Genomic DNA, 103,723 nt, shown 5'->3' with positions numbered 1-103,723 from the left:
TTCTTACACTACTTTTCTACGTAAAAAATTTGTTGTTCGGTTTATTTTTACCTTTTGCCTAATTTTCTTCTAAAAGCGCCCCTTTTGAAGTCGGCTTACACGATTACTCAAGAACTATTGCACCGATTTTGTTGAAGTTTTCCACACTTCTTCAAAATAAGATTGACTAAGTAGTGATTTGCCGAGGGCTTTTCCATTTCTTTCGATTAGAACAAACACTTTTATTCGTACTTAAAACATTTAACACGTTTTTCTCAAAACTCTTTTTAAAATCGGTAGACACGATTACTCAGAAAGAAATACATCTACTAATACATACTTATCTACTAAGTTCTTTTTCGAAAACCGGATACCATTGGCTGAATTCTGAAAAATTTTCGAATGAAACTTTCTAAAATATTGTCTAATCGTAAATGTAGCTATATTATATGCATAAAACTTTTAATATAATAACTTATTTATTACATTGAGAAAATATGGTGTTTAAGCCTCTGAAACCCGGAGGTGTACCTTAAGGTGTTAAGAACCAGTTTAGAGAGTAAAATATGTAAAGCAAATAATTCTTGTGTATTTATTATTATTTTGAATACATCTTCAAATTAAAAGAAAAAACTAAATTTAAAAATCATTCAACTCTTTGGTGTACTTAGTACATGATTTACAAATTTCTTTCCCATCATTATTTTCATGTTCTTTTTGAATAGTATTTCCAATTCCATTTCCATCCATCAAAGCATCCATATCAACAGGAAACTTTCCGTTACCGTTACATCCAGGACAAGCAAATAAATCTTTATCATCACTTTTTAAAATATCATAACCACTACTTCTAATATCGATCTTTTCGATTTCTTGACAACCACATTCAGTTTTACAAAAACTCAACAAGTTCTCAAGATCTTCAACTCCCGGATATCTTTCGCATAATCTTTTCGCGAAATTGCACAAGAAAAGTTGATGGGTTTTTCGTAAAACATTCTCGTTCAATTTAAAGCAATCCTTTTTATCATTTTGAGCGCAACTCGGACATTTAAAAATACCCCTCATTAAACAATCGATTAAATCGTTATCGTTTTTGGTGTTAATTTCAAAAATTTCTTTCGGCATTTTTAACTCTTTGATTAACTTCATAAAAAGCTCACTTAAATCGTTATTACAATCAATTCTTCTCGTCAAATAATCTTCAACAAAATCACAATAACCATTTTTATCATCATTTTTTAAATGAAAACTTTCCAAAAATAAATCAACAATTTTTCCCTTCAATTTTTCTTCGATTTCTTCGTGTTTCTTCGTCCCTTTATAATTCTCTTTGATATATTTCAAAACGACCTCTTTTCGATGATCATCACAACACTCTTTCGATTTAATCAGAATTAAATTAAATGGAAATACGGTTAGTACGTTCTCTAGAACACCACTTCGATCCCATTTTAAATCATCACGATCGATTTCGTAATTTTTCTCTTTTAAATGGTGCACGATTTGATTTAAAGCATCAGCTATTTGTAGTTTTTCAGTATTTGTGAAATGAATTGAACACTTTTCGCAGCCGTTTAAGAGGCATGAAAGCATTTTTTCAAAAATTATTAAAAGTTCTTTGCAAATGGGTTTTTGAAAATCTTTGAAGTTACGGATTTTGCATGGGTTTGAATTGAAAATATCGATATCCGGACAATGTAAGTAGTCTTGAGAGAATTTGTGGTGATTATCATGGTGATGATAAGGGTTTGATGTTGGTTTGAAAGTTGGGGGATGAGTTGGTTTAGAAGTCGGTTTATGGGTTGGTTTCTGAGTTGGTTTAAGGGTTGGTTTATGAGTTGGTTTATGGGTTGGCTTATGAGTTGGTTCTTGGGTTGTTGGTTTTAAAGTTGTTTCTGTTGGATAATAAGTAGGTTTATAAGTTGGTTTGTGGGTTACTTTTTCCGTTGTGTATGTTGTTTCAGGAGTTGATACTTCAGTAGGAGGATAAGTTACCTTTTCAGTTGGTTTATGAGTCGTTTTTTCCGTTGGATAATAAGTGGGTTTATAAGTTGGTTTGTGGGTTACTTTTTCAGTTATGTATGTTGTTTCAGGAGTTGACACTTCAGTAGGGGGATAAGTTACCTTTTCAGTTGGTTTATAAGTTGTTTTCTCAGTTGGATAATAAGTCGGTTTATAAGTTGGTTTGTGAGTTATTTTTTCAGTTGTACTTGGTATTTCAGGAGTTGTCAGCTTCTCAGTTGATTTTTCAGTGACTTTCTCAGTTGGATAATATGTCGGTTTATAAGTAGGCTTATAAGTGGGTTTCAAAGTAGTTTTATCAGTTGGATAATAAGTTGGGATATGAATTGGCGTATCAGAAACCTTTTCAGTTACATAACTTTTCGTACTTGCCGGTTTTGGTGTTGTAAAAATTTTTTCAAGCCATTCACTAAAACTTTCTTGGTTTCTTTTAACTTCCTCCAAATCATCCTTCTTAATCACCTCTTTATCATCATTACTTCTCTCCCCAATTAAATCTTTACCTGCATCACTTTTTCTGAGTGCATATTCAGGATGCATCATGCAAAAACTTTGGTGATATGGTTGATAATAATTATTAAAATGATGATATGGATTATAATAACCGGGATAATACGTCGGATACAAAAATGGTTGATAAATTGGTTGTTGACGAAAGTATTTCGAACAACATGTACATTTTGGTTCATCAACATTCTTTAATACTCCATCTTTGTGATTGTTGTTATCGAAATTTAATAAAACCTGTGCGTTTGCGTACGCTTTCGGTTGAGAATGATGTTGATGGTGATCTTGGTTGTGATGATTTAAATTTTTTTGGTCAGTTTCGGGTTTTGTTTTCTCCTGTTGATGGTCGTCCGGTTCGAAACTTGATCGCTCTAATATTTGAAGTTCGTCGTAATTCTTTTTGGGGGTGTGAAAGATTTTTTTGAAATCAATTTTTTGGGACTCAATCTAAAATAATTAAATTACATAAATTAATAAGTATTTTTTTTAGTAAAAGAAGTTAATTTACCTTTATTATCGTTCCCGCCAAAACTATATAAATAAGTAAAAATTGTGATGCAACCATTTTTAGTTGTGTTCGTCAAAAATCTTAGAGAAGACTGATTTATTAAAACTAATTTTCAACCTTTTATATTTAATTTAAATGTTTATTTTGAATTTTTCGGTTCATTCACTGTATCAATTTCTAAATTAATCACGTATCTTTTTATATTAAAGGTGAATAACTTTTGTTTAATTCTTTATTCGTTTATCGGCATAAAAACAAAAAGAATTGTTTTGCATAATTGAAACAATGTTTTAATTTTTTCTTAGTGTTTATTAAACTTGCTTTATGAGCAATTGACCTTCACTTATTTAACCAAAGCAATTTTACAATCTAAAAAATTGTTCAAGTTAATTAAGTTAATAAAGTTCATTAATTAATTCTTTAATTTTTTTCTTTATTATTTATTATAATTTTACAATTTATATTAATTTTAATATTAATTATTTAATTTTTTGTTTAATTATCCTAACATTTATGTTTAAGGTTATACAACGTTATGGTCAAACAATTATAACTCAGAAATTTGATGATTTCAAGAAATGATCTGGAATGTATTAAAAATTATATAAATTTCCTTTAAATTGGTTTTTATTTCATAACGATATGTCAATTAGTTTTTGAGATACTTAAAGGTTAATTACCCTAACATTATGCAAGGTTGCGTTCAAATAATCTTAACTCCGAAATTTGAAGATTCCAAGAAATGATTTTCAAAGTATTAGATACTAAAAAAATCTTAATTTGTGTTTGAGATACGTGAGGTTTAATTATCCTAACATTTATGTTTAAGGTTATGTAACGTTATGGTCACAAAATTATAACTCAGAAATTTGAAGATTTCAAGAAATGATCTGGAGAATATTAAATATTATATAAATTTGCTTTAAATTGTGTTTTTTTATTTTATGATTAGTTTTTGAGACAAAATTATGATTCGCCTGCTGGTACGTACGAGGATTTATGGTACTGCCAATACAGCATCAGGTTTAAGGATTTTAGATAATCCATAATGTTTTGGTCGTACTGGGACCCGTACAAACAAAATTTTCTGTTGTTCTGCTGGTATTAGTGTAGATTTCACCAATTCTTTATTTTTCTTACTGTCTTCTCGATCGAGTCCATCTTAATTTTCTTGTAGGTAGCTGGATGCAAAAGGTTAAACGATATATAACTGATTAAGTTTTATTAGAAGCGCTTGAAATATGACTTATAAACTGGAAGCCTAAATTTTAACTACATTGGTAAATTCATAAAAACTGAACATAAACTTTAAGGAAAGCTAAATTTTAATTTTTTCAAAATACAATAGTTAGTACGTAAACTTAAAAGAAAAACATTCTATATTCATTTCTGTGTGTAAAGAAATGATTCATACCATCAATTAAAGTTAAAAGTTTCCTTATTGAATCATCTTCCCCGGATAGAGCTGAGAGAGTTCATTTTATCTACGACTGAAGCATAAACTAAGGCAGGAGGAAAAAAAAACAAAAATACCAAGAAAAAACAAACAACGAAAAAATTAGAACGAACAGAGATGTAGCTAAGAATATGGTAAGGGAGGCGAAAGAGAAAAGTTGGGAAGAGTTCGGAACAAACTTAAGTGAAACATACGGATCGAATAACAGGAAATTCTGGAATCAAATAAGAATACTGAAGGGAGATCAAAGGAAACAAATAAACCGTCGAGATAAAAACAACGAGATAAAGATAACTACAAAAAAATTCTGGACATACGGGCGGATTTTTATGCAGAAAAGTTCAAGGATGGAAAACGGACACACCATTGTTTGTGTCCGTTTTGGACACAAAACAACAGGAGGGAAAGAAAGATGAGATATGGAAAGACACTACACACATGGCAACCGAAGAAATGAGCAACGAAATAAAACAAGGCGATAGCATAAGTCCCTAGTTATTTATAATATTAATGGACAGAGTGATAAAAAATATAAGAACAAGAACTTATATGCTAACGACATAGTGCTGACAGCAGAGAACTATAAAAAGGCAACGAAGTTGATTGAAATATGGACAGAAGAAATTGAAAAGATTGGCCTAGAATTAAACGTTAAATTTAATTTATTAAATGTAAAATTGTGATAATAAATAAAAAGGAAATATGAAATAACCCGAAAGAAATATCTATTAAGAAATAAAAGATAGAAGAAATATCATCATATGAGTACTTGGGCAGTATAATATCTAATATCACAAGATGGAAAGATAGATTTAGACAAAAATGCAAGAATAAAGGAAACTAACAACATATACAGGGTGATTCATTAGCTCTATGACAAACTTTGGCAGATGAAAGGTGATGCGATTCTAAGGAAAAAATGTTATATGAATATGGGTCCGATTCATTTTGGTTAAAGAGTTACAAGCCTTTGAAAATTTTACACAGTTTAATAGGCAAATGAAAATGTAACAAAAATAAGTTTAAAAATTACAAAAATTGTTCACATCGACGAAGTAAAGATTGTATCACACGACGTATGATATTTGGATCATTCCGTATGCTATTAGCTGCATCTTGAATTCTGTCCAGTAGTTGCTGACGGGTAGTAATTTCTACATGGTACACAAGCTGCTTCATGTGTCCCCAGGAATAATAATCCAGCGGATTTAGATCTGGGAATCGTGGTAGCCAGACTACTGGACCTCCATTGCCAATCCATTTGTTTGGAAAATGTTCATGTAACCAAGCGATGACTTCTCTTCCTCGATGTGGTGGTGCACCATCGTGCTGATACCACATATTTTCAACGATGTTAATTGGTACGTCGTCGATAAAATCGAAAAGGTTATGTCCCAAGAAATTTCTGTACATATTTGCATTTAAGCGTTCATTTATCACCCATACAGGTAGCAAAGAATTGTTAAAAATGCCACCCCAAACGTTTACGCTCAACCGTTGCTGAAATCTTCCTGGTCTAATTGCATGTGGATTTTGCAAGGACCACACATGTTCGTTATGATAATTATTTATGCCGTCCCTAGTGAAAGACGCTTCATCAGACCACAGAACTTGGGAAATGATGTTATTATTTTGAGCATGTTGCTGAATAATCCAGTGGCAAAATGCTAAGCGTTGCTCAGTATCTCCAGGATGTAATGCTTGAACATTTTGGCGATGAAACGGATGTAACATTTCTCGATTCAATACACGCCATACAAAACTTTGGGATATTTGTAACATACTCGCTATACGCCGAATACTAATTGAAGGATCGTCAAGTACTAAATCAATAACACGTTCTTCATTTTGTACATTCACATCATGGGGACGAACGGATTGTAGTGGAGTGGGGTTACCTGTTTCTCTCAGTCTGCGAAATGATGCACTAAACACTGTATGGGCAGATTGATGTCTATTTGGAAACCTACGAAGGTATTCTCTTGCTGCTTGCCGAGCGTTTCCGTTACAAAGCCCGTATCTGCATATTCGTCAGTCGTAAATACATACATTTTCGTTTTCGATCAAAACTCTGACAATTATAAACTTTGAAACACACAGAATAGAGTAAATTGAAATGTTTGACATAAAGAACTCAGTTTTGTTATCACGGCCAACTCTGTATTTGTGTTTCATAATTATTGTTGCGATTGTTGCAAATCTTTACTTCGTCGATGTGAGGCGTGCATTCAAGCTGAAGGCGGACATTTCGAACAATTTTTGTAATTTTTAAACTTATTTTTTATGTTACATTTTCATTTGCCTATTAAACTGTGTAAAATTTTTAAAGACTTGTAACTCTTTAACCAAAATGAATCGGACCCATATTCATATAACATTTTTTCCTTAGAATCGCATCACCTTTCATCTGCCAAAGTTTGTCATAGAGCTAATGAATCACCCTGTATTAACTCTAAGCAGAAAGAAGATAGAAAGATAAAATTGAAAGTGTACAATTCGGTGGCAGTCGCAATATTATTATTTTCCATTGCTGTGATCTAGCACTGGAAATGAAATTTGTACGGAAAATAATGGGGAAGACGAAGTGGGATAGGATAAGGAATGAAGAAATAAGAGGGGTAGTAGGTCAAAAGGAGATAATCAGCAAAATAGAGAGAAAGTAACTAAACTGGTACGTCAACATAATTAGAATGGAACATAACACAAGGATAAGAAAAGGAGGGGAAGACCTAGGAAGAAGTGGGAGGAAAGAATAGTAGAAGTTGGGAAGAAGAGAGGGAAAACTCTAGCAGACATAAAGGAATTAGCCAGGAACCGGAGGGAGTGGAAGAGGTGGATGGAGGAATAGAAAAAAGATTTATCCGACGCCAACAAGCCTAAGGATCAGGAGAAGAAGAAGAAAATGAATTGAGAGGCCTGTACAAAGGTATACCAAAAGTTATTTCATAGGAACACTTTTTTATTTACTTCTACTTTTTAAGTAATTGCAATTTTATAACAACATTTTCAAGTAAGAAACACACTGATGAAAGTAATAAACCTGAAAACCAAAGAATAAAAGCACTTTTATAATCTTCCAATGTCAACACAAGTGGCACGTTGGATTCCATATAATTTGCTCCATCAGTATCATTATTTTTGCGTTCTAACTGGTACATTAACTCCAAATCGTTGATCCATTTTTGATACAGTCCGTTCTCGTGTAAGTTTCTAACACCTTTATTTATTTGATTCGTCATCGGATGACAATGTTTTATAATGATGTGCTTAAGAGTTTTAGCGACATTAATCGTGTTAAACGTTTTCCTATTATACTTAAGTAACCATTGCATATAGGACGCGGTAATAAAATCCTTTTTACGAACGAAATCGTCTGTATCGTTAACGTAACTAAACGTCTCTTTGTATTTGAGGAGATGTTTAAGAGTCGGATCCGTCGATATTAAATAATTAGCAGAAGTTTTTCCCATAAATATGTTGTAATCGGAATTAATTATATCGCTGACAATGCGTATTCTGTTCGAATAGATCGGTTTTGTAATTGTACTATAAATTCTCGCTTGAATTAATCCGGTAATTATTACACCATACACAGAAACCGATAAAAATAGCCATAAACTTTTTGAATTAATTGAAGTTGGAACGTTTAAATTTAATTTGATAGTTGAAAAAAATGAGTTCGGATCAAAAAATGTTTGCTTATATACAAATGAAATCGAAAAAATAATTATTAAGTTAGAAATTAAAATTATCGACCAAGTTAATGGGGAAAATAATAGAATTACACCTACAAGTGTTGGAATACGTTTTGGTTTAGGTATTAACAAAACCAAATTGTCGATGTCAACTACATCACTCATATCGAAATCATCGTAAAAATTTTGCTTTCCAAAAGTAGCCACGGCAAGACCACCGAGGAATATATTACTCTTGTTTAATTCGAAGTGGGATAATATTTTGAATGCGGTTCCTTTTTGGGCGTATTCTTTTTCAAATTCAAGATTGGGTTCTGTTAACCAAATTAGGTTTGATTTGTACACATTTCCAAGCGTTTTAATTAGGCTAAAAACTAAACCTTCGTTGTAAGTTTTGTTAAAATTGATTGCCGCAATGGGTCTTGTAAACCAAGATATTTTTATATCGCAACCATAAATGTTAAAATTAAACGTAAAATCAACACATTTTTCACGGATTAGCTCAAAGTTCAAGTTGCAATTAAAGTTATTATAATTGATTGAGTAAATCCAATCGGTTTGATCGGAAATAAGGATTAAAATTTTAAAAATATTTCTTTTCAGCAAAACTTGAATTACTTCTTTTGTCAACTTTCTTTCAATTTTGCTTAATATAAATAAAGATCTACAATAATGTTTGTTGCTTTTTTGAATGTTATCCAATAACATTTCTAATTCTTGTGGGTTATTTATTTTATTTATAAAATAATTCATAATATTTAAATTGTAACTGATATCTTCTCCTCTTTTTATAGTATAAACATCGTACTCAAAAATGTAATCGTAATTTATTACTAGCGTTGGACCTTTTAGATACTTTTGTAAATTCTTGAAGCAATAATGATCACCTTCAGTATGATTTGTAGTAATTATTTCTTGGTGAGGGTTAAATGTTATTATGTGATAAAATAAAATGGAAAATATAAGTACCGTACTTGTTACGCGCATGTTAGACATGATATTATTGTATCTTTTACTGCGTGCTGTATTTATATTGAATAAAAAAAATTCCATTAGTTAAGTAAATAAGCATTATGTGTGTTAGTAATGGATGAAATATTTTAGAAACGTTGATATATTTATTTTGTGCAATTTAAATACTGTAGATGTAAAACATAATATAAATTTCATAATAAAAAAAATGAGTTATCAAAATTTCCTAACTGCTCTTAAAGTAAATAGTACCCTAGTTTTATAATTAACTCCGTCGGTGATGAGCAGGGCAACCAAAAATATGCAAACGTATATTTTTTTTCATACATCCGAGAACAGAATGGACCATAATAGACAGAAATTTCTTTCAAACCAAACTATGAATTTTGAGCCGTATTTGTTAAAGCATATTTTTGCTTGTTTTATCTATACGAGCATATATTATCTTGGCTGTCGAAAATCCACATGCTGTTCGTCGTAATCATTTTCTGGTCAATGGACAACTTATTGGCCCCTTTGTGTTGTCAAATCGATTGACTGGAAGTGGCTATCTCTTTTTGCAAAATAATTTGTCAGACCTGTTGGAAGATGTTCCTTTGAATGTGCGTCAACAAATGTGGTTTCTTCAAGATGGCACACCGCCGCATTTTAATCGTTTGGTTCGCCAACATTTACATAATGTGTTTACAAATAAGTGGATTGGTTGAGGTGGTCCTGTTTCATGGTCTCCTCGGTCACCTGACCCTAATCCCCTTGACATCTATTTATCTATTTATTATTACATTAACGAAATAATTGATTTAGATCATCTTTAACCAGGTTGAGGCAGCTGCGAAGACAATAGAAAGGGAAAGCCAAGGCAAACAACACGGAGATAACTTTGAACAGTTAGTGTAAAGTGGATTCCATGAAAAAAAAATAAAAAACCGTTTCAGTTAATATGCTTAAAAATAAAAAATAAATAAAGACTACAACATTTTTTTAACAGTAATACAATCTCTGTCATTATGCTACTTTTGTTAAAACATTTTTACGTTAATAACCTTTCTTTGAGATGTTTAAGCACCCCTTGAAAATAAAATCACAAGACCGTAAACACTCTGTATATAGCTCCCATGGCACTCCCATCTCTTCGGTATGGTACATAAACTGTTATCCGTTTCCAAATAATTTTTCCAAATGTTTCATCTCTGCATAGAGCCGTATGTGGTTTGTACCCTTGTCTTAGCTGTCCAACAAATTCATGATGTTATTAGCTTTAAAGTTTCCCTTCATATTCAACATTTGGATGTTCTGGTACTCCCGTTTCCTTCGTCTACAGATTTTATCCGCATTTCTTCTTGGGACCTTGAACGATCCCGCGATTCCATTTTTATGTTCTTTATTGCTGCTTGCAATACTCTTAGCACAGTCGTTGTCAAACCAAGTCTCCCTTTTTGGCTCTTCCATAGTTGTCTTAATAATATTCCACTAGTTATGTTCGCTCAAACATTCCTTTATCTTTACTTCTACTTCCTCCAATAATAGTAAGATTATACCTAAACCAAATTGCGCCTGTTCGTGTTCAATCAGAGCTGACGAACGCAGTGAACGCACTGAACGAAATCTTCACTAAAACCCTCATAAAGGAAGCCGGACGAATACGAGTCCATGGCATTCCACTGAATAACTTGCGTTATGCGGACGATACGGTACCTTTCGCCGAAAACATGCAAGACCTACAGAGTACGTTGAATAACGTCATTACGGTTATGTTAGTTACTCTATGTTAGGAAGACCAAATACATGATTGTCACCAAAACCGGAGTACCCAACGCACATCTCTACGCAGGGCAAGAAAGGCTCGAAAGAGTCGAGAGGTATGATTACCTGGGTGCGAATGCCAATTGCTCTGTAGACTACTGTTCGGAAATAAAGTTACGCATTGAGAAAGCCTATGTATCCTTTATGAAAATCAAGAAGCTGCTCTGTAGTCCGATGCTCAAATGTGTATTATGAGCGGAAATTGTAAGCTTTCGAGATGTGGGTCTACCGTAGAATGCTGACAATATCATGGATATTACATATCAAAAACAAAAGGACACGGACCGAGATCCTGCAAGAAGTGAAAAAAGAAAACTGCAATATCTCGGCCACATTATGAGAGGTCCGAAATACTAGTTTCTGCACATCATAATCCAGGAATAAATTATGGGAAGGAAATCGATTGGAAGGAGAAGAATATCGTGGCTTAGAAACCTGAGAAAATGGTTTAATGTTACGTCGTCTGACTTATTCAGGGCTGCAGCGTCCAAAGTTAAAATAGCAACGATGATAGCGAACCTCCGAAATCGAGAAGGTACATTAAGAACAAGAACCCGAGGCTGGTTTGTGGGTTTCGGAACAATTAGGGTGTACGGAAATGGGTTATTATCAATCCACCTCATCACTAGGGCAACGAAAAATATGCTCCAAAAATGGTAGTTAAAGTACTTAAAAAAATGTTCTATAAAAATCAAAAAAAGCTGTTTAACACTATGCCGTCCGGCGACACCACAGTGGTGTCGCGCGAAAAATATCACTCAACGGCCGGCGTCACCACATTGGTGTCGCCCGCTTACGTATGGATCTAGTATCCGTGCAAAAAGTCAAGGCCCCTCACTTTAGAGATCGATATCTTCGCAACCGATCGATGAAAAAAATTGCGACAAAGTTTGTTGTAATCACTGAACATTTCTACGTAACATATGTTAATTTGAAAATGTTCGGATCCGCGGTTTTCTTTTTATCGCGAGTTAAATGAAAAAAGTACCCGATTTTTGAGTGTGCCGGCAACTTTGTCAACTTTGCGATTTTTTTTCTTGAAAACTATTTGACGAAAAAATTTCAAATTTGAACTGGTGGTAAACCGATGTGTTCTTAATGTGGGGCATATTTTATTTTTTCAATATTCCATATAGTTTCGCGGAAAATCGCGGTTTAGTAGGATGCGGTTATTTCGGAAACGACTTGGCGGATTTCAACGCGGTTTTTACCAAAATATGTCAAACCATGTCGGTTGTCGAATTCCGTTATCAGTTTTTCAAAATCAGGGCCCCCTATTTTGTTAAGGATGATTTAATGGAATTACAAATTAAAGAGAAACAGAAGTAAGCCATGCGGGGAGGGGTGGGGTTCCGGCCAATCGGAACAGAGTTGAAGAGATGTTGCTGGCGTGCGCTTCGGACGGGCCGTGGCGAATAATATTTAAAATTTTAGATAAAATTGTTTTATTTCAAATTCAATAAGTATGTTTCATTTTTGTATACAAGACATGAATAATGCATATAAATTTAAACAAAATAGCTTGGCACTATTTTCTTCAAAATTTTTTATTTTGTTTTTAACGTAATATATCACTTATACATGGACAATTGCTACAATTGTGTAGAACTTGCGGAGAATTTACTTACAAAGAAAATTCGAGTCTGTGGAACGATGCGACAACATAGAGGATTTCCAGAAAAATTAAACTTCGTAAACGAAGAAGATGCCGTGTTTGTTCCAAAAACAAAAAAAGAAGGACAACGAATTTAATGTGCAAGTCTTGTGGAGTTGCGTTACATCTCGGGGATCGTTTTGCTTCATATCATCAAAAAGATAAATACTAAGTAGGTACCAAAGAAAATATAAATCAAGAAACATACATATATGCCAAAATACGTATTTATTTGTTGTGTGGTTTACGTATTAGTTTATTGTTTATTGTTATTCTTACTATTGTTTTGTTGTATTTATTTTGTGGTTTCAATAAAAGTACATTATTATTATTATTATTATATAAAACATACAAATTTTACATTTATTTACATTTATTCGAAATTTCGTGAAAATAGCTAGACAGGATTGAAAAACAGGAGAACTAGCAATAAGATTAATATAACATAATAAAAATAAAATAATAATAATAATTATTAATATTCTTGATATATGTTAAAAAACAAAATAAAAAGTTTTGAAGAAAATAGTGCCACGCTATTTTGTTTAAATTTATATGCATTATTCATGTCTCATATACAAAAATGAAACATACTTATTGAATTTGAAATAAAATAATTTTATCTAAAATTTTAAATATGATTCTCCACGGCCCGTCCGAAGCACACGCCAGCAATATCTCTTCAACTCTGTTCCGATTGGCCGGAACCCCCATGGCATATTTCTGTTTCTCTTTAATTTGTAATTCCATTAAATCGCCCTTAAAAAATTAGGGAGCCCTAATTTTGAAAAACTGATAACGGAATTCGACAACCGACATGATTTGACATATTTTGGTAAAAACCGCGTTGAAATCCGCCAGGTCGTTTCCGAAATAACCGCATCCTACTAAACCGCGATTTTCCGCGAAACTATATGGAATATCGAAAAAATAAGATATGCACCACATTAAGAACACATCGGTTTACCACCAGTTCAAATTTCAAATTTTTTCGTCAAATAGTTTTCGAGAAAAAAAATCGCAAAGTTGACAAAGTTGCCGGCACACTCAAAAATCGGGTACTTTTTTCATTTAACTTGCGATAAAAACAAAACCGCGGATCCGAAAATTTTCAAATTAATATAGGTTACGTAGGAATGTTCAGTGATTACAACAAACTTTGTCGCAATTTTTTTCATCGATCGGTTGCGAAGATATCGATCTCTATAGTGAGGGGACTTGACTTTTTGCACGGATAAGTAATCTAAATATTCTGCCGGCGCCGAGCGAATAAATTTTTGCGAAACGTGCGGACGGCAAAGTGTTAATTATGAAAATATGCTCTATAAAAAATTGGAATTAAATATTAAAATATGGATATCTTTTAAATCTGTAGGTGAGGTAAATGAAAAATGATTTCTATTTATACAGGGTGATTCAAAAAACCGCTGACAGACTTCTAGGGCAGGTAATACATCAAAAATTAAGATGAAAAGTCTTAATATACATGGGGTCACAAATACCTCCTTAACGAGATATAGCGGGTCAAAGTTTCTTTAAAATTAAACATTATCTGCAATAAACAGCCCTTTTTTAAAAATATTTTCAACTCCACTGCTAATTTTGTTAAACGTGCAGTATTTTCGTATAAAATGATGAATTATCTATCAATTGGTCTCTTACAAAACTTTGATTAAAGGAACAGTTTTTGATTGGATTAACAAATTTTCTACAAACGTGTTTTTCTTAAAAACTATTGCTTTGATCAAAGTTTTGTAAGAGACCAATTGATAGATAATTGATCACTTTACACGCGTAGAGAGCAATGGCGTAGACAATATTTTTTAAAAAGTGGAGTAATTTTAAAGAAACTTTGATCTGCTATATCTCGCCAACCAGGCATTTGCGACCCCATGTATATTAACCCTAGAAAGATAACCTACGTCGAGTCGACGTGGTCGATTGGTTATCTTTAACGTACTATAAAATATGGTTATCTTTCTAGGGTTAAGACTATTCATCTTAATTTTTCATGTATTATCTACTCTAGAAGTCCGTCAGCGGTTTTTTGAATCATCCTGTATACACGAGATATTTATTAGTTTAACTTAAAAAAAACTAAAAGACAACAGAAAATATTGAACAATATACAAAAGGTAAATAGAAAAAAAAATAGAAAATAAAACAGAAACAGATTTAGCTTACATTTTTTTTGTCAATAAATCACTAACATCTCACTTAAATTATCAAAAAGAATATATATGAAGAACTTATACATTAAAGAACTTCATTTCACTTCCACTGAAGTTATAGGTGCAAATTTAAATGATAGTGCTTCACTGAGGTTATTTCTGCGGATCCTTTACTCAAACATATAGATTTCTTTCAATATAAAAAAAACATGATTTTTTGAAATAACCATAGCCATTTTTTCTTTACTAACTTACCAGCTTCACTGTTTATGCCACTAATTAAGTCCTGAGCTTATATCACTATTTCAAGCTGTGTAGAGAGCGGAAGCCCAGTTGTTTCCAATATTTTTATTGATACGCTAAGGAAGCCATAAAGTAATGCAATGAAAATCAAATCTGATTTTATTGTATTATCATTTAGTAAGTCATTTAAAATTTTAATTGACGCAGCGGCCTCTTCATCTAATGCATCAAACACATTCCTAATTATTTCGAAGTTAGTGGCATAGTAGTTTGCCGCTTCAATCCATGTTCCGCAACAAGTAGTTACTGGTTGTCGAAAAAGAGCAAAACAAGGCACTTTTTCGTAAAAAATTGCTACTCTTGACGGCGCTTTAAAAAATACTTTTGTCCACGACTACCTAATAATATATACCTTATGAATGAGTTTTCTAAAATAAAATGGTAGTCATTTTTCACGGAGTGAATAATAGCGGTGAATAATAATCATTATCCACGGGTAGCCATCTTGATCAGACTAATAATAATTATTTGAAACGTTAAAAGTTCAAAAAACGTCAATTTAATTCAATTTTTTAGGAGTTTCTAAATGTTTGACATTAAAAAAACCTAAACAAATTCCTTTTTTCGTACGATTTAAGCATAAATTAATTAATTTTTCTAAAGAAAACGACGTTTTATAAAACTGACATTTAATTTTGACAAATTGTTGTGAAGTTGGTTACAGTTAGTAACATTGAATTTGTGTCACATTGACGTTTAACCTTTATTCAAAAATTTATTTAAAAAATAAATTTATGGAATCAATTTCAATAGTCGTGGACAAAGTATAGTATTCTACTCGCATATAATGAGCTATTATTCACTAAGGTTAATTTATGCCACTCGCTACGCTCGTGACATAAACTTAACCTTCGTGAATAATAGCCCTTATTATATGCTCATATAATAATATACTATTTTTAAAGCGCCGTCAAGAGTAGCAATTTTTTACGAAGAAGTGCCTTGTTTTGCTCTTTTTCGACAACCAGTAACTACTTGTTGCGGAACATGGATTGAAGCGGCAAACTACTATGTCACTAACTTCGAAATAATTGGGAATGTGTTTGATGCATTAGATGAAGAGGACGCTGCGTCAATCAAAATTTCAAATGACTTACTAAATGATAATACAATAAAATCAGACTTGATTTTCATTGCATTACTTTATGGCTTCCTTAGCGCATCAATAAAAATATTGGAAACAACTGGGCTTCTGCTCTCTACACAGGTTGAAATAGTGATATGAGCTCAGGACTTAATTAATGGCATAAACAGTGAAGCTGGTAAGTTAGTAAAGAAAAAATGGCTATGGTTATTTCAAAAAATCATGTTTTTTCTGTATTGAAGGAAATCTATATGTTTGAGCAAAGGATCCGCAGAAATAACCTCAGTGAAGCACTAGCATTTAAATTTGCACTTATAACTTCAGTGGAAGTGAAATGAAGTTCTTTAATGTATAAGTTCTTCATACATATTCTTTTTGATAATTTAAGTGAGATGTTTGTGATTTATTGACAAAAAAAATTTAAGCTAAATCTGTTTCTGTTTTATTTTCTATTTCTTTCTATTTACCTTTTGTATATTGTTGAATATTTTCTGTTGTCTTTTAGTTTTTTTTAAGTTAAACTAATAAATAGCTCGTGTATACAGGTTGATTCAAAAAACCGCTGACGGACTTCTAGAGTAGATAATACATGAAAAATTAAGATGAATAGTCTTAATATACATGGGGTTTTTTTTGTTTTTGATATGTAATATCCATGATATTGTCAGCATTCTACGGTAGACCCACATCTCAAAAGCTTACAATTTCCGCTCATAATACACATTTGAGCATCCGACTACAGAGCAGCTTCTTGATTTTCATAAAGGATGCATAGGCTTTCTCAATGCGCAACTTTATTTCCGAACAGTAGTCTACAGAGCAATTGGCATTCGCACCCAGGTAATCATACCTCTCGACTCTTTCGAGCCTTTCTTGCCCTGCGTAGAGATGTTTGTTGGGTATCTTGAAGAAACCACATTTGTCGACGCACATTCAAAGGAACTTCTTCCAACAGTTCTGTCAAATTGTTTTGCAAAAAGAGATAGCCATTTCCAGTCAATCGATTTAACAACACAAAGGGGCCAATAAGTTGTCCATTGACCAGAAAATGGTTACGACGAGCAGCATGTGGATTTTCGACAGCCCAGATATGAGTATTATGACAGTTATTTATGCCGTTATGTATAAATATTGCTTCATCAGTCGCCAATACAACTTGCAACTTTATCTTCGTGGATAACAGCCGCCATTATACGCTTGTTGAATAATATACTATAATCATCAATTAATTTGGAGGTGTTAATAATCAGATATTGTTTTATTAAATTCTGCAGTAAATTAATTGCGATTCATTTTATTCATACTGGCATAATTTGTTTTTGCTTAACTCTTTTTATTACAAAATTATTCAAATATCTTTTAATTTCAAATTTGAATAAATTATCAATTGTTATTTGGGTGGCATACCCATATTGCCAATTGTACTTTTAGATATTTTCATTATATACACAAATATTTATTTTATTAAGCTAACATTAATATTAATCAAAAGAAATAATTTATTTCTTTTCCTTAGTAAATTATAAAGAAATTTTGATTGTAAAGTAATGTGTGTTGCCTAGCTTTGCAATATTTTCATAAATCGATTTTGACGTTCGGAATGACAGCTGATTACTAAAATGGAGGTTACATCACTGCTTTGCGATTCTTCATTTTGTCGTTTATGCGGCGAAGAGAATCAAAATACAAACGAACTCTTTACCGGCGAAGAAAACAAACAAAATTTAAGCGAATTAATCAACAGGTATTTACCGCTTAAGGTAGGTTTTTAACAGCATTAATATCTATGCAGTAAACAACTTGATTTCCTATTGAAAAGGTTTTCATTGGTTAAAAATATAAATAGCGGGATATGTAGCATTTTGAAATTCATTTTAATTGCTTGTTAGGTGTGCGAGGATGGAAAATATCCAAAAGTAATTTGTCCTGGTTGCAACATACAACTAGAAGCAACCAAGTTATTCTTCGATTTAATTATAGAAGGGCAACTAAAACTCAGGGAATTGCTTTCAAAGCAACAAGAAACTATAAAAAGACAAGAAAAACAGAGGTTACAGTTAGAAAATGCTTTAAAATTAGTTAGTCCTAGTTCTACCGTTGGTGCTTATAGCATTCAAGAAGATGCTGACGGGGAAAAAATTTTGATACAAAGTAATTAATTAATATAGGTAATTGATTGTATCTTACAGTAATCTATTTCGTTTTTTAGTTGTTTCAGAAGGTCCACTTTTTCCTAACGACCATGAATTGTCATTAAAAGTGGAAGGATTAGAGAAACCGAAACGTAAAAGGGGACGACCACCAAAACAGAACTCTGAATCTACGGATGATAAAGAAAATTCTACAACAAAAACAACGGAATTAGAAAATGTTGAAGAAATTGATGAAGAACTTGATGAGGATGGAGATGGAAGAAGGAAAAGACGGATTAAAGTACCAACACGATTTCAAGAAGCTTTACAAGTAACTAACAATATTTTATTAATAATAAATTGATTAATCTTTTGTTTATGTTCTTTCGGCTTATAACAAGACATTTACCCTCAAACCGCCAAGGAGGACTTATTTGTGATATTTAGAATATATTTGGCGTAAAAAAATAATTTATTCTTTGAAGAAAACAACAAAAACAAGTATTATTCTAAGAAAAATTAAATAATTATTAGTTTGAATTTTCAGACAGCTCTAGTAAAGTTTCCAAATCACTGCATTCAATCACTTCAATATCAGAAAGGTCTTCATTAACCTCCACATTGGTGGCAGAATCTAATAAATAATTTTAAATTATGACCAATGAAAGTTATTTTACCAGCTCACTCATTCAGCTGTAAGCCGATGTCTTTTCGCAGTATGTATAAAGCTTGACCGTTAGTTTACTTAATGTCGACCCACAACGAGTCCGCTTCCACCATACAACAGGATGCAGTTTTTGCACGGATTTTAAAACATACAGTTTTCCAAATAATCCTTCTTTAGATCGATGCCATTACCTCTGCAGACTCATCTGGATTTGTTACAGAAGCCGTATTGTCCATAAACTCTGTTCCTTGCATTTGTTCTTCTCTATGCAGATGATCTCCATTAAAATTTGGATCTAGAAATATTTGCAGTAAGGTGGATTGGATTTATTGCCATTTGCTTTCTTTGGGAAGATTGTGGAACAGAAGAAACGTATAGATATGCTGGAAAGAGGTACAATATAAAAATGAAAGGAAATTAAAGAAGAGAGATTCGAAAGTTTCGAAAAGCGAGAGAATGATGATATTGATATCACAAGGTGAATAGAGCATATAAAGAAAACAACAATAGGCCAATATTAGTAAAACTAACAAAGGAAGGCAGAAGCATGGATATCCTAAAAATCACTAAACAGTTGAAAGGAACAACCATATGGATAGATGAGGACTACTCTAAGAAAATTCAGAGAGAGTGTATGATTTGATGACTGAACTATGGGAACTCAAGAGGAAAGGAGTGAAAGTTCATTTACAATACAACAAAATAATTGTAAAGGATGAATATGGAAAATATATAGAAAAGGAAAAAAAGAAACATCCTACAAATTCAAAAAACTAAGTGTAGAAAGAAGAGGAGACTTTGCTGAGGATGGAAATGGCAGGAATATGAATAAACGTAAGAAAAAGCACGAAGAAAATAGAAAATTTATAAAGATGGGGACGTCGAATATTGCAACTTTAACAGGAAAGGAAAGGGAAATAGTGGAGGAGTTGCGGTTGGGGTACAAATAATGGGAATTGGTGAAGCGGAAAAGAAAGGAAGGGGAAGCATACAATTATCAAACAATTAGAGTCTATACTTTTCAGGAGTCAGAAGCAGAAATGGGAATCAACCACAGACTAGTCATGGCAACTATTAATAATATAGAAATCGAAAGAGAAGAGATGAAAACCTACACGAAAATAAACGTCCATAAACTAAGGCAGGAAGAAGAAAGACTAAAATACCAAGAAAAAACAAACAACGAATTTCAAAAACTAGAACAAACAGAGAATTTAATACTGAAGGGAAGGTGGAGAATTTTTAAAGAGATAATGCGAAATAATGCTATGGAGGTGTGTGGAATGAGAAAATATAATGATCAGACAAAGAGAACACACTGGTGGAATGAAGAGGTCCAACAGGCAATCAAGAAGAAGAAAGAGTCATGGAAGAAATACATAAGAACGAATTCGAAAGAGGATAGAGCAAACTATAGAACGAATGGAGATGTAGCAAAGAATATGGTAAGGGAAGTGAAAAAAAAGTTTCAAATGAAACAAATAAAAGCCGTCAAAGATAAAAACAACGAGATAAAGACGACTACAAGGGAAATTCTGGACATATTGGCGGATTTTTATGTAGAAAGGTTCGGGGATGGAAAACTGACACAAGCAATGGAGGAGGGAAGAGAAGGTGAGATAAGGGAAAACACTACAGACATAGCAACTGAAGAGATAACAATGGAAGAATTAGGAGAAGCAATGATGAAGATAAAAACAGACAAAGCTTGCAGCAAAGACAAGATGGATCCGGAGATGATAAAATATTTGGGAATAAAAGAGTCGAAAACAATCCTGAATGATTGGGAAGACAATATCATCTGACCAATACATAAACAAGGAAGCTACTCGAACTGTGAAAATTACAGAGCCATCATCTACAAGTTACAAATTATACACAAACATAATAGAAAAAAGGTTAAGAAGAGTAGTGAAAATAAACTAGAAAATGAATAAGCAGCATAGAGAGCAAACAAATAAATGAACGATAACATACACATAATCCAAAATATCATTGAAAGGAGAATAGAGATGAGCAATGAATTATACCTAATATTCTTGAAGCTTAAAGCAGCTTTTGACACGATTAACCGTAGTATTATATGGAAGTGTCTAAAACAACTAATGGGACCACAAAAACTAACAAAAATAATTGAAAACCTGTACAAAATAGTCAAGGGCGCCGCACAAATGAAGGGAGAAACATCAAAGACTTTTGAAATGAGCAAGGGAATAAAACAAGGCGATAGCCTAAGCCCCTTTTATTTATAATATTAATGGACGATATAAGGAATGACGAAATAAACTGGGAGTATATATCAAGAGATAATCAACAAAATAGAGAGAAAGCAACAAAACTGGTATGCCCACATATTTAGAATGGAACATAACACAATAGTAAAAAAGGTATTTGAAGCAAAGAATAAAGATAAGAAAATGAGGGGAATACCTATTAAGAAGTGTAAGGAAAGAATAGTAGAAGTTGGGAAGAAGAGAGGGAAGACTCTCCTCAAATATAAAGGAATTAGCCAGGAACCAAAGGGACATAAGGATCAGGAGAAGAAGAGAAAGTTTTCTCTTAACTAAACATTTTTTTACTTATCGTCATCGTGTTTTCACATATAATTTTATGGGAATGGCTGCTTTCGTGTAATTTCTTTCAGTCTGCATTTCTTTAACGTAGTCAATGAAATGTGAGAATCGTTAGTTTCTTTGATGACAGCCTTAACATCTTCCTAACAAATTGAATCCATAAACAGAAATATGTTTATATTTTCCATGAAAATATTTCTTGCTTTAACCATTGCGTTGGCATTGTCGGTTACTATAGCAAAGAATTTTTCAGTACCAACTTCTCACAAAATTTCATCGATTTTTCAGCAATATATTCTGCGGTTTGTCGACAAATATTTGTAGGGACAGTTTTATAAAACCCCGGGTTTGGTGTAATAATAATAGAGTTAAGTATGGATTCGTTTCTTTGGTTGCTCCAACCATCACACTGTAAGCTAAGAGTATTCGCTTCTCCATTTTTCATTTTAATGTCTGCATCAACTTTTTCATACCGGAGTCCAACAATTTAGTTGACAATAAATAACGTGAAGGCATTTTGAAAGATGGTCTCAAATGTTTGATTGCAAGTGATTATTTTCAACAATGGCAAATTGAAAATCAGTAGCATAAACAGCCTTAGCTAATAGTTGATCTAGCTTATGTTGTTCAACTTTTGATGAAACATCAATAAAACTATCGAGTGTGGAACTCGATGAGGGTCTATTAACTTCCGATTTTGATGTTGATGTGTCATCCACAACCATTTCATCGTCATCTCAAAATAAATTTGTTGAAAATAATTTCCCGAACACCATGCACGATGAGAAAATTACCTCGGAGAATTTGCTAGTGGGGAATATTTTCGAGAATATTCTTCTCTTTCATCTCTACTTACGGGCGATGCGCTGCGTTTGATATATCAACATGAAATCATCAACTTTGGAGAATTCTAACGCCTCGCCCGCAAGCAACCTCGGTGATTTTAGGCGATATCGTTTTTTGTATATTTTGGTAAAGATACAGTAGCATGTTGACATTAATACGAAACCGTCAGTTTTGGATATTGATCCTTTCATATCTTGTTAATCGTTCCTTTTATATCTTGATAAAGATACAAAGTCTCTAATAAGAATTTTTTTTTCTTGGTATTAAGGGTAAAGAAATGGATCGAATTTTTAAAGAGGAAGGGGTAATAGATGAAGATTCTTTTTCTGAAACGGAAGCAGAGTTAATTGAAGTAGAAAGTGATAAAGGAATTAATGAAATTATTGGGCACATGGAAGATAAAGATGGTGAGGATTTGGGTGAGCTAGTTGTAAGAAATAAAACAACGAATAAAATTAAATTAAGGCCGAAAAATAGTTTTGGTAAGAACTTAAAATAAATAAAATCTAATTTGACAACAATTTTTTTTTAGTTTCAAGAAAACGTAAACGTTACCAGTGCGACATTTGTGGTCGAATATTTTCCCATCCGAGTCGATTAGAGGTTCACAAATCATTTCATAAGAATGAAAATTACATGTGCGCTGCGGACGATTGTAATTATCAGGTTGAAACACGCTTAGAAATCGACAGTCATCACAAAGAAACCGGACATTCCGGGTTTAGTATTATTAAATTAGAATCGAATGATATATCAGATGAAGCTGGGGACGACAAAAACGATGGAAAAAAAATTATTTGTAAAATTTGTAATAAGACTTTTTCGTGTAAACAAAACCATGAAGTACATTTTAAAGCAATTCACGAAAACCAAAAACCTTACAAATGCGAGAAATGCGATAAAACGTTTCCATATTTATCTAGTTTTAAATGCCATCTCCAACAACATACCGAAAAGATCTATCCGTGCGAAAATTGTACGAAAATATTTAATCATCCAAGCAGTTTGGTTTACCACCGAGAAGCGGAACATAATAACGGAAGGAGATTCGTCTGTTCAAAATGCAAGAAAACGTTTAAACACAAACAGCTGTTGCTACGACATCAATTGGTTCATTCGAATGTGAGACCACACGACTGCAAGTACTGTTCGGCAAGTTTTAAAACACGCGCGAATCTGTTGAATCATATGCCAACGCATACCGGTGAGAGAAAATATTTTTGTAACGTTTGCAGTCAAACGTTCGCCCATAAAACATCGTTAACGTTACATATGAGATGGCATAATGGTTCGAAGCCTTACGAATGCGATGTGTGTCAAAAGACGTTTTCGCAAAAAGGAAATTTAGCCGAACACAAACGGATTCATACAGGTGAGAATTAAGAATTTAATAAAAAAAAACACCTAAAGAAAAAGAAGTTAATTAAAATTACTAACTTATTAAACCTTGTGTGAAAATGACCGATTCACATTCACAAATTATCTATGTAGTCTTTTATATAAAGCTCTTACTGATATTCGCAATTTCTTTGTAATTTTGCTATGTTGGTCAATATTTTCTCCATTTCTTTTTATTGAAAGAAATTATTTGTTGGATCCATTGTAACCACCCAGTAAACAAATTTGCGTTTCACAAGCATTTCTGATACATATTATTGAAACATGAAATGTTTCTTCGACATACTTCTGAAACATAGTTGAAACGTGTCTGAAACTGCTAATGTCCGGCCCTTTTAATGTTTCATTGAAACGTTTTTGCAACATACAGGTGACAATAACGGTACCTACATTACTAACCCAGTAAACAAATTTGTGTTTCAGAAACATTTCTGATACATATTATTGAAACATGAAACGTTTCTTCGACATATTTCTGAAACATAGATGAAACGTGTCTGAAACTGCTAATGCCCGACCCTTTTTATGTTTTATTGAAACGTTTCTATTGAAACGTTTCTGCAACATACAGCTGACAATTGCGGTACACTACTAAAATGTTTCATTAATGGTTTTGAATTATTTCTGTAATGTTTTGTTTACGTTTACATTACATTAATAGTATGTATCATAAACATTTAAAAATAATTTCTGAAAGGTTTCGTTGACGTTTCAGGGATGTACATATGTATGTAAAGATATAATTTCGTTGACGTGTAGCGTCTGCATCCTGGACAAGATGCTCATACATGCTTCCTCAAAAGATATGCATATGCTGAGGAAGCATTTCTGAGCATACCACCCAGGACGCAGACGGTGGACGCTGCAACAAAATCATACCTTAAGGTAGGAAAAATAATAATAGAAGTACGATACTTGTTACTTACCGCCTACTGTACCAAATTTCAGAATTATCAATCAATAATTTCTACTATTCTGTTTTCTCATTGATTAAGACATATAAAGTAAGTATAAGAGTAGGTATGCATTAAATATATTTAGTAAATATGTATACAAAATATATTAAAACGGTAACTAAAATAAAATTCTTATTTGTAAACAAATACATAAACATTCCAATAATTTATGTAGGTCATTTAAATATAAAGTTAAATTTAGATCATATTAGTGGTATTTTTAATTATTTTTACTTCTGTTTATATATGAATAACCTACAGAATTTTTTTTTCTCAAACGAAACTTTGTTTCAATTAAAACACATATATTTGTGATGTTTCGCCAGAGATCCCCAGCTTCTTCAGACTACAAGTAAAAAGTATTATAGGTATAATATATTATTTAATAATAATAATTATAATAATATAACATTTTTTTTTATCTTAGTTATTGGAGATATCACATGTTGTAAAATTCTTTTTGTAAAGAGAAACTATCAGTATTACAAAATAACTTACAAAAACAGTTACATGACAATTTACATGTCAGATAATACAATAAAACAAGTAATGTACCACAAACGATGTGTACAGTCTTGGAATTGTTTATTTTTCTTGATAAAAAGAATTTTACAATATGTGGTCTCACTTATAACAATAAGACTTTTACAAAATAAATAGGTCTTCTTTACTTGTAGTCTGAAGAAGCTGGGGATCTCTTTCATCATCTTTTTATGATTGTTCAAGACTAAGAAATTTAACTAAAATTTAAATAACCACTGTTTTTGTCGTTGTCACCTGACAGTTGAAAAAGTCGGTTTGGGCACGTTTGTGCATGTTCATTTGCCGCTGTGTCGACTTGGCGACAACATTATCAAGAGTAACAATCGCCGTCGCAGCGAATACATCGCGTTGGTTAAGGAATAACTTTGTGTCAATATAATATTCTTCGGTTAAATTCAATCACAAGATTTAAGTCACCATTTTAAACAAGAATGTTTTTAGATAAATTTAAAAATAACTAAATCTAGTGGTGATATATAAAGAAACTTGCCTGCGCCATTCTAAACCAATATTCGAGCCACAGAACAGATATATAGAAAACGATCCGAAGGAACTGAGAACAGAATTGAACAGCACAAAACACACAATAGAACAAGTCGTGACAAGACGCTGATGAGTCACCGAGTCCTGGAACATGCGCATACGTTCACAGGCGCTGATGAAGATATTCAGACATGTTTCAGACACATTTGTAGAGAAATGTTTCAAATGAAACGTTTCTGCTACATATTTTAATGATATTTCATAAATATTCCTACTGACGATGAGATGTATTTGATACATATCTTTAGATACGTTTCGTAACAATCGTTTCTGTCACGTATATGAAACGTACTTGTAAAATGTTTCATTTAATTCACTGTACGTTAAAATTGAAATGTTTCACAGATGTTTCTTGTTTACTGGGTAAAATGTTTCATTAGCGGTTTTGAATTATTTATGAAATGTAAATACGTTTACCAATCTATGAAAATGTCTCCTAGAGATATTCAGCTTTAACATTTTTCTTTCCATCTTATCTCACATCACACAAACGTAAAACTATATAATTTTATATGATTGATAAATTTAGCGGGAATCGCGATCTAACTTTATAGGTTATGATTTGACCTACGGAAAACGTAAAATTCTTTATACGATTCGAACTAAGAACAGAACAAAACGAGTACGGGAAGTTAGCTCCCCATTTTTTGATTTTTAATTTTTTTATTGTTGTTCTACATTGTTCCAAAGCGGCAAATCGAAAAAATAAAAACTCCGCGAGAAAACCGCAAAAACAGGCTTTTTGACTAGCCCCTCATTTTTGGAAAAATCAAATTTTCTTCGTTGTTCTGGGTTATTCTAGTTTTTCTAGTTATTGTTCTAGAAAATCAAAATTATGGGATACAGCATTACGAAGTTATAACTAAAAATATGTTTGGCCGCCGAAATGTCTAGTTAATTGCTGTGACCATAGTTTTTCTATTATCAATTCCATATTACAAATATATACTTATTATAGCTAACGCAATCTGGAACAGCTATTATTTTCACTAGAACAACTCTCTAAAGGGCACTTTACTCTTTGAAAATTAAAGTTTTTGGAAGTTTCAGTCAGTAATTCTTGTGTCAGCGGTTTTATATTACACAATAAGAATTAAAAAACATAGAACAATGTAAAATAACTCAAACCTTGCCGATTCAAATTGTTCTAGATGTGTTTTACGTTTACCACGGACATTAATTTTGCAAAATCACATACTTTTTGTTGCTCTAAATTGTTCTTGTTGTTCTAGGTACTTAAAATGTTTATTTAATCACTGCGGCTTTAATTCTTTTAAAGTTTCATATTAAAAATTAGTACTTACAACAATTAAAACAATTCAGAACAGCTGTTATTATACAGGTTTTAGTATATTACAGGTTTTGTTGAATCAGTAAACCCAACCTTTAATATAATAATACTTTTAAAAAACTAAAAAAATATAGAATAATTTGACCATTCTAATTTTCTAAAAATCACAAGTTTCACCTTCCTCTTTAAACTTATAATAGTAAAACATAAGATGCTATTTAAAGTGTATTATATCAAATATCAAATAACTAATATCATGGAATAATACGGTTACATCACTTTGCTCATTTATAAACATATATGTACATTTGTGCATTTATTTCAGTAGCTTCTTCAACTTGTACGGTTTTTTTTCGTAAGTCATTAAATAATATCCAACTGGCATTATTGGGCACAAATGCCGGGTAGTGTCCTACATCATTCAAAGATTGAGTACCTTCGTAACTGATGATACCTGCGGGGATATAGAATTTGTTGTGGACTTACAAATTGCGTGCGTAATCACTCAATTTTGTTTTATTGTTCTCTCCAATCGTTGTTTCTATAAACAGACCACATTTTTTTGCAATTGTTGCTTAGAATTTACATGTAGTTTTCTATTACTTGCTTTAGCTGTGCATAGCCAAGTATTGTTACGATGTCAATGTCAATTGGTAAAATTATGTTTTTATGGAATGTAACGTTTAAACAATTATTGCAGTTTTTAGTCCTATAATAACTAAATTCTTCTTTAAATAGTTGTGTGCAAAGAAACGCAATATTTGAAATAGCATTCACTATTATCACGCCAGCAATATTTTGGCTTCCAAAATAATTTATTCTTGTTAATAGTTCAGCTCTTTTTTATATATGTATGTTGCTTTACTAGAACCGGTTTTTAAAAATAATTTTAGGAAACTAAAGCAATCTGTGCAAACATTCTCAACATGATTTCTAAATGAATGGTGTGTACGGGCAAATGCTAAATTATGAAATATACTGTCGAATCCGCAAGTATTTTGAAGAATATATTTTTTATTGAAATAGATATTAATGAAACTTACTTATGAACTTATGAAAGAATTAGTGTTCTTTATAGAGTTGTTCTAGTGAAAATATTAGCTGTTCCAGATTGCTTAGGTATAATAAGTATATATTTGTAATATGGAACTGAAAATAGAAAAACTATGGTCACAGCAATCAACTAGACATTTTGGCAGCCTAACCTACTTTTGTTAGTTTAGTTTATTTATTCATTTATTACTTAGTTTTACAAAATAAAATACACTTTAAATCGCAACGTATGTTTTATTATTATAAGTTTAAAGGGAAAGGTAATTTTTAGGAAATTAGATGGTCAGTGATTAAATAAGCATTTTAAGTACCTGAAACAACAAGAACAATTTAGAGCAACAAAAAATATGTCATTTTGCAAAATTAATGTCCGTGTTAAACGTAAAACACATCTAGAATAATTTGAATCGACATAGTTTGAGTTATTTTAGATTGTTCTATGTTTTTTAATTGTTATTGCGTAATATAAAACCGCTGACACAAGAATTACTGACTGAAACTTCTAAAAACTTTAATTTTCAAAGAGTAAAGTGCCCTTTAGAGGGTTGTTCTAGTGAAAATAATAGCTGTTCCAGATTGCGTTAGCTATAATAAGTATATATTTGTAATATGGAATTGATAATAGAAAAACTATGGTCACAGCAATCAACTAGACATTTCGGCGGCCAAACCTATTTTTAGTTATAACTTCGTAATGCTGTATCCCATAATTTTAATTTTCTAGAACAATAACTAGAACAACAAAGAAAATTTGATTTTTCCAAAAATGGGGGGCTAGTCAAAAAACCCGTTTTTTCGGATTTCTCGCGCAGTTTTTATTTTTTCGATTTGCCGCTTTGGAACAATGTAGAACAACTCTAGAACAATCTAGAACAATAAAGCATTTAAAAATCACAAAATGGGGGGCAAACTTCCCGCACTTCAACAAAACACAATAGAACAAGACGCTGACCGCGTCACCGCGATGAAGATATTCCAGACATGTTTCAGACACATTTGTAAAGAAATGTTTCAAATAAGAAGTTTCTGCTACATATTTTAATGATATTTTATAAATATACCTACTGAAATGAATTTGATACATATCTTTAGATACGTTTCGTAAAAATCGTATCTGTCACGTTTATGAAACGTAGTTCTAAGATGTTTCATTTAATTCACTGTACGTTAAAAATTGAAATGTTTCACAGATGTTTCTTGTTTACTGGGCAGTGACTAAATAATTTGAAAGTAATAAATTTTGTACTTTTACTGGTTAAAAACTATTTATTCATTACAAGCTGACATGTTTCGATCTATTCGATCATCTTCAAAGCTGCAGTCTATTTATTAACTTAAAGTTAACATTTCAAAACATTTTTTTTTATACCATTTGTACAGAAAACACTTTAAAACTACGACGAATACAAGTTAAAAACTCTTGGCCAAATTTTTAACTTGTATTCGTTAAAAAAAATTTTTTGAAATGTTAACTTTAAGTTAATAAATAGACTGCAGCTTTGAAGATGATCGAATAGATCGAAACATGTCAGCTTCTAATGAATAAATAATTTTATCTACAACTATTGAATTATCTATTCGTTATACAATTGATTTTTGACGGGTAATGACACACATTACCCATGACTGACAAAGTGTTGAATAATGAAGCCATTATATCATTCGTCCTTAGGACGTCTTTGTGTAAACGTGTCTCCGCGTTTTCATTTTCGTTCCGTGTTTAATTATTGTAAAGCGTGATTTAATTCTTTCTGATGTGCTGAAATTGTTAAAGAAATACATAACCGAACCATTCTGGCAGATTTGCTTTAATAAAGTGTACTTAATTTTCTTCATATTTTAACTCAGTGTTTGATATTCTTTACGTGGTTTTGACATTATTCATTTCCCGATCTTGAAACTGGTTGTGCGATGTCGTCTAGCCCGTGCGGTGGGTGTGGCCAAAAAGTCGGGCGAAATGCGGGCGGCGTGCAGTGCGAGTCTTGCAGCGCATGGTTTCACAGCAAGTGCACGGACATCCCCAAGGGGTCCGTTGCCGCGCTTAGCGTACCTGGCGCGTCGTGGAGATGTAAAGTCTGTCGATCACCCGAATCCAGACGCAGATCGTCTCTTTTCTGTCCGCCTCCTGCTGCTCCTCCTGTACCCTCCTTACCTGCCGCTACTCTGGAATCTGTCCTGGATGCGGTCAGGGAAATTCGCTCTGATTTGAAGACACTGAACAGCAGATATGCGGATTTAGTGGAATCTGTACAGTTCTGCAGCAACAAAGTATCGGAGTTCGAGGGTGTTATAGGCAGGCTTCATAATCAATTCAAACTTGTTGAAAAAATCACTGCTGAAAACGTCACGCTAAAAAGAGAGGTCGTTGATTTAACTAGTCGTGTTTCAGAATTGGAACAATATTCCAGGCGCAGCAACCTCGAAATACAAGGTATTCCTCAGAAGAACAACGAGGATCTGGTGAAGGTTCTCTCTTCAATTGGCGAATCCTTGGATGTCTCCATCTCACCTTCCGAAGTCGATGCGATTCATCGGGTTCCTCAAGGTCCCGGCAGAGCTTCCAACTCGGACCCGAAAGCAATTGTGGTTCGTTTTTGTAGCCGCATTGTTCGCGATCAGCTTCTTGCTGCCGCCAAGTTGCGGAGACGATCGGCTCCATTGATGGGATTTCGGATAAACTTTTTATCAATGAGCATCTTACCCAAGCGAATAAAATCCTCTTTGGGAGAACCAAGAAGATGGCCAGGGAGAAGAAGTACAAATATGTATGGATTCGTGACTGCAAAATATTTGTGAGGAAGGGGGATGACTCACGCCCCATCTTAATAAGATCCGCAGGTGACATTGATAAGCTTTAATTTGTTAAGCTTTCATTTGTCACTTGTCTTATCTCTTTCATTATAAGTTACTTGTTAATGTTCAATGGCTCCTCTTTCGTGTTACTACCAAAACGTGCGAGGTCTTCGCACTAAGCTGGTCGATATGCATAACTGCCTTTTAAATACAGACATAGACGTGATTTGTTTAACTGAAACCTGGCTTCACCAAGGTATTCACTCTGCCGAAGGCTTTCCCTCTTGTTACAGTGTTTTCAGACGTGATCGCCCGAACGTCCCCGATAATAGTGTGCGTGGTGGTGGCGTTTTGATTGCGGTAGCCTCTTCCCTGTCTGTCCTTCCGCAATCAACTTCAAGTTTATTTTTTTCCTTTTTTTGATTTTTTTTTCAAAATTAAATAGTTGTAGATAAAGTATAGTATTCAACTTGCGTATAATGGGTGTTACCCACTCAGATTACAACATCTTCGTAATTTGTTGCAATTTCATCTTCGTGGGTAACAGCCGCCATTATACGCTTGTTGAATAATATACTATTAACCAGTAAAAGTACAAAATTTATTACTTTCAAATTATTTCTTTTTATGGCATCATAGGCTGCTAACTACAAGTATAATGAAGAAAACAGCAATAATTTATGATTTAATAATATCATTCATTATCAGCTCTTTCAACAATCTAGATACTTAACAATTTACATCATCATTTATTGAGAAATTGATTTATTCTTTTCAATTTTACAATTGTACATCATTTCGTAGTTTTATGTATTTTTTACAATTTTACCTGCCGATATTTAACCTTCCAGTACAAACGCTTACACAATCACATGTGGCGGATTGTGAGTCCGTAATTGCCAATAGAAGAGATCACCAGGCAAAAGATGACGTTTATTTATTTATATATTACATATTCGGAATACATACAGGGAGAATATCCTCAACAAAGCATCCTCAACGTTACTTACAAGTTATTAAACTCAAAATTTATTAATCGAATTTTCTTATTTACTTTTTTGTATTAAATCCATGCAACTTAACCCATTTACATCATAAGCTCAGATATTTGCGAATCAACTAAAACTAGAACTAACACTATACCTAACCAGGCTTTTATTTACTTGTTTTGTGTACACAACATTGCACAAATATCAATATTTATTAGAATTGTTATTATTTCCACAATATCGAACGTTTGTATTCATTTAAATATTGTCATTTAAAACAGCTAACGGATGGAATTCAGAAACCTGAACTAGTTTGAAGCTATTTACAACACAATAGAAATTCCACCTTTCACTTTTCTTCATAGTGTTGATGTTTAACCTAACCCCTCAAGTTACCATGGACTTGTTAGTTTCTCATGCAACTATAGGACAAACTACAGACTCGATAATAGCAAACCATGGTGTGAAGATGTTCGGGTTGAGGAACACGCTCACCATGTTAAATGGAGGATGACAAGTCTTGCTCCGTTACCTATATTGATTCGCCTTAGTCCATTTTGACGACATCATTGTCGTTAATGAATGCTACTATAGTAGCATTCATTAACTTAATATCTAGCGATAACAAAATATATTTTGTTATCGCTAGATATTAAGTCGGGATACTGGCAAATCTTTATGATTCCACATTACCTATGGCCTTTACAACCCTTGTTGAAATATTATTATTTATGTTATTTGGGTTAAAAAATGTACTCCTCACGTTTCTTAAGCCATTTTGCTATTGTTTACGTAGATGACATTACAGTGTGTATCACAAACTGGAAAATCATTTTCATTCATCCGAACCACCAATAGCTGCTTTGGCTATCTTTGTAATAATCCTCTGCGCTATTGATAATATTAAATCACGTACACATTCGTACGCTTTATAGGGCAGAGGAATAATCGACGATTTGCCCTAAAAACTGACAACGGGTCTTATTATGGATAAGACCATAATAACAAGAGTGTAAATTCCATACAGAACATGTGTCCGGTTATTAGAATAAGCGATTCTCATCGGCGGATTTTTAATCTATACGCAATTACTACTACTCCAGTCAAGAACCGATCATAAAGGCCGACTAGTTGCATCAAAGAGCTTCATGATCATACTACTGAACATTCGAGGTAAAACGAAACGTTACAGACTATTCAAATCAAGACTTGGTGGTTGGGGTCCAATAAGTGGTGCAACCTTACGTCATTGCGTCAAGGGGTGCTAGCCACGCAGCTGTCCGCGAAATAAGATTTCGATATCAATTTATGGGTAGTATAATTCGATTTCAGGGTTCCTTTAATCTTTAGAATTGCTATATTAACCAGAGCTTATTTAATCTAAACCGAAAAATACTCGCGGTCCTACTCGTGGATTATTAGCGGCTCTATCTGGGGAATAATTAATAAAGGCACCAGAACACTTTAAGAAAGCATATCAAGATGCCGTATAGCTGCCGAATAAACGCTGATATAAACAACGGTATGCTGTGACAGAATCCCAAAAACATTGTTTAGGGTCAACGGGTGTCACTCTCTAGACTCTAGACAACCATCGCTACCACCAAACCCACTACTGGCGCATTTATACATTTTCCCAGAGCTATACGTAGGTGGTGCGAAATAATGTCATAATGTGAATTGGGTGCCATTTTGTTATAAATAAAAATTAGGACATGTTTTCACGGAAAGTTTTTAGGATCTGGCGATCTGGCCTGCGATCATACCGCCCGGAACTTGCTGTTTCAAAATCTCCAAAAACTCGTTTAACCCGTCAGCAGCATTCACCATTTACGATTAGTGTGGTGCCGTTGGCGTCCTTAAAATAATAAGGTCCAATTACTTTTTCACTGCAATTGTTGTACCAAACAGTTACTTTGAATTATTATTATTACTGAAGGAAACGGTACGTCTCATCACCGCGACCTACCTGTTCGACAGTGGTTTTCCCGGGACTTCCTGGGACTCAAACGGTTAAGGATTACTTCTGAAGGATTACCAGCTCTTATTCCACTTTTTATATTCAAACTTCTTTCTACTTTTTTTTGTACTAAATATTTCAGGGAAGGTTCAACAAAACGTTGTTTTGGCTGGATAAGAAAACCCTCATGTTACTGTAAGGGGTATTGTGTCGAATTTGGACATTAGTAAATCATTGGTTCACAGAATTTTAAAAACCGCAAAATATCATTCCTATAAAGTAAACCTCATTCACGAGCAATGAGTCGTAGTTGTTACAACAAATTTGCAACGACAACGAAGGCTTTGTAAAAAACAAATTGGGGACAAGCAAATAGAGAAAATTGTCGGTATTGGGCTACCCAAAATCCATATTGGGTAAGAAAGTCGCACACCCAATATCCACAAAAGGTCAATGTGTGCAGCGAAATAGTACGGGATACTGTCCTAGGATCTTTTTTTCAAAAGATTTTTTCAAAACGACATCATTCCATCCATAACGGCCAGATTTTCCAAAAATGTTGACCCTACTCAATTTCAACGGCAGTTATTCCAACAAGATGGCGCGCCACCACACTTCATCAAGCTTTTCTATAAATCAGTTTTTGATACTTATTAACACTATTTTATACATTATTTTTAATTGGCGTCCGAAACTAATAAACGTCTTGGTAAATCTGTCAAGACGTCTGTTAATTTCAGTTGTTTATACTGAATACTTCGTTTAGGGAGGTACTGAAGTGCACAAATATCTGGACAAATACTTAAATAAAGCCCCATATTGTATTTATAAATGCAAAGACATTGTATGGCGACGGGTTTTCTCTTGCTGATTCATGTGTAATTAGTAGGGACACAAATGTCTTGATTTCATCACAAATTCCTTTCAATTGTTCTGTGAATTGAGTTTACTTCCATGTGGGTATGTACACTTTTAAGTACTTTTCTTCTGTAATTTTCGTTTCTAAAATTTTCATTAACCGGTGGTAACGTTTTTATTCGTCTACCTTATGTGCTACATCTTCGCTAATTAGTAATGTTGATGTTAGTTTGTCTAGAAATGCTTCCGACATCTTCCCCAGAAATTGGGCTAATTGCCTCAAATTCCATTCTGCATTTATGCGATACAGAGTTACTATTTTCTGACAGTTGACCACATAGCGGTTACTTTCAAGCAATAAACTCAAGACGCCACTTTTTACGATTTATCTAAGTCGTAAAGAGTGGCGATTCACGGAAAAAGTTTATTTCTCTTTCCGTGTCGAATCTATTGATGAGTACACGTGAGAAACGAGTTATGTACGGCGCGGCGCACCGGCCGAGAGTGGGACGAGTGGGACCGATTGCCTCGGTCTGATTTACGATCTGCTATTGGACGACTTTAAACAGTTCCCGTGCGGTTATTATAAACATTCCGAAAAAAAATTATTAGTTAAATCGCTTCAGAATACTGTATTCTTCAACCGTACAATGCTTTGATCCGGAAGATACGGGACCTGTATATCGAAAAGATCGCCAATCAAGAACAGCAGCTGCTGGTGGTGTTGCCATCTTCATTAAAAACCATCTGGTGCATTCGGATTTGATCATAACCGAAACAAAATCACTTAAAATTATAACAATTACAGTTCATCCCGTAAACAAAAAGAAAATGATATTATACATATGTGCATATAAGCAGCCAAATAGTAAATTCAATAAAAGAGATTTTGAAGCTATATTTAATTCATCAACACCAACCCTGCTAATAAGATGAAGTCAACGCATAATCCAGGTTCATCGTGAAAATAATATTAACAATAATAAACTTTCGAATAAGTACGATGAAAAAATTATTTATTAAATGATATTGGTGCTACATATGTTTCGAGAAAATATCTCGTCTTCAGGCACGACTGTATTGAAAAAACATTCATTTGTAAGCTAAACAAAAACTAATTAAAATAATTACCGTCAGAAATTTAGCAAAGAAAGTAAACTATCCAGTCTCCTGGATCTCGACAATATCATCAGTAATTAGTCACAATTATTTAAAAAAGGGGGGGAAGCTATTCAGAGCTGTAAATAAAATAAAATAATATAAATGGAGAAACACAACCAAAATGAACCAGAACAAATATGGCGTGAACTTACATGTTTCTTTGAAAATATTGTAGAGATCAAGACACATTCTTTGAGAAACTTCATCAAAAATAACTCTGAACTACTTAAGCCATTTAACATTAACACTTACAACACCTCTGTTATGAACCCGTTAATCCCTACAATGAAAAGTTTAATTAAATTACATAAAGAGGATAAAAGCATTAGACCAATCATTGGTAACAACAACACCCCAACATGCAGAGTCGCTAAAATTATTCAAAAATATCTTCTTACAATATTTAAGGACAGATTTTGCTACAACATTACAAATTCACTCGAACTAGTACAAAAAACTAATAAATTGATGCTTTCTAAGAATTCAAAACTAATTTCCTTTGATATTACTAATCTATACGCCAACATTCTCATAAAAAAGACAATATCAATCGTTAAGGAATACTTAATAGAAAAACACTTTGAATTGAAACTTAAATACGAAAATATTCAAGCTTTGTCCAACCTTCTCCTCGAGCTGGTTTGTAGTCAAAACTTCTTCCTTTTCAACAACGAATATTTTCAGATGAATGACGGACTCCCGATGGGGTCTCCAATATCTGGTATTTTGGCTGACATCTACGTGAATCATTATGAAACCAAAATTTTCACCTGTAAATACGATTTGTTTAATAAGGACATTAAATTCTACTGTAGATATGTCGATGACATACTAATTGTGTATAAGGGTAACAGAGCAAAATTTCACGCACTTAGTAACATAATTAACAATTTATGCGCTCTAAACTTCACCACAGAACTCAAATCTAATTTGAAAATTAATTTCCTAGATTTAGAGATAAGAAAAAACAACCAAACCAATAAGCTTGAGTTTAACATCTTCAGAAAACCTACATGTACTGACTCTATCATCCCTAAACGCTCACACAGTAATACTCAACACAAATATGCATCATTTAGATTTCTTTTCAATAGATTGATAAATATCCCATTAAATACCAATGACTATATCTTGGAACTAAAGAAAATTCTAAAAATAGGTTTCAACAATGGTTATAATATATGCGAGATGCAAAATATATATTTTAATGTCTACAATAGACAAGTTAATAGATTCATCTACCCTCATTACAGATATCAAAATTGTTACATTACTTTACCTTTTCACCCCTCGCTAATAGAACTAAAAAGAAACTTAAATTAAACATTAATTTGGCCTTCACATCTAATAGCAAATTAGGTCAACAGTTAATTAATACCAACCACAAATTTGACAATCTAGAGTTATGTGGACTTTATAAGATTACCTGTGACAGTTGTACTAAATTCTATATAGGACAAGCAGGGCGTAATTTAAAAACCAGAGCCAAAGAACATTTATCAAGAATCTCTTCCACATTTTGTAAACATTTAAAAGATGAAAACCACAACTCTAGCATTAACAACATACATCTAATAAAAAGAATAAACAAATCTGGAGAGCTAGACATCTAGAAATTACAGAATTTAATAACAATAGATACTTTATAAAATTTATTTCTTCAAATGTATAACCTGTTTGTTTGTTCCTTTTATAACTGGTCGTCGTTACGTTGAGTTGCTAGTGCTGTTAATTTTAATGTGTTTTATTGTGCAATTTTACTATATATTTCTGTTTTGGTAGTTTTTCTAAGTTTTATTTGAACAACGTAGTTTTATTATAGTGTATTTTTGAATTTTAATTGTTTAGTGTCTTGATCTCTACAATATTTTCAAAGAAACATGTAAGTTCACGCCATATTTGTTCTGGTTCATTTTGGTTGTGTTTCTCCATTTATATTACACTGTTGGAAATAATTCACGAGCACACCCAGTATAATCTGAACGCGTGTGTCTAGCGCAATAAAATTTGGTATAGAAGTAGTACTAAAGTAGTGTAACTTACTCTCACATGGAGAACGGCACAACTCTGCTGGGAGGAAAAACATCAATAGCGAGAGTATCCCCCATGAGCTTCGCGTACCATCGCCACACGACGTGGCATGGAGTCTATAAGTCGCTATATTGTAGCGAGAGGGATGGCCAACCATGCCACCTCAACTCGCCTCCATAGCTCCTCAATGTTAGCCGAGGAAGCCGGATAACGTAGAAGTCTCCGACCAATCATGTCCCAAACATGTTCGATCGGATTCAGATGCGGAATCCGAGCTAGCCATGCAAGCATTCGTATACGGTGCTCTTCCACAAAGGTCTGTACAACATGCCCAATGTGCTGTCGTACTTTGTCGTGCATGTATAGCAGACCTGGGAGCCGCCGAACGTAGGGAAGCACAACGGACCGTAGCACCTCATCTACGTATCGTTGACCCGTCATGGTCTGCTATACACGCAGCAGACGTGTACGTCCACAATATGTAATCGCACCCCATACCATAATGCTCGGTTGTCGGTGGATAGGGCGTTCTTGCAGACACTGATCGAGTAGACGATCATCACGGCTCCGACGAACTAAAATTCACGCATCACCGGTGCTCAATTCGAATCTTGATTCGTCGGAAAACAAAATGTCCCTCTACTCGGCAACTTACTAATGCCTAGCGTCGACCCACTCGTGACGTATGCTACGGTGCTCGGGTGTTTTTGGAATCCACTGTATCGCACGACGCACGCGCCAGTCCACTATCTACCAAACGCCGCCGTACAGTTCGCGTAGTGAGTGCGCCTTCCCCTGCCAGTGGCCAAACAGCTCCAAGTTGCCTTGAGGAGGACACACACGACGCTAAAGCGCTGAGTACAAGAACGTGATCCTCGAGTGCTGGGGACGCGCAGGGCCGTCCCGGCCGCGGCTGTAGGTACCTATGTCCTACTTCAAACCATTCTCGCCATGCCCGTTGCACTACCGATAAGGACCGCTCGAGACGACGCGCAATTTCACAGAACGATACACCCTCAATATGCATACCCACAAACAGTCCTCACTCAAACTCGCTTAAGTAACGCGATCGTCCATCCATTGCGCACAGAGTACGATAACAATGTGGTCCCTCACACCACACTAAAAACGACCGGTATTTTCCATCCACTTCGGTCTCCATAGCGACGGAATGTTCCATTTGGAAGGGCGGCTCAGTCAACAATGCTGCGACGGAACAACTCGAAACTCCCTGAATAAACTCGTCTACAGTAAATCTTTGTGCTCCGCAAATATTATGGATTTATCTTCACGTGTTCAGATTATATAGGGTGTGCTCGTGAATTATTTCCAACAGTGTATTTTATTTTATTTCCAGCTCTGAATAGCTTCCCCCCCTTTTTTAAATAATTGTGACTAATTGCTGATGATATTGTCGAGATCCAGGAGACTGGATAGTTTACTTTCTTTGCTAAATTTCTGACGGTAATTATTTTAATTAGTTTTTGTTTAGCTTACTAATAAATGTTTTTTCAATACAGTCGTGCCTGAAGACGAGATATTTTCTCGAAACATATGTAGCACCAATATCATTTAATAAATAATTTTTTCATCGTACTTATTCGAAAGTTTATTACTGCTAATAAGAGACCTAAATATGTAGTAAAAACCAAATCTGAGGATGTAGAACCAACAATCCTAGCGGGCATATCCTAAAGAGCATACTTACAGATATCGGATTATTAATACACGCGCCTGACGAATACACTTATTACCCGTGTAGAAATGGTGATCAATTGGGCGATATTGGAATCCATAATCGATCCCTGTTTCATGTGTTGCCTTTTTTTCCTAGTCTTACAAATAACATACAACACGATCACCCTTCTTTGGGCAACTTTTATTGTTCGATGTTCACAAATTCGGTCTGACCTGCAGTTCTTTTGCAAGTGACCAAAACGCTGGTAGCATAGACCTTTTAATGAGAGCTCTCTGTTGGTCCATTAAACCTATCTTCTCATGGCCTCAGCTTGCCTACTGAACATGATGAATACATACAATGCAAGTGTGGTAATAAGTGAGAGTTCTTTTAATTGTCTTGAGACTCACTATATTTTACAATTTAAACTTAAAATATCATATTTCAAGTGTATAGAAGTTTTGAAGTTTAACGTATTTTAGGTGAAAAACCGTTTACGTGTTCGCATTGTGATAGAAAATTTACGACATCCTCTCAATACAAAAATCACGTGAAAAGACACACGGGCGAAAGACCGTGGCAATGCGAGTATTGCTCGAAAACGTTTTTGAACAAAGATACTTGGAAATCACATACGAGGAGGCACAGCGATGAGAGACCATTCCAATGTGGGCAGGTAAGAAAACCTTATAGAACTTAAAAAATGTATGAAAACAATTTTCTTAAAATGTTTCTTATATTCCAGTGTATGCGAGCATTTCCAGAACAATGGGCTTTAAAAAAGCACCAACGTTTACACACGGGCGAGAAACCATACATTTGTGAATTTTGTAGTAAATCATTTGCAGATTCCTCAAATCTGGCCAAACACAAAAAAATACATCTCAACAAACTTAATCGTGATGATAAAAATCATTTAAATGCGGGAAATATTAAAATAATTACTTCAGAAGAAGGCGAAAAAATTCTTTATTTAACATATGATGATGGAAATTCGAACGAAGAAGCTCAAACTGTGGTTCACATCGTCGATTCAATGGAACAAGTTGTCGATGAAAGCAATGTTGCAGTTGATTCAAACATAAATTTAAATCTTGAGGATGCAGAAAAAACACTTTTAACATCCGCCCAAGAAATAATTAACGAAGAAACGCCTGAGGACGGTTTAACAACGCTGGAAACGTCGCTTCAATTACAACAAGTTATCGATAATGATGGTAATCCTTTGAGTATAACGAGCGAAAATGGAGGTGAAATTAAAATAGTAATGGGTATGGAAGAAAACGGGCGACAAAGTATACAAGGTTTAATGTCAGATGGAAATTTGGTACCAATAAATTTAATTATGCACGAAGGAAAGTTGATAACGGCTCAAGTTGTTGATGAAAATACTGATAAACTTAATGAAAAACACGAGAAAAACGGAGAAGAAATTGGAATTGTTGAAGGTGTTGAGAAAAATTCACTTTTAGATGAAGATGATGATAATATACAGTTTTTAACTCAAGATGGTGAAAAATTAGATAATAATATACAATTTTTAACTCAGGATGGACAAAATTTTTGTTTTATAACTTATTAAATGTGATTAATTATTAATTAAAATAAATAAAAAGAATTGATTACAATCATAAAATCTAATGTAACCAACTTCACTCTATTCTAGAAAATTTAAAAGTTTATAAAAATTTATTTTTAATTTCAAAATAATTTATTTCTTTTTGAAAAATTCAATTGAGCTCTAATTAATAATTTATTTATTTATAACTAAATTTTTAATATAAACAGTGCAGTACTATTTCTGAACGTATCCTAAAAGTCACCCTAAAAGTGTAATCAAATTAAAAGAAAATTATTGTATTCTTTCGGTTTGATTATTTCAACAACGTTAATTAACAAATATTTAAATTAAATATAAATTTAAGAAAAATAATTATGAATGTATTCATTTTTAATCCAACTAACTTCACGTCGTATTCCAGAACGCCTAAAAGTTAACTGTCAACTTTAGTTCGTGTTCTCTGTGTCATGATGGCTTCATCAAATAATGGCTTTAAATCGGTTTAAAAAGTTTAAAGGGGACCCGGGTCTTGTTCACGATCGTTCAAAATCGATCAAGACGTGACCTGACCGGCCTCTCATCAAACAAAAATCCAATTTAAACCATTCACCATCACCGTACAATAGAAGGTTGAAAAGTTGAGGTTATACTCTTCATCGAAGACAACAACTTTACTCATTTCATTTTGTGCTGTTAAAACGAAAAAGGTGTTTCGAATTTGAAATTGGTTATTTTTGGTAGTGGTGTGCGGTTTAAAAGGTAAGCGTAATTATTACTATAAAAATGTTTTGAGATAAAGGAGATTTTTTTATTGAGATTTAGTTTTACTAAAACAAGTGTTTGTTATGTTTTGGACTTAAGTGATTGAAAAATTAGGATTAGAAACTTTTAAAATATTAATATACGACGAAGATTAAGTTATGCTCCATTTTGTTTTGATGAAAAAAAATCTTAAATATTGATGTTTTATTAAATATTTTTTAAGTCACAATACATTTCTAAATCACTTATGGAAGGTAAGTTATTTTAAGGTATTATGAATGTGATTGATAAGAGTTTTATTATAACACAAATGTTATATAAAAAGACTATGATGATTTCATAATTGTAAGGAAGGTTTTAGAATAACCTAAAAATATATAGGTGTGTTGAAATTAAAAATCGCTTCAAGTGGTTTCTAAGAAATCTTTTCTTTCTTTTGCATGTGTTCTTGTATTGTATTAATCAGAAATGTTTGAGTGAATATCATCTTTTGGAATTTCAGTGTGGTGTTATAAAAAGAAGTACAAGCAAACATCATCAAAGTAGTAAAATGAATATAAAAATTTGTTATTTAATGCAGGTGATATGGACAAAATGCTAAGAATACTTCAGTAGTAACTTCAGGAGTATAGGGTATATCAAAAGTATTGTGTTACTTGGATCAATGCCTGTGACTATCCTTCATGATTTAGGTTATGTTGGTTCCATAATGAAGCTGAACCTGGCCTGTGTGGTAAACATTGCAAACTTCCAAGTACTTATTCTTCATATCAGATTTTCCCAACCCTCTTGTATTATAGAAAATTGATTGTATTAAAAAATAATGGTCAATAATTAAACTTTAATAATTATTTCAATTTTAATAGTCCTAGTAACTAGAAACATTTTGTATCCTTTTGGTGATAATGGTTGTTTGTTGATAATTTTTGTATATTATTTTTTATTTGTGTTCTTAGTTTATCACTTGACGATTCAATTAAGGTATCAATTATTCTCGCTATTAATGCCTCCGCTAATATCACTTCCAGATTTTCCTTGGAGTTGTTTGACGAATTCCAAGTCCGCCAGGCTCTCAGACATTTTCGGTCCACTAGTGTTGGTGCTGATGTCAGCATTAAGCAGCTCCTTCTTATTTTGGATATAATCATTCCTCCACTACTCCACATATTATTTATACCCATTCCTAAACTTAAGTGTCCTACTTGTCTAAGTGATTTTCGTCCTATATCCATTATTTCCGTAATTTCTAAAGTACTTGAGCGCTTGGTGCATATGCAGACACAGCGGTATTTTGATTTATTGGCCAGGTGCTTATCAAAATTACCGATGATATTAGACGTGGTTGTGATAACCGGCGTTTGACCTTATTGGTTTTGCTTGACTTCAGCAAGGCATTTGATTCTGTGGATTTTCCAGTATCTGCCTAAGGACGAATATTTGGACAGTGGTTGATTTTTGGTTGCAGAAATCGTACATTCGATTGTACATTGATTGCCTTTTTTATGTATCAATACTATTTTGGCTGTCAGTTCCTGTAAGGCCCCAAAGCCTTGTCGCCTTGTCCCATTTTCATTCTTTATTTTCGTTATCTTTGGTGTTTAGTGCAGTTAGGTATTCTAGTTTTTTTTAGCTCATTTTGGTGACTTTCTTTATTGAGTACATCTCAAAATGTACTCAATAAATGGTTTAAAATGGTCAAAATGGTTTAGGATGGTGATATTTTTACATATCTTTCTGTCATTAGAGAGTACAAAGTCTCTCATTTTTTGTCGTACGATCTGCGGTAAGTCATGTCCACTTTCGTTGACTCTTTTTATTATAGAATCTATTTAAACAAAGATAGCAAAAGATATCATGTCTCCTATGTGGTTCCTCTCTCCCAGTTCAAAATCTCCAATGTATTCATTGTCATCAGTTCGTTTTTTGCCTATTTTAGCGTTAAAATCTCCGGTGATTATGGTGTAAAAAAAGTTTTCTACGCTTCTGATGTATGTTATGTTCTCGTAGAATTTCTCTATAGTCTCATCATTTGCGTTAGTTGTCGGTGCATAGCTGTAGATTAATTGGACCTTGTATCTATTGTTCAGTTTTACGATCAGGCAGATATATGACTATCAGAGATCGCAAAGTATTTGGTCACTAGATGTTTGATTTTTTTGTTAGATGTTGATTTTCCTGTACCTCCTACGCTGTCGTTTAATTTTGAATTATATTGGAATAGCATATGTCTAGATTTTAATAAGGTGGTTTGTCTTCCTTTCGTCTAGTCGCACATAGACATAGGAAATCGCATTTTAAGTCTTAAGTTCTTCTTGTAATTCTTCTAGGTGATCGTCTATTCTTATTGTTTGGGGTGTGTGATTTGACACTTGGATGTTCCAACCTGGGTTTCCATTTCGGTAGTTTTTGCCATAATGATAACTGCAAGATGCACTCTGAAACCCGCACTAGTGCTGATTGCACTTTGTTACAAAACGACCTCCACCGTTTCCATGATTTCTGATCCCACAACAAATTGTTTCTTCATTATGATAAGTGCAACCAAGTTACTTTCAGTAGTAGAAGATACATTGTTCAGTACTTTCTTGGATACCCCTGGATCAGTATCCTTAAATGTAGTTACTTCAATTAATGACCTTGGTGTGTTCTTGGACACTAAATTGCTTTTCTCCTCCCATATTGATTATATTTTATTTCAAAGTATGTTTTCAAAGGTCATCAAGCATCACATTCGGGTTTGTAGTCTGGAATCTCAGGTACAATACTCATATAAATCTGTTGGAAGCCGTGCAGTACTGGTTTGTGGGATTTCTGGCTCGTAAATTTACTTTACCGCACTGTCCGTATGAGACGAGATGTAAGGCTGCCTTGCAACGCAGACGTTTTGCTATTGATATAGATTTCTTGTATTTATAAACTTGTTAATGGGTATGTTGATACGCTGGAAATCTTATTTCATGTAGACTTCAATATTTCGCAGTACCAAACTAGTGACAGTTTGGTGTTTAAACACCGGCTCCTCTTTTGTAAGAATTCAGGATTCCTTTAATAAATATTGCAACAGCGTTGATATTATTATTTAAAAAATTTTTGTTTAAAAAAACGAAACAATTAACAATATGTTGTAGTTGGCGCTACTATTGGGTTCATTCTGTTAGCGTTTCGAAGAAATAAATAAATAATCTTCTACGCTAGCCAAGCAGTTTGGAAGATGGAAAGGATTTGGAAGGAGTATTAGAGTTGGGATTATGGATAGGGTGATAGTTGGGACATAATTCCCTTCCTGGTGTTGGAACGTGGGAGAGAATCATGGCTGGCGGGGGAAGGTCGCATCCTTAAGTAGATCTGTAGACTACTCGCTACCCCTATATTGTAGTGTTTACCATTGTCGGTTAACATTTGGCAGCTAATCAGTATTGCCCATTCTTCGACAGTTTCCAGTGGGGTTTTATATAAAGTGGCTTTCATATGACTTTAAAAAAAAGTTATGGCTTGATATATCCACAACGACCAACGCTGTACGAGTCTTCGATTTGTCCTTTCTGTTTCGATATTGGCATATTGAGCTAGGGTCGTATGGTGTTGATACTTAATTGTATGGCGCAACTACAGTGGTACATTCCTTTTTCAGAAACTTTCTGCAGAACTTTTATAAAAAATAGGTATTCTCTACCATCTAAACGAGGACCCTATAAGTAACTTGGATCACCGAGAATGTCTCAACATAAATATTGCCGCACCGACAAAACAAATTGAATCGACGAACATGGCATCTTCCGCTCTTTATTGTAAAACTTGTAGTAATTGTAATCCAGGATTCGTAATCATCAGGTATAAGAATCTGAACGCACTAAATAATAAGGATGCATCAGGTTTTCGCTAAGAACTCTCCAAACAATGTAATTTTGTTTGTCTATTTATAGCGAGTCACACTGTATACAGGGTGTATCTGAATGACTGCAGCGTACTTCAAGGGGTGATTCTTTAGTGAATTTTAAGGGTACTTTGATATATGAACCATGGGCGACTTCGGCTCCCCTAAGGAGCTACACCCTTTCAAAAATGGCCGAAAATTTTGGTTTAATTTTTTTTCTCAAAAACCATAAACGCTAGGAAAATGATATTTGGGGAATATGTTTAACTCATAATAGGACACGTTTTGACCCTGTTTGTACTTTCAACCTACCCTTCTAAACTACTAAACGTAACCCCACCCCCTTTGAATTTTTGCTAAAATTTTTTTTATGCAGATGATAAATACATTAGAAAAATTTTACATAGATAGATGAATGTATTCTAAAACTTTTTTGTCTCTCTGAAATTTTTACAAAAACGACTAATTTTTGAGAAAAAAAATAGTAAAGCAAACATTGCTCGTTAAACAACGGGGTTGTCGATCAAAAGTTGGAATGAATTTTGAATGAAAAAATCTTAGTAGGCTTTGCAATCTTTGTCAGAAATATTTTTGACGTTTAAATGTCAGTTTTTCTTACTATTATTATTGTTTTTCAAATTAATTTTTGAATAAAGTTCTATCGCATTTACGCTCGTTCACTCGACGTTTCAAAATTTTAAATAAAACAATAATAAAGTAAGAAAACCACTGATATTTAAACGTCAAAAATATTTCTGACAAAGATTGCAAAGCCTACTAAGATTTTTTCATTCAAAATTCATTCCAAATTTCGATTAACAACCCTACAGTTTAACAGTTAGTGTTTGCTTAATTTTTTTCTCAGAAATTATTAATTTTTAGAAGAACATCAGAGAGACAAAAAAGTTTTAGAATAGTTTTATCTATCTAACTGAAACTTTTCAATGTACAGTGGTTCACAGCTTATTTCAACCACCCTCTTTTAAGAAAATATAGCTCACATAATTTCGAAACGAAACAAGATATTGCAAAAATTTAAACAAGGGTTTACATAATACTTTCCAAACTTAAAAAAAAGAAGTTTTATTCAGTCTCAAATTTACATTTTCAAACATTTACAAACTAAAAACCAAAAACATAATACCTACATAAGTAGTCACAGCTTATTTCAACCACCCACTTCTAAGATCTGTTAAGGCCTTTACAGACGGACGTTTATGCCCGCGTTGATGTTTGCACATCCAAAAACGTATGCTAGGTCAGCGTACAGACGCACGTACAAAATCCGCAGTTTTGCTTAGTGGCTGAACGATGTCCAAGCAAATGGTTGACTTAGCGTTGGCAGCAGTGGCGTGCGTTAATGTGCTCAAAATCAAGAATAAAAAAAATAAAACTCGCCGCGTGTGGTGTAAAAATTGGCTTCTGCAACGGCAAAGGTTTTCTCACATTAACCTATTGGCAGAATTGACAATAGAACCGGATGATTGGGGTAATTATCTTAGAATGGACGAAGATACTTATTCGCTACTGTTGAAGATGGTAACTCCATTGATACAACGTCAAAATACAATCATGAGACCGGCAATAAGTGTACACGAACGATTAACTGCAACCCTAAGATATTTAGTGACTGGACGAAACTACCAAGATTTGAAATTTACCACTGCAATATCTGCACAATCCTTATGTACAATAATTCCGGAAACATGTGAAGCTATATATGAAGTGCTGCATAAAGAATACAAGAAGGTAAGAAAAACATTTATTTTAGAAAGTAACAGAAGCATGATTGGGTATTAAAAAAAATATATATTAATTGTTCATACAAATCATGTGGGACTATACCCAGAAAAATACGTTGAAGTCGTATTTTGCTCAGCCGAAGATTCAAAAGGAAACTGATAAGTTAAGTTATTTGTTGCTAATTGGTTCAAATCGTGATGGTTAAAGGTGTTGCTGCGTCCTGTTGGCTGGATTATTTCTGTTATAATTTTCGTATTTTCGGAAATTTTTCCAAGTTCTGCTTGGAATAATAGGTCATTTATTAGTTTTTCCGTATAAATGTTGGTCTCTGCTGACAATTTCCGAAGTTTCGCAGCAACATTTTTCCCTATAATCGAAAACTCGTCACGCCAGGATCATTCAATCTTGCACTAACAACATTCAAAATTTGATCAGCTTTGTCTACAAGTGAGGTAGAATTTCTTTTCTTAAATCTCCTTTTAGCCGATGTATAATGCATTGCTTTATTTGGTAGTACTAATACACATGGAACTTACCTGGGCACTGGACGCTACTGATGAACGTCGCACAATTTACATCCACACGTTGAGACTTGAGAGCGAATCCCGACAGCCGACAGAAGTTTTGTGCGTCGTTCTTTTTGAGTGTGCACTCAAACAGGTGACGTTCTTCTGCATACACATTAACGTTTTTGTATGTACGTTTTTGAATGTGCATACATCAACGCGGACATAAACGTCCGTCTGTAGAGGCCTTTAAGTTGACTTTTTTTGAGGTTATGTTTCCAATTATGTAAATACATATGGTTGTAGTGTGATTTGGGCAGTTAAGTAAACCAGAGGCGTATTTTGTGACAATGGGACGACGTACTACCATAGAACACAGGGAATTGGTTATTAGCCATTTTAAAAACGGCCATTCGCGTCGGAAAATTGCTGAAATGGTTCTCCTTAGTGATTCGACAGTGCAAAGCATAATATCTCGGTTCGTTCATGAAAATAGTAGGAACATATTAACAAAGATTCAAACTTTTGGGAGCAAGTTATTTTTGCGGATGAGTTTAAATTTAATATTTTCGGCTCGGATGGTCAAACTTACGTCTGGCGTAAGCCAAATACAGAGCTCCAAAATAAAAATTTAAAAGCGACAGTAAAACATGGTGGTGGTAGTGTCATGGTGTAGGCTTGTATGTCATCAAGTAGGGTATTAAACTTACAGTTTATTGAAAGTACAATGGACAAAAATAAATACCTCGACATCCTAAAGTCCAATTTATTACAAAATGCCGAAAAACTGGGTATACGGGAGGGGTTTCGGTTCTATCAGGACAACGACCCGAAACATAAATCTGGTATTGTGCAGACATGGCTGATTTGGAACTGTCCCCACTTGATGCAACCGCCGGCACAATCACCTGATTTAAATGTTATTGAAAACTTATGGGCAATTTTAGACCAAAACATCCGTCAACACCAGATCTCGAACAGGAATGACCTTATAGCAGCGCTAAAGGAGGAATGGGCAAAAATAACTCCCCAAACCACAAGAAAGTTAGTGGAATCCATGCAAAGAAGGCTGAAAGCTGTAATTGACCAAAAAGGAGGTCATACTAAGTTTTGAAATTAAATAAATTAAGTTAAAATAATAAGTGGTTGAAATAAGCTGTGACTACTTATGTAGGTATGTTTTTGGTTTTTAGTTTGTAAATGTTTGAAAATGTAAATTTGAGACTGAATAAAACTTCTTTTTTTTTAAGTTTGGAAAGTATTATGTAAACCCTTGTTTAAATTTTTGCAATATCTTGTTTCGTTTCGAAATTATGTGAGCTATATTTTCTTAAAAGAGGGTGGTTGAAATAAGCTGTGAACCACTGTATTTATCATCTTGATAAAAAAATCTAGGCATAAATTGAACGGGGGTGGTTACGTTTAATAGTTTAGAAGGGTAGATTGAAAGTACAAATAGGGTCAAAACGTGCCCTATTATGAGTTAAACATATTCCCCATATTTCATTTTCTAAGCGTTTATGGTTTTTGAGAAAAAGAAATTAAACCAAAATTTTCCGCTATTTTTGGAGGGGTGTAGCTCCTTAGGGGAGCCGAAGTCGCCCATGGTTCATATATCACAGTACCCTTAAAATTCACTAAAGAATCACCCCTTGAAGTTTGTTGCAGTCATTCAGATACATCCTGTAGATAACTTAACAATACTTACAACAATGTAACTTCAAAAGGTTACAGATTTACCAGTTACGAAACTTAAAGTTATATAAACTTAAAGAATAAAATAAAAAAACTCTATTTTTCACTTACTGCAGATAACCAAAATTTGTTCATGGTGATAAGAACTTGTAGACTTCCGCAAATAATATCCATGAGTGATTTCATCATTTCTGAACTAGTCTAATCGATAAACCGCAGTTTACCGTTTTATTTATGATGGTTAGTGAAGGTGCCTCGAAAACATGGACATATAAACTGTAAATATTTAGAGTAGTATATTCTTATTTTTTTTTTAGAGATAACGCTCATCTGATAAAACTCAAAGAGGTGTGACTTCATTAGAAACCTATATAAAAAAAACTGTTTCATACTTAAAGAGCTTATTTAGTGGCATCTATAATATTCAAATATTGTTTTTTTTAGTAGCATGGCCACAGCCGTTCAAAAAAACGGCATGAAACCACTACCGAACGGAAACGGGCTCGTCCATAAAGTATCAGAAGGTTTAACCACTCTTCAAGAATCACCTAGTTTTCATCAACAAGATAATTCAATACAAAAAATTAACCAAAACCTATCTTCCTATCAAAACGATGTCGCAGATAAAATTGAAAGCGATCAACTTTTACCGCAGCCGCAGCAGCAGCAGCCCGAGGACGCTGAACCAGAAATTGATATAGTGATAAACAACGTCGTGTGCAGTTTTAGTGTACGGTGTCATTTGAACTTGCGCGATATCGCTTTGAACGGATTGAACGTCGAGTATCGAAAGGAAAACGGCATGGTCACGATGAAGCTTAGAAGGCCGTACACGACGGCGAGCATTTGGTCCTCAGGTAAAGTGACGTGCACCGGAGCGACGAGCGAAGATCAGGCGAAGATCGCAGCTCGTAGGTTCGCGAGGTGTTTGCAAAAGTTGGGGTTTAATGTGCGGTTTAATAATTATCGGGTTGTGAACGTTTTGGGAACGTGTTCGATGCCATTTGCTATTAGAATAAATTCGTTTTCGGAACGACACAAAGAAGCCGAGTAAGTTTTATGTTTTTCACGATTTAATAAACTACTTTTAGTTTTTGTGCTAATCTATTTTTAATAATTTAGTTACGAACCGGAACTTCATCCCGGCGTCACTTACAAACTGAAGAGTCCCAAAGCCACATTAAAAATCTTCTCAACGGGAAGTGTCACTGTTACAGGTAATATTTTCTAACAATGTTTTATTGCTCGTTTATTAATCTCATAACAAACTTTGGCAATTAAAACTAGATGTAATATTATGGTGAAATGTTGATTTGAATGTAAGTTATGTTGTTATGCCCTTATAAATAAAAATGCCAAGGATATAATCTTACGATTAGTAATAACGTCCTTCGCAAACATCCTCTTCTAAGTGTCCTCTTTATACAGCCTGTTTCAGAATAAGCCTACTTTCAAAATATTTGGCAGTAATATGTTTTAGGACATTTTCTACACGATGGTAATACCAGATTTTCAATTGGACGAATTATTTAAAAGTGGCGACTCTCAACTTTTTTTTTTTAAATGGAATGCCATAATTTTTTTTTATTGTTGTGATCCTAAAAACATTCTTTTTACGATAGTATTTCGTTTTTCTTAAAATTCATGTCTTTCTTCATCAAAAAGCAAACTAACATTTTAATCTAGTAGCGCATGAATGTTTTACTTGATGTTATTTTTATAGCCGTTGACACAAAAGAAACAATTAAACTTTATTTTGTAATAAACATCTACTTTTTGAAACTCAAATTAAAAATTTACATCAAATAAAAACTTGAATTGTGGTTCTAAGGTGTCATCGTCACTACATTCTTGGAGTGAATTCGGTTCAGAGATTGGTTTGGTGACACTATTGACTAGATCAGTGTTCCGCAAACTTTTTTAAGTAGCGACCCAAAAATATCAATAAAATCCTAATGCGACCCATAATAGATTAAATGCATTAATAAATATAATTAGGGTTACCAACATTGGGGTGAGACTAACCCGAGAAAATGGGTTGACGACCAAAAAAAAAAAAAGTTTTGATCAAAGTAATTGAATCTTATTATAAACCCGGAGCCCGGAAATTGATCGTCAAATCTAGAGTCTTCGGGTGAACACCATGTTGACAACCCTATACATATTTATGCGAACCATTTTTCAACCCTTCGCGACCCAATGATTGCGATTCGCTGGACTAGATCATCATCGGTTATGTGTTCACAGTCCAAAACATTCGAGTCAATATTTGGCCACTCCAAAATATTTTCGTCACCCAGTTCTTCACAACCCTGAACATTTTTAACGATTGAAACACCTCTAAAGGATCATCACTATCAATTTCATTGTCTTCAGCTGATTAATCGCATAAAATATTGTTGCATTTTTCAATTGCGATAGCTTTCACATTTTACTAGGCATACGATTCTTAGATTTTGAGTTCTCCGTAGTTGATGAATACAGTTTTTAGATTAATCAAAGCGTAATTGATTTCAAAAACTGTAAAGGAGCGTTGTGTCTTCTGTGTAACCTCGTCGTTTGTTTCAATTACGCCCTGATCCAACGGTTGTGAAGTTAGCCATAGATTTTAAAATCGAAAAATGACCGATTTCTGCAACTGAAAACGCAAATTAAAATTAATATTTGAGTTTAGCACTCTTAGAACAACCCCTATACAAAAATTTACGGGGGGTGTTTTCATTTAAGGGAGTAAAAGAATCCCAAAGTTGCGAACATCGTGTGCGCGCGTATACTGATCGACCAAAATCGAAAAATGACTAATTTCTGCAACTCGAAACGCAAATTAAAATTCATATTTGAGTTTAGCGGTCTTGGAATAACCCGTATACAAAAATTTACGGGGGGTGTTTTCATTTAAGGGAGTAAAAAAATCCCAAAGTTGTGAACATCGCGTGCGCGCGTATACTGTTCGATCAAAATCGAAAAATGTCTAATTTCTGCAACTCGAAACTCAAATTAAAATTCATATTTGAGTTTAGCGGTCTTAGAATAACCCGTTTACAAAAATTTACGGGGGGGTGTTTTCATTTAAGGGAGTAAAAAAATCCCAAAGTTGTAAACATCGCGTGTGCGCGAATACTGTTCGACAAAAATAGAAAAATGACCAATTTCTGCAACTCGAAACGCAAATTAAAATTCATATTTGAGTTTAGCGGTCTTACAATTAGAACAACCCCCCCTATACAAAAATTTATGGGAGGGTAATTGTAATTAACGTTTTTAAAATATATGCTTCGTTTTTGATTTTTTCTATTAATTCATCCTGAGAGTTGATTTGTGTAAACATGCACCTTTTCTTTCATGAGGTCGTCCCACACATAAAAATCAAGGGGCGTCAAATCAGGACTCCTTACAGGCTATGGAATTGGATCTTCTCTCCCAATCCAACCATTAGGAAACATTTCATTTAATGAATTTTCAACATTTTGGGAATAGTGTGCAAGGCATCCATCATGCTGGAAACCCACATTACATCTGTTTTCTAAAAGTACATGGTCAAGCAGGCCTATGAAATTGTTATGTAAAAATTCATTGTATGCTGCGCTAGTTAAACCATCGGGTAAAAAGTAAGGACCAATTAAATTATTTCCAATGAGCCCCATCCACAAGTTTAGGCTAAATTTTCTTTGATTGTTCATTTCCCTTGTTAGATGCGGATTTTGAATACGGTGAAAATGATTTAAGAATACAGTTCATTAATGGATGTCCGAGAATTGTTAAGAAAAACTAGTTACTTTCCAACGGACAGAGTACAACATATACTATCAAAACAAATTTTTTACTTCGGTCGATGCATCGGACTTTGATATTATTGCTCTCAGTGAAACTTGGATCAAGAAGAGCGTCCTAGACTACGAGATCTTTCCAGACAGGTATGACGTTTTTAGATGTGATTGATCTTTCCATAAGGGTGGAGAGATGTTACGGAGATATTCCGGAGTTGCTACTTCGAATATCATGATTGCCTCCTGTCCTATTGAATCCATTGACTTGAAAGCTGTACGGATTGACTTTAAAAAGACAAAATCGGCTTTTAACATTGTTGTCTGCTATTTCCCACCTGTTACACCTGGAGGAATGTATGTATAGTTACACCTTCGATTACATTGAATCAATGTTGGATATGTCTTTAGATACCATAGTCATGGGTGATTTTAATATTGAAGTAATAATGACTTTCTGCAATTAAATAATGTAATGAATATCATTGATAGAACTCTTGATTTGATACTTGCTTCCTCAAACTTGAGTTTCAAATTAAACACTCAGACTTTACATTGGTACGAGAAGATAATTACCAATCGGCATTACTACTTACTATTGCGGTAACGGTGCCTACGCATTTGATAGCTCGAGATGTTATCTTATCTGCCTGACATGTACGAGGCACTGCTTAATATCGACTGGATTCATCTATTTACGTTATCATCAGTTGAACAATACTGTAATGTTTTTTATGAAGCATTATACAACGACCTGGACGCTCACGTACTTAAATCTGAGGGCAAGCATGCAAGGTCGAAATATCCTGTATGGTATTCAATTAACCTAATAAGAATGCTTAGATTAAAAAAACACCACCATAAATTGTATAGAAAAATTCATTGCAGATATCATCGCACAAGTTTATGTCAAATCTCTGAGGGACATAAGAAAAGAACCAAAAAACGTTTGGCGTTTTGTTAACATAAGCAGAAACAATATAATAAGATCTCCAGGCTCTCTTAAGTGGGCCGATGAAAGTGTGTCCGATTTGCCAACAGTAGTTAACTTATTTGCCGATCATTTTGAGGCTATGTACTGTCCTGCATCATTTGGTAACCTACTGGTAACGATCACGCTGTTTATGATACTAATTCTGTCACCTTTGGTATCTCCGAAGTCAGTTACGACGAAATGGTTGAATCTTTCAAAAAATTCATGGCAAAGGCTACAATAATTGGCCTAGATGAGATTCCTACATTTTTAGTCAACGACTACGCCCCTCTTACATATTTTCAACCTAATAATCAAAAACTCTGAATTTCCAAGCGCGCACGTGATATTCACAACTTTGGGATTTTTTTACTCCCTTAAATGAAAAGACCCCCCCGTAAATTTTTGTATACGGGTTATTCTAAGACCGCTAAACTCAAATATGAATTTTAATTTGCGTTTCGAGTTGCAGAAATTAGTCATTTTTCGATTTTGATCGAACAGTATACGCGCGCACGCGATGTTCACAACTTTGGGATTTTTTTACTCCCTTAAATGAAAACAGCCCCCCGTAAATTTTTGTATACGGGTTATTCTAAGACCACTAAACTCAAATATGAATTTTAATTTGCGTTTCGAGTTGCAGAAATTAGTCATTTTTCGATTTTAGTCGAACAGTATACGCGCGCACGCGATGTTTACAACTTTGGGATTTTTTTACTCCCTTAATAAAAACACCCCCCCGTAAATTTTTGTATAGGGGTGGTTCTAAGAGTGCTACACTCATATATTAATTTTAATTTGCGTTTTGAGTTGCAGAAATCGCTCATTTTTCGATTTTAAAATCTATGGCTAGAATCTATGGCTAACTTCACAACCGTCCTGATCCATGGGTTGAAATAGGGCAGTCACATTTGGCGGAAGATACAATAGTGTGATATTCCCGTTCTCAGCTGACAATGCTTCAACTAGCAGATGAGATGGACCATTATCAAGAAGCAATGCTGCATTTTAAGGGAGACTTTTGCAGTCGCATGTCAAAAATGTATCGTATCATGCACGCAAAACGATTGTTATAATATTCGACCGGAAATTTTTTGATGTCTTTTAAAGCTCTAGGCGACTTTAACTTCCCTACTATAGTTAATTTTAGCTTATCTTCTCCAGTAGCATTTGAGCAACATAACACTGTAATCCGATCTTTATACTTACTAATTTTATAGCCAGGAGTAGTTTATTTCTTTAGCAGATGCTAATGTACAAAGTGGGCATTGCACGCCAATAGAGGCCGGTCTCATCAGCATTGTGTATTTAGGCAGGTATTAGACCCTTCTCTTTAATAACGTTTGATAACGTGTCATAAAAAATTGTAGCGCCAACTTCGTCAGTACTAAGCTGTTCTCCGTGAATTCTCTAATTCCATGCCTTTCTTTAAAACGTCGTAACCAACCTATTAAAAGTGTAAGTCTTTCGGTGATTTGTAATTTTTCTGCAAGGTGTGGTGCTTTAGTTAACACATACGGACGGGACATCTGCTCTTAGCCGAAAAAAACGCTTTATCATTACAATTTTCAGTTGCTCATTCTTCGCACCTTTAATTGTTTTCCTATGTGTAGGACCAGCTGACGTTTATACATAGAAACGAATGTTTCCAATTTGGGCTGCTGTTTCACTAAATCGCGTATGATTTATTGTCCAAGACTAGTTGTGTAATTCTTGTGGATGGAAAGTCGTATTGTTAGAATGGATAATTTTAACTTGTCTTAATCTTTCTTTATGTCCGTACTCGATTTATCGATTTTTGCATAGTCATTCCTCAATTATAATAGTTTGTTGATGTGTAATAAATCCAAACCAATTACTAACAAACAAAATATGCGAACATTGTTGGTTTTGTAATGGAAACGCTCGTATTGTGAATTGGCACATTTTATACTCTGTACACCCCTTAGAAAGATTCAATAATTAGCACTGCTGCTCTTCTACGGTCTATTCGTCCGCAAGATGTATATCAATTTAGATCTTGAAGAGCTATGAAAAGATTTTTTGTGGTGAGCATTAAATCGTCAGGGTGCTCACTAGCAACTCAATTTTCGTCACTGGATTTTATAACAATGCGCCAGAGGTGACCACTTTCTTTTTAAAACTCTAAGGTTAAATGAATTTCATTTTGAAGAGTTGATATTATTAATTTCTACAAAGGAATGACCAAATATTATTGGGCAAAAGATATAAATTTCAGCAAAGATTTCGTGTAAATACGGCTGTTTCTGTTTTTTTTTTTGGTCTAAACCCATAACTGCTTAAGATATGTTTCCATTTCAAAAATAAAAAATGTTTAAACATTTTCTTAAATATTTTCAACATGGTTTGTCTTAGAAAGATAAAATTTGGCAAACAATGCAATGTTATCATGAGAAATCGTTTAAGATCACTTTTGAAAATACAGATAAACAAAAAAAAAGTCTAACAATATTAAAATTATGCTTCTTCAAAGTTGTCGTCAGTTTCGAAGTTTTCAAAACTCTGTTCTTAAGACCTGTAAGAGAAAATTTCTGTTACCATTACGCATAACAATTCTGATAGGCATAACATAACATTTTAAACATGCAAAGCATTTAATGATTGCTTTTGAGTGCTTTTTTGCAGATGTTTTGGCAGAAGTCACTACAGATAGTTTTTACCTTACAATCTTTTTTTCGGCCACTTGGGTTAATGAATCAATTCCCAATAAGTTTTCTATAATGGAACGGAGATTTCTTGATAGTGATTTTGTATGATATCGTCTTTCAACATGGACGTTGATAAGTTCTTTTCCCAGATTAATAGAAAATTCTCTTCGAGTCATTTTGAACGATTCTTCTGCCGAGGCTAGTAGAAGGATGTAACTGTTCACACGTGAAATATCTAATTGTGCTCCAAATACGGCCATAGGAAATCGTCTTGTTCTTCTTTGGCAGGAATATGTTAACTGTAAGCACTTCTGATCCCGTGCGTTGGCTCCTCCTTCGGTGTTATAAAAAATAATTATTTCTGGTTTTCCACTTTCTTCTATATTGCCATTATTATGCATCGAAGACACCAACGGAACACATTTTTTTTTTCGGCACATATGAAATTAATGTATTATCCCGTGTAAATCCAAACTTACAGGAGTTAACTGATGAATTCTTAGGTTGTGTAAAAGTCGGTGGAATTTCTCGCTTATTCTTGCATAGGGTTTCAACATATGTCAGTCCAACTCGTTTTAGTTCATCTAAAAGCTCTATTGAAGTGAACCAATTGTCTCCCATGACGTTCCTGTTAGTATTTTCAATTGGTGAAACTAACTTCAGTACAACACTGCGTGTTGGCACTGACAGTTTTCTATTATTAAGTTCCGTTATTTTTTCTGTGTATACGAATGAGTTTAGTAAATAGTGTGTTTTTGCATCACACAAACACATTGTTTTGATGCCATATTTCTTAGGTTTGCTTTTAATGTACTGCCGAAATCTGCATCGGTCCCTGAAACCAACGATCGACGGCGGCATATTCACTGCAACTAAAATTATTTTTGCAGTAGTTGTTAAAAATATTATGCAGGGTGAGTTTTTTCTATGTTTATATGGGATGGTACATTTAACAAATCACTAATTGTAAATATATTTGATGGAACTTTAAATCGAGAGAGGTACTATAAGTTTTTAAGTACAGTAATACCTCGTAGTTACGCGATAGGTGGGACTGACAGTAGCCGCGTAAATCGAAAATCGTGTAAGTCGAAATTCGATAAATACATATTATAAAATCAAGGATTAATAAACAAATAAAGCAAGGAATAATGAAAAAAATGTATGTACAGGTGTCCCAATTTCGATGTCCGCATAGGCTATCTCCGAAACTAAAAGAGATAGAAAAAAAGTTGTTTTCGAGAAAATGTTAATGCCGAAAACTCCGAACAGTTATCCTCTTTTGTTTTCGCCCTATCGGCAAAAACTGAAAATTTTGCAAAAACGACAATCGCGAATATCTCACTTATTATCAATGATGGAGTATTATAAATAAAACATTATATGGGCAACTTTTTACGAAGAATTCAGTGGCGTAGGTAGAATTTTTTTCCCATCTTTTATTTTCGAGATTTTAGACGTAACTTTATTTTTTTAAATGGAAACCATAGTTGGCTATGACTTAAAATAATTTGTTATTTTCTTCTGATAACAAATATATATAGTTTGTGGGGTATATTTCTTATAGTTATTGAATAATTAACAAAAATTCATTTTGTTCCATCTAAATCTAATGTATGTATTTAAAAGTTAATGTTGCTATGGTGATAACCATACATACTAGGATGGAATATAATGTATCAATTTTGTTTGTTCTTTCTAAAACTATTGTATGTATTTAAAACTTAATGTTGTTATGGTGATAACCATACCATGAGGGAAAGCATTGTTTCCAATTATTGCCAAAGTTTGTAGCAAGGACAGTAGAATCTAACAGGACTGCTACATCCATTGTATTTTTGTAGTCGACTACGGGTTGGTTGCCCGCACTCTACGTCACACTATTTGCCACGCCTGATAACTGTCTATGTTTTTAGAGGTTATATGATAGACATTAACGTCTAAAAACATAAAACTTCAAAACTAATATGAATACGTCTATAAACCTCTATATAACCTCTAAAAACACACAGCAAACGCATATAGTTCGTTTTTTTTCTATAATACTTGTCAATGTAAATTTTTTAGGGTTTCTGTTGGCATTATCTAGGACCCTTATAAAATTTATGTTGTTTTCCTGATTTTTAGCAACATTTTCAGTAACTAAATAATTGAGGTTAAAACACTAATAAATTTTTAGATAAATACGATTTTAATCAAGTACATATTTATTGTAAAGACGTGCTAGCTACATAGCAATTAAATAGAACAAAACACCTTTTGTAGGTAAATAAATGCCAAATACACACCCCACAACATTTTTTTATGCACGTTTCCTTTTTGAATAACGAAAGCTTAAACGTCAGTGTGACATATTTATTTCAAAACATCATATAACAAAGCTCCCTGTTAGTTTTGCCAACTTTACAACAATTTGACAGGTATTATAGAAAAAAAATGAACTATAGACTATAACAACAGCTAGGCGTGGAAAATGGTGTGACGTAGTTTGCTGGTAGGCTGTCACAACAATGAATGTAGCAGTCCTGTTAGATTCTACTGTCCTTGAGTTTGTAGTAGTATTTAAAAATTCACTAACAACTCTGGCATTATGTGCTGGTGCTCCGTCATATTGAAAATATATCATTTGAGACATATTTAGTGGCAAATTGTCGTCCAAAGGCTCAATGTGCTGCCTTAATATATTGAGGTATTTCCCTGAGTTTAAGTTTTTATGGTAGATACTATATGCCAAAATTCTATTATCTAAAAGGGCACACCATACATTGAACCCCTTCTTCATCTTCTTTGAACACTCAGAGACTTCATCGGTCCAGATTACATTTTGAACAAACAGCAAATTATTTAATTTTTTTAAATATCATCTACAAAATTCTAATCTTCGATTGACATCTCCGGCACGTAAATAATGAGTTAACCCCGCTTTGTACGGTTTATACTTATTTTTCTTTCATATTCGGGAGCGGTGTCTTTTGGGTCAGACGTCTTGTTGCAATTTCTCTTGCAGGTCATTTTGGTATGTTTTTGTATGTGGTTTGGGGAAGGACCAAATATCTATTAAATTTTCTGCTGACCGGCTGAAGGTTCGTACGTGCGGTTGTCTTCTTTCTGGATATCTTGTGAAATAAAATTAAGCGGCTAACGTCGCATTCTTATCTGATAACATATAGCATTCCATCATGTTACATTTTTCATAATTTTCGAAATTCATTGTAAAGTTTTATTCAGTTTTGTTATACTTTGACACTTAACATATAATGCCAGAGTTGATATCGAATTTTTAAATACAAACTTTGGCAATTATTTGATACATTATGTTCCATCATAGTATGTATGGTTATCACCATAGCAACATTAACTTTTAAATACATACATTAGTTTTAGACAGAACAAAATGAATTTTTGTTAATTATTCAATAACCATAAGAAATATACCCTACAAACTATATATATTTGTTATCAGAAGAAAATAACAAATTATTTTTAGTCATAGCCAACTATGGTTTCCATTTAAAAAAATAAAGTTACGTCTAAAATCTCGAAAATAAAAGATGGGAAAAAAATTCTACGTACGCCGCTGAATTCTTCGTAAAAAGTAGCCCATATAATGTTTTATTTATAATACTCCATCTTTGATAATAAGTGAGATATTTGCGAGTGTCGTTTTCGCAAAATTTTCAGTTTTTGCCGATAGGGCGAAAACAAAAGACGATAACTGTTCGGAGTTTTCGGCATTAACATTTTTTCGAAAAACGAGATCATGACATGTAAGCTACTTTTTTTTTATCTCTTTTAGTTTCGGAGATAGCCTATGCGGACATCGAAATTGGGACACCTGTACATGGTTGTTCAAATTCGATGTCCGAATAGGCTATCTTGGAAACTATAAGAGTTAGAAAAAAAAGTAAGTAGCTAACATGTCTCGATCTCTTTTTTTAAATAAATTCCAATGTCGAAAACCTCAAAGCGCTACCGTTAGAAAAACCGCGTAAGTACGGGGGCGCGTAAGACGGGGTCGTATAAGTCGAGGTTTAACTGTACCACATTTTTTAATCTATTTAAAGTGATTCTGCTCTATATGGTAAAAGCCTCACGGATCTCTACGTTATCTACTACATGACTTCGAATATTACTTGGTAACGGAGATCCTATAAGATGTCCACTTAGAATAATCGACTTGAATTCTTGTTTCTTTGTTGGGGTTACTTCGAGCCATTTTTATACCATAGAAACTGACATTACACATAATAATAATTTCCGATGGGTGTAGGAAAATTTATAAGCATCGAGCATCTTCCAAAATTTATTCGTCTCGTTCCACTTAGTTTATTTTGCCTCTGCTCAAGTTAGAAGTTTAAAATCGTCATCTTAAACACAACGATCAAAAGAATTAATGCGTTTCTAGGAATCCTTATTTCAATCAACCTCTTTCCACAATTTCGTGGTAAATATGAATTGTGCGGACGGAAATAAACTGGGGCATTTTTGATCAATTCGTGATTGGTTAGCCAAGCGTAGCTTATCTTTTCCAGCGTATTTCAACGAATATAAATTTTGTTTTAGTAATTCCTGTCAAACGTGATTAAACGAACTTTGATAAACAATTTAAACGGAAAGTAATTTATTTCGATTTTCACAGGCTAGATAGCAAAGGGAATGGTTTGATAAATATTGTGTACCATGCTAACTTTTAATTTTTCCTTGTGTATTTCCAGGAAATAATGATAATGGTAACGAAACTGGAAATTATTTTTTTCTAGGATAGGGTTCCCATTACGATTACAATTTCCCCTATTTACGTGGAGATGTTTAGTAAATCCATTACGTTTTTCTATCAAAAATCCTTACATGCTCAAAATAACTATTTACTACGAAGTCGACAACAACAAATATACGTATAAGCTTGTCCATCCTTCCAAGTCAACTTAAGTCAGGTTTGTGAAATCATCGTTGTTTATAAGAGTACGAATTTGCGGCCCATCAAAATTCCTTCTTTTAACTTTTCTATACTGACAAGGAAAGTAACACAACTGTGGCACGCCGATTTCGATTAAATTTGGTACAGCCATAGAATGGACCAAAATAAGGGATTTTAGGGGTTGAAAGTTTGGGGATAAAGTATTATTAATTAATAAGCATTTATTGTTTTTGATAATTACAATTTTCCCCTTAATACATCCTAATATAATATATGCCATTAGTATATTATTTTCACCCTCCACCCTCTTCCTCCATTTCCATATCCTCGGCTCCTCGGCCCAATCCTCCCCTCATCCATCCCTTTGTCTCCTCACCCCCACAACCATTCTCATCCATCGTTTCCCCTCTCCCCCCTCTCCTAAGATCTGCCCTCGGTCCAACTCCTCCTCCCTCAACTCACTGCACCCATTCAACATATGTTCCAACGTTTCCCATTCCTCCCTGCATAGCCTACACCACCTCTCCTCATCGGCCAGCCAGTATTTGTTCGCTCTCTCCTCGTTTCCAGAACGGAACCTAGCCACCAACTTCTTCCCTTCCTCATCTCCTTCCAATAACAAGTATCTAGGCAACCCCTCCGTAATTACGTCCCTGTACCTTTCGTTATACCTCCCCTCTTTTATTTGTGTCCTTCTTTCCTGTCTTCCACATCTCCCTACCCACCCTTCGTCTACTATTTATCTCAGTTACCGAGTAGCCCGCTCGTCTATAATAGTTGTCTCTGTCTCCTTTCCCATATTTGATCTTTCTCTAATTTCCCTCCAACACTCCCCCAAGATCCCGCAGTTTGGCCTCCCTTCTATTCTTTCTTCATATTTCACTGCTCTCCTGCCCCCCTTCACTCTGACTTTATCCACCTTTACCTCTTCCCTCACTATATACCCCGGTGTTTCTCTCGCCACCCCAAGCACCCATCTCCAGTATCTAGCTTGCACGTCCTCCAGCATTGCCTGCTCTCTCCATCCCCATACCTCTGCTCCATACATCATCACACTGCTAACCAGACCTTCAATCATAATCTTCCTCGCTGCCACATTCCTTCCAAAGACTCTCTTCCCCCAACCCCATACTTGTCCCATCACCTTATTCGCCTTTTTTGCCATAGCTATCACATGCGACCCCTCCCTGAACACATACCCCAAGTAAGTATACTCCCTAACCTCCTCGATCTCTTTTCCCTCCCATCTCCAGTTTTCTGTTCTTTTTCTCCCCCCTTACAAAACTTCATCATCCTTGTCTTCCCCACATTTACTTCCAGCCCCTTCCCCCTAAAATATCTTTCCAATGTCTTTATCATATCTTTCATCTCCACCGCTTCTCTCGCCATGACCACCATGTCATCCGCGTATGCTAACATATGCACCTTTCTACCTCCCACCACCAACCCTCCCATTTGCCCCTTCCCCAATCTATCCTCCAGGTCCGCCGTATACAGTGCAAACAGACTTGGGCTCAGCGGACATCCCTGCCTCAGTCCCTTCGTCGTTCAAAACACGTCGCTCAGCTTATCTCCCACTTTTATCCTAGCCATAGTCTCCATGTATATTTCCTTCACTCTCGCAATTAGGTGTTCCGTGATCCCTCTCCTCCCCATCTCCTCCCACGACTTTCCCCTATCCACCTTATCACAAGCCGCCTTCAAATCTATAAACAGGGCGTACAATTTCCCTCCCTTCTTATCCAGCTCTCTATCTGCCAGATGCTTCAACACGTACACGTTGTCGATTGCTCCCCTTCCCTTCCGAAAGCCTGCCTGCCCATCCGGCAAAATTTCCCCCAACTCCATCTCCTCCTCCAGTCTTCCCAGCAGTATCTTCGTGTATACCTTGTATGCCGAGTCTAGTAGGTTAATTCCTCTGTAGCTTTCTACCCTTCCCTTATTACCCTTTTTATATACTGGGCAAATTACCCCCACTTTCCATCCCTCCGGAATCCCCTCCCCCTCTCCATACGCTATTCTTGGGGATAAAGTACATTTTTGCATATATTTCGAAAACGAAAAGTGCTATCAAAATTTGGTAAATTGAATCTTTTATTTATTTTTAATAAACTGTCATTTGATGACAAAAAGCTCATACTTTTTGTAACAATAACGTTTAATAGATTAAATAATACAGGGTGTCACACAAAAAACGCCCCAACCTGTAACTCTGTTATTTACATTCCGATTTTCATGACCCAGGTATCAAATGAAATGGTTTTATAAATACTATGATTCATGCTACAAATAAATTTTTTACAACGCCATTTTCAATTTCAAATAATTACTAACTTTTGTTTTTCAAATTGCTGCGTATATTTTTCTTCGCTTCATTGGGTACAGTTTGTTTTTCTGAATTCATTGATGTACTGTGCATCCATTTTAAATGCAATATTAACAGAGAAAAGACACCTGTATATACAGGTTGTCACACCAGAATGCCGCAAGGTGTAACTCTGTCATTTACATTCCAATTTTCATGAGCCAGGTATCAAATGAAAAGGTTTGATGAATACTATGATTCATGCTACAAATAAACTTTTTCCAACGCCATCTTCAATTTCAAGCGATTATCAACTTTTGATTTTCAAATTACTCGGTATGTTTTTCTTCGCGTTATTGGATACGGATTTTTTTTTATGAACCCATTGCTGTACAATATATCAACATTAATTGTAATTGTACCATAGAAAAACATTAAAATAGTTTCCTAACATTCTCTTAAAGTTATTTCCGTTATACTTTAGTGTGCCATGGGAAAAAAAAACACCTTATAAATATCATTTACAACTGCTTCGGACATTGAAATAACATTTAATGACTGTTAGTTGTGCGCGTTATTTCTTCCATAGCACACTACAGTATTACAGAAGTGACTAAGACAATGTTCGGAAAATGTTTTAGTTGTTTTTCTCTGCTGTATTTACATCATTGGGTTCAGAAAAAAAATCTCTATACAATAACGTGTAGAAAAATATACCGAGCAATTTGAAAATCAAAAGTTGATAATCGCTTGAAATTGAAGATAGCGTTGGAAAAAGTTTATTTGTAGCATGAATCATAGTATTCATCAAACCATTTCATTTGTTACCTCGCTCATGAAAATCGGAATGAACATGACAGAGTTACAGCTTGGGGCGTTTTTTGTGTGACACCCTGTATAATAAATTGGGATTTTTTAACACTCAAAAATTATGATCAACGTTTTTATTTCGCTAGATAGGGTACGATAGCAGGAATGTCCCATTTACTCTATATTCCTTTCTTTACATCCTCCTGTGTCCCTCCACCTTTCTCAACAATGCTATCAAAGTACACGAATGTTTTTACTAGTTCCAAGTCTCTTCCATTCACTGTTAACTTAGCTTGGATTTTTTCCATCGTTTTTTGAATATTGACTTTTAGTTCTGTTGCTTGGTTTTAAAGTTTTCTCAGCTTTACAATGTCACAAAATCTCTATGAAAGTAGGTCTATCTTGCAACCCCCAAGAATCCATCCAGAATTTGCCTGGATAAGATTGGTAAATTTTCCATTATGCATTACTTGACACTTATAATCTTCATACATCTTCCTGATAACAATGATTCTTACAGAATATGCCTCAAAGTGGATGAAAGTCAAGTAGAGTGTACTCTGCATTGATAAGATCAACGTAACTTCTTTGTTTATGGAATCCTGCTTGCTGCCTCCTCGACATTACTTTACTTGGCACTGACAAAAGAGTGATGCCTCGCCAGTTGTTACAATTACTGATATTCCCTTTCTTTGGTAGTTTCACTATTATTCCATATTTCCAGTCCCTAGGCAACTTTTCTTCTGTCTATATCTTCTTAAGTGATGGGTGTAATAATCCAACAGTAGTTTAAATATCTTGTTTTAGTACTTCAGGTGCAATGTTGTGTACGCCTGGTACCTTTCCATTACTGATCTGCTTGAGGGCTGTTTTAATTTTATTAAGAGTTGGTGGCTTTATGTTCATACCAGTATTCTAATAGCTTTTATTGTCAACTAAACGAAGAACAATCTGTATCTTCGTTATTATTAACAATTGGATTAACATAAATTGGGTTAAATCGTAATAATTTAATGTAAGGAATTCACTGTTGCTCTGTATCCCATTAGTAACGGACCTACCTGTATAAAAATAAGATATCCTTTTAACTGATCTTTTCTATCATTTCATTTACCGTCCTGTAACTACCCTTTTTCTGCGCCATCTCCAGTGGGGCCCGAGTACAAAAACGTCAGCCCCTGTTGCGTTTAAATTTCTCCAAAGCCCGGCCATCTGACTTCGCTAAATCATCTCTTTCATCACTTGTTTCAATCGACTGGTATCCATCTTGGTTCTAACATTTCAAAAACCTCTCTTTGTCGTCTTCATGCCAAAAATTATCAACAAAGGATCCGTCCGGCTTTCATTTACTGTTGTTCCTTTAATCATTTGATTTCAAGTGGGCGAGTGAGGGTCCACAGTTCCCTAGCCTGGGGATAGGTTTGCCTCCTTAACTCTTTTGGATCAAATCCTTATTGATTCAAATGGGTTAAAGCGTCCAGATATACTTCCTCTTTGCGTCAGAAGGCTAGATGTTATTGCCTCGATCACTCCAGTTACAGGACAGGGAGGCCCATGCGTCTTTATTCCGTCTTGAGACCGGCAATTAATTACGTTAATTGACTTTATAAAGCTCGATTAGCGTCCCGTTGTCTTTTGATTAAAGTTTTAAGGTTTTTCTTAATCGAGTATTGATCAACGATTAATACACACAATGTTATCAAACCTTAATTGGCAATGATGTTAAATTTATTTATTATACTTTTTAATATTTATATTTAATAAATTTTTGAAAATTTACAGCTCCTAGCGTAATGGATGTCCAAGCAGCAATCGAACACATTTTTCCGCTAGTTTATGAATTTCGCAAAGAGAGGTCGCCAGAAGATATTCAACAAGCGGCTAAGAAACGTAGAACATCAAACGGACCGGAAGCATTCTTTATAGAAACGTGTAGTCCAGAAAACGAGGAAGAAGAGGACGTGGCCAGTGACGTTTCATGGGATTAAAACTGTTTAGAAAAAGAAAAACATTTCGTTTTATTACTCTTTGATGGTTTAGAAAAAGTTTCTTGAAAGTTGAAGAGTTCGATTGGACACTGCCATTTCAAAATGTTTTTTCCCTGTTTTCTTGTAAAAATCGTCGATTTCCGTTTATTAATTAAATCGATTTTGTATTGCAACATTTTGAAATCGAGTTTAGAGAGACTGAAAAGAAACGATGATGATGATGTGAAGAAAAAGTTCGTTTTTTCGTTTCGTTTTTAGTGAAAATGAAAAAACCTATTTAAGTGTTTTTTTTTTTTCTTTAAGTGTTCATCAGCAATTAGATTTATAAATAAATAGATTTTTGCGACTTGAATGAAATGAATCGATTTAAAGCTTTTCCAAAGAACTTTATTCGTTTTTTTTATAATTTTTTTCTTTTCTCTAATTAAAGTATTATTAAAGTTTTCTGTAATCGTTTTTTTTTTTGTTGCATTCATTTTTGTAAATAGCTTCATGTTAAAACTATTTTTGTTTGTTTTTCGCGATGATTAATTAAAAGAAAAATAATTCCATTATTTTGTTCTTTTATTATTATATATATGGTTTTTGAAAAATAAGCAATATCCGAAAATCAATTTAAAAAGAAAAGTTTAAATTAATAATAAAAACTGCCGGAGAATTGATTGTCATTTAAATACTCTAACTATACTAAGTAGTTAATTAATGAAAAAAAACAGGAAAATAAAAGGCTGATTTCTTTTTTAAAATATGCACCTCACTAATTTACTTCAATAAATAAATTAATTATTGATTGTTTTTTTTTTTTTGTAAATAATTCATCTATTTATTCCTCTACTTGTCGAGTTTGTAGAATGTAATAATAAATAATTAATAATAATTAGAGGCTAATGAAACGACGAGGACAATTTACATCTTTAATTTGCAATTTTTTTAAATAAATGTTTTTGATTAAACTGATTTCTTTCATTTTGTTTCTTTATTGTCTTTTATGTTAAAATTAATCGTTTTTGAAAATCGACTAAAATGAATATAAAATTCATAACAAGCTGTATTTATATTGTAATTATGACGTGTAGAATAAAAATTTCTCATTTTACAAAAAATTGTTATATTTGTTTTATTGATAATAAATAATCCTTTATTTTCTTAGTAATTTTCAATTATATGGTGCGTGATATTGTTATACGCTTTTAGATATATTAGATAATTAATAAGTAATCAAACTTTTAAAATTAAGGTGGAAGTAATAGCTCAAATATATTGCGTATATAAGAGCAAGAAATTTTGTTTCGACATTTTAAGATATCAAATATTTAGCTATATACTTTATTTTATCTAGTTTATTTTAACTTTATTTAATTTATTGTTTCGCTAAACATTAGATATCATAATCAGATAGTGAATATTCTTTCTATATTCTAACATGATTGTCTTGGTTTTTGTAATAAAAGTGTAACACTTGGTTCCAAAATAAAGTTATGTACACTTTTCAACTAAAAAAAAAATTGTTAAAATTGGACAATAAATACAAAGTTTTTGACAGTGTCTCGCATTTAAATGGGTTTACTTAAGGTTTGTTTACGTATGTAGTTACAGCTTAATTTGACAATCATTGTTTTATTATTTATTTGTAGTTATGGTTTCTTATTTTTTGTTAACATAATTTATCACTGATATTATAATGAATGTGGAGGTTGCCACATATATTCCCCCCGCTAACATAGAATTATAATTTCAACAAAAGACGAAGGGTAACTGAATAGTATATTACCAGAGCCCGGACAGTTTAGGAAAATAATACTAAAATGCTTCCCACTTCATTTTCAATTTTCAACGTCGTAAATCGAAGTGTGTCGAATATGTCGAACCTTATGTCACGAAATTTTGACATTGTGCCTTGTTGCACTTGCTGTCTTGCTTGTTCATCGTACATATCGAGTTATTCTTTAAGCCTATATCTTCGTTCTATTTGTGTATTTAATTTTATTCGATATTCCTTTTTTATTTGAATTTAGTTTCGTTCATAGACATTTTTAGTTTCACTTTATTTCTTTATCTTCGTTTTATTGCGATAAGAACATTTAACTTTAATATTAATATTTACAATGTGTTCGCATTTCCAAAAATTGGAGGAATGGATACGCGGTTGCGATGGACTGTCTGTTTTAGAAGAGAATATAATATTTTGTAATATTTGTTCCGTTTCCATCGTATGTAGAAAACAGGATCATGTGTTTCAACACATAAAAACCAACAAGCATGCGAATAATAGCGATCCATTAAAAACAATGTTTGCGGAGGAGTTATGTGAGGCATTTTTGGCGTCAAACATACCCTTAGAAAAATTGAAAAATCCTGTTTTGAAAAGTTTCTTAGAAAAGTACACACACCAGAAAGTACCTGATGAATCGACCTTACGGAAATATAATATACCAAAATTATATAGTAAAGCGATGGAACCTATAATAAATACATTATCAAATAATTACATATGGATAAGTGCTGATGAAACCACTGATATTCTTGGTAGATGCGTGGTTAATGTAGTAGCAGGCGTTATGCATCCTACACAGATATCCCAACCTTACTTAACAGCGACTAAAATCTATCAAAAAGTTAACGCAGACATAATCGTAAAAGTTGTTTGCGAAAGCATAAAACCTATTGTAAAAGAAAATCCTGGTAAAGTCCTGTTATTTATTTCTGATGCAGCAGCATATATGCTGAAAGCTGGCAAATTATTAAAGACAATGTATCAAAATTTGCTGCATGTAACTTGCATTGTTCATGGTCTCCATCGATTATGTGAGTTTATCAGAGACCATTTTCCAGATGTCGACAAATTTATTAGTTTATGCAAAAAGATATTTTTAAAAGCTGCCCAACGTGTGTCAATATATAGAGAACTATGTGAAAATTTACCACTTCCTCCTTCACCAATTATCACGCGATGGGGAACATGGATTGAAGCGTGTGTATTTTACGCAAACAATTTTGATAGCATTAAAAATTGCATATTACATCTGAGGAATGATGCAGCAAGCATTGTACAATGCAAAGAAATTATTCAAATATCAAATTTACATGAACAGCTTATATATATAAACTACAATTTTTCAAAATTAACCATGAAAATAAAATACTTTCAAAAACAAGGTCTTCATATTAAAGAGACAGTTAATAGTTTGTTTTCTTTGTTGGAGGAATTTAAACAAATTCCTGGAGAATTCGGAATTTTGTTTAACGATAAAATTCGAGATGTATATAACAGAAATCCAGATTTAAACATTATTCAGCATCTATCATATAAAAATATAAAGGCTGAAGTTAAAGATAAATACGAATGTTTACTGCCATATTTTAACTATGCTCTGCTGACTAGTTGCGATGTAGAACAATCGTTTTCTATATTTAATACTATTTTTACATCTCGAAGAACATCTTTTACAGACACACATTTGGAGATGATGGTATTACTTTGTGTAAACAGCAATTATAAATTTAATAAAATCGAAAATGATTAATTCAGTGCGTATTTTTATATTATTTTTATTAATTCATTAATTAATGTTGCACAGCAAGTTCTTCGCTAAGGTACGCTCATCGCTCTTCGAAATTCAATTTTGAAGAGTAACTTAGTGATCAAAAGGTGTCAAAAGCGACAACAACGTACTTACGTCGTTGTCATGGAATTCGTTTCGTGTGGAGGGGCACACTTTTCCTAAACTGTCCGGGCTCTGTATATTACAGTACAAGTGAGGAAACTATGATTTTTCATGAACGCGTATGTCGGTTTTGTTCAATCCTACTATTTAGAAAAACCAGTCTTAAAATTTGATAATTGCTGAGTAATTTCATGTCGGCGACGACAGTACTTTTTGACATTGTCATGCTCTTAATTGATATTTAGTAAACAATCGTTTGTGTCAAATTGTTAATTGTCATCATTATGCATAAAATTAATTTAAATTAATAACTTATACAAGTGAAATACTTAATTAACTTTCCACGTGTGCTGTTACAGAACCTCCTTTAAAGGTTCTATATTGAGCTAACTGAAGCTAACAGTGGTTGAAAAAAAATTAGAATGAGTGAAAAAATGTTCAGTCGCTCGTTTCTATGAAAGTCAGCAGAGTGAATGCAAATAACAACTTTCAACACTCGTATCCAAGTTAGAAACTGACAATTTCGAAGATAGGATTGAACAAAAGTATTTTACAAATGTGATGCAGAAAGCGAAAAGGGACCAGTTGTCTGAAAAATTCAAATTTGAGTTATTATTTTTTGTCAGTAAAGGAGTAAATTATGAATATTTTTACACCAAAACAAAGTTGATATCTTAAAAAATTTCTTAGAAAATTACTTTATTTTTCATATTTAAGAAACAAGTAATACATCAAATTAAACGGCAGAAATTCCTGATTTAAGAAAACACAATATGTAGTCATTATGACACTATAGTCACATTATGATTTATAACATTGAATCTGTCTATGTTAAATGGATCGCTAGCGTTTCTTAGTGGGTTTCTAACTGACGCACGGCCCCGATTGAGGTTCATCAGGATCTTCAAGTACTTCAGGAATAGAATGTTTTTTGATTCTTCTTTGCAGTACTTCCTTATACAGGATGAGTCGGGAGGAACGGACCAAACTTTAGGAGTGTATTGTAGGCTTGAAAATAATGTAAAAAAACTCATATGTTGTTATCCGATTTTCATTTGTTTTCAATTGATTGCATAACTACAGTTAAACATTTAACGTAGATTTGACAGTTTGATTTGCATTAAGTAATATACAGACATGTTATTTGTATATGGTTTTTGTAACGGGAGTGCTACAGCTGCTGCAGATGAATATCGTCAACGGTTTCCAAATCGCAGACATCCTAATAAAAACGTTTTTATTAGGGTTTTTAATAAACGGCGCGAAACCGGTACACTTCCCAGCGTTAAAGTAACATCTCAACGAGCTACGCGTCAATGTTTAAATGAAGTAGAACATATTTTGGATCTAGTAGAAGAAGATGCAACGACCAGCTCACGCAGAATTGCTGCTCAATTAGACATCCCACAAAAGAGTGTAATAAACACACTCCACGAGCAATGCTTATATCCATACCATTTAGGTAAGGTACAACATCTACTGCCGGAAGATTATGTTAAACAAGTCGAATTTTGTCGGTGGATAAATAATGATCATCGTGTTGTATCGCATATTCTTTTCACGGATGAAGCAACATTTACCCGCGACGGCCTACATAATACTCGTAATAGTCACGTATGGTCCGATGAAAATCCCCATGCAACAATCGAAAACAACTTTCAACACAAGTTTTCGGTAAATGTGTGGTGTGGTATGATCAACGGTTATTTAATTGGCCCTTTCATTTTGGAGAATCGCCTCACAGGAAACCATTACCTAGAGTTTTTACAAAATGAATTAAATGATTTACTGCAGGATGTTCCTCTAAACATTAGAAGGCAAATGTACTTTCAACACGATGGAGCTCCGGCGCATTTCACTCGTCAGGTCAAGCAACATTTGGACGAAAAGTTTCCAGGGCGTTGGATTGGTCGTGGTGGTTCTATTAGTTGGTCTCCAAGATCTCCAGATCTCACAGCACTTGATTATTGTTTATGGGGATGGTTCAAAAGTGAGGTATACAAAGTCAAAGTTGACACTAGGGATGCACTTCTTAGGCGCATTCTAAATGTTGCAGTTAATATTAAGGAAAATCATGCAGCAATTAGGAAAGCAACAAGAGCTCTTAGTAAACGAAGCCGGAAATGTTTAGAAGTTAATGGCGATATTTTCGAACAATTACTAAAATAACGCTGATGACCAATATTTAATGTTAATGTATAAGATTTTGTTTAATTGTAGTTATGCAGTAAGAGTTATGCAATAAAAAAAAATAAAATAAAAGAAAATCGGATAACAACATATAAGTTTTTTTACATTATTTTCAAGCGTACAATATACTCCTAAAGTTTGGTCCGTTCCTCCCGACTCACCCTGTATAGGTGAATAAAAAGTCTGGAACACCTGAAATATCTTCAAAACGAGTTTATTTTTGAAAGAATCCTTTCAGGTATCAAAGACTATAATAACATTGTCATCTTCTCCTGTGTCTAAATTTTTTTTACAGTGGCGTACATTTTCGGGGTCAAAGGGGGCAACATTCTTTTAAATGGCACGCCAATTTTTTATTCGATAATATGAAAAAATAAATTTTTTTGAGTATCTTAGAGCAAATTTTGTATTAGGAAAATTTTGCAAAAAAAATTCTTTTTTTATTTATAATTATTTGATTTGGAAAAATTTCTAGAAGGCGTTGCAATTCCCATTTTTTATTCCATAGCATGCTAGGCCAGTTGATTTTAAGAGTAAGCTTAATATTACGTTGCCATGTAATAATTTTATGAAAAGAAATACATTTATAAGCAGAAAAATTGATTTTATTTACATGCAAAACAAAACAGAAAATGTCAATGAATAAGATGCTCAAACTGTTGTCCATTTATATTTGACAGTGCCCTAACCTAAAAATAAACTCATCTTGCACTCTATCAATTATGGCTGGTTCAATTTTTCTTATCTCCTCCCGAATTCGTACCTTTAAATCGTCGATGTTCGCGGGTTTATTAACGTATACCTTACTCTTTAAATAACCCTAAAGAAATCCAGGGAGTTAAGTCTGAGGAACGAGGTGGCCATTCTAAAAACCCACGTCCACTTATCTATCTTTTCGGAAAAATATCATCCAAATACGTTCGAACGGGAAGGGCATAATGAGGTAGTGTGCCGTCGTGCTGAAACCATAGTTATTAATCGAATTTGTCCGGTTGATCTGCATCTGGGTATATCGCTATTAGTGTTGGAACCACATCTTCCTGTGAAAATTGCAAATATCTAGCGCCTGTCAGATTTTCATAAAAAAAATGGTCCCAATATTCTGTTTCTCACTATACTAGCCCAAACATTAACTTTTCTTGGAAACTGTGTATGAGTCTCCTACATCCGCCTGGGATTACCTAAGGCCCAATATCTGCAATTTTGTCGATTTACGGTTCCACTTGAAGAAAAGATAGCTTCGTCCGAAAAAACAATATTTTTCGCAAAGATTGGGTCATTATTACACAGAATTTGCATTTGTTCGCAGAATTGCAGTCGACGGTCAAAATCATCTTCTAGTAGTTCTTGATTTAGTGAAATTTTATAAGGATGTAATTTATGTCGGTGTAATACATTGAGAACAGTACTTTGACTCAAATTCAATTCTCAACCTACTTCACGAGAAGCCGTATGAAGATTATCAGCAACTCTTAACAAAATTTCAAGTTGCGCATCTTCATCGATTGTGGAACGACCAGATATTGGCAAGTTGGATCATTATATTGCTGGGTGATCGTTATGTACTTAATTGAAAAGTGCGCAGACTTCCACAGTGGTTCTTCTCATACCTCTGTAACCACACATCATGAGGATTTCAATTCTATCTTTTTCAGAAAGAGACATTTTTAGAAGATTTCTTGAAATTAACAGTAGAATTATGTATTTTCGAAGAATATTTGATTTTAATTTTAACTAAGGTCACATTAAAGTAATTTTGAATGTTCAAACAATTATTCATTTATTTGTTTGTAAAAATATCATTCAACGTAACCATAGCTACGAACAAAGCAAAGCCATTTCGATAAGTTCATGCCATTGCCATAATTTGAAAGCATTATCAATTAGTTTCAGCGCCTACTATATAGAAATTTTTCCAAATCAATTATATTTTAACAAAAAAAAAATTTTTTTCGCAACATTTTTCTTATGCAACCTAATTCAAAATTTGCTCTAAGATACTCAAAGAAATGTGTTCTTTCAGATTATCGAATAAAAAATTGGGGTTGCCATTTAAAAATATGTTGCCCCCTTTGACCCCGAAAATGTACGCCACTGTAAAAAAAATTTAGACATAGGAAAAGACGACAAATTTATTATAGTCATTGACATCTGAAAGGATTCTTTCAAAAAGAAACTTGTTTTGAAGATATTTCAGGTGTTCCAGACTTTTTATTCATCCTGTATACAGGGTGTTTCGGTGACTCGGGGAACAAATTTAACCACATATACTAGACTGAAAGTGATGACGATTCATGTAAAAAAAAATTAGTAAAAGTCTTCAAATTTCAAAGATACAGGCCATGAAAGTTAGTAAATTTTAACACATTTTTCCAAATATCTAAAACATTATTTACAGTAAAGCGCTGAAATTTGGTACACTATAAATCAATGTGATGTAAAATCGTTAGGCAATTTATGAGTTGGATCGGTCCGCGGGAACAATGCTATACAAGCTGTTCTTAAAGTTTGTTTGCTCAGAACTTTTTTATTCTATCATAACCCTACATTTATTTTTGCAGTTTCTAATAGTAAATTTAGTTTAGAAACTTTTATTACTCTTAGCTAATATTGATTAGAATCACCGTATTCGTGTTAAATACAAAAATGTTGGGTTCCGATTTCAATAATAGCACTAAAAAAAAAAAGAAATCTAAGTTTTTGAACATTTCCTTTAATATTTTTTATTACTTGTCTTGTTATTTTATGTACTTTTTTATTATTCCTGTTAGTGTTGTCGTTTTTTTGTTGATTTTTAATTTATTGTTTTTGGATTTTTTTATTAAACCAACTAAAACAAATTAAAAATGTGATTTAGCTAAATCTACACTTGGACATGTTGCATACATAATAGTAATGACAGCTCAGTTCGATTTTCACTTGTCATTGCCAATTAAGATTATTTATTTATTTATTTTTTTTTAGTGTTATTGAATTCGGAGCCTAACATTTTTGCATTTAATACGAAAACGGTGGATTTTATCAATATTCTCTAAGAGTGATAAAAGTTTCTAAACTAAATTTACTATTAGAAACTGCAAAAATAAATGTAGGGATATGATAGAATAAAAAAGTTTTGTGTAAACAAACTTTAGGAACAACCTGTATAGCATTGTTCCCGCGTACCGATCCAACTCAAAACCTGCCTAATGATTTCACGTGATATTAGTTTATATTGTACCAAATTTCAACGCTTTACCATAAATAGTGTTTAAGATATTTAGAAAAATGTGTTAAAATATCCTAACTTTGATGGCTTGTATCTTTGCAATTTGAGGACTTGTACTAATTTTTTTTACATGAATCGTCATCATTTTCACTTTAGTACATGTGGTTACATTTGTTCCCCGAGTCACCGAAACACCTGTATACGTACGCTACCAAAACTAAAACAGAAACGAAAAGAACAAAGCAGAAAACAAGGACAACTGATATCAAGTTGCTTAGAAAGTAGAGAAAAATGTAATGAACAGAGTAGACGTGGTTAAGTGACCCAAGACAAGGAAAGGAAATGGAAGGAGCATGTGGAGAGAATAGACTAATACCGACTAACTTGCTTATGCATGACGGAGAAACCAATAGAAAGAAAGCCACAAGGACGACCACCTAAGATATGGGCTCAGAGTTGGTTATTCATCAAATGTGTTTGTTAATGTCGAGTTTAAACTAATTCTTCAGACATAAAGGCTGTTTCTGGAAGGCTTAATATACATATGTATCTTCGTCCTACAATGCAATTCAAAGATTTATTTCGGACATGTACACAAACTTTGTACGCAGGGAATCTCTTCTAAAGACTCTGAAAGAATTTTTTAACTCTTTAGTGGCATACTCATTTGTTCAAAAAGCTATACTCATGAAATATGGTTTTGAAGTTCTTGTTTTCCACACTTCTGCTTGTTTATTATCAAGAGGAAACATTGTTACGCAATTATTGTAAGAAGAAATAAAATGTTTGGGATAGATTTTTATAGAAGTATTTGATTTGTAATACTTTGTCTTCAGCAAAAGAAAATGTGTTTTAGGTAATCGGCAACTATTTATGTTGATGCAAATACCCATTTATTTATATCGAAACGTAATTTTTTTAATTTATTATTTATGTTTCTTTTTACTCTATATCATCTACGTTTATTAATTAGCCAGTATATAAAACAAATGATTTATACTCTCTTTGAAATTTCTTCATTGAATGCAAATTCAATTCAGATACGAATCGATACAACTGTAACATACAATTTAGAGACCTAATAACCGAATTTTGAGGTATACTTTCAAAATTTATGGCGAAACAATGCAAACAATTTAAACACCGATGAATGAATGAAATTGGAAAAAAAGCGGATGTTACGACGTCGTTTTTGAAAAGTTCGGGTATAAAACGAACGGAGAAGCATCAAACAGCAGAACTAAACGAAAAATTTCATACGTTACATCCGATTTGTTTTTAAATTTTTTAAAGTTACTTAAAGTGAAAATTAATAAAAGAAAATGGAAATGAAAATAATAACCGTTTTTATTTGTATTGGTTTCTTTGGATATTCTAATTGTTTACCGCCCGTTCAGGATTCTTCTAAGGAAGCTACAATTTTACAGCAGGATTATAATAAACATGGCAATGGAAATTATAAATTTCAGTAAGTTTGTAAATATTTAATGAATATTTTAGAAATCTTTAAATGTTTTTTGGGACATGATTTTTTTTAGATATCAAACAAGTGATGGTATGAGTAGAGAAGAAAATGCGGAATTGAAAAATGAAGGAACCGATAATGAAGCTCTCGTAGTTCAAGGTTCATATTCTTATGTCGGTTCGGACGGTGTTACATACACGATTAATTATGTGGCCGATGAGAACGGGTACAGACCAACTGGCGAACATATTCCGCAACACAACACAATTGCTCAATGAACAACAACAATATTGAAGGCAGGATTAAAATGAGAAAACAACATTAATATTCAAGTTATGTCATATTTTTAAAAAGTATTTATTTTATGTATAAGTAATAATAAATGAAAAAGAGAAGAAAGAAAAAAAAATTTGTTTAATATAAATTAAGTTTGATCTGGTTCTTACCGGATGGTACAAGGATAAAAAGTTATGGTGTAACAATCAATTTGGAATTCAAAACTGTTGACATTCAAACGAAAACCTTTTCTAATGTCAAAGGTAATTTAGTATATGATGAAAATTCTTAAAATGATATACAAACTCAAATTTAGTAGGTTAGAATAAATAAATATATAATTTTAAAAATAAATAAGAAAATATTGTAAACTCGTAAAAACTTAATTAATTACATAAAATTATGATGTAGTACGCGAGTACAATGTCTATTGTAATGTAATGCGAGAAAAAAGTTTTTCCTAACATTACAAAAGTCTTACTTGTACTATTGCAGCAGTGAAGTACGTGGTAATGGTGTTTTAATATTAACACGAAGTAAATTTATATTAAAACCCAACCATTTTTTAATTCTAACACATTTTAATAAGTATACAAATATACAAATATCATTTTAAACTTTAATTTAAGATATGAATCGTTTCTTCATTCCTATAAATATATCAGAAGTGATTCGTTAATTATAAAACAAACAACGTGTTGCATTAAACCTCAACCGTTTTGAAGACTCATAGAGAATTGTCTGATAATGCTCGAACTTTGTTATATTCTAGCGTAAACGTTCCTGTTCTCTAAAATAGTCATACATGTTTTGCTTAAAACTTTGCTAATGTTAGATAAAATTATAGTTCAGTAACATTCGGTAACCTATTTATTTCTTCTTCATTTTTAGTTAAATTATTTACACATAAGGAGTAAACCTTTATAGTTTCACTTACAACAACATAAGCTTATAAAAACTGAATTTGTGAAAACCATATTAAAAAAAGTAACAGAGATATTATCAAATTTAATCCGGCTTTAATACACTAAAAATATTTCCTCCGCTCCTGTAAATCCCGCTGATATACAAGGCTTTTCTGTAAGTTGTGGCATTATTTTAATTACAAATACTAGAGTTAAAATAATAATAATGCCTTTATTAATAGAAACAACAGAAAAAAAGATTATAAATGTGCGCAGGGCGGAGTTAGGACCATAGTCCTCTCTACCACCCAACCCTGCGTTAAAAAAAAAAAAAACAAAAATTCAAAAACAAAACATAAAACATTCGATCTTGACAATAATACTAATACCAACAAAACAGCCATTCAGAGAGAAAGTAATAAAAATAACACTCATAGTAAAAAAATCGAAAATGATATAAATTACTCATTAGCCCCATTCTGGTCACAGACAATGATCTCGCGGAGCTCTTTTTTGAAGGTGCTCAGTGGCAACGACTTAAGAGAACTTGGCAACGGGTTGTAAAGCCTGGGTAGATTAAAAGAGAAAGACCGTTGAAACAAAACCGAGCGGTGCTGAGGTGGAGTAATCAAGCCCTTGGATCTGATGTTCAAATTATGAACATCAGTCCGGAATGATATTTTATTATAAAGATAAGAAGGCGACTTAAATAAAAGTAATTTATGATAAAAAGTTAACAGATGTAATTTCCTCCTGTTAGCCATGTTAAGCCAACCCACCTCCTTCAAAAAACATGTAACGTGATCTCTCAAACGCAACCCAAAAATCAGTCTGACAGGCGTTCTGAACTTACTACCAAACAACAACATAACCGATTTTAAGGGATTCAATCTTAAGTTGTGACTGGCAGCCATTTTGGTAAACCGAGCAACATCACCCGCAATCCTAAGTTGGGCCACAGGAGCATCCTCCTGTCTGAAAGAATAATATATCTGAGAATCATCGGCATAAAAATGAGCTTTAGAATATTTGAGACAATTTTGGAGACCAGAGGTATAAATGCTAAATAAGAGCGGACCCAATACAGAACCCTGTGGTACACCGGCCATTAATCCACGGGCAGCCGAGACGATCATGCCACAGGAAACGACCTGTCTTCGATCAGAAAGAAAATTCAATATTAAGACAGCAGCATTAGTACAAAACCCAATGTACTTTGGAATAGAATCCAAAACTGTATAATTTACCGTATCAAATGCTTTCGAAAAGTCGAAAAGAATTAAAGCCGTAACCATGTCATCATCAGCTGCCCGCAGTATATCATCAGTTATATGCATCAATGCTGTACCACATCCATGATTTTTACGAAACCCAGACTGTGTCGTCGGCAAAACACTGCAACCCTCAACAAAAAATCTCATCTGAAAGGCCATGATTTTTTCCAAAATCTTAGACAACACAGGCAAAATACTAATCGGCCTAAGGTCACCACACGAAGTAGGATTGGCTATCTTAGGCAGTGGGATCACTTTAGCAGTTTTCCAAGCGTCTGGAAAAACTGAGTTAGCTAAACAGTAGTTTATAATATGTGTTACAAAAGGTAGAATATGGGGACAGCAAAGATGCAACATTAAGGATGAAACACCATCAAAATCAACCGAGCCTGATTTTAACTTCAAAAGTAGTGAACCGACAATGTATTCATCTACCGTTTCAAATAGGAAATTATTAGTAGGATTTAATTTAGAATTATTATAGAAGTCAACAACATCCTGATCAACAACCCCTCCCAATTCAGAAGATCTAGCGAAATAATCATTTATCTCATCTGCATTACCTAAACTCCGGGGCAATGGTTGGCGCCTCTGTCTGGCGACACCCCAATCACGAAGGACCCGCCATAGCTTAGCAGAACTACGCTGAGCCACCACCGAACCAAAGTATGCCTCTTTCTCTCTTCTTATCGCTCCTTCCACGTACCGCCTCAAATCTTTGTAACTATACAGATCATTAATATTCTTAGAGTGCTTATATTTAGAGTAAGCCCTATCCCTCAAACACATCATTTGTTTTAACTGCGGCGTAAGCCAAGGACTAGGTCTTTTAGAAAATCGTCTATTCCTTAGTGGAGCATATTTATTGAAAATTGAAATAATAAGATTATTAAAAAAATTAACTTTGATATTAACGTCATCCAGTTCATAAATTAAAGAGAACGGCAACGACTCCAGTTCAGCAGTAAAATCAACAAGATTGATAGAATTACAAATCCCGGTAAGCCCTAAAAACTGGTTCAGTAACAATAGGTGCGACTGTCAAGCTACATCTAATCAATTCATGATCAGTTAGACCATGCAAACTGTCCAGTGAAGTAAACGCAAAATCGACACAAGAAGAAACAACAACATCTATCAAGATTTCCGAGGAAGAAGTAATACGAGTAGGCTCGTTCACCAGTTGCAACAACCCATATGCGTCCAGAAGATTCAAAAATTTAGTAGTGTATGTATTAAATGATGACGATTCGTGTAAATATTTTTGGTCTAAACCCATAAATGCTTAAGACATGGACCTTCAAAGTAAAAAATGTTTAAACATTTTCTTAAATATTTTCAATATGGTTTGTCTTAAAATGATAAAATTTGGAAAACCATGCAATGTTATCATGAGAAAGCGTTTAAGATCACTTTTGAAAGTATGTTGTTAGCATGCTGTGCACACAACATGTAATAACAAGATCGTGTTGCTATACAAAATTATTATTTTTAATTATTAATCAATTCAGGCCCACTTTTACCACCTCTTGATAAATTTATCCGATAGATAAATTGGCGCTCTTAACCAATGAGAGCGCTTAAAACCGCTGTAACCATGGTAATTATCTATCGGATAAATTTATTAAGAGGTGGTAAAAGTGGGCCTTACTCATTCATATTTTACAATAAATCGGCGTCCCTGTAAGGTTCATACAATAAAAATATAATCTTTATTAAAATGTACCATTATTTTAATGTTATTATGGATATTATACCACTGTATACAACCACGGGAATTGGGGGACATTGGGTTTCAACTGATTCTAAAAGCCTATTTCATTTTAAAATCATCTTAAGTCTTAGAGTTATTCACAAAAGGTTACAACCTCGTCCATGGCGCCCTTGAAAATAAATCGTAAGTAAAGCAGTTAAGCAATATGTCAAATTAGTGATGCGTCTAAATAAAAATTTCTAAGAATGAAAATAATTTTAAAATGAAATAGGCATTTAGAACCAGTTGTATGATTTAAGGGTTTATGATATAATAAAAAAGTTTTAAGGAAATAACCTTTGTGGACATGTGGACAGCTGTATAGCATTGATCCCGTGGTTGTATACAGTGGTATAATATCCATAATAACATTAAAATAATTAAATTTAATCTTTCTAAGACAAACCATATTGAAAATATTTAAGAAAATGTTTAAATATTTCTCAACTTTGAAAGCCCATGTCTTATGTTAGCCATTTATGGATTTAGTCCAGTATTTGTGATTAAAATTATGGCACGACTTACAGGAACATTCTGTATATTTTTAATTCAACCCTGTAATAATTTACCAAAACATGAAAAAAGGGAGATTTCAGTGCAGATTTTGTTTAAACATACGAACAAAATGTTATAGTGAACAAAAATTGAATTGATTAAAAAAATAGAAGACATTCGGTATCCTAATGATTTGGACTAATCCTGGCGAAGGTCACAATCCATTGAATTGCTACGCATGTGCGAATAAAGGAGCAGCATTGAGAAAAACGGTAAGAAAATCGTATAATTACGTTGGTGTTGTAAGTGGCCAAAGACCATTCCAATCGCACATAGTACAGAAACGAAAGAAATATATGATGCACTAGAAAATATTTTAAAAATGCTAAACATATGTGGCGCATATGGTGCGATATAAAAGTTGGAAACACAGAGAGCACAGCGGGTTAGAAATGGCCAATATTATTCGTGAACATTTGGGGCCGAAAGAGAAGATATTGCTGCCTCCACTGCATATTGAACTTGGAATTATTAAGAATTTCATCAAAACTGTCGCCAAAAGAGATACAGTTTTCTTGTGTTTGAAATTAATTTACCCGAGACTCAGCAAAAGTAAAATTAAAGAAGGTAGTCATAATAACATATACGTTCTTTCAATTTCGTGGAAAATTCCAACTTTTCCGAACATATTTCTCATTATCTTCTATCGCTATAAATTAATTTTTTCCATCAGGCGTACTAAATGGTCAGATATACGAAAGCTAATTAAAAGTGACGCATTCAACAATGTTTATGAACAGATAAACTTTGTTCTTCTTTAAACTTTGCTTTTCCTTAACTTTTCTTAATAATTTGCATAAAAACAATACTTTCTTATAGTTGCAATTCGTAGAACTCGTGCAAAGACGTTGTTTTTCAAAAGGATTTTGTTTTCTTTTTCGAAATAATTCGATAAAATTAGTCCAACTTAATTTTTTACATGGATATATCAATAAAAATTATTTATTGAAGCCTTAGCTACAATTTTGCTGAAGAATGAAACGAGAAATCATCAATGGTTCTTGAGTTATAACTGAAAAACTAAGCAAACAAACATCAAGATAAAGAAATAATATAAAAGGTCATAAAAAAAAGTTTGGGCTGACAACGCCCAACCCAAGAAGAAGAAGTAAAACCCAAAAAGGTTTTACTATATTGGCCTAGTACTTTCACCCTGAGTTGGAATTTTTCACCCCGCAGAATGGTTGTTGCACTGAGTCACTTTACTTACCTTAATAATGAGTGTAAACACCATTTTAAAGCAAATTTAATTGATATTCAGCGAGTTGATAATTATTTCTTTATTACAACAAATTTCGCTGTTATTATTTTTATTATGCATTTATTTATAACAAGTTAAGTTTATAATCTTTCAACTTAAGAAAATCGTATCTAAAAAAGTAATTGATTTATCAAGATGTAATAAAATATATTTCTTTCATTCCTATAAATCGAGGTGATATCACTTTTTTAATTACACTCGATTTTTGATTAACTTGCTAAGAATGCAACAGCATATTACAACATCGTATTTCAAGAGAGAATAAAGTTTAGAATGAATTTTATTGAGTATTTTTCCATCATTGAAGATAAATGTTGATACTCTGTTTATAAAATGCTGTGAAATCAGATAAAATGTTATGCATTTAATATTTGCATACACTTAACGGGGAATTATACTGCTTTACGTTCTATTTTGCGCTGTTATTTGAATTGCAATAAAAATTATTTTTGCATGACAGTTATGTTTTAGGAAATATTCCAATAAATGTAAATGGAAATTCCATTAGATATACATTAATTTTTAGGAAGCATGATATATCGTAGAATTTAAATACAATAGTCAAATTGGTAACACATCACATTTTAAGTGAAAGCATTGTATTGATTCCAAATTTAACATTGAAAATAAAAAAAAAGAATGGGAAAAAGGATCCCCAGTAAACTACTAACTGGTATATAAACGAAGAACAAGCAGGTGTCCTCTTCAATTCTAGTCTGTGCAGTTTTGCGTTAATAGTGAAAGAGTAAGATAGAGGTGTTGTTGAATATGAAATTGGTAAGAAAAAAAAAGCATTTACATTTATACGAACTTTAAATTTAAATTTGTTTAACACTTATTATCATATATTAATTTTATTTTAAAAAGTTTAAATGAAGAAATGATTTGAAATAAAAGGAAATGATGCTTAAATAATCATCGAAGCAAAATGTCAATAGTTTAAAAAAATTTTCTTGTACTTGCTTACTCTGAAGAAATATCCAACGATAGTTGGACTTAACGTAATTGCTTTGTGGGTTACGTTGTGGCATTTACAAAATTATTTCGTCACTGATGAGTGCGTCTTCTTCCTATAATTTCTCCTATAATTTCGTTTAAATTGGCCTTCAGGTGTTAATCACGCGTGTACAAGTTCTGACCCACATTAAACAATAATAAATCATTAACTGATATTTTCTTTTTAAAGTTATATAACCTGAGAAACAAAAATCAAAGAATATCATTAACATGATTTATTTTTTTGCTTTTTTAATCGTAATAATTAACATGTTGTAATATGTCACGGTCAACGACTCATCTTTATGCTTTTTTTATCTAAATGTCAAGATTTATAGATATCTATTTCCTTCTTAATTCTTATTTTGTTTGTTTGCTTAAGATTCTGTTCTTAGTTGGATTTTTGGCCTTCGCCGCAGCCAGACCTCAACTTCAACAATTTGTTCAAAACGTCGGTGCAAAAACAATTAGATATGTAAATGAATTAACTGGAACAGGATATAAGTTTGCGTAAGAAAAAATAACCCGAAAAATTTAATCAATTTAAGTTGTAATTAATAATCACTTCTACTTTTTTTAGTATTGAACAAGATGATGGGCAGAAAAAATTTGAAATAGGCGAATTGGTTAATGAAGGTAAAGAGAACGAATCGTTGGCGGTTAAGGGATACTATTCGTATGTAGGAGATGATGGTAAAACTTATGAAGTTGGATACACCGCTGACGAAAACGGATTTCAACCGGAAGGTGAACATATTCCGCCAGCTGCAAGCGTTAAAAGGACAAAGCCATTGGGTATTTCATCAGGTGCTTTAGCTTCGTTGGCTGGAAGATAACTTCCAAGTTGACGAAAAAATTAAAAAAGCAATCAAATGTAAATTGAAAAGTTTTTATTTTGTTATTGGAAAAAAATAAAATTATAATCTAAAATACATATAATTTTACTTCCTCTACCTAATTTAAAATCGAAATACACTTAAAATACATCTACAATCTAAAGACATCTGTCATTTGAGTTGATTGATTAAAAGCTATTGCTGCGAATGAAATCATAAACTTATAATCCAAAATTTCAAGTTTGTGCTTGCAATGACTCAAAACACAAGTTGCAAACTCATGTTTGTTACATTATTATTTATTTATTTTGTGTATGGTGTCGAAGACCAAGAGGCACATTGAAAACGGAAATCACAATCAAAATATAAAATATACGACAAAGTAAGATAGCACTAAAATAGAATGCTATAATAGTTATTTATATTACAAGTGGGCTAGAAACATAATTACTGTACGAGTGTGGAGAATTGCACGACGAGGTCGTAAACCGAGTAGTGTAATCACACGATCATTCTTATTATGTTATTGAGCTAACCATCGATTCTGTGGACATAAGTACTGTTGACCCACTAGCCCACAATATTCAGCAGTTGAGAATAATAATATATATCTTTATTGCCTAACTAAGTACCAATTACAGGACAATATTATACTATTACATTAGGCGGATTACATAGATTACATATCGGGTAAGTGGACCAACCAACCTTACACCGTGACCCTAAGGAGCTATTGTACCCCGATTGATATCGTTATCAAATTTTACCGTGCAATCCAATGCTCTTAACGAACATTAATACCTTGCTCGGTGAAAGATCATTCAGATCCTTTGGAGACATAAACTGCGGCCCAAAAATCGAGAATCTGATACGGTTAACAGCAGGGTAGTGACATAAAACATACTCAACCGTTTCCGCTTCCGCTGCACATAGTCGGCATTCAACATCGTCGACTAAAACCCAACAAGTTGAGGTGCTTTTAATCGGCAGTGCCCAGTAAATACACCCATTAAAACTTTTATGCTGCTACGAGCAAGTCCTAAAATATTCTCGGGTTTGACAGTGGCGATGTTAGTAAACACCTTAGCATGTCTCATTCCCGGAGAACTGGTCCACAGTAGGCGAAGTCTCTCTTCTGCCCACAGTCCAATCCTATGTTTGGCCATCGCACTATCTACGATACACCTGCTGGTTCTGGCCCCACAAACGCTTTAGCGCTGCCCTCTCGTGTTAGCCCATCTGCCGCTTCATTGCCAACAACCCCAGAGTGACCTGGAACCCAGATCAGAGACACTCTGTTATCATAACTCAGTGTATTTAATGTTCTCTTGCAGAGAGCGACTTGACTGTATGAGAAAAGTGGTACTGTCATGTTCTTCACCCCTCTCTCAAGAAGGATTTTAGCACCCATGTCAGTAGGAAATACTTCCGCCTGGAATGCAGTATAATACGTACCCAGGCTATAAGCTTGCTTAATTCGAGGTATCTAGCAGTATACTCCTGCTCCGACCCCTTCCGGCGTTTTTGACCCATCTGTGAACATGCAAATATCTGCATGCATTTTTGTTTTCGATCTAGGACTGCTGTTCAGGCAGTACAATCTGGTATCCAGCATTAATGACGGGACACTATCATATCAGCGCATTGGTAGGACATATCGGAACAGTTTTGAACATATTGCTTAAATCGGTAAATGGTAGTTCTAGCCACTTTCTCTATATGCAAATGCAAAAGAGATAGGATAAGCAGAACATCCATTGCTACAGTTGGCATTGTGTTTATCGCACCAGAGAGTGCCAATCCAAAACTACTCGTTGAATTCGTGAAAGTTTACTCATAACTGAGTAAACTAAGTCTGTCGGACTTTCCTATACCAGGCTGCTGCTTCGTATGTGATCATTAGGGCACGGAACTTTTGTAACGGAACGATACGATTTACCCCCTCCACTTGTTCTCCTAGAAAATAAGTCGGTGGCGTCAAGTCAACTCACCTCATCGGTTGTTGTTGACGACCGACAATCGGTTTATTACACGTCAGTGTCAACTGTCAGTACGATTTGAAAATATTAAAAAAAAAATATATTTTATAACTTTAATTCAAACAAACAGGATCCGATTTGTAATATCAATCACAAATCGGATACGGATATAAAAATATTACTGTTAACGTATATTGAAACAACCATCCCGAAATTTTCATCTGTAAATGACGTTCTAGTTGACGTTAAAATGTGTTTGTGCCTAGAAAATGATCTTTCAACATCACAACTTGTAAGTGGAGCATAAATAAAATACTGAGCTATTGAACCATATTTTTCCTTAAGAGTTAAAGGTATATTGTTTTCGGCAATTTGTTTAACAATTTTCAAATCCGAACAACAATTTTACCACAAAGGGAAACTAAAAACAATTCTTAAAAAAAACTATAATACGAACTCAAACAGAACTCCAAATTCCAATTAAAAGTAACTAAAGAAAGATAAATAGCAAATTTGACGAAATTACGCGGATGAAAAGTGTCGAATACTGCACATTTGAACAACAGTGAAATCGTACTGACAGTTGACAATGTTGACATTGATGCGCAATAAAAAACCGATCGTCGGTCGTCAATAACAACCGATCAGGTGAGTTGACTTGACGCCACCAACTCATTTTCTAGGAGAACAAGTGGAGGGGGTAAATCGTATCGTACCGTTACAAAAGTTCCGGGCCCTAGTGATCATAGGTCTAACCACAGTCACATAGAGCCAGTATAGTCTTTCAGGGGTAAGACTCCAATTTTTTTCGCAAAGACTACTATGTAATAATTCGGGAATTATTTAATGGTTTTTTAGGAATAAACCATACGAATTATAAATTCCTGGCGTGCAACCTTAGAAACCAAAAATCACGTCTCGCATTTACGACGTCCGGGATGGAGACCAGACGTCAAGATAACTTTGGGAAAAATGATTGTTAATTTTGGAAAAATGATCCGCAATTTTATGAGGAAACGTAGATAGTGCGAAGAAGTCGTTAAAAAGTTAGACGGTAAATCATGTAATGTTTGATGGGTCCCACACTTTGGGAATTACGTAATGATTTTTGAGATTGGCTAGCGGCGGATGTTATCTTCTGGTCCCGTGGTCTAAAAATTGTTGCCTTCCCCAAATTCCCTCATTGACTCAGAAAATTATTGCAAAACATCCGCCCTGTATTTTGGATGGCGCCAGGTGTCGGGGAAGTCCAAGCGATAGGAACGCCTCAAGAAGGTTTTTGCACCCCTCCAACACTCGAGATTACTTAAGAGCTTGTAAAACCTTTGAAGAGATTTTTGAATCAAAACCTCATCAGCGCTCCGTTAGACGGCAACTTAGAATTCGCTTTAACGCCAACTGTAAGTTTCGTCGCATATCGAGAACTATGATTTGTGAAAATTTTTGTACTTCGGGCATACAAGTATGCATACATGTATTTTTGTTTCCATTGAGGATTGAGACCTGAGTGCAAGACCCCACGGTTCTGAAATAGTGACCGCGCGCTTGTTATTTAGTTTTGATTGATTTGCTAAGATCAATTAGGGGTCCTTCAGACTAAGAATTAGTGTTTCTGGTGGCAGCGGTATTACCAAATGTCGAGATCGTTCAGAGGCGGCCTCACCACAACGACAAGTCGACCAGGATGGTCTAGTTTTGTGTACAACTCCCTGCAAATGTCCACTCTATGAGAGGGTTTTATCTAGGATTACTCCTAGATATTTGACTTCCTTTGAGAAAAGAATTTCTTCACTGTGGATAGTTGGGCGCATTACTCTATCCAACTTTCATCTCCTAGTGAAGGGCACAACGATTGTCTTTTGCGGGTTTATCGAAAGATTCTCTCTCTAACACCAAGCGCAAGTGGGTCACGAGGGGTATCGAGGGTTACCTGGAGAACTTTGGATATCCTCGACAAACAGGTTCTTTTTTAAGTTTGTATTTCAACATCAACGGCTTCGAGTATCGCAATCAGATCATCAACCAAAAGGGACCAAGCAGGGGAGATATCATGTCACCGTGAAGTGAACTAGAAACTATACTACTATCAAGCATATTGCGGATCCAACCCGCTATAGTTGCTTCCACTCCCCTGTCAACGGTAGCTCTTTCAAGAAATTGTGGTATTGCGTTTTTGAACGCACCTTCTATTATCTAGAAACGCATAAACCAAGATTTCTTTATCCCGAAGCGTACTGGATACTCTACCAACCAAGTTGTGTAGAGCCAATTCTGCTGATTTATCCCGCTTGCGTACTGGTGGCGACTCACTGGACCAAATGTCAGTGGCACCGTACGTATATACCGTTATAGAACTTTTTCAAGAGTTTTCAACAGAAATGACTTTAAGCTGATGGGTCGAAAGACATTAGGAGTAGGAACCGAGTATACCATAGTCGATTCTGCCGGTACATATTTCCAGGCGAAAATTTTTACCAAAATAGGCAACAATAGTGACCTTCCTTGCTGTAACAAAGCAGGAAAGATATTGTCTTTTCCGGGCGATTTGAACGGCTTAAACGTTTGAATCGCTTGGTCGACGGATGTGCAAGTGACGACTTTTCTAGCCACACTCCAATCCGAATTTGAAGGGCGCTTTGTCATGTAGGAATAGCTCGCTGAGGTATTGTCAGCCCCCATCATCAAGCATCCTGGGAAGTGGGTCTGCATGAGAAGCTCTAACGAGGCTTTGCTGGAGTCCGTAAAACTACCGACAGGCCGCTTAAGTGAGCCCAGGGGTAGTGCCGGATCTCTAGCGAGAATCTTGTGAATTCTATATACATAATATTTCTGAATATTATACTATACAGAAATACAAACTTACATCAACACAAGAATTAATTAAACACTAAGCGAAAACATTGTAATCGTCTCTCAGGTTTACAAGTCTGCACATTCTCTGAAACGGAGCGATAGCCTGCACGTTGGTTCTACTATTCTTCAAATAGCTGTATCTGGTAGCGTGGCTGGGTACACTAAAGTTGATGCAAGAGAGTAACCAGTTATAATACAATCCGTCTCACCACTCACCAGCTTTATAATAAATTTAACGTCGAGATCATCCGTTCGAGTGTTAAATGAAGAAAAATGGTGACGTTGCAACAAAGATTGGTAGTCAGTGCCACGAACTCCATCCACGCGAAATGAAAGGTACTTTAAAAACTTTTTTTGAATTCTCCCCAATAGAAGACGATGCAAGATATAATGCGATGATCATATAACTGTAACAAACCGCATTTTGGGATTCGAAAGCGATTAAAAAAAAATAATAAAACGCAATACAGGCAGAACTTTGTAATTTAATTACGAAGTTGCGTCTTGAGAACCGAGGGTCCAGACTAAATACTACGTAGGCGGTTCTGGCAGGAATGTGCCGAGGTGGCAGTTAGAGTAGATGGAGCAGGGAAGAAATGAAGAAAAAATCGGGGAGTCGGTTACGGGATTGGAATAGAAAAGCATCGGGCGAAACCGGGAAATTAAAGTTTTTGTTGTGTTTTTAAAGTCGAAACGTGCGATTTGAACGTATAGCAATTTAGTTATAAAATTCGTTGAATTGGATTCTCTTTCTTCGATGAATATTTTACTTTAACAAACGGGTAAGCGTTATTAAAATCTTAAACTTCCGATTTCTCATTGAACCTGCTAACCACCTCGGCAAATTTCGTAATGATGTTGTTGAATAGCTTATGTCATGTAATTTTTACTTTTTAAAATCTTTGTCAGTTGTTTTTTTTTTTTATATAATATAATACGTTCTTTTTCAAAAATAAAGCAAACTTATTCTTTAGCAGTGAAATTTCGTTTTCTTTCAATCTATTTTTATTCTTAATTTCAAATTACTGCCGTTCGCTTTCAAGTGAACGAATGCAGTGTGCCAAACCCTAACTCAGTCATTGCTAGCTATCAAGAAAACGGTAGTGCGTGGACAGTTGGGTACGCGAGCCGCTCCGTGGACCTAGCTAGGAAACCCACTACGGGAAACGAGCAGTTCTCGAGAGCTAGTTAGTGACATAACTGAACCATACTCCAGTCTCGGCAGAACAAGCGCTCGAGAAGGCGATATGTACATATATTGCAGAATCCGTTAATAAACTTGAGGTACGGAGCACAAAGCCAAGCATCCTCGCAGCACAGGAAGCGATAGTCTGCTATCAAAAGTTACTCCCAGATCTCTGACGGAAGTCAACTTAAGCAGGGAGATTCCACCTATACAGTAGGATGAAGGGATAGGAGTAGTTATAGCATTACACTTCTCTACATTAATCCCTAGCTGATTACGATCGCACCATTCCACCAAGACATCAAGATCCCACTGCATCGAAGCCACGTCATTATTCGAAGTCATAGGGCGAAATATCTGAAGATCATCAGCATAGGTGAGAATAGGAATATACCAGACTTAAATCAGTTTAATAAGTTGTTAATAAATATTACAATCAGTAGTCCATTCAAGTTAGAACCCTGTGGGACACCAGATCGTGCAATAAACTCCACCGAAGCAAAGCCATTATAAAATACAAATTGGCCCTTTTTGATAAATATGATGAAACAAGACACATAAGCCCAGAGGAAAAGGGGAGTTAATTATCTTTATTTTTCAATTTTATACAACAGGTATTTCCATCCATTTTATTTTATCGTTCTAACTTCACTTTTTCTTTTTCTCTTCGTTCTGTACTACCGTACACGTCAAGGTCGACATAGTTCTTTACGTACAATTGAAAGGTGCAATAAAAGCTATAGCATTCTATTTAAAATAACGAAGTTATGGTCTTCCGGTAGACCGGAAGTGGCGGCCATCATGAAAATATTTTAGATCGAAAGTTTCGAATGAACAACCCGTGCCACCAAAATTTCAAACTTCTACGAATAGTGGAACCTGAAAAAATTCTAACGAACCAGTTATGTAAGACACCTCTATACAGGGTGATTCATTAGCTCTATGACAAACTTTGGCAGATGAAAGGTGATGCGATTCTAAGGAAAAAATGTTATATGAATATGGGTCCGATTCATTTTGGTTAAAGAGTTACAAGCCTTTGAAAATTTTACACAGTTTAATAGGCAAATGAAAATGTAACATAAAAAATAAGTTTAAAAATTACAAAAATTGTTCGAAATGTCCGCATTCAGCTTGAATGCACGCTTCATATCACATATCACATCGACGAAGTAAAGATTTGCAACAATCGCAACAATAATTATGAAACACAAATACAGAGTTGGCTGTGATAACAAAACTGAGTTCTTTATGTCAAACATTTCAATTTACTCTATTCTGTGTGTTTCAAAGTTTATAATTGTCAGAGTTTTGATCGAAAACGAAAATGCATGTATTTATGACTGAAGAATATGCAGATATTATTTTTGTATACGGGCTTTGTAACGGAAACGCTCGGCAAGCAGCAAGAGAATACCTTCGTAGGTTTCCAAATAGACAACAACCTGCCCATACAGTGTTTAGTGCATCATTTCGCAGACTGAGAGAAACAGGTAACCCCGCTCCACTACATTCCGTTCGTCCCCATGATGTGAATGTACAAAATGAAGAACGTGTTATTGATTTAGTACTTGACGACCCTTCAATTAGTACTCGCCGTATAGCGAGCATGTTACAAATATCCCAAAGTTTTGTATGGCGTGTATTGAATCGAGAAATGTTACATCCGTTTCATCGCCAAAATGTTCAAGCATTACATCCTGGAGATACTGAGCAACGTTTAGCATTTTGCCACTGGATTATTCAGCAACATGCTCAAAATAATAACTTCATTTCCCAAGTTCTGTGGTCTGATGAAGCGTGTTTCACTAGGGACGGCATAAATAATTATCATAACGAACATGTGTGGTCCTTGCAAAATCCACATGCAATTAGACCAGGAAGATTTCAGCAACGGTTTAGTGTAAACGTTTGGGGTGGCATTTTTAACAATTCTTTGCTACCTGTATGGGTGATAAATGAACGCTTAAATGCAAATATGTACAGAAATTTCTTGGGACATAACCTTTTCGATTTTATCGACGACGTACCACTTAACATCGTTCAAAATATGTGGTATCAGCACGATGGTGCACCACCACATCGAGGAAGAGAAGTTATCGCTTGGTTACATGAACAAATGGATTGGCAATAGAGGTCCAGTAGTCTGGCCACCACGATCCCCAGATCTAAATCCGCTGGATTATTATTTCTGGGGACACATGAAGCAGCTTGTGTACCATGTAGAAATTACTACCCGTCAGCAACTACTGGACAGAATTCAAGATGCAGCTAATAGCATACGGAATGATCCAAATATCATACGTCGTGTGATAGAATCTTTACTTCGTCGATGTGAGGCGTGCATTCAAGCTGAAGGCGGACATTTCGAACAATTTTTGTAATTTTTAAACTTATTTTTTATGTTACATTTTCATTTGCCTATTAAACTGTGTAAAATTTTCAAAGGCTTGTAACTCTTTAACCAAAATGAATCGGACCCATATTCATATAACATTTTTTCCTTAGAATCGCATCACCTTTCATCTGCCAAAGTTTGTCATAGAGCTAATGAATCACCCTGTATAAATATCAACTTTAATTGATAAAACATAGTTGTGGTAAATGTTAAAAAGTCATTTGAAAATCAATTTATTATAGAAATAAATACATATAAATATATCTGCGATAAAACTTCTTATAATAACAACAGCTGACCGAGCGTGGCACGTGGTATGACATAGTGGTCTGGTACTGACTACTGACGTCATTTTTTGGATGACAGATGAACGTAAGATTTAGCAGTATGTACTTTTAAATTCTACTGTCCTTGGACTTAACCTATCACTTATAAATATTGTTTCTTTGGCAATATCCTTGCGAATTGGCGAACGCCAATACGCCCATATTGATTACAACAGCAGAAAATACCCAGAATTTCACATCATACCAATATCGTCACATCGAATTTGCGGACAACGTCTTCCCTTCAAAAAGCATTATTGCAGGTGCTCTTGAACATTTTTTCTAAACATATTCAAAATTATATTATATTATTGTTTCGGTCTAACAATAACAGGTACAGGGTCTGTCACGACGAGCTGAGTCTATATGTACGTGGCAAATTATTGACACTATTTTTCTGAAAATTTGCATATAGCGTTTATCCGAGGTGCTCGTTTAAGCCAAAATATTTTCAGTTTTCTCCAACTTCTGGTTATACCGGAAATGGACCCCAACTTCGTTATTTTAAATGGAATGTACCAATTTCTATTGAATTTTCGAGATCCCTGCTAAATTTTGATATAAATATCTAGAGTGCACCATTTTTAAATTATTTCAGTTTTTTCGAATATTTTGGCAGATGTAACCCTTCACAATAAAAATAATTTTTCGAAATTAGACTCGAGTCCAGCTAAATATTCTGAGGGTTTGTATAGAGAGGACCCATAGCTTACATAACCATTGAAAGGTTTTAAAAAAAATATACAGAGTGGTCAGAAATTTGCGCCGAATTTCCCTATCTTGAAAAGTCGAAAACTTAATTTTTTTAAATGGCAACCCCAATTTTTTCCTTCATCACCGTATTGTACGTTGGAAAATAAGGGAATTTTGTCATTACATTCCTATATCTAAAATGTACCGTTTTCGTAGAAACTTGAAAAAAATGAAATTTTCTTGGTTATCAGTAAATTTAAAATTATTAGTTGGCTTTGGTTTGAAGCAACCAAACCAAAACGAAGAAACAAAGACTATCGTATCGTATTAAAACAAATAATTTTAAGTTTACGTAGCACAAGTGTTAACCGTATTCCATTTAGGATTTAATGGTGTGTTTAACCGGCATAACTCTCCTTATTGGAGTGATACTAACCCACACATATTTCGTGAAAGACAATTTCAAGGATACTGGAGTTGTGTTAATGTTTTAGCTGTCATAAAAAAATGATGGTTTGCTAGCGCTGTACTTTTATAACGTTTTATAAAAATTTGAATGGTAAGCTTATTGGAAATTATAATGTATAATGTATTATAATATTATAATTATAATATGAAAGATCAAAAAACAAATTATATTCTGGTGATGCCTCTTTTTTTTTTTTGAATGTGTATTTCTCTAAACTAGTTTCGGGCACAAGCCCTTCTTCAATAGAATTAGAACCTACAAAATTAACAAACAAAACATATTATAATTAAGTTTTGATTTTATGGGAACAATAACGAAAACACAAAACTAAAACACATTATAACTGGTTAGCGAAAGCGGGAACAACGCTTTCCGGGTATGGATTTCTCAGATAGGTGTAGAGCGGTCTTCGTAGCGGGATGATTTGTTCATTAAGGTTAATGACTTCCGGATTATTCGTTATGAATCTATTGATCTCGTATGATTCGATTATTTCCATGAGGTTGCTTTTTTGTAGTTTATGTAATAACTTAACATCTTCCTTTTCATCATAATCGTGGTTATTAAATAGGGAATGTCGTCCAAAATTTGACCTATTGCTGTTTTTGTGTTCTTTGATTCTTTGTTGTAAGTTTCGGCCGGTTTCGCCTGTACCTATAAGTAGCTGAACAAGTGTTGCACTTTAACTGATAAACTCCGCTTTCTTGTAGTATATCTGTCTTTTCTTTATTATTGCATAATATGTTTTTTATTGTATTTTTAGTCTTGATCGATATTTGAATGTCATTAGGATGGAAAATTCTTTTTATTTTATGTGATAGATGTCCCGGGAATGTAATAGTTCTATATGTTATATTATTTTGTTCTGGCTTTTCTTTTAATGTGGTGATGTTATTTTTATTGTGTATCTCCTGTATTCTCATAATTAAACTTTCAATTAGTCTTTCTGGGAAGGAGTTGTCTTTGGTCATTTCATGTATTATATGCATCTTTCTCTAGGGATTCTTGAGTTAATTTTGAGTTTAAGGCTCTGAATAAATATGATCGAAACGCCGATAATTTTTGGGTGTTATCATGATGCGAGAAATAAGGAATTATAGAATCGGTCTAAGTTGTTTTTCTGAATATTTCATATTTTATTGAATTTTTCTCTCTAAATAGTGTGAAGTCAAGGAAGTTTAGTCTATTATTTTCTTCCGATTCTAGCGTAAACTGTATTTTAGGGTATATTGCGTTTATGTAGTTATGTAACTCCGTTACAGTTATGTAAGTCCGTAGTTAAACGTACACCCTCTAGGGTACATCGTACTCTCACGTACATCGGGAAAATTATCGAATTTTACGCAACCGCTGTAATCATAAATGCAAGTATGCTAAGAGATCTTATTTCTACCAGAGGCTGTCTGGAGTCGCGCCCAGAACATTTTGGAGGACTATGAGGTCTCTCGGAGTGATTGATTCTCCGTCTGTCCAGATGGATCTTGATTGTGAGTCGATGGCAAACTTTTTTGCAGAGCCTCCCCTGATCATCGATGACGTAACTAAGGCGGCTACAATTAATGAAATTCTTACTTCTCTTAAATCTTGCTCCTTCTCTCTTACGCTTGTGACCGCGATCGAAGTAGGCGATGCTTTGACTTATTCGAAGTCCCCTTGTGTGGGTTCTGATGGTATCGGTCTCAACCTTCTTCTTCCTATCCTGGGTATAGTGCTTCCTCCCTTAACTCATATCTTCAACTTTTCTTTTGAGCGGTCTTTATTTCCCTCTGTCTGGAAGGTTGCTCATGTCGTTCCCATACCCAAATCCAAGTCCTCTTCATGTAACACTGATTTCCGTCCGATTTCAATTTTATCCGTACTATCAAAAGCTCTTGAACGCTTAGTTTATTTACAAGTCCAAGGATTTCTAGAGAGGTTTAATTTACACAATGAGTTGCAATCGGGTTTTCGCAGTGGGCATAGTACAACTACTGCTCTCATTAAAGTTACTGATGATATTAGGTATGCCTGCGACAACAGATGTGTTACTGTGTTGGTACTGCTCGATTTCAGCAAGGCTTTTGATTCTGTCGACCACAGCCTTCTTTTAGCGTCTCTTTCTGCCTACGGATTCACTCCCCCCTGTGTTTCTTGGTTTCAATCCTACCTTTCCCATCGCTCCTAGTGCGTACGCGCTAACTCTTCAATTTCTTCTGCTTGTGCAATCAAATGTGGTGTCCCTCAGGGCAGTGTATTGGGTCCGTTACTTTTTTCTTTGTTCGTTAATAGTGTTACTAATTATATCTCGTGTAATTATCATTTGTATGCCGACGACCTGCAGATATATACTACTACTACTGTTGCTGAATTTCCGGCAGCTATTGTGCGACTTAATAACGATCTATCTAACGTCTTGAACTGGTCTCGGAGATACGGACTTAAGTTGAACTCAGTTAAAACGCAAGCTATTGTGTTTGGAACTCGTCAATTACTTGGTAAGATTAATCCATCTGCCTGCAGTGATCTGATGCTGGATGGTAATGTCATACGGTTTTCTAACACAATTAAAAATCTTGGAGTCCTTATGGATTCTGCACTGTCTTGGAAACCGCAAATTCAACATGTTTGCAGAAAAGTCTATGCTTGCTTCCACTCTTTAAAAAGACTTCGCTGCTCTCTTCCTCCTGTGGTGCGTCGTAATCTTTGTTACTCTCTTATATTTCCTCACTTTGACTATGCGGACGTGGTTTATCCCGATCTCTCGGTGACTCTTCTGAGTAAATTGCAGCGGCTACAAAATGATTGTATCCGGTTCATATTTGACCTAAATAGATTTGAGCATGTAACGCCGTATCGCAATTACATTCAGATGTTAACCTGTGAGAGACGTAGATCCTTTCGTTTATTAACCATTTTATTTAAAATCCTTCATAACTGCACCCCAAAGTACTTATCAGATAGGTTCCAGCAATTATCAACTCATGAGCTTGCTACTCGTTCACGTTCTGATACTATTCTTACATTTCCCGTTCATAGCACTGAAATTTATCATAGATCATTTACAGTACAGTCGATTGCGCTGTGGAATGGACTGCCTTCTGAAATTCGTAATATTTCTAGAATTACTAATTTTAGACATGTTTTAAAGAGCCACTTGCTTGCCCTTCAACTGGCTGTTTCCTGATTCTTTGGTCTTTGTGTTTCTCTTTTTTTCCTCTTTTCAACTGCTCTCACTTGTTGGCAACTGATATCCGGCAGATTCTTTTAGTTTCTTTTAGTCGCTGTCTATCTCTCTTTTTGTGTCTTTTCTTTATTTTTCTCTTTGTTTTTCTTTTCTTGCTTAATCTTATTTGGTGATGTTAATAATATCTAATTATCACTACTTGCCATATTCAGCAAATACTATTTTTATTTTTGTTTGTTCTGTTGGGTCATTTGGCAGAGATCGCTTGTGCGATAAAATGATCCATTTGCTGATACTGTTTAAGTTAAGTGTATCTTATGTAATTTTGTATTTTTGTCTGTGGCAATAAATGATAAATAATAATAATAATAACTTAGGTATATGTTGTTCATCTTTGATGAATACCAGGATATTGTCCACATATCTGATCCATACAACAATATTTTCTTGAAATGGGTTGGTTTTATTTAGGATGTTATAACATTCTAACTTGTCGATAAATATGTTCGCTAATAAACCGCTAAGTGGGGAACCCATGGGTAGACCATCTTCAAATTGGTAATATTTATCGTTAAATATACAGAAATTTTGATCTAAGCATAATTTGAATAGTTTTTGCAAAGTTTCTGCTTCTTGTTTGTCTTTCAATTCTTTTTTGATTATATTTTCCAAGAGTTCTAATGTTTCCAAAATAGGAATATTTGTGTAAAGATTAGTTATATCAAATGATATCATTTTGAAGGAGTTCTGTTTTTGATGCTATATTTAGGTATAAAATTTACATTCTTATTGAAAAAATTTAATATTGTTTTCGAAAGTTTATGAGTACTTGAATTGATCGAGGTAATGCGTATAGTCGAAGTATTCGGGGATTCATATGTAGGGTTCTGTTATAATTGCCAATCATTCTTGTAATAGTTTCTTTATTTTCTTTGAGTATTTGTTTTGTTATTTTGTGAAAATTATTAGTTGGATTCTTTTTGATTGTTGTCCATTCCGATTTTCATCAGCGAGGTGTCAAAGGAAATGATTTGATGAAAGTTTTTTGTCTTTGCCAGGACCTTCCACTACACACACTAAATCACCAATTCTCAATGTATCATCCGAATCAGCTCTTAATATATCAATCAAAGATATTTGTCCTCCGCCTTCAGTCGCTGATATTCAGTCAATTCAACAGAGGGGTAGAAAACGTGGAAAAACAGGAACGTTGAATTTTACACCAAAACTTGATGAGCTTAAAGAAATAGGTCGTCAAAAGGCAGTCAAACTACGAAAAACTAGTACAAGAAAAGCGAAACGACAAGTTTTAGAAATAATAAAAATTTTGCAAGTGGCGACAGTGTCTGCAAATCAATATCCGCAAGAAGACAATTAGAACGATGCCGCATGCCTTTATTGCAATAAAGTTTATTCACAATCAAATCCTAGGGAAAACTGGATTCAGCGACAAGTCTGTAAATCTTGGTGAAATGTTTGTGCAGGAGATAGCCCTAAGTGCAAGTCGTTCGTTTGTGAACTGTGTCAATAAATGTCCATAGTAGTAGTGGATTTACTATTTTGCTGTTTGCATTGTTGACTTTTGTGGTTTTCATGTTTTATTTATTTCAAAGAATTACTTATGTAGGTACAATTTATTTTACTTTAGACTTTATTTTGGGGTTTGTGTTGAAGAATGTGATCTTTAAGTTGTTTTGGTATAAAAGTTTTTTAATAAAATATTAGAAACAAAATGTTCTTTCATTATTTTTCATAAATATTCTAAGTGGTCCAACATAGGAACACTCCGGGGTCCATTAAAGAAATGTATGCTCCTATGATGGACCTCTCAAAATGGTTTTGAAAAAATGCGGTCGAAAAGTAAATTATTAAATTAATGTAGAGTGATCTACAAAATATTTATAATTATAAAAATTCTGAGGCATTATTTTTAAGGGGGCTATCATCGGCATATTTCCCCTATTTCATTTTTGTTATTTATTTTTACTTTTAAAAAATATTTTGAAGATGTTAAAAAATACCAAATAATAAATAATAATATGTACAGGTGTCCCAATTTTGATGTCCGCATAGGCTATCTCCGAAACTAAAAGAGATAGAAAAAAAGTAGCTTACATGTCATGATCTCGTTTTTCGAGAAAATGCTAATGCCGAAAACTCCGAACAGCTATCGTTTTTTGTTTTCGCCCTATCGGCAAAAACTGAAAAGTTTGCAAAAACGATAATCGCGATTATCTCACTTATTATCATAGATGAAGTATTATAAATAAAACATTATATGGGCAACTTTTTACGAAGAATTCAGTGGCGTAGGTAGAATTTTTTTCCCATCATTTATTTTCGAGATTTTAGACGTAACTTTATTTTTTTAAATGGAAACCATAGTTGGCTATGACTTAAAATAATTTGTTATTTTCTTCCGATAACAAATATATATAGTTTGTGGGGTATATTTCTTATACTTATTGAATAATTAACAAAAATTCATTTTGTTCTATCTAAAACTAATGTATGTATTTAAAAGTTAATGTTGCTATGGTGATTACCATGCATACTATGATGGAATATAATGTATCAAATAATTGTCAAAGTTTGTATTTAAAAATTCGACAACAACTCTGGCATTATGTGCTGGTACGATGCACCAGCATGTTAAGTGTCAAAGTATAACAAAACTGAATAAAACTTTACAATGAATTTCGAAAATTATGAAAAATGTAACATGATGGAATGTTATATGTTATCAGATAAGAATGCGACGTTAGCCGCAGAAATGTATTTCACAAGATGTCCGGAAAGAAGACAACCGCATGTAAGAACCTTCAGCCGGTTAGCAGAAAATATAATAGATATTTGGTCCTTCCCCAAACCACATACAAAAACATACCAAAATGACCTGCAAGAGAAATTGCAACAAGACGTTTGACCCAAAAGCCGCTGCTCCCGAATATGAAAGAAAAATAAGTATAAACCATACAAAGCGGGACTAACTCATTATTTACGTGCCGGAGATGTCAATCGAAGATTAGAATTTTGTAGATGATATTTAAAAAAATTAAATAATCTGCTGTTTGTTCAAAATGTTATCTGGACCGATGAAGTCTCTGAGTGTTCAAAGAAGATTGGGGTTCAATGTATGGTGTGCCCTTTTAGATAATAGAATTTTGACATATAGTATCTACCATAAAAACTTAAACTCAGGGAAATACCTCAATATATTACGGCAGCACATTGAGCCTTTGGTCGACAATTTGCCACTAAATATGTCTCAAATGATATATTTTCAATATGACGGAGCACCAGCACATAATGCCAGAGTTGTTAGTGAATTTTTAAATACTACTACAAACTCAAGGACAATAGAATCTAACAGGACTGCTACATCCATTGTTGTGACAGCCTACCCGCAAACTACGTCACACCATTTTCCACGCCCAGCTGTTGTTATGGTCTATGCGTTTGCTGTGTGTTTTTAGAGGTTATATCCTAGACGTATTCATATTAGTTTTGAAGTTTTATGTTTCTGGACGTATTAATGCCTATCATATAACCTCTAAAAACATAGACAGTTACCTACCAGGCGCAGGCGTGGTAAACAGTGTGACGTAGAATGCGATGTAGCAGTCCTGGTAGATTCTACTGTCCTTGCTACAAACTTTGCCAATAATTGGAAACAATGCTTTCCCTCATACCATGAGATTATCACCATAACAACATTAACTTTTAAATACATACAATAGTTTTAGAAAGAACAAAAAAAATTGATACATTATATTCCATCATAGTATGTATAGTTATCACCATAGCAACATTAACTTTTAATACATACATTAGATTTAGATGGAACAAAATGAATTTTTGTTAATTATTCAATAACTATAAGAAATATACCCCACAAACTATATATATTTGTTATCAGAAGAAAATAACAAATTATTTTAAGTCATAGCCAACTATGGTTTCCATTTAAAAAAATAAAGTTACGTCTAAAATCTCGAAAATAAAAGATGGGAAAAAAATTCTACCTACGCCACTGCATTCTTCGTAAAAAGTTGCCCATATAATGTTTTATTTATAATACTCCATCTTTGATAATAAGTGAGATATTCGCTATTGTCGTTTTCGCAAAATTTTCAGTTTTTGCCGATAGGGCGAAAACAAAAGACGATAGCTGTTCGGAGTTTTCGGCATTAGCATTTTCTCGAAAAACAAGATCATGACATGTAAGCTACTTTTTTCCTTCTCATTTAGTTTCGGAGATAGCCTATGCGGACATCGTAATTGGGACACCCTGTACAGGGTGAGGCACGGGAATCAAGCGGTCTTGGAAGGGCTGTTATTCTGTCGTTATAGAGGAGAGGACCGTGCGCAAGGTGTTGCATTTGTTGCCTTATAGCATTTCACTTTCAGTTACAGTGCGTATGATTGTTTTGGTTATGGTTATGGTGTGGTACGCGGTAGAAAACTTTGGAATGTTCGTTCCCTACTTTTTCGAAGAAAATGTGGTTACCGTAACTGTTACAAGTCAGCGATACGTTAACATGGTGAACACATTTTTGATACCTGAGTTACAAAGACGGAATATTGATAGTTAGCATTTGTGGGTTCAGCAAGATGTAGTCATGGCACACATCGCCAGAGCAACAATGCCTATTCTTCGACCCCTGTTTCATAACCTCCTCGGAGCCCTAACTTGTCCACATGTGATTTCTTTCTATGGGGATATCTGAAAGAACATGTTTACAAGGACAAGTTCTGTACATTGGTTGAGTTAAAAGAGGCGATCCGCCAGCAAATAACCCAAATCAATAGAGACTTGCTTGAAAGATTGGAGACCAATTTTCTTCAACGTCTTCAACAATGAAAACGGTCATCATATGCCAGATTTAATTTTCCGAAAGTGAATAATAATGAAATGCTATGTACTTATAAAGATTTTTTTACAAATAAATTTCAAAAAAATAAATAAAAATAATATACCAATTCAATAAAAATTTTATAACTATTCCAAAACCACTTGGTTTCCGTGCCTCACCCTGTATAAGCAATGTAAAGATTTGATAGATGGGTAA

The 103,723-nt window shown here is 34.0% G+C and overlaps 5 protein-coding genes across 6 annotated transcripts; 4 read left to right on the top strand and 1 right to left on the bottom strand.

The window, feature by feature from the left end:
* Window positions 1-548: 548 nt before the first annotated feature.
* LOC111416291 (uncharacterized) lies at window positions 549-3,161 on the bottom strand. The gene is made up of 2 exons (XM_023048263.2): window positions 3,020-3,161; window positions 549-2,958 (listed from the first exon to the last, which is right to left on the bottom strand). The coding sequence occupies exons 1-2, from the start codon at window positions 3,074-3,076 to the stop codon at window positions 619-621; spliced, it is 2,397 nt and encodes a 798-aa protein (XP_022904031.2). The 5' UTR covers window positions 3,077-3,161; the 3' UTR covers window positions 549-618.
* A 14,595-nt stretch (window positions 3,162-17,756) lies between these two features.
* Window positions 17,757-41,265, top strand: LOC111416289 (uncharacterized). Its single transcript, XM_023048259.2, has 7 exons — window positions 17,757-17,917; window positions 18,047-18,308; window positions 18,367-18,620; window positions 22,644-22,857; window positions 22,908-23,747; window positions 40,112-40,305; window positions 40,375-41,265. Exons 1-7 carry the CDS (start codon window positions 17,777-17,779, stop codon window positions 41,209-41,211), a joined length of 2,742 nt encoding a protein of 913 aa, XP_022904027.2. The 5' UTR covers window positions 17,757-17,776; the 3' UTR covers window positions 41,212-41,265.
* A 383-nt stretch (window positions 41,266-41,648) lies between these two features.
* LOC111416290 (TATA box-binding protein-like 1) lies at window positions 41,649-67,403 on the top strand. Of its 2 annotated transcripts, none has more exons than XM_023048260.2 (4): window positions 41,649-41,949; window positions 50,215-50,820; window positions 50,893-50,987; window positions 66,995-67,403. In XM_023048260.2, exons 2-4 carry the CDS (start codon window positions 50,219-50,221, stop codon window positions 67,198-67,200), a joined length of 903 nt encoding a protein of 300 aa, XP_022904028.1. In that variant the 5' UTR covers window positions 41,649-41,949; window positions 50,215-50,218; the 3' UTR covers window positions 67,201-67,403. The 2 variants fall into 2 exon arrangements, with proteins under 2 accessions (XP_022904028.1, XP_022904029.1); XM_023048261.2 differs by having other exon boundaries at window positions 41,766-41,949; window positions 50,218-50,820.
* A 10,094-nt stretch (window positions 67,404-77,497) lies between these two features.
* On the top strand, window positions 77,498-78,108 carry LOC111420338 (endocuticle structural glycoprotein SgAbd-5-like). Its single transcript, XM_023053313.2, has 2 exons — window positions 77,498-77,731; window positions 77,802-78,108. Exons 1-2 carry the CDS (start codon window positions 77,586-77,588, stop codon window positions 78,004-78,006), a joined length of 351 nt encoding a protein of 116 aa, XP_022909081.2. The 5' UTR covers window positions 77,498-77,585; the 3' UTR covers window positions 78,007-78,108.
* A 6,311-nt stretch (window positions 78,109-84,419) lies between these two features.
* On the top strand, window positions 84,420-85,678 carry LOC111420337 (larval cuticle protein 65Ag1-like). Its single transcript, XM_023053312.2, has 3 exons — window positions 84,420-84,529; window positions 85,131-85,258; window positions 85,329-85,678. The coding sequence occupies exons 1-3, from the start codon at window positions 84,521-84,523 to the stop codon at window positions 85,582-85,584; spliced, it is 393 nt and encodes a 130-aa protein (XP_022909080.1). The 5' UTR covers window positions 84,420-84,520; the 3' UTR covers window positions 85,585-85,678.
* The last annotated feature ends 18,045 nt before the right edge of the window (window positions 85,679-103,723 follow it).

Source organism: Onthophagus taurus, chromosome 6 (assembly GCF_036711975.1).
Source record: "Onthophagus taurus isolate NC chromosome 6, IU_Otau_3.0, whole genome shotgun sequence".
Classification (NCBI taxonomy): domain Eukaryota; kingdom Metazoa; phylum Arthropoda; class Insecta; order Coleoptera; family Scarabaeidae; genus Onthophagus; species Onthophagus taurus.
This window is presented reverse-complemented; position numbering and strand designations above follow the sequence as displayed.

Coding starts and splice junctions, on each gene's coding strand:
- LOC111416291 (XM_023048263.2), bottom strand. CDS start 3,076: ATGGTTGCATCACAATTTTTACTTATTTATATAGTTTTGGCGGGAACG. Junction 2,959..3,019: donor TGGCGGGAACGATAATAAAG/GTAAATTAACTT, acceptor TAATTATTTTAG/ATTGAGTCCCAAAAAATTGA.
- LOC111416289 (XM_023048259.2), top strand. CDS start 17,777: ATGGAGGTTACATCACTGCTTTGCGATTCTTCATTTTGTCGTTTATGC. Junction 18,621..22,643: donor GATTTCAAGAAGCTTTACAA/GTAACTAACAAT, acceptor CTTGGTATTAAG/GGTAAAGAAATGGATCGAAT. Junction 40,306..40,374: donor GACCATTCCAATGTGGGCAG/GTAAGAAAACCT, acceptor CTTATATTCCAG/TGTATGCGAGCATTTCCAGA.
- LOC111416290 (XM_023048260.2), top strand. CDS start 50,219: ATGGCCACAGCCGTTCAAAAAAACGGCATGAAACCACTACCGAACGGA. Junction 50,821..50,892: donor GAACGACACAAAGAAGCCGA/GTAAGTTTTATG, acceptor TTAATAATTTAG/TTACGAACCGGAACTTCATC. Junction 50,988..66,994: donor GGGAAGTGTCACTGTTACAG/GTAATATTTTCT, acceptor GAAAATTTACAG/CTCCTAGCGTAATGGATGTC.
- LOC111420338 (XM_023053313.2), top strand. CDS start 77,586: ATGGAAATGAAAATAATAACCGTTTTTATTTGTATTGGTTTCTTTGGA. Junction 77,732..77,801: donor AATGGAAATTATAAATTTCA/GTAAGTTTGTAA, acceptor GATTTTTTTTAG/ATATCAAACAAGTGATGGTA.
- LOC111420337 (XM_023053312.2), top strand. Junction 85,259..85,328: donor GGAACAGGATATAAGTTTGC/GTAAGAAAAAAT, acceptor TACTTTTTTTAG/TATTGAACAAGATGATGGGC.